We start from the raw sequence: 144,179 nt of genomic DNA on the forward strand, positions 1-144,179 counted from the left end.
AAAAATTTAATTTCACTTAATCCTCCATATAATTCACAAAAATCTATGTTGAATAATAACAACAATCTAAAGGTGATTACGGTTCATTAATTATTATTATTATTATTATTATAGTAGTATTACTATTATTATTATTACCATTAGTATTACTACCATTAGTCAGTCAGTCAGATACAACGTAGGACCAAACACATATATGCATCGGTTCAAGTTGCCATACCTCATTAACACAACAAGATGAACACCGAATTCATAAAAGTAGTCACCTCAATGGTGGTAATATATAAAAGAAAGATTACATATAAGGATATAGTACAGGAAGAAACAATTAGTTTGCGGAAAGAAATATATGAGACGATTTTAATCTCACGGTTTGAGGGAAGACAGAGAGTGTATACACCGACGCCATTGTGATCGATTCTGAGCCATGTCACACAGTCTCCAACCATTGGTTACGATAGTCACGCGGACCCCAACCAAATAGTCTGCATCTACCAACATGGCTCAGACTAGAAGTTAGTGACTTAAAGGTCTGATGCCACGTTTTGGTTTGACCGCCCCTAATTCTCTTCCAACCATCTCTAACAACCGTTAGCATTGCACGTCGTGGTAATCGGTGTTCGTGCATACGTAACACGTGACTCAACCATCTCAGTCGATGAAGATTCACAACCTCATAGACTGATTTACCATCATTCCCTAATACCTTGTGTCTAACCTCACTGTTACTGACCTAGTGATCCCAGCAGACGCCAGCAATATTTCTAAGACATCTGTGGTCAATTAATAGTTGTTTACGAATATCTTCTACTCTTAATGGCCACCTTTCGCTGCCGTGAAGTAAAACAGAACAAACTGATATGCAGTATACTCGTCCCTTAATTGATAGACGGATATCTCGCCTTTGCCATAGATGACGTAAGTTAGCAAAAGCCAAATGTGATTTCTAAATCCGTGCAGAGATTTCGTAAGACACCAAATCATTAGAGCTGATCAGACTTCCAAGATAAGTAAACTTGTCAACGCGTTCAACTACTTCACTCCCAATCCTTAATGCAGTTGTTGACTCAGATCAGTCCTGAAGCAACAACTTGCATTCGGATGGAGAAGAACGCATTCCGAACATCCTGGGTACTTCTCTTTAAACAATTATATAATTTGAATTAGAGTTTACACGCTTTTACTTCATCAGAATAATAATAAACTTCTGATGTTATCAAAAGAAGTGATTTGGAGAGATTTCTTTTATTGAAAACACTTCCGACAGATTTTTCTTTGTTTTTTGTGTATGAATGTTTATATTCTACAGAAAGATTCTTTTATGATTCAATAATTATGAAACATATCAGTAGTATATATTCTTCTTTTCATTTCTACCAAATTCCTTACCCCTATAAACCATACTCCAGTTATTCACATCAATTATCAAATGATGAAACGGATCAAAATACACATTAATTTATGGGTAAATGAAGATAATGAGTTAATTTTAATGTAGGTTTCGTTTTTCTTTTTTATTATTTCAAAGTGAAAAACCCCATGACAACAATGAGGATAAAATAAACCGAATGTCTATTTTGTGTGTGTGTAGTTTTTTAATGTACTTTTTATAAATTGATTCTTAAAATCGGTATTCTTTATCATTTTAATATTTTAACATTATGAAATAAATTGTCGTTTTGATATCATATATTTGATTCTAATATGGTAATACTGTTACTTATATCGACATAAGTAGTATATAATGCGAGTCAAGAATATATAATGTCTGTCAGAAGAAGATTGAAAAGATCAAAAAGGGAAGAACGGGAACAGAAAACAATTGGTATGAAAAGGCAGGAACAGTCAAGTTTGAGACGGTTGTTTGATATTTTGCAAATTATGTATCATTGATAGCATTCGATCTGCACTAAGAAGGATCTGACACACATGACATTGATCGCCACAGGGTGATCAATCAAGTGTGAATACATCTCAGTACTACAGAAGGTCAGTCGCGGAACGGATAACCCAGTGGTAACGTCTCTGGACGTGAAGCTGAGTGACACGCAATCGAACCCGTCAGCGTGCACCAGTTCCCTCAACATTACAGGTACCCGATTCCAGGGTTTCCTGTTGACTACTTCTAACCACCATCTTATCTCAACGTGGTGCTCACAATGTTGAGTCACTTGGACTAGTGGCCACATCGCAACTCTTTCGATAGCATTCGATCTGCACTAAGAAGGACTTGACAAACATGACATTGATCACCACCTAGTGATCAATCAATTGTCATTACTGTATGGTTCTCGGATTTCGCTTACATGTGCTGTAAGTTTGTGTTTGAATACATTCAATTGCCCTCACTTGTGTTCTTGTTCACTGAAAAAACAATACAACCCCATCTGACGTATTTCGAAATGGAGTTGCTATTTAAGTCTTGTTAAAGTTCCAGTTCAACTGGAACTGTTACTAGTTCGTATCATTTCGAAACATTAACTGGCATCGCTTTAAACACGTGTTGTAATAATCTTGATAAGTTACCTGTCGGTGCTTCACTGTAGAAAGTGGATGATTACTCAGGATGCTTTGATGGGTGATGTTTATCAAATAACTTTGAAGAAGACAAGATTTCATAATTGCTATTGTGGAAGACTTTAGTTTGTTAAAGAATCTTGCATATATTGACAATCCTTTTATAATTCCGTTCAACAAACTAGAAAGTTCTGGAATAAGCGTTTTGTTTGGTATTGTTTCTTTTATCAGCCAGGCTGTTTTCATACACACTTTATATACCTTTTTGGGGTTTCTTTCATGCGAAACGTATGGGGTGGATCTTTTTCGATGTTAACAATTTTGGAAGGTATTATTTTGTTGCATTTTCACGTTCATGTGACACTTTTCCACTGATAATTGAAGATGTCAGCATTAATTAAATCCTTTTTCTATATCAGATTTTTTATAGTTCTATGACTTAATGGCCATATTTTTGGGTAGGTGATATTTTGAATAATCATTTAACAATTCTTGTTGAAAGATGTTAGTTTTGCCTGATGATCTATGCGTAAGCATGAATAAAAACACTCGGTATATTATTTTATGTAAATTAGAGATGCATCCGATATCGACAATCGCTTTGGACTCAAAACGATGCACTTGAATTTCCAGGCAAAGGGTTAGTGGTTAGCATGCTGTTTTAATCAGTAATATGTCTTAGTACCTTCAAGCAAGTGATTTCCAATAACGACTTACGAAACAGTGACTACTTATCTTTAACGCAGAGTATTCGTCAAACGATTCTTAATTCTAAAGGCTTAAGCGTCATTATAAGCTAGCATTTATACCCATAATCACGATTGATTCTAACCCGAGCTTATTAATTGACCACACTGTTAGGTATTTCTATTAAAGTGTGTTACTAATCAACCACAAGCATCTCCGAAATAATGTTGTTCAGATTTCGTATCTGCTTAAACGTTCTTAGCGTTTTTAGCGAGTTAGTTTCCTACGGGATGGGATCGCTAACCCCATGCCCAACCCTCCTACTCTGCCCGAGCTTGGAACTGGTAGTAAATCTAGATGGGCTACAGGCGGAGTTAATCCCTTCGTGCACCTGAGAATCATCATCGATGAACATGAGGGGTCGGATGCGGACGTAAAGGTGAGTATCGGGAAAGCAAAGACAGCATTCCCACAATTGAAGAACATATGGAACTCAAAACAACTTTCAACCATCAGCAAACTCGCAATCTTCGATACGAACGTCAAAATAGCCCTACTGTTTGGAGCTGAAACTTGGAGAACTGCCACAACCTTCACCAAAAGAGCGCAAGTATATATAAACAATTGTCTACACAATATGCTGAATTTCCGTTGACCGAATACCATCAGCAACTCTCTACTGTGGGAGAGAACAAACCAGCTTGCAGCTGAAGAGGAAATTAGGAAAAGTCGATGGAAGTGGATAGGACATACATTACGGAAATCATTAAACTACATCACGAGGCAAGCGCTAACTTTGGATCCTGGAGGGAAACATAAAAGAGGAAAGCCAAAAAGCCGATGTGTCGAGAATCGAATGCAGACAATTAAAGGATGAATGGCAACTGGAAACGATTTTCCAGGATACACTTGAATGGGATATGCTGGTAGGTGACTTATGCTCCTCGAGTTGTAACAGGCTTAAGTACGTACAATCTAAAGTTCACTATATCATGGTATGGTAGATATTTCCATCGATTTCAAACGTTTCAAAAATGAAATACTACCGATATTCACTTCGTTAATAATGACTCACATGTTATCTGTCACTGTACTTTAAGCTTTGTACAAAATAATCATGTTATCATAATTTCGATTCTTGGGCTCATGGCCATCAGTATACCATACTTTTGCTGTAAGGATCAGAGTGGTAGAATACCATGCAGCCGCGCGAATAACTTAACAGTTTATCCAAAGCCATCAAACTGTTTACTACAAATTCTACCTTTGAGCCATATATGTTTTGTAATACAGCCCCATTTAAGTCGAATTTCTAAGTGCGAACTAGATCCTTTTCATTATTTCAAGCATTTAAAGGACCTAAAAATGTTACATGTGTTCAGGGTTTGACAACGCCTTTGGCCTTTCCAATTTCCTAATCGAAAGATACTTACTCATTAAAATCGAAAATCAGAAATGGAAGAGTTCAAAGTCATATTTGAAAGGCAATTGGTATGTTGAGAAGCGCTTGATTCAAGATGGCTAGTTGTTGCTCAAGTTCCGTGACATGTCGTACTCAATCTTGATTTTGTGAAAAAAATTACCTGGCACCTGGCATCCTTAATTCATCGTTTCCGGTATCGTAAGTTCTGTTCTCATCAACGGTATAGTACTTGGGTTTGCGATCAAGAGGTCTGTAGGGTTCTTTATGCGCAGTTCTTAGAGGTTGGTTTAATAAGTCGCGTCGTATAAAAATGTCAGTTGATTGCGGTCGAGTGGATGTAGGTTTAACTAAACCCATCACGCCAATAAGCCTAACCGTGTGAATGTTTATACCCATATTCAGCGAAAAAGATGAGAGTCCCACGAATCCTCCTGGAAGTTGGAGAGTTGTTCCGTAGACGAGTTGTGTTGCAGCATACTCAGTGTCATCCATCACCGCGTTGCGAATACCAAGTAAAACGAGTGGAAGAGCGTCAGTTCGTCGTAAACTGCTTGCAGATGGAGGTAAAGTCTTCAACTGCTGATGAAATTCTTCTACTAACCCATTAGCTTGTGGATAGAAGGTGGCCGCCTGCTATTATTTGATCCCTAGTAGTGTATTGAGACAACAAAAGTCTCTATGTTTAAACTAGCGCTAATTGTCTGTGGCATTGGCTGTTTGACAACTGAAGTTTACTATCCATCCACCAATGAAGGTACTGGTCACTGTTTGAGTAATAGTCTCCTTGATAGGTTCTGTTTCTAGCAATCCTGTTAAATGGTTCACACCCATTAAGATATAAGAGTATTTATTCGAATATAGTAGGGTTCCTACTAAATTAAGCTGAAAGTGGAGGAAACGAAAGTTGGGAAGGGCGAAATTGCCCTGTATATATTTCCTGCGTCTATTCACCCCATATTTCTGGCAGCTTGCGTAGGAACGTGTTCATACTAGGGTAGCAACATCACTCTTAAGATGACTGCTCGAACATTTAGATGAAAACGCTTGTGCAACGTGTTGGAGATACTATGTTGAGAGTGTTCTGGCACGGCTGGGAGATCCCGGCCTGTACTAAATATTCAGGGTTATTTGATTATACGCTTAAACTAAGTCGTTTGCCAAAATAAGAGTCACAAATTTCAAGATAGCTGTCAAGTCGTGGATGAGTGGCAAGAGGCAACGATCGGAGATTCTCTTCGTATTTGGTCATCATTATTCACTATTTAGAAACCTATTATTTCCTTCCTTTTTAGCAACCTAAAGCCAGAAAACGAAGTACTACAAACAGATATTTCAGAATTCCCTCCTTTTAACCTACGTTTCCATGAGTTGATAAGTAGATTATGTTGTATTAACAGGTCTTGAACAATGATTGACACAGAAAATCTGTGGTAACGAAAATCTGGCGATTATGTCTGCATAAACCCATGTTAAAGTAAACGTATATTTTGCCGTATACAGTAGTCGGTTTTCTTTTTGTCTCACGTAAGTTGAAGATCGGATCTTGTAGATGGTCATTAGTGTTCGAGATAAAAACACTAACGTTTGTGTCAGTGTCGAGTAGGTTACAGACTTTCTTCACACCAGTGATGGAGAGAAGATGAAAATGTAAATCGGTTACAGCTGCTATTATCGCGTGCCGGAAGTTTAGATGTTGGGGAAACTACATTGTTTCTCAAAAGTTCTGGAAGAATTACACTAATTGTTATGGCACCAGCTCCAACCACAGCTATCTGTATCCCGTGGGTTAGAAACCGATCTTTGTAGTGAAGGACTTCTAGGAGGTGCTTTGAAGTCTGTGGTCGTGATGAATGTAAAGACAAGTAAAAGTATTACAGACATTTGCAATGCTATTTTTTGTCTTTTGAGGCCTTTCATTGACAAAACAGACCTCAAAATTGAGTTTTCCGGCGATCGCCAGTACTCAGTCGGCAAATGCATCCACTTCGTTTACGGCGTTACTTTAAGTAGGATAAGAATCGCTTGTACCTTCTGGGAAAGCTCATCTGAGAAATGTTGTCTAAATAGGCCGTCATCGAAAGCCCGTTGAGCGATGAACTACTGTATATGTAGCAACAGTTTTGTTGCAGAACCGTGCTATAATGTAGTACTGTAGGAAAAGTGGTCTACATTTTGTCAATCCACTAGGTCTCCACGTCTAAAAACAACCCAGTTTGATGTGCTATAAGATTCTACCACGTAACTAGTAAACTTACTAGGTGTAACGTACTCTTTGAGATCGCTCGGTAATGCCTTCTCTACGGGGAGGAATAACGCTCGTGGATCTATCACACTGTGCTCGTGTAAGTGAGATTCTAGGCAGTAGAGCTAGATTTTGATATTATCAGAACAGAATGACATGAATTGAAAGGTGGTGTAAGAGTTTCAATTTTTAAAGGTTTAGGTGTCTGTTTCAACGTTATGTAGATAAATTATACGGATAGGCGGGAACGTTTGGAATGCATAGTATGTCGTACCCAATCGTAATGTGGTGCAGATATGTGACCGAAGGCTTCCAAGTAGAGTGTAACCAGTAAACGTGATGAAGTATTTATCTTAAAATTCATTAATCGTTACAGACCAAATATTATCAATGTCTACTTCGCTTATGATAACATTAAAGTTTTCAATTGCTATACTTTAAATTCCGCCCTAAGCGTCATCGTAATTCTGATTGGGTAACTCAAGGCGGTTGTTTCGTGATATTTTTATCTTCAAGGTCGAAGCGGTTAGCACACTTGTATGCCATAATGGTGAGCCATAGATGATTTGGAGTTTGAGAAAATATTTTCTGCTTGAATTGTTGCAATCTGAAAAGCGAAGGATTCTGGGTTTCATTAAGAGGATTCACATCAACGGACATGTAATCTATATTTAATCGCTATATGGCGATATCAGAATAATAATTCATGGTAATATTAATATGCAAGTAAAACTGTCCCATACGGCCGAACGATCTTGGGATGCTTTGAAACAATTAGTAATTCCCCTCCCTGTCCTGTAGTGCTTTTCCCAAGTTTTGGGAAATTTTGGGGAAACTCCCGAAGTCAAATAACCTTCACCAATGTTTTGGAAAATTCTGGGGGAATCCCCAAAGCCGAATGACCTGGAGAAAATTTGGGGTTTTAGTGCCATTACCCAAAAGTTTATTATAGCGGCTTCCACAAAATGGGTCAAATTTTCCCCAAAATTGGGAGCTCGGGGCTGGTTTATCAATCTATTAATAAGCAAGCGTGCAAATATGATACGGTCGTATCACGGCGTTCCTTGATAAACAAGTGATAGTTTTAGTATTCCGAGTACCTTCGTGTATGCATTTGTTTTGGTGGGAGTTCACTCCAACATCATGATTTTATCTATAACCATGTTCCTGTAAATACTCAGGTTTGCTGATCTCTCAACATTCTTGTTAATTTCGTCCTATAACGAGTTGGAACTCTTGTCCATCCCGACTTTGGTGTCTAGGTTCTATATAAGGATGGTCAAGCCATTCCCTGGACAGTCCTGTGCAATGGGCGGGAGCATTTCAGGAAGCTAAACTTTATTACATTAGCTGCTGTGATTGGTGAATGCATAGCACTGAGTGACACTCACGGGGATCCTTCGTTACTTCTCAAGTATACTTTGATGGTACTGAAGTCATGAGATTCCCACCCTATAAACGTTCTTCTAGCTTCTTCGGAGAGAAAGTATTCGAGTACTGCATCTCTACCCGAAGTTTGTCCTGATGATGTTCTAAAGAACAATAAGAGCTCTACGGTCACGTCATCCAGCTCAAAGAACAAACTAGCCGGAATCATCCAACTGAGCTACAGGTATTCTCCATCATTGTCTAGAAACTCCATGTTCCCATAATAATCGTCGCTCTGGTACATATATTTATATATAAAACCATATTTGAACTTTGAAATTAAAATCGCTTCATATTTTCTTTTTACGAACTAGTTCTTTCTTCCTGTACTATGTCCTTATATACAATCTTTCCTTTATATATTAATTCCATGAATTCAGTGTTCATTTTGTTGTGCTAATGAGGTATGGCAACTTGGATTGATGCATATATGTGCCTGGTCCTACGTTGTAGCTGAATGACTGACATTTGAATTATGGGGTACAAACAGTAACGTCTTGTCTCAAAATGCAGTAGCAAAATTAAACTGGGTCCGAGGGAAGTGGGCTATGACTGCATAGTTGTTTACTTATTTCTTGGAACGAATGACTTCTACGCTTTAACTTCTCTTCTCAGTGTTGTGTTAAGTTAACGTGTTCTTTTGTATTAATTTTGAACATGTTCATTTCGGTGTAATTATGTTTTGTTTGTGATCGTCTGAGATATTTCCAGAACAAAAAATAATCACATAGAGGCTCCGTTATCTCACAAAGTCATTTTCATTAGGAATTTCGCTGCAGAATTTGTGATATCAGCAAAAGTTCTTGACGCCTTCAGTGTGAAGTCGGGCCTACACAACACTGTGGATTGCAAAGGCTAGGGTAGTTTTTTTAGCTTTTTATTTGTTCTACTGAATGTGTACGTCGGTCAACATATTTACTAGATCAGACGTGTTAATCAGGACTAATTATTTATGAGGACAGACTGGTAGGGAGGTTCTAATTTAGTGGCATCACGTCATTAGCTCTGTGAAAGCGTTTAGCTCAAAACCAAATGTAAAAACCTGCATTTGGTTTTACATATCTGTTAAGATCCAGTAATCCATACCATCCATGGCTTGTTGCTCAATTTATTTGGAGTATATCTCATCTTTGCCCCGCCTTCTTGTGGCGGGGGTGTTGTTTGCGAAAATGAGAGGACGAAAAGCGAATGTCAGGCGCTTTAACCGGATTCCAAACCAATGGTGCACATGGGCTCCAGTATCCTGCGGGAACAAATGGCGTATGAACCAATTGTTGGTCACCGGCTTCCATGGGACTGCATCTCCTTACGATGCTCCACTGCCTTGTGGATCAGACCTTCAGGTCGAAGGCTCGGGGAGTGGCCCCCTAAGATTCCCACTTTCTTCGGTTTAGGCATTTGGGCAGTATCACAGCCCTCACACATATCGAATGAGATTTGTGTGGTGCATATGTATTTGGTGCCTCCTTGTACCAATATCTATGTGGTAAAATAAATAAATGCCTGCTATTTCACGTAATAGCCAGGAGTCATCACTAATGGATAAAATCTCACATTAACTACTAGCGTGTGGGAGATTCTTGCTTGCAGTTTATCTGTTGACATTCGGCGTAGGTTCTTTATTGAGACTATGAATCCTCATTCTAGCTATGAATATTCATAATTGTAGACTCATGTATTCGACCTTATGCCACACTTCAGTTGTCAGGGATGGTCCTACTAAGCAGCTACTCGAATCGAATAATATGTGCAACTAGAGTGGTTTGGACACCTAGTTTCTGCATGTGTTGTAACTTGTATTTACAAAAGTATCGACAGGCCCTTAAATACTTAACACCAGTTCAGTGGACGTCTATGTAATTTGCAGTAGCAATCCAATATTTTTCCAAAAAAAAAAAAACGTTCAGTTGACATGCTGCTCCTCCGAGGTAGTGTGTTTTCCGTCTAAAGAATGCTCGCTAGAATTAATGTTCTTTCAACAAACTTCTTAATTGTTTCAGATAACAATATAGAGCTTTTCCTCCATAATTCAGATTTTATCACCTGAAAGGAAATGTGGATGTAAGGGAATCCGGAGTTGTGCAATGTGTGACAATGACAACATTCACAAAGATGTATGATAAAGTTTTCTAATTATGATGTTCAGGAAGGACGACAGCTTTACGAGTTCACATTTTGTCCTTTTTGCGATATGGCAGTCGTTGAAACAAACACCATGTCAAAATAGCTTCATGTCCATCAAGGTGGTTTTCCTTTCCTGAACATCGAAGTTATTCGAAATTTTGTTGATGAAAATGAAGAAGCAATGTTGGTTGAGGAGATCGATAAACAAGCATGGGTTTTATCTCAATCCGGGAGGAGAAAACAGGTATGTATGTTTTATCGTAAATTTCTATCATTTTGTCACCGAAATATCGGTCACTATATATCATTAATCTTCAGCGTTATATATACATGGCATTAGTAGTGTTCTGACTCAGTAAAATATGTGTTAAAATGCGACTATATGAAGGGGGGTGCCTTGATAGTCATTACTTGATATTTTGTGCTTTATATGGCCGAGTTGTGAACGCTAAGTCTGAGAAATAGGACTTTCAACAATAAGAAAGTAAAATTTAGTTTCGCGTTCATAATTCATATATGTTGTGATGAAGAATATATTTTACTTGCATGAGATCATCATATACACATAGAAATTACAGCTGAAATGTAATTTAGTCAATAAAAGGTCGAGTATGACTAAATCACGGGGAAAGCTGGTTTTGAAGTCATTGATTATCAGTATAAATCGTTTCTGGATGTGTCTTTCCGAGGGGGTTTTGGGAAGTCTGGAACAAGTAGCGGAAAATACGACTTACCATCAGGCAAAGACGAAAGTTAGATAAAAACGTAAACTTAGTACTTCAGTCAATGGTGCATCAATTTAAATTTCCATACTTAATAGATTCAGTAGGCATTGATTGATCACCTTTATCTTCTTCAGCATCCGTTGTCTGGAATAACTGAGATGTTACCTGAAATATGATATTCAGATAACCTTCTTTAGGTGGTCTAGTTGATTTATGTTTCCAGATTGTAGGAAAGGAGGTACCCTTGTGATGATCCGATCAATTGTAACTCACCTCATAAAGTATATAAAAACTGCGGGTCTATATATGTTCAATACCTAGTTTATTTATGAGGGGAATCAAATTAGGGAAGGCAAAAAGCGCTCATGGTCAGTTGACAGCGTACTTATACAATTATAAACTCTCACCACATCCTTAGTTACTGGTTATCATTATTGGCGTCTTAATTCATTGTTTGTTGAGTGTTGTGATACTGTGGATAAATGCGAAAAGCATCATGCCAGTTTACAATGCTTTAAGTTAATACTTTGAAATTTGTGTGATACGTTCGTGCGCTTTTGTAATATTTTGCAATAAACCAAATGAGACTACTTTGTCCTTTTCTTCTCTGTCTTGCTAACTAGTGTAAAACGACCAGTCTCGTAATGTGACCCTTGTTGATGACCTCGATAAAACTGTTGACGTTCCGCTAATGAGACATTCGCAGTGCAGTAGTGCGCTATGTAAAATAGCTAGTAGAAATGAAACATGTGATAAATTTATAAGATCTCTAACAGTCTATTTATGATACTCAGCACTAGTGTTCCTTCAGTGTAGGTGAGGTATGACAACTTGGACCAGTGCCACATCTTCAGTCTAGGCAATAACACAGGCCAATCGTGAAGCAACATCCTGTTGTTAGAAAGAAAAACTCATCCGAAAAATGCCTACGGTATTGCTCATGGTCTTCAAACAGCTAAGAATTGCGTCAGTGTCTTCAATCCATTGTGTTGTTCCATCTGTGCCATTCATGTTGGTTGTTTCATTTTCAGAAACGAGGTCAATCATTCAAAAGTTTCGTGAAGAAATTGAGACTTGTAAGAGGTCATCTGTTACGAAATGGGTTTTTGAAAAATGGGATAAGCTGTGATCCGACCAGTTGTCTGTGGATAAAACGACTTCGGGATTTCTATATACTTCTTCAGTGCGCTTTTCTAATCACAAACAGTGAATGCTTGTACAGATCAGTTAGACTGTTCTTAGCTTCCTTATGATGTACTCCTACTCCAATGTCTTCTCGATCAACATAGTTGATTGGTTCTTGCATTTCGCAAGTAATAAAGGTGAAGGATAATTTTGTGTTCTTACTCCTCAACAGAATATTTATTAGTGTTAGTTCTTCACGTCTTCTGACAATTACATCTGTTCTTCATATCACCTCTTCATTGTGTCATTTTGTCGTTATTAATCTCCTCTCTGTCTGTGGTTCCGGAGCCAGCTAATTGGGTCGATGGGTTCACGCAACAGGTTCTGCTATGTTTCAGCCAACAATGTTGTCAATATTTTTCTTAGTGTGATGTTACTGCATTGAAATGTTGACATTCAGTCTATTCATATGAGTTTGTTGCCAAATGTTGTTTTAGGATTATGGACCAAAAGTGAATTTCAAACGACAGAAGGTGCAGATTGGAGGATTTGATGGTCTGCCAGCATATTCTAGGTTCCTCATAACACGTTACAATGATTTGATTAAAGAAAGCAAATCTCTTCGCCCTGAATTTCTCCCAGTGGAGTTGTGCAACCTGGAGTACAAATCAGATCGTGGAGCTTGTATTGTACCGCACTATGACGATTCATGGTTGTGGGGTGATCGATTGGTGACTGTCAATTTGAGTGGTGCCACTTATTTAACTTTCACATTACCGACAGCTGACGTGGTGGATGGCATAAAACACGAATTTCAACGTGTTCAATCGTGTGTGCCGAATGTTTCTCGGGGCTCAGTAAGTCTACTGTGTTTTCAATAGTACCTGCAAAGTGGATTATTTGTGGTATCCTTAATTGGTACTCTGTGATGTTATTTTGTAGTGTAAAGGTGTACTGATAAGGATTCATCTGTGCCTGAGTCTTGTGTTCAGACGTGTACTGAAGAAGATGAAACTCATGTTTTGCTGTTCTGTGTGTTTGTCTACGAAGATTCGTAACTCAGATATCACACCAGCAGTGGTTTCAACTTCCAAACAACGCACATAAATCTATTTAACATAGCTATAATTATTAGTTTGGAAAGTACGATGTGACCTGTTGTTTGAACGGTTATCGTGATGTCTTTGTTTTACGTACGTTTAACGCTTATTATTTTGAATAATAAGTTGACCGTAGTAAATTGAATATTCCAGTTATGGGAGATTTATATTACAAGGCTTTGATCTGCATACATATTTAGAGTATTTAAACATTGGAATTCCAGATCTATTTAAGATCAAGATTTTCGATAATTAATCTTATAGTTCTATCCTTCATAATAATTTTCTGAAAAATTCTGGGGCTCATTTTATGATTGAAATATATGGTTGTGTGTTGCCAGTTTTTATAGGTTTGGGTATATGCCTACTTGTTTCGGTTTGTGCACCCGGGCAGTATCCCAACTCACACACAAATCAAATGATCATTACTACTGAGAAAATTCTTCTTGTTTCAACTCTTATTCAGACAAATCATATTCACGATCATTTGATAACATTCATTTTTATTTTTTCAACTTGTACAGCAGCTCATATATGATGGAAACTCTGTCCTATCTAAACGATCTCATGTCACTGACTGGTCGACAATTAAATGCTACCACCGACTACGAATACTGAACCAGTCTTTTTGAAACCACGTATACCATTCAACGTTCGCACACTAATACAGATCGGACATGTAGGGTTGGTTATGTCTTTAGAAAGTCTTAACATCGATGTCTGTTATCTGTCTGAAGCCTGTATTCAAGACTCGAGTGAATTACAACAGATTGGCTCTCCATCTGTCGCTTCGAAAAGCCTGTTTCACGTGCGTTTATCCGGGGACCCTATGGCATTTTCGTTTAGTTTTGCTGAGGTTGGTGTCACACTGACCACTAGAGCTGAGTCAACGCTAATCGATTGGATCTCCATTAACAGTGGATTATGTGCTGTTAGATTAGAAAGCTACGTCAAAGTGAGAAAGAATTTATGGGGGAAACGATATATTTTCGTCAGATTGCAGCCCGAATGCGATCAAGGATGCATCTTACCACCAATCAACAGTTCTACAGGAAGTGTGTTCGATAGGTACTGGTACGGCCGAGGGTGGGCAAAGTTAGCTTTCCCTGTCGAAATGCTCTCGCACGGCCACTGCCAGAGAAGTCCTACTGACTGCCTTCTCGCGGCGGTTTCCGAAATCGGGAGGACGAAAAGCGAATGTCTGGCGCCCTAACCGGGTTAGTAGATATGGAGGATCCCCCTAGGGGAGTTGGGAAACTCTGATTCCAAACAATGGTGCACATGTGATTCTGAGGGAACAAATGGCGAATGTACCCATGTTCGGTCACCGGTTACCATCGTACTACATCTCCTGACGTTGCTCCACTGCCTAGTGGATCAGACCTTTAGGTCGAAGGCTCGGGGTGTGGCCCCCAAAGAAAAACATTTACTTCGGTCTGGGTACCCGGGCAGTATCACAGTCCACACACAAATCAAGTGACTTGCGCGGCATATATGTATTCGGTGCCCCTTCGTACCAATATTTGTGTTCAAATAAATAAATAAAAGTAATAGCCGAGGACATGTTTGCTCAGGTTGGACGTCTAGGCATAGGAGAGAGTCGTTTAGGTGGTCGATGGCGACTTGTTGGTTGCAGATCAGATAACGGTGACCGTCTATTGCAACTATTCGTAGACCGCAACCTGTTTCTGGCTAGCACTAACTAGTGGCAGAGTCGTTGCCGATGTGCCACCTGGCGTCCTCCCTCTGCATCTCAAGCCTGGACTCATATTGGTCACACGTCGATTATCTACTGCTCCTTTTGGAGTACCTACTCTGATCATACTCTTGTTTGAGCTAATCTTACCTTACAATTCAGTGGCAAACAAATTCGTCCTAAACTGATCGATATCAAAAATTGATTGCTGCTTCTGTTGCAATTAAATATCAAACAGAGCTAGGTTCAAGGCTACTTATCATCCCACCGAAAAGTATAGATGAGCACTGGTTGCAATTGCGTGACGCAATGAAAATGGCGAGTAAAGTCGCTTGCGGTTTCGCGAAACGTCCCGCTCCTGGTGGCTGTGAGTGTGGCAATTGCCGAAGATTGTGTCGTAATGGATTTGTGCAAACCTCGTGTAAGGACCAAGAAGCCTGTTGGTTAGAGCCTGGCAACGAGTTGAAAACTGCCGGATGCTCTTTCACTGGCAGCAAGACGTCTGATGTGAGTGAAACAATCTGTGATGACGGAATTCTGGCCAGTAACATCTACTGACAGCTCGGACGATAGGCAGAGTTTTTTCGAGGAGCCGTTCAGTCGGTCTACTGCCCCGGCGACGTCGATCAGACTGTTCTGCCCTCCAACGAACGTGATGACTGGTCCACCTAGCAAAGAGGAAGTCGACTTTTTGGTTATGGAACTGACTGATTTGTTTACAATAATCTGGCAATTAGAGAGTGTTCCAACATCATAGAATGAGTCGATAGTTGTTTCTATTTTTAAAAAGTGTTCATTTCGTTTCTGCAACAATCACAGGGATAGATCTACTTCCGATCGCGTCCAAACTATTGGCATCCGCCACACTTCGTAGAATGTTCAAATCCCGAGAAAGATTGACTCGCAAGTATCAAACTGCTTTTTGTTATGGTCGAAGATGTATTGACCGTATCTTCACCCTCCGCCAAATGTTAGAACACCGTCATACTTATCACAAGCCTACAATCGTAGTTTTTCTTGACATTAGGTCCGCCTTCGGTTCGTTGGACAAGGTTATTCTCTGGTACTGTCTATTGAAGAAGGGTGTGCCTGAGAAGTTTATTAACATCCTAAAATTCATATATACAGACACCTCAGGCAGAGTGAGGGCATACACCCACCTCTCTCCATTGTTCCATTCAAGCAGTGGGGTTAGACAAGGTTGCCCACACTCACCAATGCTCTTCAACTTTGCCATCGATGACGTTCTGGAAACAGCTCTGATGGGCGTAGGTAATGGTGGTGTGGATCTTTTACTAGAGAAAGACTTCTCGACCTTGAGTATGCAGATGACACTGTCTTACTGTGCGATGATACCCAGGTAGTTATGGTATGTGTTCTGCACCCTCTAAGTGCAAAGTACTTTTACAAGACTGACAGAACCCTGAACCTGCACTCAGCCTGGGTAGTGAGCAGATATAACCAGTCAAGAGGTTCGCGTATCTGAGTTGTTTCTGGTGGTGGCGTGAGTAATGAGGTTAATTCACGTATAGTGAAAGCCAGAGCGGCTTATTCCAGTCTAGGTCATTTTCGCGCCTTCGTGATGTTAGTGTGGCTGTAAATGGTCGGATCTACAATGCGTAGATGATAAGAGGAACGGATGAAACTACTGATGATCAGTGTCTTTATCATGATAAAACATCTCTTACGGAAATTTCCCCGGTTTAGCGAACCTAGTATAGGTTAGTGATTAATTAAATAAACTGATTGTTTAAGCCTTATACCAAACATGATCCAAGTTGTTTACTTCATCCAAATAACATCGGCTGTAATATAATTGTCAAGTAATCAACACTATCCTCATTAAAATGGTTATGAAGATTGTATAAGCAATTTATGAGCTTTATTATAATATTCAGGAACTTTTTTCCTTTCTGATATACGTTTTTTTATTTTGTAGTTTTGCGTACGTGTGCTGCTGGACAGACGTTCCCTTGTGGTTGTTAGTGGACCTGCACGATATATATGGCAACATGAAATTAGGCGTTCAGATATACCTATCCGACGTATTGCTATGACATTTCGTGAATTGAGTAGTACATTTTCTCCCGAATCAGGTAATATGACAGATGAACAAAAATTCGGTAAGAAACTCTTGGAAATCGCTTCCACATACGCTCATATGTGAAATAAAAAGATGAAATATACAACTGTGTTAATAACAGCTAACAAATATAAACCCTTAACTTTCTTCATTAAACTTAAACTTGACAAACTACACTCACAAAATCGTTCTATTGAAGAAACGTACCAATAGTGATGAGGTTGTTTGATACGAAAGGTAAAACATCCATTAAACTATATAATCTCTGTTCCTCATAACACTCAACTGTTTCGGTTACAGGATCATCAAGCTCCTATAAATTCTTTTAAGTTATGTTCAGTAATATTATACTTAACAGGAAAGTGATTCTTGAAAAACTCCATACAATGAAGCCCAAATGATAAGTGAACCAGTATAATATGAGTTAATTTTATTTCATGCTTTCTCTTCAGTTGCCTACAATCGTATTCGTATCAAAGTGTAACATTGAGATATAATAATAACAATACAAAATTATAGACATTGGCAACGGAATAGAAAAATGGCCTACAGTTATTTAAAAAATTCTATACGTGAAAATACGCGGTCACATTAATTCATTGAGATGTGTGTCAAAACATATGGATTTTTTTTAAATATGATACAACATAGAAGAAAGCTTGCTTTGTACATCTTCGCTTTAATAAAGATGAATTTACTGAAACAATTATTGACAAAATAAATGGCGCAATAAAGATCGCTCATTCAGTAGCAACGTTAGTCAACTGACATGAAGTAAACTGCTCCCTTGAAAAAAAGAAGTCGACAAGTCCTCTTCTCTCGGTACCTCCAACTACATTTATCTATCTATATCTACGTCCAAAAGCGTAAATATACATATATATTCTCTAACACGTTTCAAAGAATGCGAGACTACAACTGTTCGGCATCTAATTAGTAGCAGCCAGATTACTGACATTTACCGGTCTTTAAAAGCAATGCAGCTTCATAATGTTTCACTGGATCAATAACAAATATAAGAGTTCAAACTGGATTTATTTACAGACAGAGAAATATCAATCTACCACTGTGTTATATTCGGTCGTCGCGATTGTTGTGCCGGAAAAAGTCGCTGATCACTTATACTCGGAACGAGGGACCTCGGCAATTCCCACGATGTGAAAGTAAGAACACAAAGACTGGTATAAGTGATTATTTATTAGCCCCAAACACAATGACGACGATGATGATGATCATAATAGTCTAAAATATACTGGTTTACATATTGATTTTACATCCATTTTGATTAATAATTAGGATTAAATCACATACTCAGTTAAAATAAATCACTTACTGAGCATAGTTCATGTCAACTGAATACAAGATTATCGTTTGTTATACAGAATAAAAAGATCATACGGGGAAACAAAACCGAATACTACACTGAATGATCCTCACGTTGAATCAAAATGGATGCTGAATGTTGAACCAAAACTCATCATGAGTAAATCAATCATATCATACTGCCTTAGTAAATACATCTTTGTCAAGATCATCTACAATTACTGTATTTATTTTGTCATTCAGTCTTCACTAAACTAATTGTTATTTCATCTACGTTAAAATTATATTTTCATTCGCCTACTTCTTCATACTTATATACACTCATATGATTTTGAAATGATGGAGAAGATTTATAGCTCAAGTGGATGATTTTGATGGAGCTCCACGACCAAACTATCCAGCTCACAGAATAAAACTCCACCAACGGTTTCTGCACTTCATCTAGTTACTGCCTCACTCTATGTTTCTGAATCCCACCTTCGGATGACCTCATGCATGCCTATATATATATATATATATATATATATATATATATAAAACCATTGCTACTCCAATTCTTTCCGTTTGTAACTTTATATTATTATTGTATCTTAATGTTATACTTTAATACGAATACAGTTATGAGCAGTTGAAGGTTAAACCACAAAACAAAATGAATTCTTTATTCGGCCTCAATTGTTGTGTTTGACTTTTATTCAAATAGTATACTATCTATGAGGTACAGTAAATAAAATAAATAATATTATCTTGATATTGTATTCTTAACACTGTAATTAAGCCATATTCCCCCCCAGCAACTATTCTGCTTATAATTTTGGTCGTTTAATAATATAGGAACTTGTACAGATAAATTAGATGCTCAGTAGTTGTCTTTACAATTTGAGGTTTTCTAATAACTTTATCTATGTAATCCTTCAGCTTAATTAGGAAAAGTAGAGAAATTTGATGATGATGATGATGAAGTGACGTAAAATACGATCTACCAAACACTTCTAGTGGATATTTAAAGTAGTAATGGTAATTGGATATTAGTCTGTTGGACCAAGATTAGAATTTCTGAGACAATTAACCATACCTCCCTCAAAACTCAAATGAACCACATCTCTATTCATATGTGAAGAATCTAGAAACGGTAAATTAATCCTTAAACTCCTTCAAAGGCAAATTATTTGAAAGATTATCAAATATCTACATTAATAAAAGATTGGTTAATTGTCACTTTACAGTAAATTAAGATTTATGTATTACGGACAGTTATGAACTTACCATAAAATGTAAAATATCTATCATATTCATTCTTAGTACTACTAATGTTCCATCTGAACATCAAGGTCTCACTACTGTCTCCTCTTTAAAACAAGTCGGATATTTATCGAAAATTTATAGTTGAATACGGCGATGCTAAAAGAAGTTATGGTGTTTTATCAAACTAAAGATAGATAATTAGTCCTTATAAGTTAAGGTGATATGGTAGTGGTTGTATAAAGCGTTTATGAAAAGGTTTTTTATTTATTTATTTCTAAATTAATGACGGTTAGTTATTTCTATATACATGCATGATTTTAGCATTATATTAACCGGTGAACGGCATGAATATCATCATTTTTATATGTTGATTTATATGAATTCCGGACATAGTTTTACGTGTACACCACTAATAATTCACAAATATCTATTTTACAGCAGCCTACAGAAAAGTTTAATTAATTTTTAATCATAAATTAAGTGAATAATACATCAGAGTAGAATCATCTTCACTTTTATTCAGTTGGCAATCAGTGTCCGTAGTACGGTATGTGCTTTGCACCTTCGAAGTGCAAACTACTTCTACAAGACTGGTAGGATCCCAGTCCTGTACACACCCGGGATGGTGAACAGATAGAAGTAGTCGAGAATGTCGTGTATCTAGGTAGCTGGTAATGGCGTGAGTGACGAGGTCAATTCACGTATAGTGGAAGTCGGAGTGGCTCATGCCAATCTGGGCCATCTTTGGCGCCTTCGTGATGTCAGTCTGGCTGTAAAAGGTCGGATCTACAACGCGTCGGTGATAGCAGTTTCGCTCTATGCTTGTGAAACCCAGCTTATCCGAGTTGAGGATGTTAGACGACTCTCTGTGTTCGATCATCGTTGTCTCTGGAGGATTGCTGACATCCAGTGGTAACACCATGTTAGTAATGCAGGACAAGTTAGTGACTTCAAGGACTGGTGCCACGTTTTGGTTTGGCCGCCCTTAACTTTCTCCCAACCATACTCAACACCAGTCAATATTGCGCGTCGTGGGCACAACCGCTAATATCTCTATTATTAACTAGTTAACAACGATACTTAATTACAAGTGTCATACATCATTCGAGAAAATGTTAGTCCATTAATCAACATTAACTTAAAACTTATTACTTCAAACACTAATTTAAATAGTGAAAACGAAACGGATTGATGTAGGACAAAATTTCAATCACATAGTACACAATATTAAAAGTATGGAGATAAACATCTGAAAGGATAAATAGGATCATTTTTAAATGGTTGTACGTATAACAGCTTTTTCTTCGAAAAAAACACGACTTAAAGACATATACAGTATAGAAAGCGTGGAACTTGTTTACATATTTTCAACGTTAAGTTAAAACATGTACAAAGAGAGTTAAACCTGTTTTCACGACATTATTATATTGTTCCATCAATAAGGTAAACATAATCTACATGAAGTTCCATCTTGCATGAATCATACCATTGAATTCGATTGACTGATTCTGCGTACAAACTACAAAGTATTAATATTTTGTGGAAATACAAAATATATGGGAGTAAATCAAGGGTGATAAAATAGATTAGAAATAGTACGCACGGACCGAAGCAAAGCACGACACGTGTCTCATGCAAAAAGAAATGACAATTTTCAGATGATTGAAGAGATACATTGCTAAACAACAGTGAACTATTGAACAGTTCCCATTTTGAGACATATCTAGTAATGTCAGAAGCTAATTAAACGAATCGCAGTATGCTAATGGATCTTTACCCAACAGAGATATCCGTGGGTCAGCAGAAATACATCACGGAATGATTGTTTGTTCCTCACTAAATACGAGATCCAACAAATAACGCTCCGCATAGAAGTTACTGAAAGGTATGTGTGTTCAAACCATTTTATCAATATTTAGATTTATTAGATCGCGATTTCAACGATGTGAAGAGTTTCAGTGCATCGAAAGCACAGCCTAGGCAGAACACACCGAAAGATGCAAATGGACGATTAAAGGCTAAGTATATATATTATGTAAATGCTTTGTAACTTCTCACATTAAAAATACATTCTTCCTGCCTATTAACAAGTTTTACACAGGTATTTTGCATCTTCTAACTGAAAATTACTTTCGTAAGACTGTCAGGACCTTGTTTCTAAACTCATTCTTCGTGATGACCCGTTAGAAGTAATCAGATATATGTGTATCTTGGTTGTTGTGGTGGTGATATGACAGATGAGATCGACATAGATAGAATAATGCCATCTTGATGTTAGTCTGGCTGTAAAAGGTCAGGTTGGCAACGCGTCAGTGAAACGACTTTTTTGAGTTGAGAATGTTCATTGTCTCCCTACTTCTGATCAACATTACATCCGAAAAATTATTCATACCAGACGCCAACCCCATGTCAGTAATGCTGAAGTTCAGTGATGTGTGTGTCGCGCACTGTGACGATAACTCAATTGGTGTTACTACTTTGAAGCACCTGCTTCGGTGGCTTGACATATGTTCAAAATTTCATTACAGCAACATTCACATTTTGGATTATTTCTCGAGCCTGGGACTGGTAAAAAGGATTGGACATACAAAAAGGAAAGAATATGTACGAGGAGATTTCAGGACTCAGATTCTAGAGAAAGACAAGGAGTGAGTGCACTTTCGTCTTTGCAAACAGTTCTGAGCGATGTCACCTAGTCTCTTACCATCGATTACGATAATCACGTGGACCCCGACTAGATAGTCTCCACTGTTAAGATGTCTCAATCTAATTGTCGATAACAGCCATATTAATAGATGTAGATGAAGTATAGAATAATAATAGTTGTCAACTGACAATGATGAGACAAAATGGATAATTTCAGTGTGACATGATTTTGAACTGCTCGTTAGAGAAGCCCAGGTTAATGACTAAATAGTTAAGTACACATCATATTCCGAAGCTGCTAGGTTTAGCAATCTATTAGGAAAAAAATATTAAGTTTGGACAAAGAGCCTATCTAGTAGTTTTCGATTTTTAGTCGAACTTCAACTAGTCAGCTGAAAATGGAAAATATTATGCTACTTCTAAACGTAGACTTACTCCGTTAATCCCGGGAAGCCATAAGATCCAACCGATTACAGGAACACCATACAAAAATTTGATTGCCACTGGGATAAATTTACTATAAAATTAAAGTGTATATGATCATCATTTGACATAAACAACTTAGTATGTTACGGTTAGTATTGTATTAACACTTGGTACAAAGAAGTTGACAGACAACAGGTAAGCAGGAAAGAAAAGTAATAAGTGCTAGCTAGGATCTAGGTAGCACAATATCTTTTGGTGACTAGAAGGCTTGAGAAAATCCCGGAGAGCACAACGAAAATTACTCACAAAAACACTGTGTGAACCTCCAACAGTTACTCCTCGGACTGTGTGGTCACGCTCTTAGGACGACATTACAAGCAATATCAATTCGATTCTTTCTCAGTATTACAAATACGATATCCTTTGTTAATGACGGTTACTAGGATGTGAAAAGTACTCGAAAGCAAAAGTCTTTACTGCTCACCGTAAACTCATTCTCAACCCCTAAATATTTGGTTTATTTGTTATTATCCCTTTTTCCTTCAGTTTTATTTGCTTACGCGAATAAGATCAAAGTCAATTAGTTGAATATATAAAATGTTATCCTTGGTCTCCTAAGAAAGGGCCCTAAACTACATATTAGGGCTTCCAACGGTCAGAGTGTCTCATATTGGATAACAGGCTTCATTAATCATACAGGAACCTAGCTAACATGGAGAACCAGTGAGACTCACTCTGTGTACTTGAATATTCGACATTACCTCATATTCTAATGGGTACAGATGTAGCGACATATTAGAAAGTAGAATGGACACTTTTCGACTGGATTCGTCGATAGTAAGAACTCAGGACGGTAAGGATATATACAGTTACCTCTTTGTAATGATTGCTTGGCCTCTCACTGAAAGTATCTCCAATAAAATAAAAGGTGAGTGCTATTAAAATCTCTTCAAAAAGCCAGATGCCTAGACGTAGCAATTGTAAGGAGCAGTTTCAGAGCCCAAGTAAGAATGTTAAGTCAAGCTAAAAGGCTGGCGACTCCTGTCATCAATGCAATGGTAGACAGAATAATCACTACGATCAACTAGTGATGGAGTTTTGATAGAAGACTTTTTGTCTTAAAACGCGTGTCTGGACCTCGCTCATCGTCTATTGAGGACAAATTTATGCTTTAATGAACGCAGAAATATCGCATAAGGAGAACCCCAGCAAACTCAGTTTGAAGGTAGGAATTTCAAGGACATGCTTGAGAAAACTAACTAAACACTTAAAGTAGCATGAAAAGGATGGTTATCCTTAAGAAACCCGACATGATCTCAAAACAGTTGTATGAACAGCATTGAGATTTGCTAGCGATCTAAATCAAAAGACTGGGGAAAGATAAAGTCCAGTAGTCTCTAGTAAATATGTTTGGAAACCCATCTAAACAATTGACAAAAATTAACAAAACGCCAGGTCAGTGAACGTGAGAAGCGGTAGGGAATATAACCAAATAGAAAAGAGCAGCGAAAAACGAAACTAGACAGTTGACGCGACACCTCAGAGACAAAGATCAGAAGGTTGACGAAAAGTTTAAGTATCATGAAATGAGATGAAACCGTGATTTATTCAGACCATATGACTAGGATGAGGGCCAAAATAAATAGGGGGAAAGTTTGATTAACTATCATTTGACCATCAGTCATTAACAGTCTATACGTGAGATCTACATAAAGGGTTTAACACTTAACGAAGGGAAAAAGCCATTACCTAATCTTAGGCAAGAGGAATAAGCAGGGTATAATGAATTGGCTACAGAGGATTTTGATCATATTGGTAGGGCTGATTAGGATATTGAGTGCAGCTTGTAATCTGTGAGACCGAAGATTTCACTCTGAACAAATGATTCTAACAGTTTTACCGATGGAAACTTACTGTGTTTGTATAGACTTCTATGGGGTAACTTAACAATGTCCGTCTATCAGCAGATTAACAGCTTAGTCATGTTAACCTCAATATCTGAGGTGGCTTTCGTGAATTCTAATATCGAATAGAAAACGAATTAATCCACTGACATGACATTGATTTAACCTCTCTAACAAAAGTAGAGCTTTGCACAAATGCTTCAGCTTTACTGCCACTGCTCAACGACTAATAATTCTTATATATATTTGACCCCCTTTTATAGTCTGAATTAGGCGAACAGGATTAGTTACATAATAGCAAGAGTTCACCATAGTTCCACGACTTTTCTCCACCTAAACAGCCCGAAACTCGAAAGCAATTTTTCAAAGTACATAAACATACTAAGCGACCTGAATGCGAGGTTCAGTCAATGACAATAGAAAGTAACAAAATGAATGAATAGTAGAAAGTTGAAAATAATGATACGCCTATGGCCTTTGCCAACTAACGTCACTTAGACACTCTCTATTATGTCAAACAGATTAGGAGTAACGTTAGGTGTTTGATTTCCCTAAATCTTGCAACCAAACAAGAAATGACTAAATAATTTAAGGAATCGAAGGTTTAGATGGCTACATTAGATTGAGTCTTTATACGTGTTTAAGCTTAAATATAAAGCTAACAAGCACCACCAGCTATAAAATAAGTTTTTGATCAAAAATTTGTTCATTGCAAAATCTAATTGTCGATCGTAATAAGAAAAAACGCGAAAAACTCAAAACTTGGAGATTATTTCCCGCACTATTACCTGAATAAATTTATCATTCCATAAATTTCCAACAGCATTCCTATGAAAGGGAAGCCAAAGAGGACAACGGATATGCCCCCGAAGAAGAAAACTGCTCCTTTCAAACTCGTACGGCGAAAAAAGAATGTGCAAGCCTTCTGCAATCCAATAAGACATCCTATTCCGCCTAAGAAAAGAACCTTGGAGGAGCAGTCTATAATTTTATTGAACACTTACATTACCTAGAGCCAATAGAGCACCGTCGAAGAAAAATAGAACACCAAGACAAAGAAAACCCACTCCAAAAGCAAGCAAACCTAGGCCGATCTCTAAGAATAAATAAAAATGATGATAAAACTACTCTGAAAATCTGAAGAGTTATTATAACCCAGCATTCTAAACGAACCAAAGAAATGCTCAGTCCGTTTACAAAACTGAACGTGGATATAGCCTCTAAGAGGCCGCTCCTATCAACTCAACCTTGAAAACACATAAGGTCTCCTGCAAAACAAAACGTTTATTCCTTGAGAACAAGTTAGCTCTGTTCAGATAATTTACTTAATGAAGCTTGACAAAAGACGGCTTTCTGAAAAGAAGTAAACAAATAAAAGATAGACGTCATTATGACCGTTCAAACAGCAGGTCAACTCGTATTTTTTCAACTAATGAGTATGACTTTATAAATAAGGATGGATGGTGTCTCTCAGTAGAATCCAAGATTCGCGTTTCTTCTCATTTAAGATCTATCAGATGAATGTACCTGCGTCTCAGAGTTAATCCTAATTCTGGGACTCGAATCCATTACCGTTTGCTTAATTCACTTAGCTACTGAGTCCTGATATCCACCTGCTTGTGTAATTGGGTGAGGTTTAAATTCACGTGGTGTTGTTTGTTTTCATCTTCCAATTGTTGTTTAAGACTGCAACTGATCAGTCTCTTGTTGACATTTATGCACCCTGTGTGGATTGCCTCGATATTATCTCAAGGACTAAGTAGATAAGGCGATGGCGTTTGAAGCGAACGGTGCGGGGTCCGATTCTCAGAGTGAACGTCAGCTCTAAGATGCATTTACATCCAGCTGAAGAGTCTCAAATAGGGTGAAACGCGACTCCTGAATTCCACTGCTAGCCACCACCAATCTTCGCCAATAAAGCTTGTGACTCATGACATCGATGTGATACGCACAGGATTCACAATTGCCGACAGGTGACTCACCAATTGCAGTCCTAAGCAAAAACAGGGAATACATAAAAACCAACACCAAGTGAAGGCACTTGATATAGCTTTGTTAAGCAGTTTTCCTTGTGATATTTCAATCATATAACAAGCCATGAGATTTTGGAATTTACTAATCAGCCCTTTATTTTTTCGGAAAATTATTATGAAGAATAAAACTATAAGAACTGCATTACAAGACATCCAATACCGGGATAAATTGTCGAAAATATTGATCTTAAATAGATCTGAAATTCCAATGTTTAAATACTCTAAATATGTATGCAGATCAAAGCCTTGTAATATAAATCTCCCATAACTGGAATATTCAATTTACTACGGTCAACTTATTATTCAAAATAATAAGCGTTAAACGTACGTAAAACAAAGACATCACGATAACCGTTCAAACAACAGGTCACATCGTACTTTCCAAACTAATAATTATAGCTATGTTAAATAGATTTATGTGCGTTGTTTGGAAGTTGAAACCACTGCTGGTGTGATATCTGAGTTACGAATCTTCGTAGACAAACACACAGAACAGCAAAACATGAATTTCATCTTCCTCAGTACACGTCTGAACACACGACCCAGGCAAAGATGAATCCTTATCAGTACACCTTTACACTACAAAATAACATCACAGAGTACCAATTAAGGATACCACAAATAATCCACTTTGCAGGTACTATTGAAAACACAGTAGACTTACTGAGCCCCGAGAAACATTCGGCACACACGATTGAACACGTTGAAATTCGTGTTTTATGCCATCCACCACGTCAGCTGTCGGTAATGTGAAAGTTAAATAAGTGGCACCACTCAAATTGACAGTCACCAATCAATCACCCCACAACCATGAATCATCATAGTGCGGTACAATACAAGCTCCACGATCTGATTTGTACTCCAGGTTGCACAACTCCACTGGGAGAAATTCAGGGCGAAGAGATTTGCTTTCTTTAATCAAATCATTGTAACGTGTTATGAGGAACCTAGAATATGCTGGCAGACCATCAAATCCTCCAATCTGCACCTTCTGTCGTTTGAAATTCACTTTTGGTCCATAATCCTAAAACAACATTTGGCAACAAACTCATATGAATAGACTGAATGTCAACATTTCAATGCAGTAACATCACACTAAGAAAAATATTGACAACATTGTTGGCTGAAACATAGCAGAACCTGTTGCGTGAACCCATCGACCCAATTAGCTGGCTCCGGAACCACAGACAGAGAGGAGATTAATAACGACAAAATGACACAATGAAGAGGTGATATGAAGAACAGATGTAATTGTCAGAAGACGTGAAGAACTAACACTAATAAATATTCTGTTGAGGAGTAAGAACACAAAATTATCCTTAACCTTTGTTACTTGCGAAATGCAAGAACCAATCAACTATGTTGGTCGAGAAGGCATTGGAGTAGGAGTACATCAGAAGGAAGCTAAGAACAGTCTAACTAATCTGTACAAGCATTCACTGTTTGTGATTAGAAAAGCGCACTGAAGAAGTATGTAGAAATCCCGAAGTCGTTTTATCCACAGACAACTGGTCGGATCACAGCTCAAGTCAAACTGTCAACTTCAAGTGTTCATCAAGCTTACTTACTATCCCATTTCTTGAAAACCCATTTCGTAAGAGATGACCTCTTACAAGTCTCAATTTCTTCATGAAACTTTTGAATGATTGACCTCGTTTCTGAAAATGAAACAACCAACATGAATGGCACAGATGGAACAACACAACTGATTGAAGACACTGACTCAATTCATAGTTGTTTGAAGACCATGAGCAATACCGTAGGCATCTTTTGGATGAGTTTTTCTTTCTAACAACAGGATGTTGCTTCACGATTGGCCTGTGTTATTGCCTAGACTGAAGATGTGGCACTACAGTAGTTGCGTCGATCACTTCAGTAGGACGTTTTATCAACCCGAGTGTATTGGCGTCTGACCAATTCTACAAATCGACCTAGAAATCCCACTTGGCTTTGAGGAATCGCGTCACTTGTGGCATAAGCAAAATATCCGGCTACAAACGAATGGACGAGTCTGTTGAGCAGGAATCCAAATGTGAGGAACATGGTTCATGAAAGTAGAAGACATGTGCAAACCGCAAACTGCGATCACAAGCGTTGGAATCACAGAGTAAGCATTATTTAAGTTGCGTATAGGGTACTAGACAAAGATGGTAAAATCGGCTAACGAGACTGTGAATTCTCGTCACCTGAGGTGGCTGGGAGCTGTATTAGTTATGTTCAACAACCACTTACTTCGATGTGCAACGTTGTTAAGGGCCGTTTAACTAATCTGTACAGTCATCCACTGTTCATCTCATCTATGTTGGTCTGTGTAGATTACCTGGTTGTGGCCCCTACAATAACTGTCTTTGGTGATTGGGTGACATGGCTCAGAATTTGCAGTCACAGTTAGATAGACGCACTCATCGTTTATTTTCCCCCAGACTCCTAGTTTCAGTATGCGTTCTTGCATACCGTTCCATTCTCTCTACTCGGACCACATTGCGAATATTTGTTGCAGTGTCATTTAACTTGTCACCTTCATCTTTTTTTTCACCCAAGTGGTACTAATAACATTCACCATAGGGCTGCATCACTAAGGGTCGCTCCACGGCCTTGGGAATTTTACATTAGGGCTAATGCCTCAGGAAGTTGTCTTTTACCACCTACTTCGATTTGAGCGATCAGGCAGTACCACAGTCTTCAAGTGATTTGTGCGACGCATATATTTTAGGTGCCTACTTTTAACAATGTTTGTATTTAAATAAAGAAATGAACCATATATCAGCTCAGTGTCTTCGGTTGAATGTAATCAACTTGAACAGTTACCTGTATATTAAAGATACAACAGTTACATACTAATAAAGTATGTTTTCTGTAACCCTAATGAACTACTGTTTTACGGAATATTTTGCAAGGTAAGGGTAATCATTTGATTCATTGAAACTTGACTTACTTGTTTTCCGACGAACTGGCGAAGTACCTCTCTAGCTTCAAACACATAAGGTATGTCGTAAAGCGGACGAATACGACCACGTTGGACAGAAGAATCGTCTTCCTTGCTGCTGGTCTGTGGTCGTGGAGCTCTTATGCTGGATAGAAAGAATTTATGGACACCATCTGAACATTTGATAGAGACGTTATCACCGTTTCCGACTTCACATATCTGAAAAAAACAATACACATAGATCCAAGTCTTTTCAGCTAAGAACAGTGAGTCCTAAGTACTAAAATTAAGTCCAACCTGAAAGAGGCTCCGAAATAACATGTTCACAATACCATAGTTTGAAATGACATGACAGAACTGACATCGGTGCAGTAATTTTTTCACCAGAATACACAGATAGTTAAGGTCAGCACAATTTTTATGGTTAAAAAGAACGATTGACAGCCTAAGTCGTTATTTACTTAAACTCGTAATCTACATCGCCATGTGCAAAAATATCCTAAAACGAAGGGGAGAATATGACATCGCACGAAGATGGCTGAGGTGCCAAGAGGGAACCAAAATAACGTTATCCCTATAGCCAAGGTCCATTTAGCTTCAGATTACTCTCAGTAGATACACACAAATCAAATTATCTGTGTGGCGCATACATATTTGGTGCCCACTTTCACCAATATGTGTCCAAATAAATAAAATAACAAATAAAGTTGGACGAGCACTCACAATTCCACTGAATATTTTCCCTGGAACAACTGTTTGAAGACTGTCTGCATGTACTTCCGTTGTTTGTGTGGGCTGGTAGTTTTCAAACACGCGTAGTCGCTTTTCTTTCGCAAGTCTTTCAGCTATTTTATAGGCTTCGGCAGCACCTGGGACGCTTACTAAGTTTAGATTCCAATCAATACAGTGAGCAAGACCATGACGCAGCAACAACTCAGCTATATTTCCATTTGGGTGGAGGATGCTTCCGACGAAAGCTTGATTAAATACGGATTCCAACAGTATAGTAACGTCTCTCTGTAGCAGTCTGGATTCGGTAAAGAATAGCGCATCGAGACCCCACGCGTCGGGAACCTATAAACCATGAAACAACGATATGCTAACTCACAATTTTTCCATCCTCATAACGTATCGATGGCGATTTAATTCCTGACATTGTGACAGTAACGTATACAAATGTATTTGGCTTTTCATTAAGGGATTCAGGTAGAATGAAGACTTGTACAGAACAACCATCTCGAACATTTTCGACAACAGCTTTAAGTGGTCGGTTTTTGTAGCTCTCAAAGAAGCTGCGAGTATTCTCGACTGACCAAAGGATTTCTCTTGTAACAGGGAGATTGGGAGACCAACGACCCTTACCAAGTGACTTTGCCTGTTCTTGAGCGGTTACTAGTTGCTTTTAATCGATCTACTGATAAACGTTTACACCCGTGAGTTAAGCTTCTATCTGTCGATGAGGCTGTTTCACTATCCTGTTTGTTTGTGTGTTGTAAATAGTCGTTCCGAATCGCGTTATTCTTAAGAGTGTAGACATGCAACGGGAAAGCTCAAATTCAAACTGGTGTCCACGGTCTGTAGTGATAGTTGAAAGACAGACGAATTTTGCCATACATCGTTGGACGAAGGCAGGTCCCACTGCTTCAGCAGTAATGCATTTGATATGTACTACTTTCAGCCATCATGTGAAGCAATCTACACAGGTTAAGAAATAAGAGTATGCATTTCAATCTAGTAAAGGTTCTACCAAATCCAGATGAACATGATCAATACGAGCATCGGAGGTTTTGCAAGAGACTAAGAGACATTTGTTTTGTCTAATTACCTAAGACTTCCAGTATTATACAAAAGAGTGCACCCGCTTACTCACGTCATGAGGTCGGCGTAATAATTCTGCGATGCGCTTGATGGTTGCTTGAACATCTGTGTAAGAACGATTGTGCAACGTATTAAAGACGTTGCGTTGATAAATTTTCGTCACGGCTGGACGATCCTCACCTATAGATGAACCACATAGTAAACTCTCCTTACTCGCTCTAATCTGTTTGATCTACAGTTTCAGGGTTGTCTAAGATAACTCGTGCTGAATATATGTGTCTTCATTTTGAAGCTGGGCGAGTTCTAGAAGTTCCACCTCATAAAAACTGTTCAAGGAATTTATAAAGATAAGGTGCCTGCCACTACTTTTTTCACCCTAGAAATGTGTTGTATACCTGAAGTAAATCGCGAAGTACAGCTGAGTTGTCACGACTCAAGAGGGTGATACTTGTTTGTAGACGAGCTTAGTGGGAGGTTGAGAGATTTATGGTCAGTGAACGGAGTGAATTTTCGAACTGCCACAGAATCCTGAAAGTGCAGCACAGCACAATGAAGGTTAGGAGTCCCCTACCAAATGTTTTATACCTCGGTCCAGTGTCTCGCAACTTTCCTCAGAAGAATGTTAAATGTTGCCAGGTGTAGTTTAGCCATTGTTATGAAACTCCTCTGGTCTCCGAGTCGGATGCTTCCGTGATGATAGTAGTAGCACTTTAATGTCCTGGTGTACGATCACAGTTGCTCTTGAGATAATTTTCTTGGCTGTGAAGAGTAACGTTTTCGTGTTGTCGTTCAAATGGATGTTTTCCGCATTTCCACGAAGTTGGTCTGTTGAGAATCTTATGAGGGACGCACAGTTCAGTGTGAAGCATCGATGAAAATTTACCAGGTCATCAAACCTGCGCGATTGCTTGACTGGGGTCGGTTCCGAATTACCCAGAATGATTTCCACCTTGCTTTTCAGAGGTCAGATGCCTTCAGTATCAATAATTTGTCCGAGAATATCAATGAAGTCGGTTCCAATTTGACATTCCTGGGTGTTTACAGTCATGCTGTGTTTGTGCAGTAGTTCAGAAACTTGGTTTAGATGCTGGAGATGAGTTCTGTGTCTGGACTTGCGGTCGAACAGTCACATACATATGCACATACAAATCTGAGACCTTGAAGTACTTCGTCGACAAATCTCTGGAATGTTTGTGCAATATTACTTAGGCCTGAAAGCATTTGCGAAAGTTCGTGAGGTGATAGCGGCTTTAGGAGTGTCACTGACTGTCATAAGAATTTCGTTATGTGCATTAATCAGATTGGTTCTAGAGATACCGACTGTCCTTTTTAAGATAGCTGTCAAATCGTGAATGTGAGGCAACGGATAACGAACGTGAGTGGTATTCGCATTCAGTAGCCAAGTGTCATCAGCCGGACGTAATCATTGCTGCCCTTTTTAAGGACCACATACAGAGAGATGCCCATGGGCTGTCTGATGGCTGAATAATTCCCAAATCTGTCATGTGCTGGAACACGTCTGTGGCCGACCCTAGGTTTTCGGGAGCTATTCGGTGCGGTTTCGAGAATACAGGTTGTCCTGTAGTCGTGATGTGATATGCAACATCGCCGGTCACATAAGATAACTTTAGTGGCGTATGGTATTGTTCAGGGTGCTTACTAAGTATCAGTTGATAGAATGGGTCGATTATGTGCTTAACAGTGAGTGGAAATAATCTAGAATCAGAGGATCAGTTCACACAAACAAATACTTTAGTATTACCATCTACTAACGTCCGTTAGCATGTGTCGATTATTAGATTACAGTGTTGTAGCAGGTCTATACCAATGATTGTCTTAGAAACATCTGCAACAACGAAAGTCAAGTGGATGAGTTTGTGTAAACCCATGTTAGCATACACATATCGCTTACTGTAAGTAGCAATCGGCTTCCCATTTGCTGGTTCGTACAGTCAATCGTAAGGATTCTCAGGAAGAACATCAACAACTGCACCAGAGTTTACGAGATAGCGAAATCTTTTTGTCACGTCAGTGATGCCTAACAGACAACTGTGTGCTCTGCTTACGGTCGCCGTTAGCGTTGCAGTCGGGGACGTTTCCCGAGAGGGTTTACATGATGGACGATGCGGGAAATTGTGAGGTTTTCTGCAATTTCTAGGGAGTCTACCATACTTATTGCTATGCAAACACTAATAAGGATAATCTGTTCCTCGTAGACCAGTTACAGATCTTTTTCGTGACGAGCTTCTTTGAGGAGTTCGGGGACGTTTACTGTTATGATGGATATTAAAAAACGAGTAAGAATATGATAGTGGTCTGTAACACCGTTTTGTGCTGTTTGAGTCTTCCTCTTGCGCAATACATTTCAAACAATCAGATCACACATATACTTGTTAAAAACATTTTTATATGAAAATTAAAAGGTCAGCTGGACAGGTTAAAGGTAAGCCATAACAGAGAAAAAATATTAAAGCACACAAAAATAATGTGATCGCCACTCTGGATAATAAATCAGTATTACCAGGGTAGGTTAAGTGTAAGGACGAATTGTTTTTAAACACACAAAATGTTTTCGATTTCCGTATAGCCAAGGCTTCAATAATCCTTAGTATACGTCCTTGACGGCTTTTGTGTAACATTACAAATGTTGATTTGATGTCAACCTTATGACCAGTCTCGATCAAATGTTTCTCTTCTGTTATGACGGGATAAGATTGATTTATTCATTACGATTTTTATTCCGTTTAATTCAATTCGATGATCACTCGGTATAGTACTTGTTTCGTTTACCCTTATGACATTCTATTCTATATAACATAAGACATTCTTATATGAATTACTCTTCACATTTGTGATTTATTCTAATTATTAACCAAAAATGGGTGTACAAACCAATATATAATTGAGTGTATTTCCGAATAGACTGGCCGGGATTGCTTGTGCTTCTGGTTGCTTGCAGAATATATTTCCCCGTTTTAATCTTGGACTTCTCTCTCTTGTTAGCGGTGTTGGGACGCATCAGAATAGCTAGCTTATTAGTTTTTGGTCACAGAGTTTTGTTGCGTTCACAGACTAGATGAACTCGTATTCGCTTGAAACATAGCAAACATGGTTTTTCCTTTGACATGATGAACCTCAGCGTCGAGGGTTATTTTGATCTCCGGTATCCGGTCGGTAGATGCAGCCAGCTAACTTACAGCGTTATTTTGAAATGAGATGAGGAGTACATGCGCCTGTTAGGGAAGCTAAGACAGAAAGAGCTGTTTAAACAGGTCCTTGTCAAACGTCCATCGGTCTGTCTGATTGGAGGTTTAGCAACAATCATGTATTCAAATCGTTAGTATAAACAGTCGAGTGGATCTCCTACAAACTGAAAACATCACTGTCGAATTTACCCCAACATTGACAAAGGTTCAAGCCGTCACCATGGACATGATTTAGGAACGTATTCTCATTGGTTGCAACTTGTGTTCTCTCTCGTACTCACATGAGCATCACTCAGTTATTATCATCTTGTAGGGATTTATTTATCCGGAAGCATTGTACAACACCATAGTGTCTAGATTTACAGCACATAGGCTTGGCTGATCTCAACATTTCCTAATCACTATATTAGTAACAATTCGTTTTCTAACTTATGCGAAACTCAATACTTGCAACTAACTTGTATGCACCACCGGCCGGTAGATATGAATATAAATGAAATTTAGTCTAGAGCATGTCTCTCACTAATGCACCCATGTTTATCGAGTTTCTATTAGCTATCTGTTCAAAATGCACACAACTGTCATTATTTTCACGTGGAAGAACTTTCGATAACTATTCATATGTATTAGTAGTATTACTGAATTTTATGAGGTCGATGAAATCTCGCAACTAAGTAAACCGTATAAAACATGACAAATTGTCTGGAACACTGGTTAGAATTTTTTTCCATGGCTATGCTTTTGTTCTTTCAGTTAGCCTACTAATACAGAAGCAATTGGAAATCAACTCATACGGACAGTTTACTGGCATGATCGTTAGCTGACTTTATGATTTAAGCCAAAAATAATACCAGTATTAACAGTTGTTCTTATATTTCTAAACACAAAATACGTGAACTACCTACAAGCTATTAGCCAAAGGCTAATACTACGCATCTTAAGGAGACTTATTAAAATATACCTACGCGGAACCATTCTTAATTATTATGATCCCACTTTGTCCGGCTCAAATAATTTTGACCTAAATTTACATTTCGCGCACGTCAATAATTAAACCACTTCTTTTCTGATTTATCTTTGAGCTTATCAATACCCGGTAGATTCTTATTATTCCTGGTAACCTCCGGCGTGCGACAATCATACTTTATTTGGTATCGAACCAACGCCACGTTGATTCTGGTCGGAGAGTAGTGTAGTGGTATTGGGCTCTAACCACAGTCCCCAAAGCTATACATGAGATAACTAGGAAACAGGCTTTCATCGTGTAACACTAAGGGAAGGTCAATAATGACGAACATGAGTGTAACGACCGAACTGCCAGTATTCGGTTTGAACGCAGGACCGACGATCCAAAATGTATTGAAATAGGCCAGGCTACGTTCTTCTGTATAGCGCACCAAGTGTTTTTGAGATTCTCGTATTAAATTATGTCAAAATACAAACTCTGTGCTCAATATAAACGGTTCTAATTTAGGAAGTAGAATAAATTATAACAAAAATACAAAATACCTCGAACGGTACACCCTATGCTATACAGTCAGAAGTATCTCTAACGCAAAGTAGCTCGATAAACAGTGAAAGAGACAGTTAATACCAAAGGGCTCGATACCTGAGAATCAATAAAAATATTCCCAACAAGATGTAATCAAATATCTAACTGCAGGGATTCTGGCAATCCTCCCAAGCAGACAGTCAAAGTGTTAATAGCTGTAACACGTGTAATCAGCAGTCAGTGAAAGGCGAAGAGGACCTGAAACTACAACACACACAATTTTAACCAAGCGCTTCACACCAAGAGAGAGAACATGGAAAATTAAAATTCACGGGCTATATACAGGAAAGAAAGCTTGTTTATAAAACAGTCTTATGAGTCATCCTGTAGGTTCAGTGCATGCAGAGCTTGTTCTTCTTCTTCCAAGGCATTTATTCTTGGTCGCCCTACAATAGAAAGAAAAACAGAATCAATTAACATCACCATATATGGTGATTTTAACCTCGTAACACAGCCACAATCTGGACCACACCGTAATCTTGAGCTTAGTCAAACACGACTTTACTGTAAATAGTCCAGCAACATACAATAGAAAGTTGGGTGACAAAAGATAAGTCTTTAATCAAAATCACATTACAAAAGTTCAGACGAGGAAGACTGAAGTACAAAAGGTTTGGTTAAACGAGGTCTGAACAAAGAATAAAATACACGACAGGAAGAAACAAATAAATGACAGTACTGTTCAACAACAAAGCTGCGGAGGGATTTTGATCGTTCCCTCTCCGTTACAATGGGAACATTCTTCCGAAACGCAATTCAATCGTTGGCATCGCTCAGCCTTGCAGGCGTGGTCATTCTGTATGACTTGTTTTTATTCATAATAAATAAGTTGTTCTGTCTCCAGCCTAAATGTGTTCTCCGCCATATATTGGTGACTGTTATGATACGATGAGTCAGTGAAGACAGCAATGTGACTTCCACATAAGATCTTGTAGATTAGGCAGTTCCATCACGACAAATCTGCTATTTTAAGATTAGGTTTATTGTTGTAGCAGTACTAATAATAAAGTATGCCATAATTCTACAGGTCTCCACATTGAAGGATATCCCTTTTTAAACTTCTATTAAGGTTTTAAAACATCACAAGTAAGCATACTAGGTGTGACGTACCCGTTGAAATTGCGTGGTCTTACTTTCAACACTGTGAGAAGTTGTGCACATGGGTCAGTCACACCGTGCTCATGGATGTCAGCTTCTGCGTAACAGAAAGAGGCTTCTGTATTATCGGGCAAGAACAGCACTACATGAATGGTGAGAGGTGAAAGATGTTTGTTTTCAAGGAATTCGAGTTTCTGTTGCATAATGATGAAGATATTATGTAACAAAGCGCGGGAAAAACTGCAAATAACTATGAATACATTAACTTAATGGGTAAAAATAAAATTTGAAGAAATTTTGTGTAGTGTTTTAACAAGGAACAGACTCACAGTTTTCTGTTTGGTTTGCCAGATCACGTCGGCCTTATCACTAAAGCTTCCACAGCTATTTGGATTTTGACAACGCTTTTACACGTAACAGCTTTATGATTAAACTATTCCACCCCAGTCAAACCAGAAGTCAGAAATGAAGGGGTTCGAAGATATACTTGAAGGATTATCTATATATCTGGAAGCTTTTAATCTAAGCTGGCTAACAGTTGCAAGAGTTGCATGGCATAGAGTACCCACTCGTGATCTGACGCGGGTTAGTGACCAAGTACCTTCAGCTAGATGTGTCCAGTGCAATTAATGAGGTCATCATCAGTGTCGAACAATTACAGAACTATTTATTTCAGGGACTTACCGCCACATGCTAATTAACTTGCGTCATAGTATGGGTGAGCCGCACGAAAGTTGTGGTAGACCTTCAACTCCGAAATCGATAAGGAGGCTTCCGTAAGGACAGTGCGCTGTAGACCAAACTGCGACACTTCTGTTTGTTGTTGACCACATGAATGGAAGTACTCACCAACTTCCTTGATTATAAAAAGGTTCGACAATATTATTCAATTATTCGTTCTAGGAGTAATCGTGCCTTGTATCCCGCGTTGAAATAGATACAGAAGTATTAGCATGCTATGATCTACATCACTGTGCAGGCTTGGACAAAAATATCTTCAGAGCATACCGTGATCTGGTATCCTTGGTATGTGTCTTGCAAGTTTAGATCAGCACTTTTTACCCAGTTTTTAATACTTCTATTCACCAAAATTTAAGGTATTGAAATAACGTTTCTTCCTCCACTAAAGGGATAAGAATACTCCGGACACTATATAGTGTCGAGCTGCGAAATCAGTTAGAGTAAAATCAAATTCAAGTCTAGCGAATAGTCGCTTGAGTCATCGGATCATTACCCATTAAAATCTTGAGGACTCGATAGCGAGCATTCAATGCCATTTAATATCCTAAATACTTCTAAGTGTCCTACAAAATACCCACTTATGCTCAGCTTCTTCACAAGCTCAAAGGTAATACTCAGAAACTGAAGGCACGACGCAGAAGAACGAACTGTAGACACAACTTCTACTCCTCAAGAGTTGTGAAATGCTGGAATTCGCTGCCGGCTGAGCTAATCCAAGCGACTTCGCAGGAGTCCTTTAAAAGGAAATTCGACCTATTCTTAAGGACCAAGGATAGTATGTTACTATGATTTACCATTTTATTTTACCTCTTTTGTCGTTCATATACTGCGGCACCTGCATGGAGATCTTGGTGATTCACTGCTGCTAGACACAGAAGCCCGTTAGGCGAAAGCTTCTTTTATTCTGTCCACAACCTTTTTGAACCATTTGAACTGTATATGGGTCACTACATAGAGAAAAAGGTTATCAACTGACACAAGAATTAGAAGCCAGATAAGCTTAAGCTTTCTTTCATTAAGTCCATAATCATTTGAAGCTAGCGCGAATGCTTGTTTTACTCGTCACATATGGTCGTGAACTATTCAATTTGTGTGTTGCCACGTGTTTGTTACTAGTATCATAGGAGAGTATCGTATTAACTATGTCTTCTCTCGTGAACAATAGAGAAGAAGCACGACCAGTCAGCACAACCACATATTTCTTGGGGATAGTGAAACAAGTACGTAGCTCATACACTGATTTGTTCATTATAATAACATTATTTTTTTGAGTAGGTCAATAGTTTCTAACATACAAGATGCAATTTGAGGTTTTCTAAATACGGCTATTTCCATTTTATAGGTCTTATCGGGAGATACTATTGTAATACGTGACAGACCCATAAATGGTCCTCCTCCAGAACGAACCATTATTTTGTCCAATATATCATGTGGTCGCGTTGCTCGTAAGCCGTCGACGGGAATTCCCACTGGAACACCAGAAGATCCGTTTGCTTGGGAGGCCAGAGAGTTTGTTCGTACTCTTTTAGTTGGTAAAGAAGTTTGCTATTCTGTCGAAACAGAACAGCCATCTGGTCGCAAATATGGATGTGTGTATGTTGGTATGTTTTAAGCCAGTTTATTTATCCTTACATCAGGGAAAAATATCAGTGGAGAAAATGTTGCTTTGTCCTTAGTGGAACAAGGCTTAGCTGAAGTGAGAAAGCTAAATCCGACAATAGCTGCCAAAAATAAAATTTACCAGCAACTAGTAACCGCTCAAGAACAGGCAAAGTCACTTGGTAAGGGTCGTTGGTCTCCCAATCTCCCTGTTACAAGAGAAATCCTTTGGTCAGTCGAGAATACTCGCAGCTTCTTTGAGAGCTACAAAAACCGACCACTTAAAGCTATTGTCGAAAATGTTCGAGATGGTTGTTCTGTACAAGTCTTCATTCTACCTGAATCCCTTAATGAAAAGCCAAATACATTTGTATACGTTACTGTCACAATGTCAGGAATTAAATCGCCATCGATACGTTATGAGGATGGAAAAATTGTGAGTTAGCATATCGTTGTTTCATGGTTTATAGGTTCCCGACGCGTGGGGTCTCGATGCGCTATTCTTTACCGAATCCAGACTGCTACAGAGAGACGTTACTATACTGTTGGAATCCGTATTTAATCAAGCTTTCGTCGGAAGCATCCTCCACCCAAATGGAAATATAGCTGAGTTGTTGCTGCGTCATGGTCTTGCTCACTGTATTGATTGGAATCTAAACTTAGTAAGCGTCCCAGGTGCTGCCGAAGCCTATAAAATAGCTGAAAGACTTGCGAAAGAAAAGCGACTACGCGTGTTTGAAAACTACCAGCCCACACAAACAACGGAAGTACATGCAGACAGTCTTCAAACAGTTGTTCCAGGGAAAATATTCAGTGGAATTGTGAGTGCTCGTCCAACTTTATTTGTTATTTTATTTATTTGGACACATATTGGTGAAAGTGGGCACCAAATATGTATGCGCCACACAGATAATTTGATTTGTGTGTATCTACTGAGAGTAATCTGAAGCTAAATGGACCTTGGCTATAGGGATAACGTTATTTTGGTTCCCTCTTGGCACCTCAGCCATCTTCGTGCGATGTCATATTCTCCCCTTCGTTTTAGGATATTTTTGCACATGGCGATGTAGATTACGAGTTTAAGTAAATAACGACTTAGGCTGTCAATCGTTCTTTTTAACCATAAAAATTGTGCTGACCTTAACTATCTGTGTATTCTGGTGAAAAAATTACTGCACCGATGTCAGTTCTGTCATGTCATTTCAAACTATGGTATTGTGAACATGTTATTTCGGAGCCTCTTTCAGGTTGGACTTAATTTTAGTACTTAGGACTCACTGTTCTTAGCTGAAAAGACTTGGATCTATGTGTATTGTTTTTTTCAGATATGTGAAGTCGGAAACGGTGATAACGTCTCTATCAAATGTTCAGATGGTGTCCATAAATTCTTTCTATCCAGCATAAGAGCTCCACGACCACAGACCAGCAGCAAGGAAGACGATTCTTCTGTCCAACGTGGTCGTATTCGTCCGCTTTACGACATACCTTATGTGTTTGAAGCTAGAGAGGTACTTCGCCAGTTCGTCGGAAAACAAGTAAGTCAAGTTTCAATGAATCAAATGATTACCCTTACCTTGCAAAATATTCCGTAAAACAGTAGTTCATTAGGGTTACAGAAAACATACTTTATTAGTATGTAACTGTTGTATCTTTAATATACAGGTAACTGTTCAAGTTGATTACATTCAACCGAAGACATCTAATACTGTTGACGAACGTGTTTGTGCTACAGTGCGAGCTGATGATGTCAACCTTGCATTGACCCTAGTTTCAAAAGGTCTGGCCTCTGTAGTGCGTTATCGAAACGCTAATGATTCTCGTTCTGTATTTTACGGTGAACTTCTTGCGGCAGAAGAAAATGCGCAGTCTAAGGGACTCGGAATGTATAGCAAACAAGATCCCCCGATTCATCGTGTTGCCGATCTCACAGGTAATATTTTTTGTATTATTTTGACAACTTCATCCATTTGTTTTCTGTACCGTTTGGTTTCCAGCATGTACATTCCAATCATTTCGTTTAAATGAGTAGTTATGCGACAGCTAAAGACGAAACGGTTACTTTTGTCGGTATGTTATCCAAACTATCTTTTTTAGGTCTTCTAAAGACAGTCTGACTCATGATTTGTAATTTCCCTTGTGTTAGTCAGAAGGTTTTTTATTGACTTCATAAACACGACACTTTCAATAACTGATTTTCAGGGAGTTTCCATATTCAAAGTTATTATTTTATTGGTTGCGCAAATGACAATTTTGATTATTTTGGCTGCATACACAATAGGACTGCTTCACCCACTGAGTGACGTCAAAATGCTTTCAGGTGCGTTTCTAATCTCAAGCGCGAAACGTTACTTCAGAACTTGTCTGTACCTATGACATTTCTAACTATATGGAGTGAGGTACTCAATTATGCAAATCACTTTATCAAAATGTGCTTGATTGTTGGTAAAAATAGCAGTTCACTCCAACTCCGCATAGTTGCTTTATAAACACTGACCTGTTAGATGAAACATTTATGGTTAACCACTAACTATTTTGACGCTTAATGCTGGCTAACGTAGAAATTAGATCAGGGGGAAACGGTAAGGAATCCCATTTTCAGCTAACTGAAGTCACTTAGCTAGATGAAAACTTCCAATTTGGGAATCTGACGCTAATCGTAGTCTATATAATCAATATATATAATTCCATAATTTCTGCCACTCAGTTGCCACTACGGGAACTATATCAACCAATATACTTTTATTTCCTAGAATCAGTGTTTGTTGATTTCCGTCTGTTATTTCCTAAGAGGGCATCTACTCGCGATACTCAATTTACTGTTATCTAAATTTTGTCGCATTATGTAATCTTTAGTCCCAGCAGTTGCTTAAACCTGTATTACACTTTGTTTTTGTAAGTAATTGATAATATTTTCGATGTAATAGGTTTATGTAGTAACAGTCCTTCCCGGTTACCTGAATCAGAATGGACAGAACAGCTTTCAGGAGTGCGACCTATCGGTTCAAAGTTACTAAGACACTTGTTATTTAGTACCCCTTCTCATGTTTGTTTTATGATTTCGTTTTAAATTATTATTATCTCAATAAGAGGTCGTGTAAAACGATGTGATCGTTTTTAAAATTTTAGGGAATGTAGCTAAATCTAGACAGTTTTTATCTTTTCTACAACGTGCTGAGCGATTGGACGGTGTGGTAGAGTTTGTATTTAGTGCAAGCAGATTCCGTATTTATATACCTCGAGAGACATGCGTAATCACACTGTTGCTTGGAGGTATTCAGTGTCCACGCCGGGGAAGGTATGTTCATTTTATCAATGTATACATTTTTAAAAACAATAGTTGAGAAAGTGTAAACGTTAATTTAAATATCTTCTCTCCACCTCAAACGTACGCAGAGTTTAAGTACTGTCACTTGGTCAGTATAGGTCATTTAGCGAAATTGAATATTGTTGATTAAAACCTGGATTGCCTATTAAAAGCCGTCATGTGCCGATCCTATAGAATTTTCTATCATACCCTGGCACTGTATCATAAACTGGCCATCTTTACGCTTTTTCCAACCTGTCCCAGTTTCGAGAAATGATTTACAATGTGGAAGTTGCTGGGATGACGTCCTGAACACACGTACAAGCTACCGGAACTGTTGTTTTATAGCAATCATTTCTAATCTACACTTTTGGGTGGGCTAATGGCTTGCCTTTAACCTAGATCGGTCTGATATTTGGTTTCAACGTAAGCAACAGCCACTTCGCTTACATCGATTCACCTAGAATGCTGAATTTGATGGGCACTGAAATGTAAGGCAAGATTTAAGCAAACCAAATGAGTCCGAAAAAGTGCTCCATCAACAATCGCTATTCAGTCAATCTTTATTCCAGCTTCAGTTCCGGAGAAAGAACATTACGTATGACAACAGCGATGACTGTTACAGGAGTTAGTACTAGTTTATTTTATTTACTTGAACGCATAAATATTGGTACAAAGGAGCACCGAATATATATGCGCCACACGGGTCACTTGATTTGTGCAAATCAAGTTAGTCCTAGCCAAAAATAGATTGCCATCTGCGCAAAACTTCGTTGTCTGACTAACGAGTCCCAGTCAACAACAAAAGTAACTTTCCTTTATGCCTAGTCCCTCAACTTGTGTGCTGAAGTCTCCAGTTACTATTGTTACATCTAAACATTTAACTGATGGTGGAGCTCATCAATTTTAGTTACGCTGAAATCTGCCACAATGTAGGCGGAGCCTCGTTTTCCACACTGACTTCTTACTTTTATAAGTTCTTCGCATCTAACAAAACATAAACGACAGTCGATTAGTACTACCTCTTTCCCTGGCACTTAGTGCAAAACCAATGCTTTCTAAATCGACTAAAAATGCTACCGGATACTCAGATAGGTTCATAGTTAACAAAATTTTCAAATCGATGTATGGTGAAAAAAATTCTAGTATTTTTTAAAAATCTGAAATACAGGTCTCAGAGATACAGCAAAGGTTGATATTGATACTTACCAAAGACAACCCAATCTATCTGCTTTTTGATGTTCATATAATTTCGCTCATTTTTCATATGTGACTTTTGTAAATAATAATCGAATAAGTGTACATATCGATATACAAATGAGTGTACTTTCGGCTACTGTCGTGTTTTGAAGGGAATAAATTCCCACTTGTGCCTGTCTTTAGCGTTCTTACTATTGTGAACAGGAGTAGGTTTTTACAACATTTGGTTCCTCAGGGTTCTGGAGCCCATGTTCGCCATTCTTTTTTGGTGGAGTTTTTTTCAGTCCCCTTAGGTAGACGTTTCTTAACCACCATCCCGGTTTAAGCGCCAGACATCGACTTTTCGTCCTTTCACCTCCATAAATTACACTCACGCTAACAAAAGGAACTGAATAGAACTTTCTTGATAGTGGCTGTAGGCGGGTGACTATATGACAGCATTCATGAGGGACAACAGACTGTCCTTACTTACCAAAGCATTCGAAGACATTACTCCTATTATTCTCTGTTTATTCATACTTTTTAACTATCCTTCACAACTCTAATGTTGTACAGTCAAAATAATTCATTGTTATAGTAGGTCATGTAATAGTAAGTGATCGTCTACTTATTAAGTTGAGCGAATTCCTTAAGTGCTTGCTCATCATTTTTTTCCGTTTCAACACTCCTATTGTTTATCCGGTTTCCTTTTGTACAGATTTTTTCCCTAAGATTTGGTTGTTATTAACACTAGAAAATCTATTTGTTCTTTAAATTATTAGAGTGGGTCCAGATGGTGTCGCTTTACCTGATATGCCATTCAGTAACGAGGCTTACACGTTTGTTAAGGAATTGTGCATGCATCGTAACGTTGAAATTAAGGTAGAAACAATTGATAGAGTAGGGAATTTCGTTGGCTATCTTTTCGTGGACATTCCTGCTCTGTCTAACAATGGACCAGATATTAACAAGTCGTCAGGCAAGAAAAAGAAAAAAAGGGTTGCCGAAACCACTGTTAGACAAAAAACAAATCTAACTGTCTTACTAATATCTCAAGGTTTCGGTACTGTTCATCGGGCTCCCACAACCGAACGATCACCTCACTATCACGATATGATAAAAGCAGAAGAAGATGCCAAAATCAATCGGTGTGGTCTGTGGTCATCCGATCAATTCGTAAAGGAATGGGAAGCCGAAGTCCAAAATAATTCAGATCCCACTGCTTTGAGCGGTGCAGAGGACGGTAGTCTTATTCCACTGACTGGTGTCTCAGAATATTTGGACGACTTATCAGAACTACAACTTAATGAAAATAGTGATTCGACAACTGTGATCAATAATGATAATATTAAGGTATAAAGCATATTCTTTGAATCTTTATGGGATACAATATTTTCTCCCTGCATATATTTGAATTTTCCAAAGTAAGAACATAAATGTGTATATATATATATATATATATATATATATATATATATATATATATATATATATATATATATATATATATATATATATATATATATACGAACAAGAATTGAAGAGGGAGGTTGATTATGAATACAGTGGTCTTGAGTGCTGTTAGAGGTATGAGGGCGGTTATCACTTCCCGGTTACCCACATCGTGGAGTTCTTCTTGAGGTATCTGAGAAGGAAATTGCATTAGAGGTGGTCTTAGTGACCTGAGAGCGTGACCGCAGTACCCAAGGGACAACTGCTTGAGGTCGGTCACACACGACCATTTTGTGAGTAATTCTCGTGTTATCCTCGTACTTGTTGAAACCTTACCGCCGGATACGGGTATCCGGGGGGTAAGGCTAGGTGTGTATTTTAGGGCTCGACGTTTTGTTGGGAGGCAGCATCGCTGTCATCCTGGTTGTCTGAAGGAAACATCTTACTGCCGTCACTTCTGTACAGTCAGTAGTACGACTTCGCTTTCGGACCTTGAGGAACGATTGTTCCAGCTAGTATAGCTCGATTGATTCATCACGATAGACAAGGCCGATCACCATTTCAGGGTAGCAACAACGGTATTATATCCTTATATGCAATTTTTCTTTTATATATTAATACCATTGAATTAACTACTTCTATGAACCCAGTGTTCATCTTACTGTGCTAATGAGGTATAGCAACTTGAACCGATGCATGTATGACCTGATATATATATATATATATATCGGTGCCTGAGTATTAAAAATTCATCTGCCTCAAAATAAGATTCTTTTAAAAAATCCATTAACAAATGTTAAACAATTGTATCGTGCATGATATTATATAAATTTAAAGTGCGAAACACCACTCTTTAATCATTTTCTATAGCAGTTATCATGGAAACCTGTTCAAATAACCGGGATCTCCAGACCTGCTTCTGGTAGTCAGGGTCTTCGATTCTTCGCTCAACACTTATCAGATGCGTGCACCCTGGTCAAGATTAGTCAAATGCTGAATAGCCAATCATTTCCTTCATTCCCATCAGAATACTACCCTAAAAAAGGTAGTCTGTGTATTGCATGTTTCAGTTTAGATAATTGCTGGTACCGAGCACGTGTCATTCGTAGTTCACCCAAATCTGTTACAGTTCAGTTTATTGACTTTGGTAATGAAGAAGTAATCGATTCAGCTGAGTATTCATCACGTCTTTCTCCTCTTCCATCTGGTCCACTAATGCAACTTCCACCACAAATGAAAGAGTATCGTTTGGCATTTGTTCAACTTCCTCCCGATGCTTCCGATCGTGTGTTTGCGGAGCGTGCTTTCTGCGACCTCGTTGAAAACAAAGAAGTAGGTGAAGTGTTTGCACTGGGTTCATCTTTTGTTTTTCGTTTTATAAGACTCCCATTGGAGTACAATGCGTATTAATAACGTCTGCGTACTGTTAGATAAAATCAAAGTATCTAATTCATGACCGAATTACAGATATATACTTAGTAATTCTTAGATTATGTCTATGTTATTAATTTTGATTCGTTCAGGTGTTTAATCCCGTACACTTCTACACGTGAAGTCGGAGGTTGATTATGAGAGAGTGGGAGACACTCGTAAGCTACTAGTATTTGACCACATATGCCTCAGAAATATTGCTGGCGTCTGCTGGGATCACCGGGTAAGTAATAGTGAGGTTAGACGCAGGGTATTAGGGAATGATGGTAAATCAGTCGATGAGGTTGTGAATCTTCATCGACTGAGATTGTTGGGCCACGTGTTACGTATGCCTGAACACCGATTACCACGACGTGCAATGCTATCCGGTGTTGGGGATGGTTGGAAGAAAGTTAGGGGTGGCCAAACCAAAACGTGGCATCAGTGCTTGAAGTCACTAACTTCTAGTCCGAGCCATGTCGGTAGATGCAGACTACTTGGTTGGGGTCCGCATGACTATCGTAACCAGTGGTTGGAGACTCTTGGTGACATGGCTCAGAATCGATGACAATGGCGTCGGTGTATACACTCTCTGTCTTCCCTTAAACCGTGAGATTAAAATCACTTCATATCTTTCTTTCTACGAACTAATTCTTTCTTCCTGTACTATATCCTTATTGCAATCTTTCTTTTATATAATACCACCATTGAATTAACTACTTCTATGGATCTGGTGTCCATCTTGTTGTGTTAATGAGGTATGGCAACTTTGACCGATGCATATGTGTGCCTGGTCCTACGTTGTAGCTGACTGACTGACTTTTACACGTAGCACGTATAGATCGAAGTGTTATCTAAACACATTTATTTTGCTCATTTATATGCCACTTAGCTACATTCCCTGTTAGCATCACCCTTTAAAGCTCAGAACGGTTATCAAATCATTCAAATGAAGGCTTATTAGTTGGGACTTGGTTTTCAACTCAGTTTTGAGCACCACTCCACCTGTTGTGATTTTTGAACAGTTGGTTAATATCCCTTGCACAAAGAGATTTAATCCCTAGCAAACCTGTAGTTGGTCCTTGCGTTTGTTCGCGAAATACAGATTGGATCAAGACATGTTCCGTGCAGGATCGTGTTGGGGTATGCTGATTACCTATTTCTTATCCAACAAGCGCTAATGGATACCTGGAAAAGACTCTAGAATCTCCCTATGTAAAAATTATGAACATACTAACGTTTTTCTTATTGTGATTCCTACTTCCATGCAACCTTCTTGTTTGGAATATAAATACCTTCCTGCTCAATTGTGTTCTGATATGGGTACTTATCGAGTGAATTAGCTTCCAAGAATAAGCAATAAGATTAGCTGGGTCGTTATAGAAATTATAACAGCGTTGTAGTAGTTTAAATTTATCGACTCATGAAAATTATCATTTTTCAAAGATCCTCCCTTCTCGATGCTTTATCTGCATTTCAAGATTTGTTTCTGAAAAAGTGATCTACTCCGTCTTCAGGTAAAATATTCCCATATTTTTCAGGAAATATAAACCAGTAGATTTTGGGTAAACTGTAATGCACCCAAGTCCGCTTGTTCGATTACTTTAGTCTTCTTTTTTTCAACAGTTGAGACTTGCTGTTCAGTACGAATCAGTACCGTGTGGAAACGAATCACTGAAACCTGTCCCAGCAGTGACACTATTGCTACCAGTTGCAGATCTTAAAACATCTGGGTCATCTGTCTGTCCAAACGACATAGACATCAGTGAGTCACTGTTGTCTAATGGTTTGGTCTGTGTTGAACCTATCCAGCCTCAGCTTCTTAAACGACTACCACGCAATCTGCTCCACAAGTATCTAGATGCGCAAGCATTAGCAAAAAAAGAACGTAAAAACATTTGGCGATATGGTGACTTTCGTGCAGATGTGGAACAGCTGTGATATACATTGCACAACAATTAGAACCAAAAATGTGCCTTTAAAATACCAGCTGAATATGAACGACTACCGCCCAACAATAGCATCAACGTTATGCTCTGATTCATTTTGTCTGTTGCTTACTATATGTTGTAAGAGTACACTTCATTGTTGTGTTTGTCTTGGAATTTCAGGTAGCTATTCTTCCTTTTTTTAAAAATGTAAAAAGCAGGTTTACTTTAGTTTGTCAATATCTATGATATTCTTGTTGTTCATTGGACTCCCTAAGTACAATATAAAAGTAATGTTATAAAAACCAGTTTTTGTTAGTAAACTACTTTAATTTCTAACTTTAGTCACTTGTATTTTCGTTTTTCTTGCCAAATGTTTTAAACTATTATATCTGTGGCAATTATGTTAATTATACGAAATTATGCTCCTAAATATTTCTGTACTCAGTAATGTATGTTTACGGTAATAAACTGTGATTTTGTTTTGTATGGTTGCATTTAAATGATCACAATGCGCTACATGCATCTTCATGAAACTTGACAGCTTATTTCCTGACTTTGTGCGACACCCTCTCTAGTGAGTTTTATTGAGTTTGTCAATTGTAATGTTGGCAGTCAGTCGTAAACAACACAGAACTTTGTACTTAAGTTACTGTCACACCACATCATATCGAGATAAAACTGCTTACACAAGTGCCAGTGCATTAGAATTAGTAACAGTATCTGTAGGAGTAAAAAAAGCGTTAAGCGCAAACAGTACGATTCGAAGAAAGACGAACTGGCGAAATTAAGAACAACAATTTTAAAGCACGAAACAAGGAATTTATCTGGTACTGATTCTAACCCATGTCGCTCAACTCTCTAATGATTGATTACAGTGATCGATTGAATACGAACTAGGCAATCTGCATCCACTAATATGACCTACCTTAACAGTCATGAGTAGAGGAAAACTGCGAATTCGCTCTCCATCGGGGTTTATTATATATTGTGCCTATGCGTGGAGGACGTGACCTAGACACCATATTATTTATTTATTTGGACACATAAATATTGGTACAAGAGAGCGCCAAATATATATGCGCCACACAAAACAATGAGAATTTAAAGAGGAGAAAAAGGTACGGAGTGTAAGAAAAACGAACAATAAAGAAGAGATTGGTGTAAGGTAGTGTAGTAATAATAATAGTAATAATGAGGGGACGGGAAGGTACAATCAGAAGAAATCTTTCAGTTAAGGGAGACACAACCACTTTATGAAGAAAGTAAAAGAAGGTTACAGCAGGATCGCCACTGGCTTCTATTCTGAGCCATATCTGATAACGTCTCTAGCCACTGTGTAGCACCATCTCTCGGACCCCAACCAGGGAGCCGTGAGGGACCAACAGAAGCCAGTCCTTTGAAGCTTTCTTTCATACCACGACACCATGTTATACACTGACCACCTCTCCGCTTCTTCCAACCAGTCCGAGTCGGCAAGTAATGCACGACATGGAATTCTATGGGACGAAATTCGTAGAACATGTCCAAGCCACTGAAGTCGGTGTTTCAAGATGGTGACATCAGTTGCATTATCGTCTCTGCCCGAACACACGATGCCGAACCTCTGCATTACTAACATGGTGTTGCCACTAGTTGCAACAAACCTTCGGAGACAGAGAGGATCGAATGCAGAGGGTTGTCTAACATCCTCAACTCGGAGAGGCCAGGTTTCACAAGCATAGACCAACCGGCCTTTTACAACCAGACTGACATCACGAAAGCGCCAAAGTGGGCCCGGATTGGCATAAGCCTCTCTGGCTTTCACTATACATGAACTGATCTCGTCACTCACGCCACCACCAGCTACCTAGATACACGACATTCTCGACTACTATTTGCTCACTATCCAGGGTGAGTACAGGATTGGAATCCTGCCAGACTTGTAGAAGTACTTCGCACTTCGAAGGTGCAAAGCACATACCATACCCACGGACACTGATTGCCAACTGACTAAGTGTGGATTGCATGACTTGGGCGTTATCGCACAGTAAGACAATATCATCCGCATACTCAAGGTCGAGAAGTCTTTTTCCAGACAACAGATCCACACCGCCATTTCTTACATCCACCAGAATGTCGTCGATGGCAAAGTTGAAGAGAAATGGTGAGATTGGGCAACCCTGCCTAACCCCACTGCTCGAATGGAACAATGGAGAGAGGTTGTTGTATGCCGTCACTCTACATGGACACCATAACTAATTTGCGAATTGATAACTAATAATTCAAATATCCATTTAGACCCGAAGGCACATTTTCATTTTCCAAGGCCACCAGGAGCTCGGACGTGATGAATTCGTAGTTGCATTTATTCTCTACCTTAATTTAAATTTAGAGTTAGGTGTCATTTGATCTCATTTCCTTCGCCTCGAATGTAGTCTTATTTTGTTAATTTCCTCTCTTTGTTCGCTTATATAACGTGTCCTTACCTAGAACGATAACTCAACTACGTACATTCCCATTTTAACGTTTATTGGATCATTCGTATCTCATTACATCCATTGTCTCAAATCTAGTACTTACTTCCACAGACAATAGTCGTTAGACTACAAACATATATTCAGTGGAATTTCTACCATTGTTAGTTTCTCGCAGCTGAAGTGATCATATATCATACATGTACATGTCTCAGCATAATCCATGAAATTCCCATAAATATATTTTAATAAGAGACATTTAGAAGCAATAACCAGTCAACATAAGTCATCAAAAACCGAGTGATCATGCTTACAAGCCTACTTCAATAACTTAAGTTGTAATTTCACAAATAAATAAATGATTAATGACTGAATTATAGTTTGACATATATTCTATTTTAAAGTCATCGAAATCATTGTTATGTAAGAATTAAATATTTTGTCTAAATGACTACAGCATGTTAAAACAGAGTATAATGAAAAATTGAAAATCAACAAAATGATCAAAAACTAATATAAACAACAAATTATATACAGATCCTAATGAGAATGTAACAAGTTAGAATAGAAAGACAGAGTTGAAAAAACAAACTATATGAAGAAAGTTATTAGACAACTCAACCTGCAGTGTTCGTCTAAATAATCTAGTGAGTGATACATCACCGCATTATGCATACACACCTCCAAATTTGTATTAACTAAGTTGCCGACGTCGAGCTTTTTGCTTGTCAAAACGTGCTTCCATCTCTTCAAGAATACGTGGTGTATATCTTACTACAAGTTTCACAGTACCTATAATGGAAAGAAGATTATTATTACAATTTTTTTGATATGATTTAAACTGGAAAAACAATGTATAACAAGTAATTATGACTATACTAAAACTACGCATAATGTGGATTAGAACAAGCATATATAGACGAGTATTCTGGCATTGTGAGAACGTGATAATAAGGATATTAACACGAAACTCCGCAATAATGAAATATCACATGTATTGATAGAGAAAAACATCTTAAAATCTACGGTACATCACCTTGTGCTAATTTCAAAAGTTCAACAGCTCTTTCATGATGTTCACTCTCCACAGAAATCCCATTTACTGATAGTAATTGATCACCACGTTTTAAACCACCATGACGATCTGCAACACCACCAGGAATAATTCGACTTATGTAAATAGGTGAATTTTGTTCTTTACCACCCATAACATTGAAACCTAGACCTTCATTAGTTTTTGGTAGTTCTATGACACGTGGATGAGCGTGTCCTTCACTTGCAGCAAAAGCTGCGACAGTAGCTTTGGCTGTTGCACTTGCTTTCACCTAATAAGAGTTTAAATAAAATGAAGAATAAAAGTCGGTCAGTTATTACTTAGAACCTAGTATGTATGTAAATCAGTTCACACTGTCATATCTCATTAGCACACCGGATGAAATTGTAAGGTCTTATCACAGAATAGTAGATGTATTAATAGTATCACCGATAATACGGAAGATTAGGCATCGAAGATATCATTCAAGAGAATACAAATTAATGTAATAACGAACTATGAGGAATTCAGATAATAACTTGGGCAGATACAAAATAGATGCGCCTGCGCTACTACAAACCTTGTCATCCAAAGTCTTTAACCACTGATTACGATAATCAGGCGGACATCATCTAGGTAGTTTACACCGACTAATACGGCTGTCTGGTTGCCAATGACTTTACGGAACGATTCCACATCTTGGCTGGGCCCCTTACGTCTATTTATTCAAGCACGTAAACGTTGGTACAAGAAGACACCAAATATATATGCGCCACAAATCACTTGATTGGTGTGAGGACTGGGACACTACCTGGCAGACCAAACAGGAGCGGGTGGTCTTCCTAGGAGACCACCTTTGACGTAAAGGTCTAATCCATAAGGCAGTGGAGCAACGTAGGTAGGTTCAGCCCCACCGGTAGCCGGTGACCAACAATAGGTTCACACGCCATTTGTTTTCTCAGGATTCTAGGGTCTATGTGCACCATTGGTTTGGAATCAGGGTTTTCCAACATCCCTGAGTGGACCCTACGTATCCACCAACCCGATTAAGGCGCCGGACATTTGCTTTTCGCCCTCTCAGTATGGGGCGGGTATGCCGGAACGAGTCCAACGACGAGGGCATAAAATTTAAAAGGTCTCTCTTATGAAGACAAACTAAGACAACTCAATTTATTTCCGTGATCTTGCTGTAGAATACGGAGTAATATAATATTGGCTTATCCCATAATGAACGATGACCCCGACATTAATGTCTTATCTTTTCCTCCCGTCTAGGACTGATCATTTGAAAGGACATTCGAAGAAAGTGTAAAAACCGAGATCACGTCGTCTTACGTCTGGAGTTTCGTTTCTCGCAGCGAGTAGTGAATTACTGGAATTCTCTAGCGGAACACGTAATATCAGCACCTCTTGCTGATGTATTCAAAACGAGATTGGACCTCTACAGTGTTACAAACTGCAAGGATTAACGTAGGTGGTATACCTCCCACCCTTATCACTGAAGACTGAATACATTCATAGAAGCAGTTACTTGAATGGTAGTAATATGTAAAAGATTGCATATAATTGTATGATACAAGGAGAAGGAACTAGTCCGTAGAAAAGTGTAAAGTAATTTTAATCTCATGTTCTAAGGGTACAGTGAGTGTATATACCTAAGCCATTGTGGTGGGTTTTGAGCTATTTCACCTTGTGATTTCAAACTCATTCCATAATCTCCGTGAACTTCAGGCTTGGGCCTTGAGAACATGCAACGACACTTTTCTAGTAGGCTTTTAAAAGCATCTATCCTTTATTGAATAAATCAAGTGGAGACGTTGACAACAATTTCCGCTAGTAGTTTACATGAATGGATTACTCAGTAGCATAAACGACAACATTGAGGCTTAGAAAATTACGTTTGTGTAAAACCCATAATACAACAAAACAATACTAACTTCTTCCGACCCATTAATATCAACAGTTGTATATATATGCTCATAAACTTCACGAATCATGTCGCAAAAGTCTGACTGCAGTATGCGCTGTAGGGCTGCCAACTTTGATGGTTGTATTTCAGGGCATCTCTGAAGTATTTCCAATAACTCCAACACTCTATTAATATCTAAAATGTGAATATAATCAATTCACAATATACCTCTCTGCAAACTTAATGACTCCGCCATTTGCTAGTGTCCAATATCCTCTTAACGAACAAGCATAAAAACCCAATGATTTTTTAGACGCGCTTTATATGTTACAATATGTTTTCAGGTTTTCCAGATATTCTAGACACGTAACTGCACTAACTGTAGTGGATAACTAGTTAAAAATATGGTTAAGTGTATATTCAATTATTTGTGTAACCATAAAATAAAGGCCATATTTCTATCTGTTTTCGACATTTAATATGTAATCAAATTTATATTCAATATCAATTGTTTCTCTGTATCAATCAAAAAATTCTTGGTTACACTAATACACTTTCACTGTTTCTGAAGAAAATAAACTCTATCTTTGTAGTCTGTTCTTCTAATTTATTGGCTCACAGCATGTGATCAAAGATTATCACAGTTTTATAGCATCGTTTTAGGCACTATAAACTACATTGAGGTACTGAATAAGACTATCGGACTTAATCTTTCCCATCACACAATTGGTACGGCCACATGCAGGTGAACCTTCGTTAATCAAGTGAACTTATTCGTGGTTTTTTTCTTTGGTGGGGCTTGCGAGTAACCTTTATTTCATAAAATTGTCACCATTTTGATATTTGTTATTCCATTTTGTTTTAAATGTCATCTGTTACAATTCTGCTTTACTCGTAAACAGACACTTCGGTTTGAAGTATTGATCTTGCTTATTATACCATTATAAACTTTGTTCATTTTCATTTCTTGAGTAAGCTAATTTACTGGAATCAATCACTGGTCTGGCGAGCACTTGCGTTTCTTTCGAAAGTGCAATTTTGAGTCTACTTACGAACATCTCGGTATTTCTTTCCTTTTTCTTAATGTTTGCTTTTTGCATTTTTACCACGTATTCATTCGAATCCGACGATATTATCCAAGTAGCGATTCAACGGGGTCATACGCTCTGAACCACATAAATGTGCTGCCATTCAATGGGTTAAACACACATGTATGATTTTCACAGATGGATGTCCAGTTTCATCTTCATAACGCGTGTTCACAGGCTCCGAAATACTCTTTCGTGCTTGGAATCCTGTCTGAGGTATCGGGTTCTACAGATAATGTCTCAGCTTCGGAAGCCTATAATCAGTTAAACCAAGCCGTTACTTAACGAACCTCTATGCCATATGAATGTGAGTTAATTGAAAAGTCACCGTCTCAGTTATTGAGCTAGATGAAGCGGTTGATTGGACCTTATGTAGTTGATGATGCTTCACTGAAGAAAATTTCGCTACAACGCTTTCCAACGGCAGTAAGGCAAGTTCTCTGCGCTTCCAGCCAACCTTTAGATTTGGAGAGTCTAGCCAGTATGGCTGGTACGTGTTACGGTACCTTACGTACAGATTATTTCACATACTCCGAATAGCATGTAAATCTTCACCATAGAGTCGTTAATAGCTAAATTAAACGACCTACGTGCACATCATACACGCAAGATTGCTAGTCTTGTGGACAAGCTAAATGCATTACAATTATTCGTTTTCAATCTCACACCTCGAGGGTCCCAATCTAGTTACGTCATTTTCCTTGTCGAGAAATGTGTTGACCAGACAGTAGCTTTACTCTCGTTACTGATTGTACCCCTGGAAGACTAGCAATACCCAAACGAACTTTCAGTGCCGCCTCTAGTATATACAAGAACGATGTTATTCTTCTGTGATATTATGACACATCTAAACCACTGTGACTACTCAACTTTGACGTCGTACATCATTTTATGAACTATTGTTTCCCCGTGGCTGTCATCTAACAGATGGTTTCGGTACAATAATCGGCTGTTTGAATGTTCGACGATATAAAACTTGTCCGGTCCAACTTATGGTCTGATGACACTATCATTAGCGCGAATCATAAGTTTACGCAGTCAAGCTAATCTCCCTCAAACTGAAAACGACATTGTCGTCCATAACCAACACTGACAGTGTTTTTCACTGGTATTATTGACATGAGTTCAGAGTGGCATCCTTGGTTTCTTATATCCTCTTTGATATTTTTCGGTTTAGTTATTAAACTCATATACAGCACTCACCGTTTATTATCCTGCAGAGACAACTTCATTGTATCCCTATCACTCTCGATCTGTAGTCTATGACCCTTACTGATTGTAACAGCAATCATCGGCTTTCCAAAATGTGACTAAAAATTGATCAAAATCTTTGCACAAAGAAACCACGACTTCGTTACACGGCCATACTTCTGTATTTACATTTAGTCTATCTATTCTAACGCCAATTGATAGAAATTTAAAACGTCGTGTTTCTTTTTCCATCATTTCCATGGTTAATCGCCTCATATTCAACCAACTTTCTAGTAATTAATGGTTGCTCGCTATTTCTCACTCAGTTTCTGCTCCCTACTGTCCGTTCGCCTTACAACTTGGTAATGCCCGGTGGATTCATATCAGTCATTTGGCAACCTCTGGTGCTCGACTAATTCCAAAATGTTTGGCACCGATTTAAATGACCGTTGAGTATTGTAGGGCCAGTGAAATTTTATTGAGCTCTAGCCAAATAACTGAATGTCTAACAGTTAAAAGATCCTTGTCGGGTCCAAATACTACCAATGAGTATCAATTAATCACTCGCCATGAACTGGCTCATGTGGTGGTGATCTCAACCTTTTTCTTGCACCGACGTCTACTAATACACTTCCGTAATAACGTTCTTTGGGCAAAATGGTCCTCAAAGCAGCCACAGTACTTTGATACAGTGAAGGGGCAGTTCACTTTAGGTGCTGATCGTGAAGTATGTTACGGGAGAACTGAAAACATTTGGCTGGGTAAAACGTTCATATTGTATATTATTAATTTTGCTGTTTTTTGGATGTATTTGTTTGATTCAACTTCTGAACTTGTTTGTTTGTATTTCTAATTCTTTTGTCTTTGGTTTGGTATTTAGGAGAGTTTGCTCTTCATAAAAGTATTATTCATGAAGGCAAAGCACAAGAATTCAACGCTACTAATAATCTCCACTCACCCAGACGTGGTTGATTAAGATATTTGGCCTTGTTCATCCCTACCAAGTAGATTCGTGTGAAGTAATTCCATTCGCATCATTATTTGTTTACTGAAAAGAAGTGACTTACATCAAGACACAAAATATCAGAAATTCAAATTTTCACTAGTCAAGATATCACGAACATATTTTACTGTTAGTCGGCTTGATAGAAATTAACTTAAACCGATTTTCTCTCATGTATAGTGAACACTAAGGTTAGTGAAAAATAAAGGAAGACGATGAAGAAATTTAGTAGAGTTAAATAAACAAATGGTCAGATATGTGACACGTGTAATGATAGAACAAAGGGTACTTCAGTATAGACACGGAGAAAATCAATTTTAAAAAATTGAAAAAAATATGTTAAAGTTGGTGATAATTAGTAATTTTCAGAAAGCTTCTGAAGGCTGTGATAATTCAATGTAATTAACGATGTTAACCGTACAACAATGCATAGAACTAAACAAGGATTTTGAGCTTTAAACGAATATACATATCACGTACTGAATTGATCCTAGGTTAAAGTTCATATTTCTTTGAAGTTACTTGCGAATTAATGAACTTGTAACAGCTTAGGTTGGTTGGTTAAGAGTTGACCCCAAACAACCAAGCATATGCCAAAACAGTATTGTTCAAGTATTCATTCACTTCCTTATCTTTTATAAGCGTTATATTCCCTATTATCTTATATTGAATGTTGAGAGCCTTTGTTTGTCTGAACAGATAATCCCACGCTCCACTGTGACTGCGCGAAGATCGAAATAAAGACCTATTCACTACTTGTCTGGTTTCTTCTATCGATAGCACGGGGGTTACCATAAGGCACGAAATTGGTGGGCCCTATTTGAACACAAATTTAACCTCATTTCTGTTATTAACATTTTTTTTACTTAATCGTAAAAGTAGACCTGATTATCCGTAAACTAATTTGAGTATATAACTAGTTTATTCCGTATTATCTTAAGTTATTCGTGTTATAGTAACCACTTTTTGTGGTAACTTTATTGCTATATTTGTCACATGCCTCATGTCAGACTCAATAGAAACCCATAATCTGGAGGATTTGTCACCAGTGGAGATAGACACTGTTATGACTACGAAATCCCGACTTCCAGAATTTGATCGTAGTGATCCTGAGTTGTGGTTTGCTCAACTAGAGCATTATTTCACGAGACACAATATCAAATCTGAAGGGATTCGCTATAGAGACTTGTGTTCTATCCTTCTTCCTTCAGTCGCCAAAGAAGTCCGTGACTTGATTTTAAGTCCACCATCACCACAACCATACACCATCTTAAGACGAGAGATAATGAACCGTTTATCATTATCAGATAGTCAAAGAATCCAAAGACTTTTTCAAGGTGAACACTAGGTGATCGGTCGCCGTCACAGTTTTTACGTCACCTCCAAGTCTTAGTGGGTGATAACACAGTGGGTGAAGCAGTCCTAAAACAAGGATGGATACAAGCTCTCCCATGCTACGTCCAACACTGTTTGGATGCACAAGATCCTGAAACATCATTATCTCATTTAGCGCGTATAGCCGACAGAATAATGGAAAGAGGTCCTCCAACCGGATCAGGCACAATAAATCACACACAAAAAGTAGAATCAGCAAAAGACCCCGTCATAGAAGGACTCATTGCGAGTGTTAAGAGTCTCACTGAGGCTGTCACTAGAATGCAAATGGGTCATAGAAACAGGAGCAGGTCACCACAACGACCACGATCCAAGTCACAAAACAGGTCGCAAATGTCCAGACAATCTGGGCAGTTTTGTTGGTACCACTGGAAGTTTTGTGTCAACTCAACCAAGTGCATGCAACCATGCGCCTGGCCTAAGCATAATTCTAAGACAGCGGAAAACGAGTAACCCCCCAGGTCGCGACGACTGAGGAGGGGCGCCTAAACAGTCGCTTGTTTTATGTTAGAGACAGAAACTCTGGCTTGAATTTCTTGGTGAATACTGGCGCTGCTCTTAGCATCATCCCTCAAAATAAAACCGAGATTAGTCGAGAAACATCATCAATTACACTTCAAGCTGCAAATAAAACTAAAATCGCGACATTTGGGCAGAAAACATTAACCCTAGATTTGGGGTTCAGGAGGCAATTCCCTTGGGTTTTCACGGTAGCCGACTTAAATCTGGCAATACTGGGGATGGACTTTCTAGAGATACGAATTTCTAGTTGACACCAAAAAACGGCGATTAACACTGAAAGAAACTTCGAATTACACAAAAGGCGCATGGTTGCATGCACTTGGTTGAGTTGACACAAAACTTCCAGTGGTACCAACAAAACTGCCCAGATTGTCTGGACATTTGCGACCTGTTTTGTGACTTGGATCGTGGTCGTTGTGGTGACCTGCTCCTGTTTCTATGACCCATTTGCATTCTGGTGACAGCCTCAGTGAGACTCTTAACACTCGCAATGAGTCCTTCTATGACGGGGTCTTTTGCTGATTCTACTTTTTGTGTGTGATTTATTGTGCCTGATCCAGTTGGAGGACCTCTTTCCATTATTCTGTCGGCTATACGCGCTAAATGAGATAATGATGTTTCAGGATCTTGTGCATCCAAACAGTGTTGGACGTAGCATGGGAGAGCTTGTATCCATCCTTGTTTTAGGACTGCTTCACCCACTGTGTTATCACCCACTAAGACTTGGAGGTGACGTAAAAACTGTGACGGCGACCGATCACCTAGTGTTCACCTTGAAAAAGTCTTTGGATTCTTTGACTATCTGATAATGATAAACGGTTCATTATCTCTCGTCTTAAGATGGTGTATGGTTGTGGTGATGGTGGACTTAAAATCAAGTCACGGACTTCTTTGGCGACTGAAGGAAGAAGGATAGAACACAAGTCTCTATAGCGAATCCCTTCAGATTTGATATTGTGTCTCGTGAAATAATGCTCTAGTTGAGCAAACCACAACTCAGGATCACTACGATCAAATTCTGGAAGTCGGGATTTCGTAGTCATAACAGTGTCTATCTCCACTGGTGACAAATCCTCCAGATTATGGGTTTCTATTGAGTCTGACATGAGGCATGTGACAAATATAGCAATAAAGTTACCACAAAAAGTGGTTACTATAACACGAATAACTTAAGATAATACGGAATAAACTAGTTATATACTCAAATTAGTTTACGGATAATCAGGTCTACTTTTACGATTAAGTAAAAAATGTTAATAACAGAAATGAGGTTAAATTTGTGTTCAAATAGGGCCCACCAATTTCGTGCCTTATGGTAACCCCCGTGCTATCGATAGAAGAAACCAGACAAGTAGTGAATAGGTCTTTATTTCGATCTTCGCGCAGTCACAGTGGAGCGTGGGATTATCTGTTCAGACAAACAAAGGCTCTCAACATTCAAGATAATAGGGAATATAACGCTTATAAAAGATAAGGAAGTGAATGAATACTTGAACAATACTGTTTTGGCATATGCTTGGTTGTTTGGGGTCAACTCTTAACCAACCAACCTGAGCTGTTACATGATCACATAACTCATCTTTATTAGCAATATTCAGAATTTTTTTTAATTTCTGACATTTGAGAATCAATAACCGTGAAGATATAATACAGTGCGTTACTGTAAGGTTACTATGTTAGCCGCATTGATTCCACATACCTAATTTTAAACACAACTTATAAGGGAACTGTTTAGTAATCATAACATTGAACTGACGATATGAATATCACGACTATGCTAACGTTAAACCAATTATTATTAGTGGCCCATACAAAGTCCTGGGACTTAACATTAGCGTTATAAAAAAGACATTTTATGTCAATAACTGATATATATATATATATATATATTCGTTGGTTTAAATATAACGTAAAATGGAAATTTACTAAACTTGTAGTTTTTTTTCTATAGTAATAATATTAATGTAAACAAAGAACTTATACTTTTCCAATATGGCACTTTGATATATCAATCTGTCCTCTTGTCATTTTTTCTCTCATATGTGAGCGACTTACGGGCAAGAAACATCGTATTGAAGGTAGGTCTGGTGAACAAAAACGCAGCCGGTCACCACAGGCTCAAGGTCATGCATTTGATCGATTTTGTTAAAGAGTCCAACTTCTAGCAAGTTCACCCTTTTACATATATGCATTACAAAAGAGTATTTTTTTTGTTTTCATGGTTTTTCGTGCACAAGATATCTACACTATGTCTATTTCCTTCCAGAATACCAATCCGTTCTGGAGACCAAGCACTTACATGGAACCGAACAATTATCAATTACATTTATGTATTTCCATTTTGTATCTTATTATTTTATGCAGGCAGTGGAGCAGTTCTTCAGGTTTGCTTGATTTTCACCATTACCTTTGAAGTAGATTCTTCTTTACTTTTTACTTGAGGGCGACTCAAGAGGCAGGTGAGTAAACACCTGATAGCCGGTCTGAGCATGGAAAAATCGTACCTCACCAACATGGTGTTGGGTAGCCCGCTCGCGGCACTTCCTCAGATATTCTTATTCCACATTCTCACACTCTTTTTCTTGAAAGCATGCAGCAAACCGTCAGCGATAGTTGTAGAATAGATCACATGCTACAAAATAAGATAACAAGCTAGTAAATGAGGAGACATCCATGGACTATCGTTGACAGCGTTAGTCGTCACTGATTGTAAGTCAAATAGTGAGCGAGTTGATAATTTTCCCTTGGGATGAGGAATAGAACTAAGGTGTTTTCGATAGTTAGGTTAATCGAACCGACGTTCCTACGGAAGTCGATTCTAGGGGAAGCTAATGTAACAGCTCAGGTTGGTTGGTTAAGAGTTGACCCCAAACAACCAAGCATATGCCAAAACAGTATTGTTCAAGTATTCATTCACTTCCTTATCTTTTATAAGCGTTATATTCCCTATTATCTTATATTGAATGTTGAGAGCCTTTGTTTGTCTGAACAGATAATCCCACGCTCCACTGTGACTGCGCGAAGATCGAAATAAAGACCTATTCACTACTTGTCTGGTTTCTTCTATCGATAGCACGGGGGTTACCATAAGGCACGAAAATCTCTTAAGATATACTGGTACGAACCGTTTCATAGTGGACTCAGTAGCATCATGTGGCTTACAAAACTTCAATGATTTCCGGTGATACATTTCACTATTGCTTAAGTTTAGTTCGAAGTGCCTTAAAATGTAGTTATGATAAATCTATTCAACAGTGTTGTGTGTTATTGAACATTATTACGAAATAAAGTTCTCCTGGTAATGATCGCGAACTCACAACTCGTGTTATGGTCGTTTGTCCTGTGTTTATCATTTTCATATTATGATAAAATATCCTCTGTAAAGATGATTAAATAATATGGTCGACTGTCAAAACTTCGTAGCTTTAGCTCTTTCATCGAGTTTATCCACAATAACCGCACCACACATGTCACCAATATTAGTATTCAATTCTGAACCAAAGTCTCTCATCACACTTTATGTCGTCTTTCATCGTTCTTGGTGTCATCACTTCGTGACTCACTGTCAGTTGACGAAGAATTTTGAGGAGAAATAAGCGTTTTCCATCAATTCGATTTTATGTGTCATCGACACTCATTTCAGTCATCGATTCGTCATAGTTGGGAAATAGTCTTGTGCGTTGTGGTTTCGCAGATAGACATACAGATAAAATCCGACTCGTAAATAAATATGAATATTCAACAATTATTGGAATAAAACATCATCATCGCTATGTGATGGATTAGAGTGTCTCACTCAGCGTTACTCGATATGAAGATTCGTAGTTTATAGCTCAAACATCTGATCTTGAGCCAAATGATTTTAAATGCCTGCGAATTCGGTAATCACATTGTACTTGAAATAGAGAATTTCTGAATATTAATTTCAGGTGTACGTCAGACCACATTCATAAAATAGACTCGAAAAACAAGTGGCGTTGCAGTGTCAGTTGCTATGTTAAGCCCATACAACTTATTCTAGCTTCTGAAGAGGCAAATTTTCTATTCTACTTGAGTTACGTTTTGGCCTTGTTAACTATTCCCTTATCAGCCCTGACTGTTTCTGGATGGGCGTATATGTGTGTACATCTTATCTCATTACATATCTGTGGCTTATTTTTGTGTGACTACAAATGTTGATTAACGATGGACTAAATGAAGTTGGCTAACATGCCTTGTCTATTGCACATCACTTCGTTTCGCTTCGTTCCATCGATCGTCTGTCTGGATAAATGACCGTATAAAATTAACGTATTCAAAATCCTTTCTCGTATTTGTCTTATTTTAATTTTGTTATTCACCAACGCCAGTTAGGTCGATAATTATATACGACGGTTGACGATATATATATTTGGACAGAAATCGCTCACGCGATCCCACTGGAGTCAGTCATCAGGTCACTAAAGTAATGGGTCGGTCGATATCTATTGTAGTCAGTATTCAATACAATCCCTGAACTTAGTATACAGTTCGTCTTTATAACCGTCACTAGATAACGCCATATCGGTGTATTAATGGAAATGCGAATACAATGTGTTGATTACGTTTATTATTGGACCACAAACAAACATCTAAATTTACAGGTACGTGAAGCAAGTATGAAGGAGTAGTGCCGAGAAGCTAACAGGCAAGAGAGTCAGCGTTCAAGTCAAATGAGCGAGTTGGCAAGCGATTCCGCGATTCAGTGAACATTATTAAAATGTACATATATATACACAGTGAAATAAATGAATCATCGGATCAATTAAACAACTAGTAGTAAAGCTAACTGAAGGAATATATACGTAGGCAGTAAACAATGCCCAAGCATACATATTCATACAAGCGTAATAATAATAAAGATACAATGGTATTAAGAAGTTGTTATTGTACTGATTACTCTGTTCGTTAAATAGGTTAAAAATGGTCTTAATCAAATTAAATGTGAACAAACTCAATTGTACGTGAACTTTTATACATCGTTCGACCTAATTGACGTCAAAGTGAAGGGCCAATAGAGGCCTAGTACGTGTCAAGTTAATTTAACTAAATGTTTTCAGGTAATAAAAGAGTTGAAGCTCTCTTAAAAGAGACTGTGGTTCTACTAATTTGTAGATAGGTGAATGACTTATATTTTTTGTAGTGAATACTCATTTGTGTGATTGTTTTACTATTATGTCATGTTGAGTACATGAAGTCAGTGTGACTAGCAGCGCATCTTTGGTTTTTTTAAGAATTCATCATCACATGAATGGCCTGTAATGTTATTCAAACTTGTATCAAAGTAATTTTAATACCATATAATGACCCAAACACTGCAAACGAGAAAAAGCATTTTCAAATTCATAATCAATGAGATAGTTCAAAATAACAGATTTGTCTGAGACAACTGATGTACAGCAAATGGATGGACCATCGGCTGAAGTATTAACTTGTTTTCAGACTTATTCAAATGAACTGCTGAGAACACTGTTTCCACGTTACTGTCTATGAATAAATCCTGGGTGTATGTCAGATAGTCATCTCCAGGTTTATCTTTTCAGCCGCAGAAACGGAGAAAGTACGCCTAAATATTTTATTCTGAGTCCGGAATTAAGGAAGAACATCGTGAGTTCTCGAAAAGTAAAAAAGTGTTTCTGCCTAATAAGACTATGGTTCTTTGTGCCTCAGCTCAACTTAGAAAAGAGTATGCGTTGATTAGTATTGAGTTTGAATACCAAGTAATTAAGTGTGAAATGACTGATAACGTCTGTATCGATGGTAGTTGTTACATACCTATCTGACCAGTGTACGCTTGTTCCTGATCTTGTCGTATTTTGTATTGCTGCTGAACTTCAGTGTGAAATATTGTTTGTTGCGGGTAGTTTGTGTGGTGCCTGCTCTACTGCGGATTTAGATGGCTTTATCGTTGTCTATTTCCCAGTGTACTCAAAAACGCTTTACTCTTTCGATGTTAACAGCGTCAAGCTTTTGATGTTTTGATATATTTTGATAGTTTATATGAGGGATTGAGAAGGTATTGATATTTAATCACGATGGTGTATCCGCTACATCGGAAAAGTTTTTCTGGGGTACCTTATGGGGTGGTGATGCACACGAACTATCGGAGGGGCGTATGAAACCCAACTCTATCATGTTGTTGAATTCATTCTTCGTGAGAGCCAGACGAGAGGGATCAAGGTGTCTTGGACGCTCAAAAACTGGTACTTCTATCCTTATGTGATGTACAACGCTAGGTGTTGGTTTGTCACGTTTGAAACTCGGTCGTAATAAGTCTGGGAACTAACTAAGTAAATTGATGTATTTTTCATTCTCGTAATGAAGTTTGATTAATAAATCTATGGACGTCTCATTAGATATAATTCTTCTAATGTCACTGCTCTGATCGGCAAGGATACGTTTCCGGTTTCTAACATCTACTAATACTTTATGGAATCGCAGAAAGTCAACCTCTGCCTCGGTGTCGACTAAGAACTGTGTTCCGGTCTTTTTGTCTGTGACATATAACAAATGACTGTCCTGTGACTTGTGGCCGGCGACCGCAGTAGTCACTAATCGTCGGCCTGGATGTTTATTTGCTGTGTGCTTGCAAATTTACAGTAGGAGTACACTATTTGGCTTGTTTACCATACATCCTATGGTACTAACAAATGTTATGTCGAGTGGTCCTTGGACTACTATGTCAATGTCTTCTGAACCTTCCTCTACACTTGCAGTGGGAGGTATTCAAAAATTGGAGTTGGGCTATTTGTTTAGTGAAGATGTCGACTGTTTGTCGTAACTCGGCGAGCTCGTCAGTTGAGTTTGTTTTTGTGTGTGATCCCAAGTGAGTACTAGTCCGCTAGCCTATCAAAACCGACATATTCGTCTCCAATTGCCAGTATCTATTGGATGTTTTGTGGAAGACGTCTGGGCCATCATTTATATAATAGACATTTATCTACTATACGATCCCCAGTACATTTGTCAAGTGACGCTTCATTTGAGACGGGGTGCTGTCACCTAGCTCGACGTTAGCTAAAAGTTGATAAATTGTCTGCTAGTTGGTGATAAATGTAACACGAATGACCTCTCTTTTTAAGCAATTGTATGGTGAGTCAGGATCCAGTTCAAAAATGACGTTAGGCACTTATTCATTAACGTCGTTCGGTAGCAAGGAGTTTGCGTAGATAAATTTCATGCTCTGACTTGTGATTCTGTTTGTAACAAAAAAGCCTCCTAAGCATGCAAACCAGAGTTCAGCCTTTCGAGGATTAAAGACAGATAAAGGTACAGAGATGGCACCCACGGAAATAGACTTAGATGAAAAGCTTAGTGAATTATCAAGTGACATGATACGAAGAAATAATAAGAATAAGCCGAGCGTTATTATTATTATAATTATTATTCACAAACATCTTATGAGTACATAAGTGTTGTGAAGAATCCATTTCGGGTTTACTCAAAAATGCAATAATACACGAGTTACAACAATGTGAGCATTATACTTGCCATATTTGAAAAAAGAGAGCAATAATAATGATAAATCAGGTTCTGTGTAATTGAGAAGAATATTGAATTAAGTTTAAAGAAGGGAAGGAAGAAAATAAGGGAATAGAAATAAATTAACCGCTTAATAAGCGTGTTTATGAACACAGAACAAGAATAAACGACTATGCATATTTCGTCAAATTAGTAACAAAAATAGAGTAGAAAATAATTAGGAATAAATAACTTATTATTGCAGTAAGATATGACGTTGGAATAAATGTTTGTTCGGTCATGGTTTGGAGTGATACTATGAAAGTCTCAATTCAGTGCAAAGGAAAACCACATATCCATGTATATGAGACATATATACATAGTGAAGATAAAACGAGTCTGAGAAGTTAATTTCAGTGTAACATAAGGTATTGTCTTAATTACAAACTTCATAAAGAAAAGAAGTGGACACCTAGTGAAAAGGTTCATCCATGATAAGAATAATAATTGTGTAATGAATATCGATCTCAGAAGTAAACCAGCAATTGAAAAATATGAAATAAAAATCCTTTAATGCACTCGGATGAATACATTTAGATTTATGTAATAGTGTACAGAGTGAAACCGGATATTAGTATAAATATTTGTGCAATAATAATTAACAATGATGCTATGAAAGTCAAAATTGATTTTAAAGGATAATCTGGATTTAAATATGTTTAGAAGGATAAGAAGAGATGAAAAGAATATCTAATGTGTCGGGAGACCGATAATGATAATAATAAAGGTAATAATTATAAATACGGACATAAGCAGACCTCATATATTAAGATAAATAGAAATAAAATAAGATAGACGTGGAAACATTTAAAGGTTTAATTTTGCTTTTCAGGCAATTAAATGGATGACGGACGTTGTTTGTATAAATCACTACTGAATACATTGATATTCAATAGGTGACATAATTCATTTTCGGAAAGAAAATCAACAAGGAGACTTCTGAACAGGCTTGTAGTTTCAATGCAATGGAGGTTCACTGGTAGTCTGTCCCAAATAGTTGAGTAGCGAATAAGGAAAAAATTCTGGCGTAAGTTTGAGTGGGTTCTTGTAATCGCTAGAATATTATCCTTATTGCGTAGATTGTGGGATGATATCATAGGCTATGAAGGAGTGGATACCGAAGAGTAGGAAATACCGTTAACAAGCTGGTAGATAAAGACAAGGTTTAATTTGATACGTCTTATCCAGAGAGGTTCTAATTTGAGTTGTTCACATGTTCGGTGATGATCCTCATTGTCGGAATACCCCAAAACAGATTTAGTGAACCCTCTTTGAACACCAATTTTAATCAGGTCATTATGCCTGCAATTACTGTAAACTAAAATACCATATTCAAGAATGGGTAAGATACATTTTCTGTATAATAATAATAATCTTGACTCAATATTTTTGAAGTTTATCATTATGAATCCGATGAGCTTTCTAACTTTGGATACTTGAGATTCAATGTGCTTAGAAAAGTTCAGACTGTTGCTATACCTTAAATCCAAGTCACAAACAGTGTTGATAGGTTTGAGTGTATGTTTGTGTACAGTCAGATTTGAGTTAAGGTAGCGGCCAATGTGAATAAATCCACTTTTCTCAACATTAAGTGGCAAATTCCACGAAATAGTCCATTCGTATAACTTGTTTATTTCTCCTTCGATTACCGCTGAAATATAGCTTTCTTTTGTGGAAGAAGAGAATGAATAAACTACTTTCGGCAAAAAGGAAAGGTTTACCATAGTGAAAGAGGGAACACACATCATTGATAAAAGAGAGAAAGAGTAATGGGCCAACCATACTTCCCTGTATAACCCAACTGGTTACATTCACAGGTTTAGGGTAGCAAGATCAATAGCTAACGATTTGGCTACGTTCTTACAAAAAAGATTTGAGCCAAGGTAAAAGGGGATTCTGTATGCCAAATGAAAAGAGTTTTATAAGAAGAAGTTTATGTCGGACACTGTCGAAAGCCTTACTAAAATCGAAGTAAAGAAATGTCACTGACTGACCAACATCTCTTCTCTGGGTAATTTGATCAAAAATTTCCAGGTGCAATGTGAAACACGAGCGTTTATTCATAAACCCGTGTTGGGATGTGCTAATCAAACTAGCCAAAAGTAAAAATGATAATAGCTGTTTGTGGATGATTTTTTCCGTGGTTCTCAAGAGCACGGATGTCAAGTTAATTGGCCTGTAGTTAACAATATCACTACGTGATCGTGTTTTGAATCTAAAAGTGATAAAAGATTATTTCCATACAGATGGATAGGTCCCATATTCCATAGATAGGTTGAAAAGTCTCAAACAAATATATATAATACACGATATGAGGAAATAACAAACAACAACAAGAAATATATATGAGGCTCACCGAAAAAAAGAACTGTCACTTTGGGTTGAAACATGCAACTGTACAGCAATAATTCCAAAGGAGTAATTTTATAGGTGAATTTGTTATATCTGTCAATGAATTGTTAATAATTGTAATAGTAATTTCAATGTGAAGGTCTGTATGATATGATTGGATAGTATGCAGCAGACTTTGTAGGGAAATGGTGTGTGTTCTAAATGCGGGTCATCAACTTTGTAGGGGCTAACCTCCTCTATATCTGATACCAATGAATAATACCCCATTAACTGAGTATATAACGCAGGCTGAATCTCCTAGTAGGGTTATGGATTTACTCGAGATATATTCAAAAACCTGAACACCAGTTATAGAGATAGTTTATTGTTGAAGAACAGTAAATTCCACAAGCGTAGAGCGAGCAAGCACACAGAGAAACCAAGAGTGTGTGTGTCAGTGTTAAAAATCTGTATATGTATTTATGAGTGTTAATCAAGTGTGGATAAATTATTGGTTGTCTGTGTATTACAACCAATGGGAAAATAGATTAAAGACTGATGTGCAGATATGTTCTCACTCAGTCTCACACAGAAATTAACATAGTGGATTAAGCGCCTAAATTACAGTGAGCAGATAAATAATACAATAGTTGAATGGGCATGCTATAGTGTGTAACTTAAAGGCGATTAAGGAATAGTTCGGTTTAGACGTCGGATCGTTTTGAACCATAGTCTGAGATTGGTATAGAGCAAAAAGAGAGATGGATTTTCATGAATTGAAACTGGAGAATGAGGGACTGAATTGTTCAAATCGATTTGACTGATAGCTAGGATAAATATCCTCTCATTGTAGTTCAGCAGTAAACGATATATAACCTAAGAGTCGTTGTCAAACTAGATTGCAGATTACTTATAAAACAATTCTATGTTCAACAGTGGAATACATAAATTTATTGTGGTTAGTCTAGTCTTTTCATCGCGTCTGCTCAGATCAAGGTTATGGCGAATGTGTTTTGTGACAGCTAAATTGGGTCTGTTCATTCGAGTTAGACAGTGTTCTTTCGACATGTCGCCTATTGTCTGTGGGTATGGATGGCCTGAAAAACTGATGGATTAACCAATTTTGATTGTTCTGTTCTCAGGCCTCAGATCACACTGACTATTGAGCTCATTTTGAAGGATAGCTTTTCAACTGATGACGTCCTTCACGATTTTTTGCTGTGAAACTTGTACATGAATGTATATCCGGCCACCAAAATTTGAGCCTTTAAATCAGTTTTATAGAGCATTTTAGAACAATGAAGTTGACTAAAAACATCTCCAGCGTCAACTTTTGAGTCTTTGTGTCCGAAAAACAGATTCAATGTGCAACGCTGAAGTATTATCCTTTCACAGCAATTAACAGACGCAACTATCGAATCTTGAATCAAAGTATTGGATTCCTGTATGAAGCTAATAAAGTCAACGCTATTTTGAGCCTTTCTGAAGACTAATCTTTGAATGAAACAACTAACCTCATACTGCTCATGTAAACAATAAAATCATGAAAGGGATCATACTCAGTTTATATAATACAAAGTTAACAATACGTTGTCACCCAACATGATCTGCCATCTTCCACTGAAAACACTTTTGTGAAATATGGGAATGATCTCATTGCATTTATGCCGATTTCTACGTCTTTATATTTCATAGAAATGAATGTTTTTGTCTCGTATTGAATGTTGGTCTGTTGTTAATGGTCTCATATCTAATCTGACTAAATATCAAGCTGTTGAATTCAGCGTGAGACATGAACGGCATCTAAACACCATCCCAAAATGCTTGTGTCATAGGAGAATCTTTGATAAACACAGGGATGAAGATCAATTATCTTGATGTTACCTTATTCTCTGATCTCTCTTGGTTTTGTTATGTCTCACTGTTAACGAGGAAAGTTTTCCGTCCGACTTATTACATAGAGAGGCCACATGCTTTTGAGACTACTCATCGTTTACTTTTACAATTTGTCAATTTCCGCATATTACCTATTATTCTTCACTATTCTGCATCATTCTTCCCGGGGCTTTTGAAAAGAGGCTTGGGTGTGTTGTGAAGAGTGCTGAAACCAGTTAGTAAGGTGTGTGGTGAATCTTTCAAGCTCATAACTAATATGGTTGCGGATAGATATCTAAAGTCTCGCAAACTTCTGGCGAGTGTTATCTTATCAGATACTTACCATCCCCTTCACTAATATCTTTCTCCTTGTGTATCTCCTGGTAGTACGGGATGTAATTCCATTAAACTACATGCACAAAAGCAAAAGTATAAAACTTCTATAATACCTTGTCCAGTAAATATACTCCGTGTTCAGCAGGTTTTTAGAGTTAACCTTATTATTAACCTGTATTCCTAGACATGTCTCTAACGCGGAAAGTTGTACGGTTTCAGATTATTTTTCACCTTTCTTCCTCCCTTATTTTTTTGTCGTAAAAGAAACTTGTTGAAATACCTTGTGTTGAGAATTCTATATTGTACCAAAATATAAAATTGAATGAAGCCATTCAAGAAACCAGACAACCAATATTCGGTTGGAACAACGGACTGACGAACCCAAATTTTATTCGATTAGACCAAACCACGTTCCTCTGTATAGCTCACAACGCTTTTTTGAGATACTCGTATTATATTATATCAAAACACAAACTCTGTGCTCAATGTAAACGGGTCTAATTTAGAAAACAGAACAAATTACATCAAAAATACAAAATACCTCTAACGGTACAGCCTGTGTTATACAGTCAGAAGATTCTCTAACGCAAAGTAGCGCGCTAAACAATGAAAGAGACAGTTAATACTAAGGGGTTTGACACCTGAGAATCAATAAAAATATTCCCAACAAGATGGAATCAAATATTTATCCGCAGGTATTCTAGCAATCCTCCCAAGCAGACGATTAGGAGGTTAACAATCACACACTGAACGACGCCGTGACCTTCAGCTTAAACACACGCGGCTTTACTGTCAGTGGTCCGGCAACATGCAATGGTAACAAAAGATAAGTCTTTAATCAAAATCACATGATAAAGGCTCTAACGAGGAAGACTAAAGAACAAAAGATATGGTTAAACGAGATCGGAACAAAAATGAAAATACACAACACGGAGAAGGAACAAATAAATGACAATACGGTTCAACAAAGAAGCTGCAGAGGGATTTTTATCGTTCTCTTTCCGTTACACCGGCCCCCAAAATGACATGCAATCAGTCATGGGATATGATGTGTACACACATATACGCTCACATAAAAACAATCAATACTGACAAGCGAATAATTGACAAGGTCAACATATGACTCAAGTAGAATGAATAGATGGAATGTCCGAAAACTAGAATAAGATATATTATGGGCTAAAACTAATGACTAGCACTACAGGTTTTCAACAGATTGTTGATGAACCGGGTAAAGGATTCAGTAGATGCTCAGCTTTGAGATCAACGGGCTGCATTCAGTAATAATCGGTCGTGCTACTACGCACTACGCATCATTTTTGAACAATCTATTGAACAGAACTTGTAACTTTACTTCAACTTCCTTAACTAGGAGAAAGCATTTGACAGTATGATTAAGAGTGTTTTTGCACTTCATTCGGTATCCCAATACACTTTCCCGCTCACTACTGAGTTCTCGATCAAGTAGTCAGTTGAGTGGTTAGCACATAGCATATCGTGTATCAGTATCAGACTTCTGAAACCACACGTCATGGCAGAGAGTTTGGATAAAACTAGATGATCATAACTTCACATTTGACCTAGCCCTTCTATCCCATACACACGAATTCAGTGATTGGTAAATTAAGGGCGATATTGTTAAAGTTGAAGAACATATGAGAGTCGGAACAAGTGCCAACCAATATCAACATCCAAACCCTTAATACGAACGTCAAGGCAGTCCTTTTGTACAGAGCTGAAAATTGAATAGGTACAAGTATTTGTAAACAATTGTCTACGTAACATATTGAATATCATCAGCAATATCTCGCTCAAAATCATCACCCATCGAACTCTGTTTTGAGCAATCCTTTCCATCCGTTTCCAGTCCTTATTCATGCTGCTGATATCGGGTTACAATTCTCAACTCAGTGTGTTCTTTGGTTTTTCTCTTTCCTGTTTACCTTCAGTATTCCAAATGATGTTTTTATGAATGTGTTTGTGCATTCTGACACTGATTTTAAGCTCTCCCAACAGAATGGTCAAATCCCCATCTAAGCACTTTTTGGCGATCGACGACTGCCTCTCGTAAAACTAGTCATTATCGTTTTCAGTGATATCATTGATGGGTGCATAACACTGGATAAAATTCAATATGATCCTCTGCTTCTTTGTTCTGAAGGATGCTTTGATGATCATGAATCTATGGGATTCCCATCGTATAAGTACTTTTCGTGTTTCCTTGAGCATCATCAGTGCAACTCTGTGTGTGAGTGTAGCATTTTCTTCTTCGGGACCACAATAAAGCAGTACCTCTCTTGAATCGAAACGTTTCTGTCTAGCTTGTTCCAATATGTTTCAGACATTCCGAGTAACATCAGGTTGTATATCCTCATTTCCTTAGCTATCTGATTAGTCCGCCGGTTTCCTACATTATACGGATATTCCATACGTCCATAATAATTGTTGCTCTGGTTACGAGAATGAGCATCGGCCTCGTGATTTCTGAAAATCCTCCTCTTCCACCATAAGGAGTAATATTTCTTCTGAACGGAGATCCTTCAGTTGCCAGGTCACGGTTTAGAGGAATAATATTGTTTACTCTAAACAGCATATATTTTTACTAAGATTGTTTTCTATGGGATGAATTTGGTGACTCCATGCCTAACATTCTTTTCTTACTCAGGCTCAAGAACGGCTGTAACCTCATGAGGGCTACAGGCGGAGTTTAGTCAATTTCAACAGGATTTAAGCGCCAGTAAATTATTGTGATTGTTTCAACTCCAAAATTACCTCATTAATGAAATCTGTTGACAAATTATGATAAATCATAGCTCTTGAATGAATATCTTAATTAAGAATTTTCACAATAGCCCAATTTTTTACGGATAGAGCTTTATGAGCACATCAGAACGTAGTTTATTTGGAATTTCCAACAAATACCAAATCAAGTACAAAAGTTCAATAAGTAGCACCAACACCGCACCCGGCGCGAATCGGCAAAGCAAGATCAGCATATCCGCAACTGAAGAACATCTGGAACTCAAAACAACTGTCAACCAACACCAAGGTCAGAATTTTTATTACAAATGTCAAGATAGTTCTACTGTATGAGATTGAAACATGGAGAAATAAGGAAGTCATTATCCACAGGATAAAAGTGTTTATCAACAGCTCTATACCCAAAAGACTTCGAATGCGTTGGCCAGTCACTAACGGCAACAACCTACTGTGGTAGAGAACAAACCAGATGCCAGTGGGGGAAGAAATTAGGAACAAGTGCTCAAAATGGATAGGACACACATTGAGGAAAGCACCGAACTGCGTCACTAAGCAAGCCCTCACTTGGAATCCTCAATGACAAAAGACAAGAGGAAGACCAAAGAATATATAACGCCGATTAATGGACACAGACATGAGAAGAATGAACAACAGTTGGATAGAACTAGAAAGGCAGGCCCAGGAAAGAGTGGGTTAGAGAATGCCGGTTGGTTGAGAGTAAAAGGTCACAAGCAAGTAAGGTAAGTAACGCAGTACTAATCTCAGTCACTTATACTCAATCTCCAATGGAATTAAGCAACAATAAAACTGATGGATCCTTTATGAATTTTTAATGAAAATATTTATTTAATATTTTCCATTGTCTTGTAAGTCGTTGAGAATCAACTTCATGAACATCTTGAACACATTATCACCATCAAGCTTAGCAAGCTTAACAAGACAAGAAACTACTGAATGTCAATGAAACACAAATATCGATTGCGACTTGCTACTGTTTTACATTCTCTTTTCTTATTCACTTCCCTTCCACTCTTTGGACTGTTGTTTTATACTACATGTTTATATTCAGTAAATAGTTTTGCATTCCTAGAAAATTTTCATGTTGTTACTCAAGTTTGTCATGTAATATTGTGAATTGTTGACATATACTTATAACTTTTATTGTATTTATCATTATAAATACCTCATTGCAATCACTGTAGCAATTATTCGCAATTTTGAACATCTTTTAACCCACGCTTAAACACAACCGTTTCCATATTCTTCGCTGTTGGTTCGATTTCGTATGTTGATAAACTGCAACAAAGATTAGATAAAGCTAACGGCTGTCTTTTGCACTATCGTATTCTGTAATTATTCTTTATGTTGCTATTACAGGAAGCCTTTCTTATTTCAGAATAAAGACGAAGTAAACGTCGCAGACACCCCACAAGTTGAGGTTGGTTGCTAATGTTTGTATATTATTCAATAAAGTGTAGCGTGGCGTCGAGTTGTGGTTAACTGTGAACACCGCTACCAAGAAACACGTGCCAGATAAATCGGAAGGCGAAGATCGAACGTAACCAGATTTATTTCGTTGGTGATCTCGTGGTATTGAACGAATACCGAGATCGTGCCAAGAAATGGTACGAGTGAAAGCAGAAGACGGGAGTACGTGCGAGCAGTACGAAAAACCGCGGAACAATGATGGAAGGTAATGGAAGCACAAAATGGCTATAATTAGCACAGTTAAACAAAAGCACAGTAAAACAGTCACTGGTACAGTTGGTTATAATAATAATTGTTTTATTAAACCAGTCGCGTTCTCGTGATAAATGTGAGTCACTACAAAAGAACCGCTGTTTTAGAGAAACGGTTGTTTTGACAACTTTGATTTTGCGCGTGTCTCAATTGGGTGATTTAGACTTTACGATAGACTGAACAATCTTCAACTTTGGTTCCCGTGCGTGATTCTGTAATGGATGGCCCTATGTCAAGTACACTTAGATTATTCTAGCCTCTGAACGAACCAATTTATCCATTGTTCTTCAGCTTCATTTTGACCTATTCACTTATCTACCTGGACTGTTTTACGTAAGCCTACGTGTGTTCACTTCTTACTCATCACATGTCTGTACTTATTTTTGTCTGATTACAAATATCAATTCACGCTTGTTTAAATAGATTTGGCTCACTCTGCTTCTGCATTGAGCGTCATTCGGGTTCGCATCGCTTTCGATCAACAATAAGTTGAAATATACGCACTCAATGTCCATTCTCGTATTTAACCTAGTTCATTCAGTTAGTCATTATTGAGATATAAGTCGGTAACTATATCCAAGGATCGGCAACATGCATAATACAGTGAGAATCATCCTGCGATATAACTGGAATCAGATAATGGGTCAGTAAAACTCCATAAACGAGAGTCGAACACAGGAGTTTCGGCCGCGTGAGTGAATGCTTAGCCTTTGGATCAATGAACGAACATTCAAAGGTGTAAATATCTAGATTCAATCAATTCATGACATTGCGCGACCATCTTTCTTTGTTTTTCGTAGTTGCCTTCCACATACTCGTTACAGATGAAATTAGCTGGTCTTTCTTGAAATCTCTTCCCAAAAATGGTCACATGACTATTCTCAGTTTGGAGATTGTGGAGATCGCTGAATGTTACGTAGAGCACGAACAGATAAATGTTATAAAACCATTGACATGACAATAATATTCATAAGGATCGGTCGCATGTAATAAATATTCTTCTCTATTCAGGAATTGTTGTTAATAACTGCAAGGTTGATGAAAGCATGTTTCGATGATATCATTGGAGCTCAGTAGTAGGTCCATTTTTCAACTGATGGCGATTGGTAGGTGAATTGAGAAAACTATAGAAGTTTTCCTGTTTAAAATTTGTGTATAATATGACATTTTCTACTTGACTGAATTAACTCTCTGTTTACAGCGGAATACATCATCGTTTAATCCATGTCGTGTTTCGAGTTGAGAATCGGCATTGAGAACTAGAGCGTGCAAGAATACTAGGACGAAGAGAGAGACTTAATAGTTGTAATAATCAGGCTTCAGTTAACCTGAAAAACGTTATTTATTTTGGAGGAGGCCGATTACTCAAGATTATTAAGTTGTGAAATTTCGAGCTTCTACTCAATGGGATGTGACTAATATATTTTTATACAATACAGAAGGTGTGTTTGATTGCATTGGTCTTGGTGAGAATCGAAACGAATGTTAACTGACAAGTAATGGAGAATTCTCGTTGCTCTACTGTATTATATAAATACACATGTCTACAAAATACACCGTAGTTAATAATTCTCATATATAACAGATCAGCTACGAAATATAATCAGCAAATGCTTATATAAAGAATATCTGTTATGCTTAAGGGTTGTTAGTTAAGCAATCACGCGCTAAGCAGATCTTTTTTAATGTGCATGAACGATAAAAACGCATTATTGATGGTGAAACATTTACCTATCATTATTCAATATAAGATGGTCGGAATAATAAACCACTAAAATAAGTTCACATCAAAAAACTCAACTTCAAGTACACTAATTTATTATTATAATCATCATCATCATCATCATCATCATCATCATCATCATCATCATCATCATCATCATCATCATCATCATCATCATCATCATCATCATCATCATCATCATCATCATCATCATCATCATCATCATCATCATCATCATCATCATCATCATCATCATCATCATCATCATCATCATCATCATCATCATCATCATCATCATCATCATCATCATCATCATCATCATCATCATCATCATCATCATCATCATCATCATCATCATCATCATCATCATCATCATCATCATCATCATCATCATCATCATCATCATCATCATCATCATCATCATCATCATCATCATCATCATCATCATCATCATCATCATCATCATCATCATCATCATCATCATCATCATCATCATCATCATCATCATCATCATCATCATCATCATCATCATCATCATCATCATCATCATCATCATCATCATCATCATCATCATCATCATCATCATCATCATCATCATCATCATCATCATCATCATCATCATCATCATCATCATCATCATCATCATCATCATCATCATCATCATCATCATCATCATCATCATCATCATCATCATCATCATCATCATCATCATCATCATCATCATCATCATCATCATCATCATCATCATCATCATCATCATCATCATCATCATCATCATCATCATCATCATCATCATCATCATCATCATCATCATCATCATCATCATCATCATCATCATCATCATCATCATCATCATCATCATCATCATCATCATCATCATCATCATCATCATCATCATCATCATCATCATCATCATCATCATCATCATCATCATCATCATCATCATCATCATCATCATCATCATCATCATCATCATCATCATCATCATCATCATCATCATCATCATCATCATCATCATCATCATCATCATCATCATCATCATCATCATCATCATCATCATCATCATCATCATCATCATCATCATCATCATCATCATCATCATCATCATCATCATCATCATCATCATCATCATCATCATCATCATCATCATCATCATCATCATCATCATCATCATCATCATCGTCATCATCATCATCATCATCATCATCATCAATTAATCAATCAATCAATTATTCAATCATTCAATCAATAAATCAATCAACCAATTGTAAATTCAATTTCTTCACAAAAGTATCAGTTAAATTCAATGAAGAAGAATGTAGAACTCCAACATCATTAGACTTATGCTTCAAGCGGTTTTGACGTGTGACAAACAATCTTGTGGAGAAGATTTGTAGCTCAGGTGGATGATTTTGGTGGTGTTTTGTTCTCTGAGCTGGATGGTTTGGTCGTGGAGCTTTCATCGTTCTTCTGAACGACATCATCAGCACAAACTTCAGATAGAAGTGAAGTGTTCGAATTTTCTCCATATGTGTTTCACAGCTTGTTCTGTGGTTCTTGTTGACCTTAAATTTATCATTGTTTACTTCTTTGTTTTGGTTGTGTCTCCACTTCACTTCTATATGAAGTTTGTGCTGATGATGTCCTTCAGAAGAACTATGAAAGCTCCACGACCAAACCATCCAGCTCAGAGAACAAAACACCACCAAAAACAATCTTGTTTAATGAATGAGAATGATGATTTAAAAGAAAGCATTAGTAAGATTATAAAAGATGATATTCTAGTTGCATACTTCTAACTACTGATCACAGTTTTTGCCCGAACAGCTGCACCTATTGATATGATTCAAATTAACAGGCAGTAACTTTGGAGACTGATATCACGTCCTGGTTCAATCAAGTCTCGCTTGCTTCCGACTGATTTGCACGCCAGTCGTGCTCGTATCATAGAATGGGCTTTTAACGCACACCGTAGTAGTGCTAGTAGGTGAAACTGCACCGACTCATCAATGAATTTGCAGTATTCACCTAGTGGCTTACACTCACCTCAGCACTCCTCACCGTGTTGGGTGGAATGAAAAGAAAAAGTTTCATCATTGTGAATGCTGAGATTCAAACAACCGAACAGCACACCAGTTGAACAAGTAAAACATCCCCTTTTACGGATCGTTCTAATCATCTGAAGAATATCAAGGACGTTCAAATCAATTGTAAATTCAACTTGTAGACAATAGTATCATTTACATTCTATGAAGCAGAATGAAAAACGCCAACATCATTCAAAGTATGCTTCAATTGGTTTTGACTTGTGTCAAAAAATCTTGTTCAGTGATGATTTCAATGGTGATTTGAGAGTCAGCATTCATTAATTTATCAAAGGATGATAATCAGGTTTTTAATCACTGGGCTAAGTCAACTCTATTAGCATCACGTGTTCACATGATGATATGACCTGTTTCACTTCCACATTATTTACACGAACTTCAATGCGCTCTGTAACACTTCCACAAGATTTAATTTAACGTTCATCGTTACTGTACTTCAAACTTCATGCACCTGACCTTCTATGATATGTTCTTTTAGTAGGCCGAAATAGTAGGATGTGAGATAATCTCACTTAGTGACATCACATTGACAGACTGCGGATTCATTTTGACAGATGAGGTTTTTTATCGCACGGTGACCTTTATTTGCGTGAATACTGACTTACCAATATAGAGGAAGCTTTATTGTTTATACGCTTGCGTGTTTTGTGAATCCAGTTCATCACGTGAGATCAGTAAGCAAGTGAATATATCAGAGTGATATCATGAGGCGGTGCACTGTCCATTACTTATCACTCCCAGTTATGTCCTTATTCGTTTAAGTGAAGTAAGTGAGTTAAGTTTTGTTCCAGTGTTTCGCTTCGACCACCCAAGGCAAATGCGACGGATCAGCTTGAAGACTGGATTTGAAAGATATACTGAAGTCAAGCAATATGGCACTAGTCAAGACATCATTAATACAAGCAAATTGTCAGATAGTGAAACAAGCGGTCGGGTTGATCGATTTGGTGTAATGAGTCTACGGATATTAACGACAGCTCTAGAAGTCCAGATCCATGTGACGATACTGGTCAATTAAGTGGAGTGATGACAAACGGCTTCCGTATACAAAATGAAAAAGCCCGAAAATGTAGTAGGGATTTTTCATTGAGGAAAGCAAACAACAAGATGAAAGGGGAAGTTGAAAGACTAGAAGAATAAGGAGGAAGTTGGACTCTTCGATGAAATATTTAACATTTCACGATAGAAGATCTGCCACGCGAATAAACTTCAATAACAGTAGGGACTGAAACAGCAGTTAAAATGCACAACAAAATCTACGAAAACAATTCGCAGTAGAACAGAAGGAAAAAATGAAGCAAAACCGCAATGTGAACACGGCTTTCGTATACAAAATGAAAAAGGCCGAAAACGTGGTAGGAATTTTTCATTGAGGAAAGCAAACAACAAGATGAAAATGCAAGTTGAAAGACTATAAGAACATGAAGGAAGGTTGGGCTCTAATTAAGCTGCTGTTTCTGGAGTACTTTGTAGCATGGTAACCATTATTCGCTGGGAAATAAAGGGCGCCGTCTTCGCTCCCAAATGTAGTCGGTTATATCGAAACTGACCCTTGTGCATGTTGATCGTTAGTAGATTTTGCTTTCGTCATATTCAGGAATTTGCAAATATGTATCTGATATATCTAGTTTCTCAAAATACCTTTGACCTTTCAGCGTAGCGAAGAAATCTTCTGCTAGTTGCAAAGGATACTGACGAAACTCTAAAGGTTCACGTAGTCCGATAGAGAAATCTACAGGTAGGTGAACGCTTCCATTTTATTTCTTGACAACCACTGTTCGCCCAGCCTAATATGAGAAGTTTACAGCTTTAATAACACCTATTTTCAAATGCACGTTGTGACCTAAACAAATATGACCACCCACCTATCCAACCAATAATTGTTCAATTAAACGAATCTAAATTACAATAAATAAGAAAGTTTACAAAGGATGCAAGAAAATTACCAATCACAATAAACAAATGCTGTTCTATTCACACCGGATAGACTACGCACAGATTCGTTCCAAAAATATTATTTGCTTGCTTTATAACACAGAGTGTTTCCAATTCTGGAAGAGTGCCTCAATTCGCAATCAAAATTCATAATTCTAGTCAACACAAGCAAGTCAATCAAAAGGAGGAACAAAACAATATGGCTGCCGCCAAGATTAAGTATAAAGTAAAACAACATAAGTGCAGTTCGAGAAGAAACACGGAAACTTAGTGAAGACGTAAGAAAAATCGAAACTATAACAAAATACAAATATTAACAACTCAAATGGAATCAAAAAGACTAACAATGTACAACTAATAGAATCAATAGGAAGAAACTGCTAGTCTATGCATTGAGGGATTTTCACACACAAAACATTCAAAACGGATCTTTTACTGGCCCACAAAATCCCTCCATACAACTCAAGCTACCTTGATGCCTATGGTCATATTTCATCATCAAGTCATATTTTAAAATATTGATGGGAACCTGGAGTCATTGAAAAGAGAATAGAAGACATTTTGTACAAAGTGTGTGGGACGTTTGGAAGGTAGATTAGATGAACTTACGGACAAAACATTTGTTTTAAGTTCATTTTGTTTTCAGAAAAGCAGCGATCTTTCGCAAAATGAAAGTTTCATTCACCGATATTCTGTGTGCGTAGTTGATTGTCAGTCATATTAACACATTTGTATTAAAGAGCGACCTTGTTTATTCTAACTGAGATCAATGTAAGTCTGACAACACGATGGATAATACCATATAGTTTTATTGATCGGATAGAACAAGGTGATAGGCAATCAGAAATTATATTGATTGATATTACTACAAACAACTGAGGTTAACAGACATGTTTGCAAATCACGCTATCAAATAATTTACACTATAATAATTACCTTTAAAGGCATAAGCCAATTACTAAGAATTCTGAGATGGAACATTCTTTAAATAACATGTATACAATCATATTAATTAATGTACGTTCGATAAGTCGTGTTTGAACAAGATTTTCTGATTGAGGATCCATGATAACAATGATTAGTTGGCTATTAATTAGGAAGTTGAATTTTGAAAAACTATGTTTTTCTGTGAAACATCGATCAATTCACACGTTTTAACGATATTGTGCCATAGCTCACGGTGGATAGCTGTTTTATAACCGATATGGTTGGACTACAGTAATCACGAATCCTCACTGGAACTTCACCAATCTCATCTTGCAACTGAGATATTTTGTAGGACATTTAGACAAAAATCGAAATCGACAATTTTCTGAAAACATTTCGGGAACGGATAACGCATGAGAATTGACAGTTTCTGAATGAATTATCTCACTAAACTGGTTCAGTCGACATACACTGCGTATCTGGTTGATTACTTTTGAATTTTTCAATGTTCAGTTGCATAGGCAGATTACTAACTGAAAGTGTAATAAACGTGAATGAATAGAACTCATTTTACAGACATTGACGTACTCACTAAGGTAAACAATAAATTGAGATCACTTGTATTAACGATTTCGGAACACGTCGTGAAAGTTTATAGTAGCAATCGCACACCTAATAAACCATTTGGCCAGCTAAACTCAATTACTTCGAGGACCTGAATCAGATACATTTCTGAAATGCCCTAATTGTAAAGAAATTCGTTTATGAGACGAAATATTTGCATTCGATCTTGTTGATAACAGCATTCCTGAGAATACAGAACTTGGGATCAAAGCGATAAAAACTAACAGAGTAAGGTGTATAACACTAAAAACAGTAATGATAAGTTAGATCAAAAGCAGTAGGGAATATGATTGTACAAAAAAATTGGTTCAATTTATATATCGCGAACAACAACAGCAAACGTAATAGCACAGAAAATGTTAGAAAGTTATTTGCCATTTACTGTGTAAATTGTGTTGAATCAAGTTCAAACGCTAATCGTTCTCACTAAATAACACTTAAAATGTTTTGAGTTTCCGATGTCAAGAACACTGGACATATTCAATAATGAGATCAGTACTGGGAGCATAAAATTCCGACTAAAATATAACCGGGACGCATAAACACACCCTCCAATAAGTCTACTGAATGAGATTTCAATTATGCAATGCATAATGTTGCATGACGAAGACAAACCAACATTCACTGACTAATACATGACATGATTTGAACAAAGAATAAATCTGAACCGTCTAGTCAATTCACTGTTTCGTATGATCTACAGTATTCTGTAATATGATAGCCGAAACTCGATATAAGTTTGATGACACTGCGTCTTGTGTGTCAACCAATTTCTTCAAGTGCTCTCCTACTTTATTTAATATTGAACGACATGGAGACTGTCATCAGGACGATTCATCACAACAACACAGACCAATATACTTGTGATGTGTGAAGATTCTACAAGAAAACGACAATTCAAGGCATTAGATTACAAGTTGTTACAACGTTTATTCTTAGCTGAAGTACGACTTCCTATGAATTATCAGGAAGAACATTAGCTTGTAGTGACTCACATTTATCACGAGAACACGACTGGTTTAATAAAAACAATTATTATCATAACCAACTGTACCAGTGCTTGTTTTAATGTGCTTTTGTTTAACTGTGCTAATTATAGCCATTTTGTGCTTCCATTACCTTCCATCATTGTTCCGCGGTTTTTGGTACTGTTCGCACGTACTCCTGTCTTCTGCTTCTACTTGTACCACTTCTTGGCACGATCTCGGTATTCGTTCAATACCACGAGATCGCCAACGAAATAAATCTGGTTACATTCAACTCTCGCCTTCTGATTTATCTGGCACGTGTTTTCTGGTAGCGGTGTTCACAGTTAATCTCAACTCGACGCCACGCTACATTGGTGACCCGTATTTTGGAACACGCCTCAACTTCTGATCAAATCTTCCAAAGAAGCCAATTCGGTGAGTCTATGATTTATCTATCCACGTCTGTCGTATATTTTCATATTTTTTAATATATAATATACGCGACATGACGGATAACGATAAGAATAGTATTAATATAATAGACTCACACGTATGTGTACCGAATCCTTGTCACTTTTTATTCGCGTGATGATGAATTCCACGCTTTATTCGAGAAATGTTACCCTATTAACTATTCTCCTCGCTGACCCGGCTGCTTGGTACGGAATGCATACGCATGAGCATATCCGTCTACCACACAGCACCAAATGGTTAAGTAAACGGTTTCACTGCCAACTTAAAATGCTTTACGAGCACACGAAAATGGCAACTGGCACGAAACCTTACCGCTCGTTCTTTTAGGGATCAGAACGAGCTTAAAGGCAGATATCCAATGTTCCGCCCTTGAACTTGTATACGGCACGACATTGCGTCTGCCCGGAGAATTCTTCACACCACGGAGCAGACCTAATTTCGGTAAATCAGACAACGTCCGTCGACTGTCTGCATTTATGTGAACGCTGTCTCCGGTGTCAACTCGAATACAACATCGACAGGTCGCTCTCCCTCGAGAGTTATCTACCTGTTCACATGTTTTTGTACGAGTAGATTCGGTACGCAAACCTTGGCAACAACCTTACGAAGGCCCTTTTCACGTGATCGCTCGTCACGAAATGACCTTCAAGGTTGATCGACATGGCCGCGTCGAGATCGTCAACATTGATCGTCTCAAACCAGCACACGTCGATGACAGTGCCCTATCTGACAACCTGAGATTCAATCCTAGACCTAGCAAACCTACTAGCGGGATCCTCAAATCATCTTCAGGTCCCACGCTAGAAACATCTGAGACCTCATTCTCACGTCCCAGTCAACAGCACGCGTCATCTGCACCGTCTACGGATGAGACGACAGTCTCACGTCCAGATCAGCAGACCACGCCGCCCTTGACTTCGGATGAGATTGCAGGTTCACGCGACGCGAACGAGACTACCGTCTCACGTTCCGGTCGCCGAGTACGGTTACCCGTACGCTTCCGCGACTAGCCGCACAGTTAACAAACGATACGGTGTAGGATTATTCCTATACTACACGCATGCTACACTCTTCTCTTTTTTGATTTTCTTTTTGTTTCCTGAGCCCACGCCTCCGACCATCTCCGTTTGGTTCCGTCGACTTCAGTCAACTTTGGCGAAAGCTGGCCTGATCACCCATGCTCTTGTCAACGCACTCAGTCGATATATTGCTTTCGAATGCTTGGCATACGCTTGGCCTCGAACTTGGTCGTTATGGTCGCTTCTGGTTCATCGGCTCAACGTGGTTTCGTCCTACGTCTGCAGCGTTTCTGGTGCGCACCCCTACGAACGCCATCTTCAGATTCTGGATACAAACCACTCTGGTGTAGCACGCCAACTCAAACAATAAATACAACACATCGCTCCTGGTACCGTTCTCCGAAAACGACCTACGTTGGCAACTCGACGATCAACGATCGCTTTCCTGTTCGCCAATTCTTCCGTCATACAATCGCTCGTCAGCCGATCAGTCCCACGATTCAAACCGCTATTTATCGAAAGTGTAAACCCTTTCTAGCGGGGGGCTCCTGTAGTGACTCACATTTATCACGAGAACACGACTGGTTTAATAAAAACAATTATTATTATAACCAACTGTACCAGTGCTTGTTTTAATGTGCTTTTGTTTAACTGTGCTAATTATAGCCATTTTGTGCTTCCATTACCTTCCATCATTGTTCCGCGGTTTTTGGTACTGTTCGCACGTACTCCTGTCTTCTGCTTCTACTTGTACCACTTCTTGGCACGATCTCGGTATTCGTTCAATACCACGAGATCGCCAACGAAATAAATCTGGTTACATTCAACTCTCGCCTTCTGATTTATCTGGCACGTGTTTTCTGGTAGCGGTGTTCACAGTTAATCTCAACTCGACGCCACGCTACAAGCTTTAAATTCACCTTACTCTTAGTAACGTAGCAATATTTTGTAAAATGAAAGTTTCATTCATTCATATTTTTTGTGCGTAGGTGGTGGCCTGGCAGATTAGCACATCATTAGAATGCGACATTGTTTATTCTAACTGAGATCTACATATGGCTCACTACACAATAGACAATACTATATAATTATAATTTTGTTAGAATACGTTGACAGACAATGAGAAGTTATATTGATTGATATTTCTACCAACAACTGAGGCCAACGGACTGATATTTGCAGATCACGCTTTCCGATAATTCACACTACTTTTATCACTATTAATTCAAAATATTATTTCTTATATGAAAATGCATATTAGAATAAAAGAACTCAAATTACTTAGAAGAAATCTTATAGTTATAATGACTATATATAATACCAAAACACACAAACCTGACTGAATCGTCAAATTAAAGTCCTCAATCCAAACAATTTTAAGAGGAAGAAAGAAGCACATGTTAGGTTCAGGATGAATAATCACTGTTCATTCAGGATATAATGCCTCTGTCGGACAACGTTATTTTCCAAATCACTTTTAGCTGCCGAACACATTATGGTGTTGAGTAGATTAGAGATGTAAAACTTGAGCGTTCACTTTACTAAAGTGGAGAAAACGAAGTTCAAACAAATGAAACAACGAATAGTCAATGATAATCATTATGGAGCTGAAATGACGCATCAGTATATCTCCGACTGTCATCAATTAGCATTAAAACGGATGAATACGTGACACTGAAGGCGCTTTTTCTCTGAACGATATGAATTAGTGAAGCAGTTCAATCGTTTTAAATTAACAGCAACATCCAGTGTGAATTTCATCAAGAAACGTTTAAGAAACATTTCAAAGAATGTCGTTAATATTTTGGTATACAGTGATGTACATCATCAAATATTCACTGACATTATATTACTCTCTATCTGTATACGGCTGTGAGCATGTCAATACAAAATAGTTCTGTATACTGTCGAAGTGATCTAATTTAGCTTCTTACAGTCTACATTATTCAGTCGTTTCTCTTGTAAAATCAGTCGATATAAATGTCACTAAATTGTTGTGGATAATGATGCGAAATAAACTTGAGGTAGTTTATGTGAACACACTGTCTAAATGTTACTGAATATTGACTATTCAACGTCAATTACAGAAAATAACGAATTTCCATTTTGTACTTCACCTGCATATACAGCTCACACTGTAACAATCTGTATTGAGTTTATCAACTACCGAACGAAACTAGAATACGCCAAATCCTAACGATTTGATTATTGAGAAAATGACTCTGAAAATTCCCATTCACTGAAGTTCACTTAAGCAGACATATCGAGCAAAATAACTATAAATTATGAATATCTATATCGCAAAAGTGTGGGTGACTATTTGGAGACGTTTCTCGCTCATGCTCACCATATGATTGATAGAGACAGGAATATATGAATGAAGATATCAAGCAGATAATATATCCACACATTTATTCACTCACTCACAGTATGACAGTCACCCTTGCAGTCCTCGGTCATATCACCACACAATGTAAAAGGAAGTGTGTCTTGTATGAAACAAAACTAAAGTAGTGGTACTTGGAACTGACATTTCCTTTATAAAATGCTCAATCGTGATGCTTCACTGAGAAATTTGAAGCTGAGTTTAGAGATAAGCACTGAGTGTAAGCTATTAGGTTGGACACAGTGTTTTATGATTGAATAAAAGGAAATTCACTGAATGATGTATATGCTGATCAGCTGAAATGTATTAGTGAATCTTTAAACAGTGAAGATAATTTCAATTTTTGTATTCTATGTTTGAACCCTCCCATTGGATTTTCGAACTGCGATTGATCATTCTCATATTGATATCTGTGCATCCTGTGAGGATTGTCTCAATGTTGTTTTGGATTACAAGCACTGTAGGCAAAGATGGTTGATGACTAGAAGTTGAATCAATTGCAGTTTTAAACATTAATTGGACGATTCAAGAAACAACACAAAAATGAATTATTTTTCACCTGTTTCACAAGTTAGTGAGTATCTGGACTGAGCATCTAAGTGGATAACGGGACGGTGATTGATGCCAGTGATTCCGGGTTACAGTCTCTCAGTGAACATCAACTCTGAGGTGTAGGTATATCCAGCTGACAAGTCATAAATAAAGCATTAAGCGCGTCTGAAACTGCACTGCCATTCATCATTGTCCTTTGGTTTGTGAATTGTATGCTGCCTATTTGTAATTTGAAATATGAAATATTGCTTGACGGGTTAAATATATTTTTTGAAAATGCTAGACTGATTTAGTTTTTAATTTAATGGTTGAACGTTGATCACCTACGAAACACAGAGCGATGTAAACCATAATTTGTCAGGATGTTCGATAGTCAACACTCTATTCATTACAGTGGAAAGTTTCAGTTTCTTATTTCGACCGCTACTTATATACTTAAATTAGAAATCAGCATTTTAAGTGTATTTTTCTTTACAATTTGTTACACAAGATAAGACGAGAAACTACGATAGATGTTCCTGTGAAATGGATAAAAAGTGGCACGTTAGTGGAGTATGAACGCATTGGCAGCATGTTTAACCTTATTTAATCAGCAATAACTATTTTTACACTTGAATTCATCACTTTCGTTCAGTCAGCTATTATGTGAAATCGAGGTATCCGTCTCAAGCGACGTTTAATTTATCATCAATAAATACACGTCTATTTTTGTTTAATATTAAAAATGATTAAGGACCCACTTGAAACTAAAAATGAAGCCTTTCTTGAGCCCAATGACAACATCGTGTGTACATGTCTGAATGTAAATAGTTGTTGGAACCCAGCAAATTCGTCTTTCGAAATCCATCGTTCACACTTGACATTCAAAGTAGTTTCATTCGTTACAAACAGGCTGTCGTGAAATGTGAGTGAAATTGAAAAAGGACTGAATATTGCATTATCCATCGTGATGAAAATTTCCCAGTGAATGAAATAGTCACTTATTCCCGAACTCAACATTATGCCATTGAGTTGCAGTTACATGTTTTTTAATTTTTATTTCTCTTGTTTGATTAATTTAAATGAAATCACCTTACTTTTTTCACAGAACTTTGTGCAAAACACAACTCAACTGGAGCATGTCAAAACGCATCAACATCAAATATGAAATGTATCTGGTGTGAAAGAGCTAAAACATGCATCGAAAGTAATAATCAGAGTACACATCAACTTAAAGTAAATGATTGCCGAGTTGAGGTAAGTACTTGATGACTTTCGCAAGTCGTTTTAAATGTCACCATATTCCACAATCCGTATAAACAGATTTACTCGGAAGAACATTTTAGTGCTACGAATAGGAACTAACTTGTATTCTTACCTCGGTTACTAAATTAAAGCTTTGTACACGTTGACGATATGTAATCAGATATGAGCGCAGAGCTTTCTTACCATGGAAACAGTGAACAATGGGTCGAAGCGTTGCTTAACACTAATGATCGAAAACGTAATAATAACTTTTCAGCAAACTGAATGTGGGGTAATTTCAGAAATTAAATATCAAATCGTATATCTATGTGGATCGTTTTAAAAAACCGTTGAAACCACATTGAGTTAAATAGCGTAGCCTGTTGAAAGTTGTGTACTATGTTTTAATAACTAGAGAGTTTGTAGACTTCATTGCTGAAGTCCAGAACAAGGATTTCTGATTTTCTGCTGAGAAATATGTAACCTGAATAGATTGCTTCAATAAAGCCGTCAACTATAAACTTATTGATTCACATTCGGATTGTAGTTGGATGTGACATTCGGAACACAAATTTCATCACACAAATGGGTCGTCAATTAGTTGTAGGATAGTGTGTACTTATCACATCGATTGTAAAATCGGTAGTAGATGTTTTAAGTGATTGTACAAATGCAAAGTGTGTAACTATTCGTTGGATTCTTTACTATCATCGTTATTGACAGTAGTGTACAATGATTAATGGATCAATTGAATAATATCCTATGTTGAGTGATGAATGCTACTGTTTCGTTTATTCAGAATAGCACGGATGGTGATTATTTGTGTACATCAACACCAATCAAACACACTGAAACAACTTCGGGGATCACCGAAGTTCGGGTCAGAGAAAGCCTCAAGGAAACTACCGAAGAAACTGATCAATACTCGATAAATATTTGATATTTAGTAATAAGTGCTACTGTTTCCTTTTACTTCAGAATATGACTAATCAGATAACCAAAGAGAATAACCAGGACAAATCATTTCAGTATTTATATATTGTGATACCATTGATCATCGCCTGTTTTGTCGTTTGCATCGATTATGCTATTTGGAAATGGTTGTATAAGAAGAAGAAAAGTAGTTCATAATTCTCAGAAACGTCTTATATCTTGTTCTTGCCATTCTGACCAAGTTGTTTTTATTCCGTATTTCATTAGAAAACTTTGGATTTAATTATTTATTCCAGTAATTCGGACAATTTCTTTATGGATTCATGTACCATTCTTAACCGATTGACGTTATAACTGATGTAATATTGTTGTTAAAATACTAAGCACTGCTTTTCACATTCGCGTAATTGTTTTCACTCAATAATTCCTGATTTGTTTTACAAGTGTTTTACAACATTTTACTTGTAACTTGGTAATATTGTGCGTACGTGATTTTGTGATAAATGAAATCACTAATGAGTTCGTTGCGAATGCCTATTTCGTTGAAGTCTTACAACGTAATAACATCACTTGGAATCACCGACAGTCTTTGAGTTGAGGTGATCTGTCAGAACACTCCACCACCACATAATTAAGCAATTCCATCATTCATTACCTGATTATTTACTCCTCATTAAATGCTGAGTGACAAACTTTGTATTATATAAACTGATTATGATTCCTTTTATGATTTTAATGTTAACATGAGCATTATGAGGTCAGTTGTTTCATTCAAAGCTTAGTCTTTAGAAAGGACAAAAGTTGAGTTAGCTTCATCACCTTCACTCAACAATCCAATGATTTGATTAAAGATTTAGTAGCTGCGTATGCTAATTGCTGTGAAAGGAGAATAGTTCAGCGATATTTTCGATGTATGGCACTTAGTATCAAGTATGAAGGAAACTGTATTCTGAAACGTAAATTTCTCGTCTGTTTAGACAATCATGATAAAATATCCACAAGTTCTGACGGACTTTTAGCCTAAACAACAGTCCTTTATTTGTAATTTGTTATATAGATTAATCATAATTATTATTGGTTTTATTCAATTTGATGTTTTGGTACAACACAGAATTCTCAGCATAGGGCATTTCAACAAGTTTCTTACACAAAAATACTGGTACGAAAACAAAAAAAGGAAAAAAGGTCGAAAAATCACAGAAAAACTGTAGAAATTTTCAAATTAGAGACATAATACGAATACAGGTTATTGACTAGGTTAGCTCTAACAACCAGTTCGTCACAGAGTATATTTGCTAGGTAAGGCATTATAGAACTTTTATACTTTTGCTTGCGTGCATGACTTTTGATGTAATTACGTCTCGTTCTACCAGAAGAAGATATACAAGGAGAAAGATGAGGGTGAATGGGATGGCTAGTATCTGATAAAATAACACCTTCCAGGGGTTTGCATGAATTTAGATGTTTATACAAAGCCATATTAATTATGACCTCGAGAGATTCACCACACAACTTGCTAACTGCCTTCAGCACTCTTCAAAACACAGCAAAGCCGTTCATGTCTCACGCTAAAGTTAACAACTTGACATTTAGACGGACTAAGTATGAGACCACTACTAACAGACCAACAGTCAATACGAGACAAAAACCCCTTCATTTCTATGAGATGTAAAGAGGAAGAGATAGGCATAAATACAGTGAGATCATCCGCATATTTCACAAAAGTGTTTTCTGTGGAAGATGGCAGATCATGCAGATGAAACGAGAAGAGAAGAGGTGTAAGAATGGCTCCTTGTGGTACACCTTCATGAGACAGTAGAGACCCTGAACACTTCCCTCCAAGTACAGTGTACTCTTCCTTTCCATAGTGATAGGAACACGGCCAATTGGTTATCCAGCTGTCATTGTTGACGCTGATTAAATTGGTAGTGTAACGTTATCTTGGTATAGAATCAAAAGCTGAAGTGTAGTCCAGAATAGCGCACCGAACATAGTTATTACCCTTTTCTAAGTTGAACACTATATTATGATGCAGAGCATCAGCGGCATCTAAGGTGCTTCTTTTGCATCTGTAAGCAAACTGATAGGGAGCAATGTGGTCTCTAATTGTAGGTTGAATTGGAAGTATCAATAATTTTACATTGTTTTGGGGAAAAATGGATTTATTACTATCGGTCTAAATTTCACATATATACCGCTAGATAATTTCTTAGGTACATGGAAAAATTATTCCTAGTATTTGTCATTGATTGACCTTAAATCAAGTACCACCATAAATCAGAGTGCATTAGACGTTCATATCTTCCTAGGATGAGAATTCTATCCGGTTTACAATCCATGACCTCACCAGAGATTGAGCCTGAATTCTTTAAGTCGTTCAGCGAACGTGAAGCTGTTTGTAAGCACTGCTAATCAATGTTTCATTTAATACTCTATTTTGAAGCCCTTGAATCATGCCACCATGTCACCTCATAAATTCAATTAATAAATACGATGATAACAGAATACAGTTATGAAAATAAGAAATTGCTCACTTTGATTGTTCTAATTTTTGAGTAGAACAGATACACCGAAACACTAGAACAACAGAAGTTGTATAACTTTTACTGATAACACAAACTAAATGTCAATGTATTCATACAACTATGATGCAACAACTCAGTGAATAGGACTCATTTATAAGATTTGATCTTTGACCTCCCCCCCACCGTTGAGTTGAAGTAATCAATAATTTGATTGACAAAAATGCATCCAAGTAAATATCAATCAAGTGAATACAATTTATTCATGATCACATTGAATTGAATCAATCTGAATGGAATAGTTATTTTGAGGGAAAAAGAAATAAACAATACAAGTTACTTTCATAATTGAATACATGAGTTGATTGAAGAGATAGACCACCATGGAAAACCTGAAAACATTGAACGGCCGTTTCGTTCTAGTATGAGACGCCTCAGCAGTGCTCATAAATGATCCCTAATGGGGGACTCCAACCCAGAACCTTTGTTCCCGACTGCGAGCGTTTAACCTCTAGATCATTGAACTGGCATCCAACGATGCTAAGTGTAGTTGCTATCAAAGAAGTGACAAAATGTTACACTGGTAAGTACACCTGAGAGTCTATGAAACAAATCCAGTTATTTGAATCGAAAGATTTTTCAAATTTGCTTTAATAAATTGGACTGCAAATTATTCAACTTAGTGCTTACTTAGTTTTCCCCTATGAATTTTGAATCAAAACAATCCAGATCTATTCACATTTACTTCTTACGGTAAGAAATTTGTGAATTAATTTCACAGTAGTAACCTAAATAAAATTTCAGGTTGCGCTGCCTATTTAAATCCATGGATTAAATCACATGTTGATCATGTCTATCTGCCATTATACCTTTCGAAGTTTCATATCTCAAATGGATCGATAGGACTCTATCATCATTACAGACTGGATTACATGATTGATTAGTGAAACAATTTTAGTTGAATATTAAGTCGATTACTGTTCAACCAGATCGATAGTAATTTCCTTAACTATCATATCGGTCAACATGAATACAAGTCACATTTGGAGAACCAAGTTTCACCAGTTCATATTCACCTTACCGATAACATTGTTTTATATTTCCATGTTCGAATTAAAATGAACTGAAGAGAAGACAAAGTGGAATAATGTTAATGTCACCGTTCAGAGGAAACTGAATGAATGGCACTTTTGACAGAAATTAATGAGATCAAAGATCGAGAATTATAGGATAAAACCCGACTTGTGATTCAGATGAAACCTTAGAAATAATTACCACTGCTCCATTACCGATCGTTTGGAGTCAGATCATTCAATGTTTATGACCAAATATCACTTTACTAGAAGCAACAATCATCCTACTATTATCTAGATTTGTGTGAATCATAACTCCGACATCTCAGTTACCACAGGTTTGTAGTTTCATCATCATTGTAACTATTCCTACATAGAAGCTGATTGTGAATCCTATGATTTCTCACATGATATTTCTACCACATCAACGTATTGTTACAGAGTAGTCTGCTGTCAAACACTCTCAACTGAAACTGATATTTCACCTTCATCCTTCAAGATATCAGTTGTTTCCCGGTCAGTTTTACGTTTACATATCTGGTTGTTATGTATTCATGTCCAACTGTCAGGACTGTCTTTCTCAAGAGTACAGGCTAGTGTTATTGACAAGCCCCAGTTAGCATCAAGCCTCTGAGGTCAAGTCGATCACCACTAACATTATATCTATTAGAACACAATATTGAATTGAAAGAAAGTACATACAGGAAAGACAAAACTTACATTCGATATGGACGATCTGACTGTTCTTAATTTACTATTCATTTTTATGCCAAACTGATTGTTATTTGCACTGTTACAGTATGACTCTGATACAAAACGCCATTGAATTGGAATTTTATTTCCCAAAATATTATTTTCACTTACATTTGAATGTGAATCAGTCGTGAATGATTCATCTTGCCTCTTATTGACTGGATATAATTTAGGTACACTTAGTAGATTTCCTTCATCGTTGAAAACTAGTTTTCCAGATCCATTGATTCGTTTGTTTTGTAGCTAAATATAATTTTAGAAAATGCTCCAATTCAGCCTGAGACAGTATTTTACTAGTTCTGTTTAACTACTATCAAATAAAAAAGTAGTTCGCGTTTTAATCTTAAAATTGTGAAATATTCTTCCGTAAAGAAAAATCACAGTCATCGGTTTTTTACAATTCGACTGAACTGTAATATCAAAATTAGTTTGTTTCCCATGTAATCTGATGTAAAATATCGAGAATTTACTGGCACTACGAGACAATGCAGATGATATTGATACGTGTAGTTTTGTAAGATATCTGTTATTCGATATGGAATGAAATACAATGCTCAAATTGGTGAAATTAAGTGTTCACATTCCAATGCAGGTAGAAAAGGACGGGCTCAGTTGAGCGTTTGTAAATTTTAGACTTTCAAGTGTACCATATTATAAAAATGGCTATTATGAGATCCAAATAACAAAGTTGTAGTTTACTGTAGGTGTAAAAGAAAATTATTTTTAATCGTTTGTATTTCGCCTACTTTCGCCTTCGTGACCATTTATTTAATTATAAACTTTCTGGAGTGGCCGTTCTCCCTGAGAGCATTATGCAAGGTGGTAAGCTCTTGTTCGTCTATATCAGTAGAACAGACAGTGCGAATACGGTAGCTAAGGCTTTCAATCAAATTTCGTTTGTACTGTAGAGGTACAAAGCTCAGGAAATTCGTATACTGCCCAGTCCATGTACTGTTTCTGTTTATATTACGTTTCAACGATCCATCCGATCTCTTAGTCAAAAGAAATTCCAAAAAGGCTATTCGGCCATCTTTCTCTTCTTCAGATGTAGACTGAATAGCTGGATCCATTTCATTAAATCGCTTAAGAACCTCTTGCGACGACGTATTATCTTCACAGAGGATGAACATGTCATCCACGTATCTACAGTAAAATGTGAAGTTGTTAATAATCCTTTTTAGTGGACCGATTTGTAGTTTGGCTAGAAAAATATCAGCTAGTATATGGCGCTAGTGAAGAGAAAATTGATGTTCATGCGTCTACGATACAGAGGGGATGCGGCTAGCGAAATATTAACTCAGAGACTGCGTAGGACAGTACAAAAGTCTTTTAACGCCGGAGAACTGCGATCAGTTCGACTGCTCCTGTGGAGCGAGTTATATCGGTCGAAGTTCTAGGAATTTACATTTTCGTGCTCGTGAACACCTTCCAGCGTGGTTAAATAAAGGTTTGATGAAGAAGGTGAACAGCTCAATATTGACCCATTTAGTACAAACTGGTCATAGTGTCAGTATAAACCAATCTTATTCAATTATTTATAAGGTTAGTAATTTTTTGCAAAAGATTTTCAGACTCAAGTTCCTTCAAACGACTGAAGCAGTGGCCATCCGCATGAAGAGACCGGAGCTATGCGTACAGAAGAAATATATTCAACCACTCCTCCTCTCCTGGCCAACATCAAGGTCAATTAGTCAATCGTAATCTTAACTATTGAATGACCTAATTTAACTATTACCTTTCGAAGTCAATTGTAATTGTCCCTGTTATCTTTATTCATAATTCTTTGTGTTATTATTATTAGTAGTAGTATTATCGGTTAAATATCATAAATCTCCCCTGTACATGATTCATTCACTTCGCATTCATTCTTCCGTATCACTTCTTACTTATTTGATCGAATTGTAATTGCACTATTATTTCTGTCTCACCCTACTTGACTCATATTTATTCTGGTCATGGATCTTAAAATTTTACTTAACATATACGCAGATTCAAGTTAACATTCTGTCTGAGTCAATATCAACATTAACAATTTTATTGTATTTTGTTTATCACATGCTCTAAACGATGAACTTTGCCCTTAACCTGGCCTTCTTTTCGAATTATTAATTTGGATAGATGAACCGTGGAATCTGAAGAGAATTTATCGAAAAGAATATTCTTCGTTCATTGAAATTACTTACCGACCCATGTTAGACACTCATTGAGAACCTGGAATAACTAGGCAGTCAGTTCTCTTTACTGTGAGTCTTATCTGCAATGAGCATCTATGACCCATAGAAAGAAGTCTAGATCAAGATCAAACAAAGCTTTCCTTTGTCTGCCACAACACATTGAACAATAAACAAAACTGACAGGATATACTGTCAAACATGACCATATTTACCATAGTTTTAAGTAGCTGCTTCATGGGTGGCTGTTTTGGGTCCCTCCTTATAAGATTATATTCTTTACAGATATTATTGTTTTCAATTGATATATTCTTTTGAAGAAATTGAAAAAAATGAGAAAATTATTTCACTTTCACTAATACATTTTCCATAGATGATTTCAATGTAGAATCTCTCAACTGTTTGATTGGTTTAGGGATGAAATCGTTGTGTTCAGTAAGGATACTAGTGTGATCAATAATTGAAAAATATTCATTAAATGCCAACATCATTCGTCAGTATGATTTATTTCATTGTCTTGATATGCATAGTATGTGACTAAGAGCGATGTTTCGGACATGAGTTTTATCCTATTTGAGATTTGCCAACTGTATCCGCCTGTGTCACATTGTTGATATTTACAATGGAACTAGAACCCTGTTATAAATACCAAGTCGACATCCATTAATCGATCGAAGACATATAGTTGATAACTTACTCAAAAGGTATGGAGTCATTAGACAAAGTTTGTAATTCCTCGTTGTTGACAATGAGGACTCCAATTGATCTGTTTCTAATGCCATGTGTTCACCCCGAGTACATTGCCTTGATTGCTATTCATTGATAAGGACTAAATGTGAGTCCTTGATTTCATCTTCATCTGTGTGCAAGACCGCATCGTACCATAAAATAGGTAATAACATTCTTACACGATGAAGCCAAAACGTTGCTGTGAACGTGGGAGACAGTAATTAACAAACTGGGTATAATTTAAGGACAGTGAATCGTATAATAATAATCTATAGGTCAAAATGAAGCTTGTATTAAGAGGAATATAGATAAACACAATCTAATTATTGAATAGTTATACCATAAGAATGTATAGATAACATTAGTCCATTAATAAATCTCAGAAGTCATTCGTAATTTAATCTGCGCTAGGATATAACACCTGCATTCTTTTGAAGATCCGAAGTTCAGATCATGATTTCTAAAAAATACGTGTAACTTCAAATTCTCCAACATTGCTCTCACATTGCTAAATGGTGATGATAGACGACGTCTGACTTGAGGTCATCAGGGTTTAGTTCTTCTGAAACATTTTTTCCAATTTCATTGGGAATCTCATTAGCGGATAATTGGTTACTGGGAAAATCAACATCTAACGAAATTGGATAAGATTTTTTATCATAATTTGATTCAGCCGACATATCTTTCTCAATTTTATGAAACATGTCATCAAAATCATGTGTATTATTATGAGAACCCATATTTGGTACATCGAAATGAGAAATTCGATAAAAAGTTGATTTACATGAGCTGTCTCCCAATGATCTCGAGCATCATTTAGTACGATTGGGTTCATCGTACTGCTCCAGTTATTTTCTGGATATGAGTCCACACAGATTTCTCAACTAGATTTCAAAGTGGAAACTACTGGAGTCTAAATGAATGTTCCAGAGCTAACATGGTAGTTGTGAGGTTTGATATTTCTCAATTCAATCTCCAGCATGGTTATTGGTGCTCAAATCCTCAAGCTCTGATAATACGTCCTGCTTTTCAACGATTCTCAAGTCACCAATTACCAAAAATCATCTAGAAAACGTGAAGCTCTTCACAATAGACATTTTAGTGAATAACAAATTATGCATATGGAATCTAGAGATATTATTAATGCTATTTGACACAAATAAACGAAAGTATAATACATTTTGTGGGTACTATTACACTCAATATTAAAATACCATAAAAATGAACAAGGGGAACTGTAAATTTTAGACCTTCAAAGGACGTTATTGTTCTGAGGACATATAATGAGCATGTCAAGTGAGACAGAGGAACTTTTGATTTTTGGCATCTTACAGCATCGAGTACCAATGTACAGTTTTCACGTAAACAAGCAATACTGACCGATTTAGGGTAACCTGAAATAATAAGTGACTCAGTTTCAAGTGAATTCAATTCAATTTGATGCAATATGAAAAAGATGCTTATCAGAAAGATCGTTTTCATTTTTATGGAACATTTCATCAAAATCATGTGCATTATTATGATATGAAATGAGAAATTCGATAATAAGTTCATTTACATGAGCTGTCTCCCAATGACCTCGAGTATCATTTAGTACTACTGGGTACACCGTACTGCTCCAGTTATTTTCTGGATATGAGTCCACACAGCAGGTAAATTTACTTCAACTTGGTTCAATATGAAAAAGATGCTCATTGGTCCATCTTGTTATCCACTGAATATTTTCAAAGTAAAGTAACCTTAATAAATCGGGATTCAATGGTGTGGTAATTGTTCAATAGTCACTGGGCAAGTGTCAGATGAATCCTGGAATTTTCCACGAAGTGTTGCAAGAGATTGAAGTATTTACTCTTGACACTAGTGATCTTTGACTTTCAGTGATTGTTTCGTTGAATGAATATCATTGGATTTTTAAGGAATTTTGTTTATCCTTGTTTAAATCTCACTTCAGTTTTTGGGGGCTACTTCTGTTGAATAGATATTTGGTGGAAATGTTCACTATGAGACTTGTCAACTGTATGTTCCTTTATTTCACCTAACATCATCTCTGAAATAATTAAATAGAATATATAAAGCGAAACGTTTTCAACCTTCAATTTGCTTGTTCAAATGATACAATTCATTCTTTCTGGACACTAAAGCACTTGACGAATCTTGGATCATTTCCATATGACATCACGAATCTCAACAGTATCACTGAAATCACCAATATTTTGCAGCAAGTGGAAGTAAGGGATAACCGGTTACTCTGTCGTTTTGGTCTTCATTCAAAGATATAGAATTCGAAATCACTGTGCTTTAGTGGAAAGAGTGCTTTGATCCAGGACTACTTTATGTACAAAACATCGAGAGAACTGATAGTGTTCCACGTGACCTTGGAGTTTTGCAAGGTTTGAAACCATTCTTAACTTATCAACAGGATAAGTTATCATCTAATCAGAAACGTGACATGCTTCTCATCATTTTAGATGTTTTTTGGAGACGTCTGTTTAAAACACACTGGTAAAATGTTTCTCAGCGTGTTTAAGACCCATTTTCGGAGGACAACTCAATATCAGCCCCAACAACTTTCAAAAATAGGACTTCTTCTTTGCATCTACTTTTCGTATCATGATCAATGCCTCATAAGTGGATTATCTTCTTCATACAGGTTATAACCATAAAAAAGCAATTACTGTGGCCAATTTTTTTGAACGTTACTCAACGTCCGGAACATCAATCAAACAATAAAAAGAGGTGTGGTGGCGGTGTGACTACGCTTGTAAACGTGGACTGAAGTCCATCTTCGTTTGAGTGTTTCAAGTTTTCAAATGACTTTATCGACTTTCTAACTCTAGGGTTCGTCTAGAACATTCGAATGAATACAAATATGTTTATTTTACCAATATCTAAGTGACTTCACACTGCACACCATCTGCGCTATCTGTTTTCGCTGATGAATTCACTGAGTTCGCTGTTACCGCCACCGGAGATTCACTTCCAGTTGTACGTGGTGATTTCAATTAATGTGACCGTAGTTTCCTTACGTCACTAGGCCACCAAAATGAAGTAGATTTTCCTGTTTGTTTGTATGCTCATTTGGACTCCGTTTTCAATAATAATGTGGGTATATATGTGACTCGTAAACGCGCTACATTATCTAGCTCGGATCACTGTATAATTCGTGTTGTACCTAAAGTACATGGAAAGCATGGGAAAAGTACACTCTAACATCAAATCAAGAAAGTCAAATATAGGAATTACTCAGAAGAAAAGATCTGAAATCCGAAACACATGTTTCATACGACTAACTGGGAATTACTTACAGATGACTCACTGGAGATCACCACTGATGTTATCACTGTTTTGACATTTGTTGTCCTACTGGTCTGACAAACCTAGAGATTAAACGTCTCAATTATATGTTTACTCAAAAACGCTTGTCTTGCAAAAACTCTCCAAGTATGTGGAAGCTCTTTAAAGAACTTACAGGTGACAGGCACATTGGAAGCGATAACCAGCTGAATGTCAGTCATCTGATGTAATGCTATCTTCAACCAAAGGTTTATAGAATAGCTGCCTTCCTAGATTCACTGAAGCTGATGTCCGAAGATGTCTCCGGTCACTTACTTTATCCCCATGTTTAGGATCTGGTGGTATCCCAAACCTCCTTTTTTAAAAATGTGCTGACGTCGTATGTTATCCATTCACGACTATCTTTAACAGATCCTTCTTATCTAATCTCATACCCAAAAATGTGGAGAGAGATGAAGATAACCCCTGTATTCAAGAAAGTAACTGGTGATAAGAATGTGAAATTTAGATGTATTGCAATAACTTCACCCTTCCTCAAAATAATGGAAAAACTATTAATACTTCCACTTCAGCCTGCAATAAAAGAGCATATTGATCGATATCAGTTTGCGATCCCATAGTGCTTGTGCCACTCGAGACTCTTTGATTAACACAATGTCGAAGGTCAATCATCTTTGTGGTACGATTTCCTCTGATCTCTCCTGGTTTTATCAAGTTTTATTGTTATCAAAGAAGGTTTTCCATCTGACTTATTACATAAAGAGATTACATGTTCTTGTGATCGCTCGTCGTTTGCTCTTACAATTTGTCAATTCTTGCATATTACCTATTATTCTTTACTGTTCTCCATTATTCTTCCCCGAGCTTTTGAGCAAAGGCTTTGCTGTGTTTTGAAGAGTGTTGAAGGCAGTTAGCGAGTTGTGTGGTGAATCTCTCGAGGTCATAACTAATATGGCTTTGTATAGACATCTAAATTCATGCAAACCCCTGGAAGGTGTTATTTTATCAGATACTAACCATCCCATTCACTCTTATCTTTCTCCTTGTATATCTTCTTCTGGTAGAACGAGACGTAATTACATTAAAATCCATGCACGCAAGCAAAAGTATAAAAGTTCTATAATACCTTACCTAGCAAATATACTTTGTGACAAACAGGTTGTTAGAGATAACCTAGTCAATAACCTGTATTCTTATTATGTCTCTAATTTGAAAATTTCAACAACATGCTGGCTGAGAACATTTCGTGCAAGAAGTTTTTAACATTGAGAAACTGAAGAGATTCCTGCACTAATTATTGCGCCAGCACCACTAGGGTTTATTATTGGTCAATTTTGATCGGGAAACAGATGTTTATTGTGACGCGCTTCTTCGAAGAGTCTGAAAGCATCTACGATTATGGTGAATATCGGGATAAAGATTGTGACAGAGGTCTGTGACGTTATTTCATGTTGTTTGAGTATTCCTTTGCTAGAATAAAGATCGGAACGGGTAGATCTAGTGAGCTCCAGCTCGTCGAATTCAGTCAGTTAGTCCTCAGCGTTATTTTGAAATGGGAAAAGAACTGTTTGTAGCTGTTGGTAGCGCTAAGGTGAGAAAATCTGTTCAAACCGTCTTTCGTCAAAGATCCGTCGACCAATGACCACTCTCATTTGAAGCAATATTTCTGTTACTGAGCCCGTTGAAGGTCACTGTTGTGGAAGAGTTGATCTAAGCTCTGTCGGTTGATGAATTTCAACATTTATGAAAAGCCTTTAATACGTTTTTATAAGGCTCCAAATCTCGGCAAGTGAACATTCCAGATGTGACTGTAAGATCCATTTTGAATGCTTTGTGTGTTGGTAAAAATCCCTCCATGTATATACTTGCACTTTGTTCCTATTGATCCTCTTAGTTGTACATTGTTAACTTTTTGACTACATTTGAATTGTTAATATTTGTATTTTATTATAGTTTTCGTTTTTACTACACCTTCACTAATTCCCCATGTTTCCTCCCGAACTGCACTTATGTTGTTTTACTTTATACTAAGTCTGGGCGGCAGCCATATTGGTTTGTTCCTGCTTTTGATTGCTTGACCCGTGTTGACTGGAATTGTGCATTTTGGTTGTGAATTGAAGCACTCTTCCAGAATTGAAAACACTCTGTGTTATAGAGCGACCAATTATTACCTTTCGAACGAATCTGTACGTGATCTATCCAGACAGAATAGAATAACATTTATTTGTGGTGATTGTTTAGATTTGATCAATTGAACAATTATTGGTTGGATAGCTAAGTGGTTATATTTGTTTAGAACCGCTATCATACCCAATTACTTTGTTTTGGTTTCAAACGGGCGAGGGCGCGCATCTAATTCATTCAGGCAGCTGTCCAACCGTCCAAACGTAGTTTGGATCTTACAGTTCTAAACAAATATATTGGTCGAATTCGTTTGGCTTTCGTTTTGTTGATTCCAATCATTGTCTCTAAATGTTTGGTCATTCGCTTGCGATGCCAAACAATCGTCGAAGGAAATTAAGTCCAAGGCTTGTGGATGCTAAAGGAGATGAACAAAATGATGGATCCCCTCAATCAAGGCAAGTGCCTTATGATGCTTCTATGTGTCATGGTTCATATTCTAGTAGGGACGATTGTAATTATAGTGAATCTAGTTGTGATATAATGGCAGGTGGCATAGAAAACCTTAGTTTAGACGTGAAGCAAGCAAAAAGCGTGATGCCTACGGCGCCTTTCGTAAGTCCCGAGTTACCAAAGGTTGAGTTAGGTTATTTCGACGGCCAACCTAGAAGTTATTGGAAGTTTTTAAGGGAGTTTGAGACCTATGTAGAATCAAGGGTCAAGGATGATAGCCAACGTTTGCTCTATTTGATACGCTATTGTAGGGGCAAGGCTAAAACAGTTATTGAAGGTTGTGTCATGATGGAGGCATCCTCTGGCTATAAAAGAGCAAGGGGAATTCTAAAACGTTTGTTCGGACAGTCTCACGTAATCGCTCGGGAAACACTAGAGGACTTAATCAGTGCTGTGATTTTTGAGTATATTGACGGGGACCAACTATCAAACTTGGCTATTAAAATGGAAAACTGTGCTATGGTCTTGGAACAGATGAATTATACTTCTGATCTAAATTCCTTAGTTACTTTGGAAAGAATAGTGAGACTCTTGCCTCAACCTATGCAAGCCCAGTAGGCGGACTGGGTGGATAAATTGACTGAAGATAACAGGGAACCGACCTTCGACGAGCTCACTCAGTTTATCGCATCGCGTGCGAGAGTGGCTTGTAGTAGATTTGGACGGTTAGCAAATCGTTCAAGAAAAGGACATAACGTAAAGACAAACTGTCACGTGCAGTCGGAGCAAGGGAAAAGTTCGACAACGAAAACTAAATGCAGTATGTGTTTCTACGACCATGCCATTGATAATTGTCCACAGTTCTTAGCGCTTACAGTTCAAGACCGATGGTCTCACGCTAAAAACAAGGGTATCTGTTTTGTTTGTCCTAGACAAGAACATAAGGTTAATGAATGTAAGCTGACAAAGCGTTGTAACGTTGATGGTTGTGAAAAGAAACACCATTCTTTGTTGCACAGCGAAAGTGATAAACCTGGAATCTCGAATTGTTGCGGATACACTAAATCACTAATCAGTCAAGTGTGTTTAGGGATGATTCCCGTACGGTTGAAATCGCGAAAAGCCCAGATTGTGGGTTATGCTCTGTTGGACAACGGTTCTGATGTGACACTGATAAAATCAAACTGTTTGAGGTCTCTGGGGCTGAGCGAAGACCAAGCATCAGTGGTAGTTGAGACTGTGGGCGGTAATAGGACAATGAAGGTCACGAGTGCGCCTTTTGAGGTATATTCTTTAGATCGATCTGAACATGTTACGATTGAAGGAGCTCTGATTGTAGCAAGTATACCAGGCCATAAGCCAACAAAGTCAGCAATGAACAACCTAGTTAAGTGGCCGCATTTAAGTGATGTGCCAATAGATAGTCTAGACTCTGAAGAAGTTTTACTGTTGATTGGTTGCGACATACCAGAAGCACATTGGGTGTTAGACCAACGGTTGTGTGGAAGGAAGAACCCGTATGCTGTGAAAACGTTGCTGGGGTGGACGGTTTTCGGACCTGCGTCATATTCGGAATATAGGAAAAGAGTTGTTAATCATACCAGTAAAGTACAGACTTTGGAGAACGAAATACGTAAACTTTATGATGTAGAGTTTTCAGATGCTTATTCAAGTAATAAATCATTATCAGTAGACGACAAGGCGGCTATAAAGATTGTGGAGGGGGGCACGCGCTTCGACAACGGTCATTTTGTAGTTTCTATGCCGTGGAAAAAGAATCCAGATATGAAAGTGGATAATTATGAAGTAGCAAACCGTAGATTACAAAGTTTGAAGGGTATGTTGTCGAATGATGTCAGTCTGCACATCAGGTATATCAAAAGTATTGAGAGTAATTTTACTAAGACTTATGCGGAGAGGTCCTTGAAATATATTTGCAGCCGGATTATCGCCCTAGAGGGTATTTACCTCATCATGCAGTGTTAAACATGAAGAAACCAGAAGAACTTAGAGTGGTTCTTGATTGTGCCGCCGAGTTTGCAGGGGTTTTCATGAATGATATGATTTATCAAGAACTCGATACCACTGCTGAGTTAATGTGCATATTATTAAGTTTTCGCAAGGAGACAGTTACAATCCCTGCAGATGTTGAAGAAATGTTCATGCAAGTGAAGTTCCCTGAGTCTGATAGAGGAGTTTCATGAATTCTGTGGGGGTAGGAGGGAGAATTACTTAGTGAAGTTAAAAACAGCAGTAAAGTAATATGTCATGATGATCTGAGAGGTTTAGCATTGATAATGCGTGATGGGTTACTCTGCGTTGGAGGTCGACTAAGATACTCAGATTTCCCAAATGCTTTTAAACATCCAGTAATTTTACCCAGTCGACACTTAGCGACGGAAATGATAATAAGACATTGTCCTAAAGAACAAGGACACATAGGAAGATCATTGGAAAAAGGGTATGGATATGTGTTTACTTTTTTGCAAACATGGGCAGTACATATTGAAATGATATGTAGTTTGATTACTGATTCATTTATAATGGCCTTATTGCGTTGTATTGGAAGAAGAAGGAAACCTCTGGAGTTTTACAGTGACAGTGCGTCAAGCTTTGTGAGGGCAGTTTCTGAGTTAAGGAAATTTGTGCAACAGTCGAATCAGCCAAAGATAGTTAGTGAATGGTCAGCGAGGCCCACATCCAACAGCATGGGTGGAGTTTGGCGAAGAGTGATTAGGTATGTACCACGACCGTTGTTGTTGCTAACCAGAGAACAGGTGAAGCAGGTCTCCTCGAAGCATCGTATAAGTCTTTGTTGTTACTAATGTAGTTAGGTCGAGTAGGCGTACTGCTGTAAGTCCTACTCGTTCCTATAGTGTCATACGCTACATAATGAACCATGACCATAGGCATCAAGGTAGCTTGTGTGATATGGAGGGATTCTGGCGGCCGGTGTAAGATCCATTTTGAATGCTTTGTGTGTTGGTAAAAATCCCTCCATGTATATACTTGCACTTTGTTCCTATTGATCCTCTTAGTTGTACATTGTTAACTTTTTGACTACATTTGAATTGTTAATATTTGTATTTTATTATAGTTTTCGTTTTTACTACACCTTCACTAATTCCCCATGTTTCCTCCCGAACTGCACTTATGTTGTTTTACTTTATACTAAGTCTGGGCGGCAGCCATATTGGTTTGTTCCTGCTTTTGATTGCTTGACCCGTGTTGACTGGAATTGTGCATTTTGGTTGTGAATTGAAGCACTCTTCCAGAATTGAAAACACTCTGTGTTATAGAGCGACCAATTATTACCTTTCGAACGAATCTGTACGTGATCTATCCAGACAGAATAGAATAACATTTATTTGTGGTGATTGTTTAGATTTGATCAATTGAACAATTATTGGTTGGATAGCTAAGTGGTTATATTTGTTTAGAACCGCTATCATACCCAATTACTTTGTTTTGGTTTCAAACGGGCGAGGGCGCGTATCTAATTCATTCAGGCAGCTGTCCAACCGTCCAAACGTAGTTTGGATCTTACAGTGACATAATTGTGAAAATCGTGCGGTAGTGCCCTCACTATTGTAAGGAATCGTGCACGTGAGTCTGCCTTGTCATACTCGTGGAAGTCGCAGAATCCTAGTTCTATGTTGTCCGGCCCGAAAATTATTAGTTAAACGGTGGGAAGCAAGAGAGGTTTATTCTTAGGTAACTCAGGTGTATGCTTCATCATAATTGGTTCCTACGTATATGTGGATGTACCATTTAGGGTTGGAAAGTAACATGGTTTATAATGAAGTTCTTATTAACGGCCTAGGATTCAAGTGGACAGTTAATTATTGATAAATTTCAATTCATTTAACCAGATTTATACTTACTTACTTACTTGCTTACACCCGTTAAGCTTCATGAAGACGTATGGGCTGCGTACAAGCAATCTCCATCACACTCCGTTCTTGACAATCCTTTCCAGTTGTTCCTAATTACTATCCATCCTCCAGATGTTGGTTTCTAATTCCTCACGTAGTTTGTTCTTTGGCCTTCCTCTTTTGTAATTTCTTTCAGGATTACGAGTGAGCGACAGTCTTGTGATGCATTCTGATGATTTGTGCATTGTTTATTCGTTACTCGTTCACCCTTCATTTTAACTTCTCTTTCGGTGGGAGGCTGGTTTGTTCTCTTCCATAATAGACTGTTGCTGGTGGTGTCCGGTCAGTAGACATTGAGCATCCTGAGCTGACAATTATTTGCAAACACTTTTACATTTTTGGTGATGGTTGTGGATGTTCCCCAAGTTTAATCTGAGCACATTAGAAGTGTTTTGACACTCGTATTGAGGATGCCTACAGTGATGTCCATTGACAGCTGTTTTCAGCTTCATATTTCCTTAAAATGCAAAAATACCGTTCTTGTTTTGTCAATCCCTACCTATTCCTCTGCATCAGATCTTCACTGCTTATTGATGGTGCTGTACAGGTACATGGAAGTGTTGAGTCGGCTTCCTAGAACTACGACAGAGCCTCAAGAGGCCCTAAAGCAGTCGAAGAATTCCAAATAATTAGAACATGTCGAGGCTTTCAAGAATATCAACGTGGCATACTTTTATCGGTCAGTAGCGTAATACGTGTTTGTATGATCCATTTTGAATGTTTTGTGTGTTTGTGAAAATCCCTCCATGTATATACTTGCACTTTGTTCCTATTGATCATCTTAGTTGTACATTGTTGTCTTTTGATTACATTTGAATTGTTAATACTTGCATTTTTATTATAGTTTTTGTTTTTCTTACGCATTCACCAAGTTTGTGTTTCTTCCCGAACTGCATCTGTGTTGTTTTACTTGACACTTGTTCTTTGCTGTAGCCATATTGATTTGCTCCTCTTTTTGTGTGTTCTATCCAGTCAGGATAGAATAACGTTCATTTGTTGTGACTGGTAATTTTCCCTCATCTTTCATCAACTACTTTGTTTATTGTAATTTAGATTTTATTGATTGAACAATTATTGGTTGAATAGCCGGGTGGTAATATTTGTTTAGGTAACGATTTACATTTAAATTTATGGTGAATTATAGAACCGCTATTTACCCGATTATTTGTTTTGATTTCGACGGGAAAGGGCGCGTATCTAACGTACCTGGAAGGCTATTCAGCAGTCCAAACCGTAGTTTGGATCTTACAGTGTTTGCGGATTGACCGAGATATAATGTCGATTTAACAAATGTTAATATCTATAAATGCCCGTGGTTTTTTATACATCTTGATTCCTACCAAGTAAACACTTCTGCAGCTTTTCTTCTCTCTTCTGATGTGCGACGGTTAAGTTCTAACGTTCGAGTGTCGTAGTTGTACACCGTATTCTGCTTTAATCAAGTAGTGAACTTAATACTGGCGACGAAGATGCCAGTCAAACCCACGATGTCGTCTTGTTTTGGGGGTCAATAAATCTTCACTTATTGTTACTTAATTTACTTATTTTATTTTCGCGTCGTAGGATCCGCAGAGGTTCCTCGTTTTGAGTATGAGGGATAATAGTCTTCGACCAATCAATCAGCGACGACCAGATATAACAAACTGCGTCCGATTGACAGGTTAAAACAGAAAGATTTTACATCTTCTAGAATTTCACCATCAGATGTGATTGATCTGATGTTCTGTGTGTTGTATTCAAAAATTCTGCTTTACCTCTTGTATATTTTGTGGACAACTGCTTCAGAGGCTGCTGCCATACAGTTTCGTTTGATCTTCATTTGTTGCAGTGTACAGGATAGAAGATCTAGATGATGTGTGAAGTCCATATTATCCGAGCTGTTCATTGTACTTCATGTTTTCTCTGAAACGTGGAAGGTTTCATAAACCAGTCAAATACCAGAGAAAAGAACCTTGTATGACAACGGCCCTCATTTGGATTGCGTCTGTCAGTTGCCATCTATGCAGCCAACAACTATTTCTACACTCACTCAGATCACCTTTTCTTGATACCATAATTAGATACACTTCGTTCTAGTCTATCGGCACTTTTTGTTCCTCCCAAATCTTCTCTAATAGAACGTGGAGCATGTCTACAATTACTTCCATATCTGATTTCAAAGATTCAGCTGGTATATTGTCAGGTACCAGTGCTCTCCCACTCTTGATTTGTCTGATGACCATTCCGATCTCTTCGGTCGTTGGTGGGGTGATATCGAGTGTTCCTCGAATTGTTTCACCTATCTGTTCCTCTATCCTTGAAGTCAGGTGATTGGCTTGCATTCTTTGTTTTGGCCAGTCTCTCTGGTTTGCTTCATCTTCCCAATAATTTATTTGTCATGTCACACAGTTGTTTCATATTTTCTTCTTTAGAAACGTTTCCGCTGTCGTTGCTAGATCTTCCACGTATTACTGCTTGTCATCAGTAAAGCTTTCTCGCACTTGCTTGTTTGTTTCAATGTATTGACTTTCCATCTTGAAATTTTTCGCTCTTGTTCCGCTTTTGTTTATTGTCGTCTCTTTGTTTTCCTTTTCATGAATCCTGTCCAGCTTTTGACCGCGACCCATTGTTTATAGTGGAGCACCATGTGTCCCACACTCCCTGACACGTTAAAGTTATTGCTTCTTTGATCCTTTCTCAATTAAACTCTATCGTAGTTCCTTCTTCTTCGAGGAGCTCTTAAAAGACACATACCCGTTATTGACAGTTATCTTGAATTCATTGAGTTTGTTAGTATCTCAAAAGAGGCCTATACTGAACATTTGTTATGTTGTCTTATAAACTGTTCAGTGCTCCTTTGGCTCCGGTTTCATCTTGGCAATCACAAGATGATGATCTAAAACTGTGTCGACTGTCCTCCTAGTTCTGCCATCTTCCATTGACCTTGTGAATGTATTTGGTTACAATGACGAGTAATATGTTTCTCTGTATTGCTGCCAGGTTCAATTCATATATGTACGTTTGTGTGTATATATTGCACTGCCTACAACCCATTCGTCGAATATACAAAAATTTGCGAATCTCTCCCCATTTTTGTTTCTTCCCCCCAGTTCATGTCGTCTCATAATGTCTTCATATCGACCATGCCGTTTAAATCTCCCATCAAGATGATGAGGTCTTTCAATGGGTGCTTTACTATGATCGATTGCAGAGTTGCTTTTATCGCCGTCGTTTCTGTCCTCGATGGATTCATAAATTGTAATAATATTCATTACCAATCACTTCTATTTTGTTTAGAAGAATGCTTCACTGATCCAGTATCCATGAGATTCCTATCCTACATTTGACATCAGGAATTAAAAATCAGTATTCACAACTTCGTACTGACTATTTTCACCCTCATAACACAAATGATACTGAAAGACTATATCAAGAACACATAGGTTGTTCAAGCTTCTTGATAGACCAATTGATTCGTTCTTCCCAAGCTACATCTTGACCTCGCCACTTATCCGCTTATCAATCTGGACTGCCTTTGCATGACCGTATGTGTCTCTGGCGTACTTTTGTTCTCAACATGAGCACTGAAATGCGCTTTGTAGAACCCAAACCAAGATTTTGAGTGAAGGATAACTGTCTAGGTAGTTCACACACGTGCTATTGCGCAGTTGAATGCAAAACAAGGTGATTGGGCAAATGATGGTTCTAGTTTTCATTATACATATAATTGTATATTATTACCTAATCAAATATTACCACCCAGTTATTTAACCAATAACTCTTGAATTAGTGATTGAATCTAAACTACAATAAATGAAGAAGTTGATAAAGGATGTAAGAAAATTAACAAGTGCAACAATCAAATGTTATTCTATGGTTCCTGGATAGATCACGTAGAGATTAATTAGAAAGATAATATTTGGTGGCTTTATAACACGGGTGAGGGCGCGTATCTAACTCATCCAGGCAGCTGTCCAGCAGTCCAAACATAGTTTGGATCTTACATTGGTTGCTTTATAACACAGAGTGTTTCCAATACTGGAGGAGTGCTTCTATTCACAATCGAAATCGCATAATTACAGTTAATTCAAGCAACACAATCAAGGAAGGAACAAATCAATATGGCTACTGCCAAGACCAAGCATCAACTGAAACAACCTAAAGGCACCTCGAGAAGAAACATGAAAACTCGGTGAAGGCGTAATTAAAATAAAAACTATAATAAAACACGAAGATATCCATCTGAAATGAAGACAAAAGGATAAAAAAATGTACAAATGAAGGAATTATTAGGAACAAATTAAAAATCTATACAAGAAGGGATTTTCACACACAAAACCTTTCGAATAGATCTTACACGCTTGATGAAATCAAGCTGACTCACTCATCTTCCCTAATGCGTGTCGCCTCGTCTCGTCTCGCCTGGCTTTCTCTACTTCGTTCCTCCAGTTGTCTGTCCGAATCAATGAGTGTTTGAAATATACGTATTCAGAATTCATCTTCCTATTTGGCTTGTCTTCATCCGTTATTCCCGAAAGCGAACCTGTAATTTTGGTTATCTGTGCATGGTTCAATAATAAACTTGATCAACACTTCGTATTCGCCTTCCAATTAACAGACCGTGAGAGCGTTACCTAATGACGATTATCGAGACGAACTGAATACGAAGTTTAAGGACTATACTGAATACCAACAACAACAGAATTGGTGATCATAACGTGCGAATAATTGATATATTGGTGCAGTTTAGTAAATCCGTTACATCTTATAAGGTCAGTAAGAAAATAAGCAAGACGAGTAAGAAATCTGGTGAAGTTGGGTGAACAACTGGTCGGATATGTGACACTTATAACGATTGAATAATCAGTTTAGACATGGAGAGGATCGATTTTAGGGGGAAACTAAATAGATTACATTAGAGTTAGTGATAAAGAGTAACCGTTGCAGAGATTCTGAAGGCGATGTAGGCAGTACCAGATTTACACATGTTCTCACGTCTTAATTACACAAGTCAGAACAACTGTTGCTTAAGGTCTGCCCTCTCTTTGAAGTATGTTTTCAGCGTCTTTTACAAGTCGATTGAAATATTTTTGATACCCACAATCATCGCACTACACAGGTCACAAATAAAAATATCTGCTTTCTCAGTATTTTAATAAGACTTCCCAACCAAAGTCTTCCATCGTACTTCCTGTTGTCATCGTTTCTTCATCCACTGACAATTGGTCAAGAGTTCTAGGGACCATAGACGTTCGCTATCAAATCGACTTTTGTGTGTCATCGACACTCATGTCAGTCGCCGATTCGTTAGATTCCAGGGATAGTCTTGTGCATTCAGGTTTGAGCAGATAGGAATACAGATGATATCCGACGCGCAGGCAAATAAAAATACTCAACACTCATTGGAATAAAATGTCATCATCGCTCTGCGACGGATTAGAGCACCTCACTGAGTTTTACCCGACATGAGAATTCGTAATTTACGACTCAACCATCTGATTTCGGTCCAAATTGTTTTTAGAAGCCTGTAAATTCGGAAGTCACATCGAAATGTTTGAACTTGAGACAGAGAGTTTTTGAACATTGATTTTGGGTATACGTTAGACCATATTTACAAAATATACTGGAAGAACAAGTGGCTGTTTTATATCTCAAGTTGATTTATAGAAATGTGTTCGTATGATAAGAGTTGAAGCTACCTTAAGGAAGTTTTGGTCTTACTATTTTGCAGATGGGTGTGCGAAGTAAATTTTATAGACTGATTACTCATATCTATGACTCTGTGACTGACTTTATTCAAGTATTTATATCTGCTCACATGATTACCACTGATAAGCTTTGAGATGGTTACACGGTCATTGCTCATATTCAAATGCTACAAGGCGTTGGCCTGGAAGTGGAAGGAAACTTTGTGCTTTAGAGTCACTATTAATTGGTGACAACTCATTATTAATGCCCTACACACCATGAGATTAACATATTTGAATAAAACTCGCAGTTGCTGAGAAGTTTATGAATTTATTCATTGTAAATGTGTCATAAGAAATTATTAGATTTAACTTATATACATATTTTATTAGACGAATTTGTTTAGTATGTTTTCAGGGGTGTGAACGAGTCCGGACTCGAACTAGTGATTCAGTAAAATATATATCTGCCACCCACCATCACATTGCTATAAAACACGATGTCTTAATCTCACTGTTACGTTTGTCTTACATTGTCCCTACTCGTTCCCTTTCTACTCTTTTGTATATTGTCTTATGCTACTTATTTACATTCAGTAGACAGTTGTATTCCCAACAACGCAAGTTGTACTGTAATATTCTGAAATGTCCATATATACTTATAACGTTTATTGTACTTATCATTGTATTTATCATTATAATTACTGTATTTTAATCGCTGTAGCGGTTATCCACAGTTTTTTGCATTTGTTTAAACGCAACAGTTTCCATATTGTTTGTTCTTGGTTCGGGTTTCGGTTGTTCGTGAACTGTTATCAAGTTTAGACACAGCTATCAGCTGTCCTTTGTACTATCGTATGTTATAATTATTCTTTATGTTACTGTTACAAGAAGCCTTTTTATTTTCATACTTGAAAGACGCGTTTAAGCGCCCCAGACACCTCACAAGTTGAGGTTTGTAACTAAATTTTGTTTATTATTCAATAAAGAACCTCTATTGTAGACAGATCGTTGTTCTGGAAACTTCGGTTTTGCGTGTATCTCAATCGGGTGACTTGGATGCTTCGATACATCTAACAGTTCTCAACTTTGGTACTAATTTATGTGGATACTTGGTGTAACGAATATTGGTCGGAATTCGGTTTGGCTAACTTGTCCCAACAATGTCGAGGACGAGAAAAATGAAGTACGACGGCGACAGTTCCGAAGATACAGAGGACTCAAGTGCTGAAAATACTGTTCCTTCAGTTCCTAAGGTGAACTCACTCTTCTTTAAATCTTGTTTTTGATAATGTTAAACCAAACCTCAAAGATAGCTGCCCTGTAGGAGATAACTATGTAGAAACTGGGTGTAGAATAAAAGATAAAGCATTTTTTGGGGGAAGAGAGGTAGAGATGATTAAATTGGATATTCGAGAGATTCAACTTCGTAAACGATTGTCGGAATTATCACGAAAACCTTTAGACAAAGTGAGAAAATCGAGGGAGACCTCCTAGTTTTCTGGGTCTCGATCTAAAGGTATAACTTCCGTGGCTACTGTTAGTCACCGATATACTAATGCGGCTATGTTAGGTGGTCATGATTTACGCACTAACCACTCTCCTATGGCATCTTTAGTCGATGGTGATGTACGCTCACTCATAGTAGAAGCAGTTGTTGTTGAGGCTGACGACTCCAGGGTTCATCAAGGTTCACCGTCAGTTTGTTCTTTTGGATCTAACACCGCCTGATTCAAGAAGTAACCGACTTAAAGACACCTTTGATTTTGTATCTAAAGTGACAGACGCGAATCTAATGTATTTAGAACAAGTTATTTCACCACCAGCTGTTGACGATGAGTACCTTCTAAAAACTGCCAACGATTTTCATGTCGATACAGTTGTGAATATTAACCTTAGGTGTATTTCTCCTGACAAATTTTTTTCAACAGATAGTGGCGAGTTAATGTCATCGAAAACATCTGTTATGTGCTCTGCCGAACCAGATTTCCCTGTTTCTGACGTAAACAATAATGCTGACTCTGCGATACTACCACATGAGTCTTCCATTAGTGTCAAAGCAACAACAACCGAGTTCTCTGCAAATACGAAACTTATATCTCCTGTAGTGGCATCTGCTGAGAGTTCTATTGACATCAAGTGTGAAACAGAGTCAGAAAGATGGTTGTTTTATTCAGTCTGCTGATGACGATAAGAAGTTTAAGACAACTACATCCGTGTCCCCTTTAGTTGGGTTAGAGAAGGAGATAAAACATCTATTACCACACTTTAAGGATAGTAGAGTAGCTAAAGAAATGATTCATCAGAACATAGAATGGCATCATAATACACCCTACGCGAGTCATCGTGGAGTATGGGAAAGATTAATAGGAGGCATACGTGGAATTTTGAGCGCAGTATCTAGCGAGTAAACTATGTCCTACGAGACACTCACCACCTATTTGACTGAAGTAAAAAGAATACTTATTGATAGACCACTCTTACAGACCCCGACCGTTGTTGCTACCTTGACTTTGTGGTCGGGCTTGCCTATCGTGATGATCCAACCGCGCTATACTGGCTGGAACAACTGTTCCTCAAGGTCCTACCATGTCAGACAGGTCGGTTGAAGAGAGGTAAGACTAAAAGCAACAAACCCAAGGTCCGAAGGCGAAGTCGTACTGCTGACTGTGCAGAGGTGTGACAGCAGTAAGTTGTTTCCTTCAGACAGTCAGCATGACAGCGATGCTGACTTCGCACAAGGAAGGGTTGGTTTAGAAGAGGTCGACCCCAAAAATGCACACCTCGCCTTATCCCACGGATATCCGTCTCCGGCGGTAAGGTCTCAACAAGTACGGAGCTAAAACAAAAATTACCCATGTAAAGGATGTGTGTGACCGACATCAAGCAGTTATCTTGGGCACTGCAGTCACTAAAACCACCTCTAATCCAATTTCCTTTTCAGGTACCTCCAGAACAACCCTTCCACGGTGTGGGCAACCGGGAAGTGATAACCGCCCTCATACTTCTAACAGCACTCAAGACCACTGTATTCATAATCAACCTCCCTCTTCAATTCCTATTATTCCTCCTACATCGACTTTCAACTCTATATTTCCTCTCTCGGCTTCCACCTCAAGTGTCACCGTAGCCAACGATTCTAGTGCGCAAAACACTGTCCCAGGTCTACTGAAACCTCGCTCCAAACTACACATTGGAGCCTTCAACGTACGCACCCTATGTCAAATCGGTCAGCAGGCTTCCTTGGCTAAAACCCTAGAGTCTCATACCATTGATGTATGCTGTGTCTCCGAAACACACATACAGGATTCCAGTGTGGTCATTCACTTGACCTCACCTCGTCAAAACGGAGAGCCAACGAGATTCACCCTGCGTGTATCTAGAGACCCGATGGCCAGTTCTCGTGGACTGGCAGGTGTAGGCATAGCACTAAGCATGAGGGCGGAACAAGCACCGCTAGAGTGTATCCCCGTCAACAGTCCTTTACGTGCTGTTCGGCTAAACGGTTACGTAAGAACTCGGAAAGATAGAGACACACGTCGTTGCCTTTTTGTCATTTCTGCCTACGCTCCCACTGACTGCAGCTCAGATGAAATTAAAGATGAATTTTACAGAAAGCTGTCCGAACTTCTGCAGAAAGCTAAACGCTCAGACATAGTACTCGTAGGGGGCGACTTTAATGCCCAGATAGGTAGTTTAAACCAAACAGAAAGGCATTTAGGTGGATATTTTAGCATTCCGGCACAGCGAACAGATAATGGTGATCGTCTTCTGCAACTGTGCTCAGACAATCGTTTATTTTTAGCAAACACAAATTCTTAGCATAAGGAGAGACATCGTCTAGCATGGCGACCCCTACACTAAACCAACGATGAACTCAAATGGTCATCGTTGGAGAGGGTCGGTAAAAGATTGTCGCTCATTCTGGAGTACCTGCTTGGACTCCGACCATGCCCTAATACGGGCACGCATCTGCTTGCGCCTCACTGGACGCAAAAAAGCCACATTAAAAAGACCCGTTAGAACTGAGTTGAGTAACGAGAAAACCAAAAGTAGGTTCCAGGAACAACTGAGGTCACAATTAGGTAGTTCTGAAATCGAGGTTGATACAGATGTTGCTTGGAAAGATATACAAACAGCTGTGGAAACAGCACTGACATCTATCAGTGATTTAAACCACAGAGTTACAAAGAACCATTGGATTTCCCCAAAGTCTATTGCACTGATGGATTCTCGTAAACTCTTCCCATCAGGCTCTGAACACGATGAAGAGCTACAACAAATCAGATATAAGTTAACCAAAAGTCTAAGGAACGACCATGAGCAGTGGTGGGCAACGAAAGCAAAAGAGATGGAAAAGGCGGCGGCTATGGGGAATACAAGACAGCTCTACAGACTAATAAAAGAAACTGGGATGAATAAGTCAAATGTAAGTCAGACTATTTCGGAAAAAAGACGACACCGTCATCTGCTCCCAGTCCAGACGTTTAGAACGATGGGCGGAACATTTGAGAGAACAGTTCAGTTGGCCTCCAGCTACTCTACAACTACCCTCAATCCCCAGACAGTGTGAATGGAACATTGAAGTAGGTCCCCCAACTCTTGCTGAAGTTTAGAAGGATATAGTAAATCTAAAACGAGGAAGGGCAGCTGGTCCAAATAGATTGGCTCCAGAGGTCTTTAAGGATGGTGGTCCAATTTTAGCGATTAAGTTGACCAATATTTTAGCTAAGATCTGGGAGTTGGACGTCATTCCATCTGACTGGTCACAATCACTTATCGTCCCAATATATTAGAGAGGGTTAAAATCATCCAGTGACAACCATGGAGGGATTAGTTTAACTAATATAATATCTAAAATACTAGCCTCGATAATTATCAGACGCCTAACTAAGACCCGTGAACTGCAAACACGAGAAAACCAAGCTGATTCCAGACCTGGTCGTGGCTGCATCGACCACATATTCACCATTAGTCAGGTTCTAGAACATAGGCATACTTATCGGCGTCCGATAATGGTGGTCTTTCTTGACTTAAAGAAAGTATTTGACTTCGTTAACCGCGAGATTCTGTGGCAGTGTATGTCATTGAAAGGTTGACCTCAGAAGTACATAAACCTTATGAAGGCTCTGTACTCGAACACTACCAGTCGAGTTAGAGCTTATGGCGAATAGTGAGATTAGACGCAGGGTATTAGGGAATGATGGTAAATCAGTCGATGAGGTTGTGAATCTTCATCGACTGAGATGGTTGGGCCACGTATTACGTATGCCCGAACACCGATTACCACGACGTGCAATGCTAACCGGTGTTCGGGATGGTTGGAAGAAAGTTAGGGGCGGCCAAACCAAAACGTGGCATCAGTGCCTGAAGTCACTAACTTCTAGTCTGAGCCATGTTGGTAGATGCAAACTACTTGGTTGGGGTCCGCGTGACTTTCGTAACCAATGGTTGGAGACCCTTGGTGACATGGCTTAGAATCGATCACAATGGCGTCGGTGTATACACTCTCTGTCTTCTCTTAAACTAAGAGATTAAGATCACTTCACATCTTTCTTTCTACGAACTAATTCTTTCTTCCTATATATACTATATACTATATATTATATCCTTATTTCAATCTTTCTTTTATATATTACCATCACTGAATTAACTACTTTTATGAATCCGGTGTTCATCTTGTTGTGTTAATGAGGTATGGCAACTTGGACCGATGGATATATGTGCCTGGTCCTACGTTGTATCTGACTGACTGAGTCGGTAATTTGTCTAGTTTTTTATGGTCTGTTTTTATGTTTTTGTCAATGACATCAGCTGAGACGAACTTAAATTCGGCGAACACCAGGTCATGATTGTATTCTAGCCTATGATTTCAACGGAACGTCATCAAGAGTACAACTTCACATAAAACTGTAATTTACGTTTTTAATTCAGGACATGGTGGATGTATTCCATATATAAAATTTCCCAACTTTAGTTAGTATGTAATATAATTCTGTCCAATCAGGGTTTGATAATCAATTTAGATCTTACCTAAGTAACATGTTTATCTGGAAAGTATTTAGGATTGTGCGAAATGACTAATTTCATAGTTCGAGTCGGAGTTTTGCATTCCCAAACGCTGTTTAAGACAGCTTTAAAAAGCCAAGAAACAGTCTTCATTGTGATTCTCTTCGAAATTCTAGATGCTTTCATCTGGTAACTTCTTCCATACGTTTGAGACGTTATGATTAACTCGAGTGTAACATGTCACAATATCTATGGAAACAGCAGTGATGCATGTTAACTACTTCAACCGAAACGTCAAGTAAAGGGTGGCGGAGTTTATTGACATTCTCTGAATTGATAGGCAGTCAGAGACGTACTTCGGGCTCCAAGCGCACTGAGGAGCGATAAAAGTTTGATAAAACATATACATCGTTATAGTGATAGGTTTTTGGAGCAAAATATATATAAGACAACAGTGATGCGTAACACCAGGTTAGTGTTCAGATTCCATTGGGAAACATATATTACTGTTAACTGTTAGTGCAACTATCCCCTTAAAAGGTGAAACCAGACGGTTGTGGCCGTGACCTAATTTCAAGGATTTATCCACGTGGTCTTCATCTACCCTCTAATTACCCACTTTTCTCTAAAAACCTAAGGTTAACATAAGTTTCCTGACTCTTAGTGAATTAGAAAAGAGCGAAGCCAGTTTGAAGCGACCTAGAGCACTTCGACCTGATGGACTTACGCCATTTGTTTTCAAGAATCATAACCCAAATTAAACAGGTTAAGTTGTTGCTACCTTGAGGTGTTGGTCGGGCTTGCCTATCGTGATGAAGCAACCGAGCTATACTGGCTGGAACAACCGTTCCTCAAGGTCCTACCATGTCAGACAGGTCGGTTGAATAGCGGTAAGACTAAAAGCAACAAACCCAAGGTCCGAAGGCGAAGTCGTACTCCTGACTGTGCAGAGGTGTGACAGCAGTAAGTTGTTTCCTTCAGACAACCAGGATGACAGCGATGCTGCTTTCCCACAAGGAGGGGTTTGGTTAGAAGAGGTCGACCCCAAAAATGCACACCTCGCCTTATCTCACGGATATCCGTCTCCGGCGGTAAGGTCTCAATAAGTACGGAGCTAAAACAAAAATTACCCATGTAAAGGATGTGTGTGACCGACCTCAAGCAGTTGTCCCTTGGGCACTGCGGTCACGCTGTCAGTTCACTAAGACCACCTTTAATCCAATTTCCTTTTCAGGTACCTCCAGAACAACCCTTCCACGGTGTGGGCAACCGGGAAGTGATAACCGCCCTCATACTTCTAACAGCACTCAAGACCACTGTATTCATAATCAACCTCCCTCTTCAATTCCTATTATTCCTCCTACATCGACTTTCAACTCTATATTTCCTCTCTCGGCTTCCACCTCAAGTGTCACCGTAGCCAACGATTCTAGTGCGCAAAACACTGTCCCAGGTCTACTGAAACCTCGCTCCAAACTACACATTGGAGCCTTCAACGTACGCACCCTATGTCAAATCGGTCAGCAGGCTTCCTTGGCTAAAACCCTAGAGTCTCATACCATTGATGTATGCTGTGTCTCCGAAACACACATACAGGATTCCAGTGTGGTCATTCACTTGACCTCACCTCGGCAAGACGGAGAGCCAACGAGATTCACCCTGCGTGTATCTAGAGACCCGATGGCCAGTTCTCGTGGACTGGCAGGTGTAGGCATAGCACTAAGCATGAGGGCGGAACAAGCACCGCTAGAGTGTATCCCCGTCAACAGTCCTTAACGTGCTGTTCGGCTAAACGGCTACGTAAGAACTCGGAAAGATAGGGACACACGTCGTTGCCTTTTTGTCATTTCTGCCTACGCTCCCACTGACTGCAGCTCAGATGAAATTAAAGATGAATTTTACAGAAAGCTGTCCGAACTTCTGCAGAAAGCTAAACGCTCAGACATAGTACTCGTAGGGGGCGACTTTAATGCCCAGATAGGTAGTTTAAACCAAACAGAAAGGCATTTAGGTGGATATTTTAGCATCCCGGCACAGCGAACAGATAATGGTGATCGTCTTCTGCAACTGTGCTCAGACAATCGTTTATTTTTAGCAAACACAAATTCTTAGCATAAGGAGAGACATCGTCTAGCATGGCGACCCCCTACACTAAACCAACGATGAACTCAAATGGTCATCGTTGGAGAGGGTCGGTAAAAGATTGTCGCTCATTCTGGAGTACCTGCTTGGACTCCGACCATGCCCTAATACGGGCACGCATCTGCTTGCGCCTCACTGGACGCAAAAAAGCCACATTAAAAAGACCCGTTAGAACTGAGTTGAGTAACGAGAAAACCAAAAGTAGGTTCCAGGAACAACTGAGGTCACAATTAGGTAGTTCTGAAATCGAGGTTGATACAGATGTTGCTTGGAAGGGCATACAATCAGCTGTGGAAACAGCAGTGACATCTATTAGTGACTTAAACCACAGAGTTACAAGGAACCAGTGGATTACTTCAAGGTCTGTCACACTGATGGATTCTCGCAAACTCGTCCCATCAGGTTCTGAACATGATGAAGAGCGTAAACAAATCAGATCTAGGTTAAGAAAAAGTCTAAGGAAGGACCGTGAGCAGTGGTGGGCAACGAAAGCAAAAGAGATGGAAAAGGCGGCGACTATAGGGAACACAAGACAGCTTTACAGACTAATAAAAGAAACTGGAATTAATAAGTCAAGTGTAAGTGAGATTATTTTGGAAAAAGATGATACTCTCATCTGCTCCCAGTCCAGACGTTTAGAACGATGGGCGGAACATTTCAGAGAACAGTTCAGCTGGCCTTCAGCTACTCTACAACTACCCTTCATTCCCAGACAAAGTGAATGGAACATTGGAGTAGGTCCCCCAACTCTTGCTGAAGTTGAGAAGGCTATAGTTAATCTGAAACGAGGAAGGGCAGCTGGTCCAGATTTATTGGCTCCAGAGGTCTTTAAGGATGGTGGTCCAATTTTAGCGATTAAGTTGACCAATATTTTAGCTAAGATCTGGGAATTAGACGTTATCCCATCTAACTGGTCACAATCACTTATCGTCCCAATATATAAGAAAGGGTCAAAATCATCCAGTGACAACCATGGAGGGATTAGTTTAAGTAATATAATGTCTAAAATACTAGCCTCGATAATTATCAGACGCTTAACTAAGACTCGTGAACTGCAAACACGAGAGAACCAAGCTGGCTTTTGACCTGGTCGTGGCTGCATCGACCACATATTCACCATTAGTCAGGTTCTAGAACACAGGCATACTTATCGGCGTCCGACGATGGTGGTCTTTCTTGACTTAAAAGCAGCATTTGACTCTGTAGACCGCGAGACTCTGTGGCAGTCTGTCATTGAAAGGCGTACCACAGAAGTACATAAACCTTGTGAAAGCTCTTTACTCGAACACTACTAGTCGAGTCAGAGCTTATGGCGAACTGTCATCTACTTTTGCAACCTCAAATGGTGTCCGTCAAGGCTGCCCACTTTCTCCATTTTTGTTTAACTTCATCATAGACCTATTGATGGAAATAACACTCTCGTCGACTGAATTATCGGGTATTGATCTCCTTCCAGGAGGTCCACTTATGGACTTAGAATATGCAGATGACATAGTCCTGTTTGGTGAAGACGCTGACAAAATGCAGGGTCTTCTGGTAGCACTAAGCAACAATGCCAGAATGTTTGGGATGCGCTTCTCTCCCTCTAAATGCAAGTTGCTGCTTCAGGACTGGTCTGCGTCAACACCTGAACTAAGGATAGGGAGTGAAGTAGTCGAACGAGTTGACAACTTCACTTATCTTGGAAGTCTGATCAGCCCTAATGGGTTGGTGTCTGACGAAATCTCAGCACGGATTCGAAAAGCTCGTTTAGCTTTTGCCAACTTACGTCACCTTTGGCGGAGGCGAGATATCCGTCTATCAATAAAAGGACGAGTATACTGCGCGGCTGTTCGTTCTGTTTTAATTTACGGCAGCGAAAAATGGCCCTTAAGAGTAGAAGACACCCGTAAGCTACTAGTATTTGACCACAGATGCCTTAGAAATATTGCTGGCATCTGCTGGGATCACCGGGTAAGTAATAGTGAGGTCAGACGCAGGGTATTAGGGAATGATGGTAAATCAGTCGATGAGGTTGTGAATCTTCATCGACTGAGATGGTTGGGCCACGTATTACGTATGCCCGAACACCGATTACCACGACGTGCAATGCTAACCGGTGTTCGGGATGGTTGGAAGAAAGTTAGGGGCGGCCAAACCAAAACGTGGCATCAGTGCCTGAAGTCACTAACTTCTAGTCTGAGCCATGTTGGTAGATGCAAACTACTTGGTTGGGGTCCGCGTGACTTTCGTAACCAATGGTTGGAGACCCTTGGTGACATGGCTTAGAATCGATCACAATGGCGTCGGTGTATACACTCTCTGTCTTCTCTTAAACTAAGAGATTAAGATCACTTCACATCTTTCTTTCTACGAACTAATTCTTTCTTCCTATATATACTATATACTATATATTATATCCTTATTTCAATCTTTCTTTTATATATTACCATCACTGAATTAACTACTTTTATGAATCCGGTGTTCATCTTGTTGTGTTAATGAGGTATGGCAACCTGGGCCGATGCATACATGTGCCTGGTCCTACGTTGTAGCTGACTGACTGACTGACTCTTACAGACGCGAACAAAATGGACACAAAGAAGACGAGGTTTTCAAGTTGGCGATCTAGTCTTGATTATTGGAAACACTTATCCTTGAAATAACTGGCCTAAAGGCCTAGTGGTAAGTTTTGACCCAGGAGGGATGGTCTAGTGAGACAAGCGAACGTCGAAAGGTACAATTTTTAGAGACACGTAAAATTTGTTGATTAGGAGCGGACGACCGAAGAGTAAAGGATAAAGAAACTTTTCAGAGTGACTGTGGCTAGATTAAATTGTTCTATTGTGACCTCTCAATGTTTTACGTTAATACCTATCAGCGAAAGTAAGGAAAGACATGCTGTCTTTGGGGGGCGGTGTTAAGTTGGTCTTGAATTGTTCCTAATCGTTCCCTTTCTACTCTTTTGTATATTGTCTTATGCTACTTATTTACATTCAGTAGACAGTTGTATTCCCAACAACGCAAGTTGTACTGTAATATTCTGAAATGTCCATATATACTTATAACGTTTATTGTACTTATCATTGTATTTATCATTATAATTACTGTATTTTAATCGCTGTAGCGGTTATCCACAGTTTTTTGCATTTGTTTAAACGCAACAGTTTCCATATTGTTTGTTCTTGGTTCGGGTTTCGGTTGTTCGTGAACTGTTATCAAGTTTAGACACAGCTATCAGCTGTCCTTTGTACTATCGTATGTTATAATTATTCTTTATGTTACTGTTACAAGAAGCCTTTTTATTTTCATACTTGAAAGACGCGTTTAAGCGCCCCAGACACCTCACAAGTTGAGGTTTGTAACTAAATTTTGTTTATTATTCAATAAAGAACCTCTATTGTAGACAGATCGTTGTTCTGGAAACTTCGGTTTTGCGTGTATCTCAATCGGGTGACTTGGATGCTTCGATAGATCTAACACTCATTTTCTTATCAAGTTTGCATGGTTGCGGTCCCCATATTGTAATAGAACACTGTTAGAAAGTATGATAGGGTGAGAATCAACAACGTTTCCATGGTCACTGCTTTCAACTTATTTGTGTACTTGTACAGATAGTAGAATGATATCTCGACAGAAAACTAAGTTGTGACTACTATTATGTATTGTTGAGGGTATGAACTCACTATAATAAGCAGTGCGTCGTCAGTATCGTTAGAAATCCATCATCACAAAGAATGAACCGTAATAGTATTCTACTTTGTATCAAGGCAGTTTGAATAACATATCATGACCGGCGCACATTATTTGAGAATTGATCTGAATATTCTATTTTGAGTCTGAGATTAAGGGAGGGCATAATGGGTTACTGAAAGGTAGGAAAAGTATTCTGTTCAATGAGACTATGGTTCTCTGTGCCGAAAGTCTATTTACAATTGAATTTGCGTTGATTGGTATTGAGTTTGAATATGAAGTAATTAAGTGTGGAATAGCTATTAATGTCTATCGATGTTGTGTAACTTAAAGGATACTAGAGAATTGTTTGGTTTAGACATGGGATTGTTTTTAACCCCAATCTGAATGATGTATCGATTGGACTCATAGTCAGGGTGACTATCCGCTCGTTATAGTTCAGCAGTAAATGGTGTGTTACCTAAGAGTCGTTGTTATGCAAAGTTGAAGACCACGTGTAATATAATCGTAGGTTCAGCAGTGGAATAAATAAATTTCTTGTGTTCAGTCAAGTCTTTCTATCACGTCTACTCACATCAGAGTTATAGCGAACGCGTTTTGTGGCGATCAAATGGAGTCTATTCAATTGAGATAGGCAATATTTTTTCGACAAGTCGCCTATTGTCTGTAGGTGCTGGTGGATCGACCAATTTTGTTGGTCTTCACGGTATATATACAAGGATTTATTTACTATAAAAGAACTGGTTTATTACTGTTAAGTTCTGTTTATCACTAGTGTTCACCTATAAGTTATATTCTGCCAACAAATCTTTTTTTATCATATTTGTAATTTGACGAAATTAATTATGCTAGACAAAGTTGAATCATGTTTCCATTACAAAAATAAAATACGGTCATTCATAAGGGCACAATCATGATTGGAAGGAACTGTGAATTACTTTATACATAAGGATACTTGCCACGTATGTGTTAAAAACCTTCATTTCTCTATTACCCTGCGCGGATTTGCTGTAAGCGCTTATTTTCAGTGATCACAAATAGTGGAATTCGTTATACTGACTAGTGGCACATGAAGCAGACTGATATGCATTCTTGCAGTCCTGTTGTGGTGTTTGAATGAACTAATGATACCTTTGTACTGGTTGAATGCTTGATTTCGAATTCTAAATACAATACATTCGTTTGTGCCAGTGTCTTCTTAATTCAATTGCGTTAATCCTGGAATTCCTAGTTCATACGATAATTCGAATACCATAGTGGCGTCGCGATGGAGCCTGCAATGAAAAGTTAGATATCCATTTAACTCCTGAAGCTTTTGAGGATTACTTGGAAAGGTTCGAAATCTGGAGCATGACCAAGAAAGATGTTAAAGGTGATAAAATTGTGGCACATTTTCTGACATTCATTGGGAGAGAAGCGTACAGCTTATTAAAAACTTTGGCATATCCAGAAAAACCTATCTCACTCTCCTATGCAACTCTTAAAGAGCTATTATTAAGTCATGTAAAATGTACCAGTTTTGAATGCCGTGAAATGTTTATCATGTGGAAAGTTTCATGCTCGCAATTCATGTGTATTTCGTAACGCTAAATGTTTTAAATGTGGTAAGGTAGGACACATTCAGTCAGTATGCAAAGCTACTGTCCATTTTGCTTCAAGCTGTACTAAATCTTGTAATTTAAATTTCAATAATTCGGATGTTTCTAGTGATCATTTGTCTTTGTCTACTATTTCGAAAAGTAATGCTCATATTCACAAGCGACTATATACATCGCTGGGTTCATTTCATGACTTTATTCTGGACACAGGCAGTATAGAGTCCATTATTTCATTCAAGAACTTGAAAGTTTTAGATCCTAACGTTGTCGTACGACCCACTGAAGTATCAATACTGGGGATTACTGGACACAGACTGCCCATACGAGGATGTTGCTAATAAGAGATGATAATTCTTCATACATACCTTGTGAATTTTTAGTTAGCGAAACAAGATTGTCAATTTTGGGTTTAAAGAATTTGAAAAGGCTTAAGGTGGAGTTGTCCTTCTTAGGTTCTAAAGAAAATTCTGATACTTTACTTAAAGATTTGATAGCTATGTATGCTAAGTGCAGTGGAGGTATGAAAATTAAGCCTATAAAACTTCAAGTACAGGGTGATCCAGTCTTTCTTAAAAGACGAATAATTCCTTATGGTCTTCGTGAAGCAGTAAGTAAGACATTAAACGACTTGTGTGCGAAAGGCATAATTGAACCAAGTCAGTCTTCAGCATGGGGTACTCCTATCGTTACACCACTGAAGTCGGACGGCAAGATCCCTAGAATTTGTGGTGACTATAGATTAACTCTGAATTCCCGTTTGTTGAAGCAAACGTGCACGACGGTAGAAGCTGAAGATATTCTAAATCGACTTCATGGTTCTAAAGTGTTCTCGAAAGTTGACCTAAAAGACGCTTATCTTCAAATTCCTTTAGATGAATATTCATCTATTTTGACGACAATTAACACTCCTTTTGGTCTGTTCAAATACAATTTCCTTCCATTTGGTCTAAGTTTTTCTCCAGCCATATTTCAGGAAGTTATGAATAAAGCGGTTAGTGATCTTGAAGGTGTTGAAGTTTATTAAGATGGTCTCATTGTTCATGGTTCTGATAAGGTAGTTCACGACCAGAGACTTATTGCTTTATTGCGTCGTTTAACTGAGAGGAATATTACAGTGAATCCAAATAAGTGCTCATTTTTTGTATCTAGTTTCGAATGTCTTGGATACCTAGTTGATGGTAATGGTTTTAGACCAGATATGAAACGACTAGCTCCACTGACTAATGTACCGTCTCCGAAAAATCTTACGGAATTACGTCCACTAGTGGGCGCTCTTCAATACTATTCCCGTTTTACTCCTAATTATTCTTGTCGTGCAAATTGTTTATTTAATATTTTCACATCCAATCATTCAAATGGAGTGAGGAACAAGAGTCATGCTTACGAAGTCTGCTGAAGTTTCTTCAAAGTGATGCTGTTCTTCGAACGTACTCCCCTAATGTACATTCTGTGCTTATTACTGATGCATCACCTGTGGGAATTGGTGCAGTTTTGGAACAGGAAGGTAGACCAGTTATTTGTGTTTCACGCAAACTTACTGTTACTGAACAAGGTTATTCACAGACTCAGCGAGAAGCATTAGCTGTGTTTTGGGCTGTTAAAAGACTTCATAAATATTTATTCGGAAAGGAATTCACTATTGTTACTGATCGTGAAGCTTTAAAGTTTATTTATCATCCCGAAAAATCCTTAGCACGTTCCTCAGCAGCTATGGTTCAGCGATGGAGTATTGCTTTGAGTGCATATGACTATACGGTTCAGCACAGAAGTGCCAAACAAATTCAACATGTTGATTACATTTCTCGACAGTCATTACAAGATAAACCTTTTAATACATCGGATTGTTTGTTAGTGCAACCTTCACCAGTGAGACGTTCAGATCTCATCAGAGAAAGTCGTAGATATTTTGGATGTATTCTCAGTGCTATAAGGAAAGGTTGGAATGCTAATTTGAAACGTAGATTTCCTATCTATTTTTCAAAGCGGGAGGAGCTATCCACAACTCCTGATGGTATTCTGTGTTTAAATGATCGTGTTTTCATTCCTCCTTCATTGCATAAATCTTCATAGTGGTCATTTAGGTGTTGAGAAAATGAAGTCCTTGGCAAAGCTCACATGCTGGTGGCCAGAGATAAATGCAGATATATGTCGTACGGCGAACAATTGTGAGAAATGTCATCAGTTGAAAAATCATCCTTCGAAGTGGGTGCCATGGCCAGTATCGTCTGAGGCCTGGCAGAGGATTCATGCTGACTATTATGGACCATTTCTTGGTAAATACTACGCACTAGTAGTCATTGATTCTTTTTCAAAGTGGCCTGAAGTTTTTTTCACAACTTCACCAAATTCTGATTTCACAATACAAGCATTAAGAAAGGTGTTTAGTCGAGAAGATGTTCCCTTGGTGTTGGTGACTGATAATGGCTCACATTTTGCTGCAGATGCAGTCACTACCTGGTTGAACGGTATAGGGTGCAAACATCTGTTTACTGCTCCCAGACATCCGTATTCTAATGGTCAGGCAGAGAATTTTGTTAGGACATTAAAGACTGCTATTGATTCTATAGCCCCCTCAACATTTAATGAGCTGGAGAGGGGAGTAGATACCTTTCTATTGCAATATAGAAATGCCAGACATTCGGTGACGAAGGAGACTCCAGCGAAGCTATTGAAAGGGAGAATTCTTCGGTCGAATATGAGATGTTTGGAGTCTGCAGAAGTTACATACCATCGAGGAAATGATCTTCGACCATCTACGGGTATTGTTCTGAAGAATGTCGGAAAATCGATGGTGCGAATTCTAGACATCGATGACTTAAGTACACACAGTCGACATGTAGATCAAATACAATTACAGTAACTAGGTGAGTCAGTTCCAATTTCGATTGTAAATTCTAATGCTAATGAGCATATTCTAGATAATACAGAATCATTATCCAATACAATGTCAGACAGACTCAGGATGAATTTGAGAGGAAGACGTACGATTGATTACAAACACCTAGACTCCAATTTAAGCTGTGGCGGATGTGGTGTTTGAATGAACTAATGATACCTTTGTACCGGTTGGATGCTTGATTTCGAATTCTAAAAACAATACATTCGTTTGTGCCTGTGTCTTCTTAATTCAATTGCGTTAATCCTGGAATTCCTAGTTCATACGATAATTCGAATACCATACCTGTGTAGTGACTCACATTTATCACGAGAACACGACTGGTTTAATAAAAACAATTATTATTATAACCAACTGTACCAGTGTTTATTTTAATGCGCTTTTGTTTGACTGTGCTAATGACAGCTATATTTTGCTTCCATTCTGATATACACACACTTTGATTGTAACTTCGCGCGAATTCGGTTACGTTCTGTAACTAAGCTTGTATTCTGGCACGATCTCGGTATCCTTTCGATGCCACGAGATCGCCAGCGAATACATCTCGATTTGGTCCATTAACTGTCTTCCTGTATTTGGCTTCTCGGGGATTTTATGGATTTATTTGGTTACGTCCAACCTTCGCCTTCTGATTTATTTGGCACGTGTTTCTTTGTAGCGGTGTTCACAGTTAATCTCAACTCGACGCCACGCTTCACCTGTATATGACACTACAAAACCAGTGTGCAAAGTAAGCACATCTAGACCTATTGTACTTGAAATTCAAATCAGACAGGTAATAATAATGAACAAAAGACATCATCAATCTTGGAAAATCTCCGGTCACCTTAGAGAATAAACTACCAGAAGTGCGAAATATTCGGCGAGGAACGGACCATAGTAGTCTGGATAAATTCTAAATTCTATCACAGCACTCAGATGACACTGGCCATTGAGCTCATAGCCATAGCTTTTCGATTGATGACCTAGTTTACAATAGTTTGCTGTGCGACACCAAAATGTGAGGATTGTCAAAGGTTTGATTGTTCTAATACTAAAATGTTCTCTATGAAGATCGTCAAAAACAGATTTATGTAACAAAGCAGGAATAACGGCAAAACCGTTTACACATAAATTCCATAAGCAGTTATAGATACATTATAACGCTTGGCAACGTAAACCGGAAATTTACGTTTCAGACAAGAGGTTCAACCTTCCTCGACACTCACTGGTATACACCTAAAGCATCGATTATTTTCTGGAAGCCACACCAACGTTCACTGAAATAAGTACAAAATCTACACTAGGTGAGTAAGTTCAAAGTACTCCAGCTTTTTAAAGAATGTTCAGTAGATATCCAAAGTATGAGTTTGTTGTGCACCCAGGAATCTGAAGATCAACACCCATTAAACCAGATTCACAGTACACTTTAGACTAATGAGGTTCACTAAATACATCTTTGGCGTCAACTTCTGAGTATGTGTACCAGAAAAACTGAGGTTCATTTTTCAAATGTTGAATTATTAGCCTTTAGCAGCACTTAACACACACAGCTATCAACTCTTAAGTCAAAGCATTGGACTCTTTTGTGAAGCTGATAAAACCAGCCACACTTTGATTCCTTCTAAATACTAAGCTTTAAATGAAACAGTTGACCGCATACTACACTTGTCAACAATAAAATCATTGAAAGAACCATAACCAGTCTAGATAACACCAAGTTAACAAAAGTTCCCTACCCAACATTTACTAAACAGTAAATGATCAAGTAACGAAGAATGAAAATGACTGATTATGTATTATATGCTCAGACAGATCAGTTTAAAATAATGAACGCTGAAAATTCCAAATGATATTTTCCAATAGTGAGACTTTATTCAAATGAACATTCACAACGCATTAATTGTTGTTTGCAATGATTACAAAATCACGTATAAAACATAGTACTAAATCAAGAAGAAAATAATGTAGAACCCTTGTGAAATAGTGCAGTTTCGAATACATGAAAATATCAAAAACCATGTTAGATATTTTTATCAAGAAGATTACATTAGTTATTATGTGAATACGCATAAGAAAATGAATAGTTCCTTTAAAGAAATTGTCCAAATTATTGAAATGAATAATGAAGTCTAAAATATTCTAATGAATGACAAATTAAAAACATCGTGGTCAGAATAATAAAAACAAGATACGAAGCGTTTATGAAAATCAATCTTCGCTTTTCTTTTTCTTACACAACCATCTCCAAATAACGTAACCGATACGTAGAACAGAGATGAAAAAGTGCAGAAGTACCACAATAAATAAGTACAGAAGTAAATTGTTCCGGTTATTCTCTTTGTTTATATGAGTTGTCATATTCTGAAGAAAAACAAAACAGTAGGATTTATTACTAAATACCAAATAGTTACCGAGTGTTGGTCAGTTACTTCGGTAGTTTCTTTCAAGTTTTCATTAACTTGAACTTCGGTGATTGCCAAAGTTGTTTCATTGTGCTTGATTGGTGTTGGTGTGCTCAAATCGCTGACATCCGGGCCCTCCTGAATAAACGAAATAGTAGCATTAATCACTGAACATCAGATATTACCCAATTAATTTGATTATCATTATTCACCATTGTCAGTAGGGAGTCCAACAAACAGTTACACAATTTGCATTTGTACAATCATTTAGAACATCTTCTACCGATTCTACAATCGATGTGATAAGTACACACTATCCTACAACTAATTGACGACCCATTTGTGTGATGAAATTTGTGTTCCGAATGTCACATCGAACTACAATCCGAATGTGAATCAATAAGTTTATGATTGACGGCTTTATTGAAGCAATTCATCCAGATTGCATATATCTCAGCAGAAATCCATGTTCTCGACTTCAGCAATGGGAGTCTGCGAATTCTCAATAAATAATAAACATATTTCGCAGTTTCTTCACTCAAACTGGTTTCATCAGCATTTCGTAACAATCCACATAAATACACGGTTTCATATCAGCTTTCTGAAATAACCACACATTTAGTTAGCTGAAAATTTATTATTATGTTTTCGATCATAAGTGTTAAGCAACGCTTCGACCCATTGTTCACTGTTTCCATGGTAAGAAAGCTCTGCGCTCATATCTGATTACATATCGTCAACGTGTACAAAGCTTTAATTTAGTAACCGAGGTAAGAATACAAGTTAGTTCCTATTCGTAGCACTAAAATGTTCTTCCGAGTAAATCTGTTTATTCGGAGTGTGGAATCTGGTGATATTGAAAACGACCTGTGAAATTTACCAAGTACTTACCTCAGCTCGGCATTCATTTATTTTAACTTGATGTGTACTCTGATCATTACTTTCGATGCACTTCTTAGCTCTTTCACACCAAATACATATAGTATTCGCTGTTGATGCGAGTCGGCACTTTTCACTCCAGTCGTATTTTCCACAAACTTCTATTAAAGGAATCAAGCGATTTCAATTCAAATCATCAGACAAAAGAAAAGAGAGTTACAGAACATGTAGATATAGCTCAATGATATGACGTTGATTTCGGAAACAAGTAACTATTTCGTTCACTGGGAAATTGTCATCACGATGGATAATGCAATATTCAGTCCACTTTCAATTTCACTCACATTTCACGACAGCATGTTTGAATTGAACGAAACTACTTTGAATCTCGAGTGTGAACGATGAATTTCGAAAGACGAATTTGGTAGATTTCAATAACTAATTACATTCAGACATGTACACACGATGCTGTCACTGGGCTCAAGAAAGCGTACTGCATTGAATGTTTGGTAGTAGTGTCTTTTCATGATATCAGGTTTGTGATTGAAGTCAATGCAAGAAAGTCAGTTGTTCTTGGATTGAATATCAATTTCAATAATGTTGATTCGGTCGAACAAAAAAAGATGAGTGACATCGTATTTCCAATCACCATCTACAAAAGATTTCAGTCGACAAACTATGATTAAATATGTCTTAGTATGTGGCCGCTTTCTGATCTGTGTGTTCTCAGACTATACTGTAGACCAGATGGATGAATGAAAATTCACCGATGACAAAATTTATACTGTATTCCATGGATATCAAAGGTGATCTGCTAATTAGATCACGGAATGATACTCTCAGTTGTCGAAATGTTTTTTCAATAGTCTACCACATAGTGAACTGAAAATCGCTTGTAGTTACTCAATGTACATATTCACGAGAAAAAACAAGTTTTCGTACTGTGAAATTAATTCTCAAATTGACTATGACAGACTGTTATTTGAAAACGCGACTAGTCTTAACCCTCAATTTATCGGATGTTTGCGAAAAAGCAGTGATTTTGGAAATTTAACAATAGTTTTCAAGGTAATCGTAATTACATGGAATGTTTCCGCAATTTCAATGCCTTCCGAAATTTCGACATCACATGTATGGAAATAAAAAACAGACGCTTCTTCGTCAGTGCACAATCAAATAACTGACACTCAATGTGTTTCGAAACTAATAGCACCTTGTAAATGGTCTCGTGACTATGTGTTTAAATAAATTTCATCAAAGTGAAGACTTTATTATCAGTTCGAACTTCGTCCGTAATCACCTTTATCAATCAACAATAGGTCGAAGCTTAGTTAAAAACAGTAAGTGTAACGTCATTTGTAACGATCGCTCAAATATCCTTCAATAGCTGGCTGAAATTAAATGTGAAATTTTAGATTTATTGAAACAAAAATTATGTATTCAAATGAGAAAATAGTAAATGCTGATTAAATAAGGTTTAACATACTCCCGATGGTTTCAAACTCCACTAACGTGCGACTTTTGATCAATTCTGTAGGAATACGAATTTCCAAATCTTTCTTATCCCTATGGGCAACTTGGGTAAAAAAAGACGCTTGAAATGTTAATTTCTTTTTTAAGTAAAACAAAATATTTGCACCATGCAAGGAGCAGTCAAAATACGAAACCGAAACATTTCTCATTACGGATAGGATGGTGATCATTCAAAATACTCAAAGATTACAATTTGCATCTCTCTGTTTTTTGAAAGTGACCAACTTTCAACCATTAAATTATAAACGAAATCTTTAAATTTCTGAGTTACTTTATAAAGAAATCATTTAAACATTCACAAAGACTACGTTTAACTCATCAAGCAAATTTCCATATATTTAATTACAAATAGGTAACATAAGAATTACAAACCAAAGAATAATGATGACTAGTAGTAAAATCGTCGACACGCATTTCATCTTATAAAGAACTTGTCAGCTAGATTCACTTGAATCCCAGATTTGATGTTCACTCTTAGACTGGAATCCAGCAACAATGGGTTCATGCGTTGTCCCGTTATACACATTGCTACTCAATCCAGATAGTCACTGGATTGCACAATTGGCGAAAATTTATTTTAATTCTTATTGTTAATTGAATATTTCAAATAATATTTAGGACTGCTATTGATTCCACTCCTAGTCACCAACCCTCTTTGCCTACAGTGCTTGTGACTTAATGCGACATCGAGACAGAATTCACAGGATGCATAGATATCAATTAGAGACTGAGAAATCGCAGTCCGAATCACCAGGTTCACGAAGCAAACAAACAATACAAGAACAAAAATGATCTTCACTGTTTAAAGACTCGGTAATCCATTTCAACCGATCAACATATATAACATGGTCAAACATTAAGTGCATTTTCTCACATTCAATCATGAAACACTGTATCTTACCTAATCACTTGTCAGTTTCAAGTACTACGGCCTTATTTCTGTTTCATACAAAACACACTTCTTTTTACATTTTTTTTGGTGATGTGGCTGAAGACTGAGAGTGTGGCCGTTGTACTTTGAGTGTGTGAGCAAATGAGTGGATATTTTGTCTGAATATTACCGTCGTTCATACATTCCCGTATCGTTCTGTCAATTTGTAACTATAGGTGAGAGACGTTTAAAAATAACCATCCATACTTTTGTGATCCAGACAGTCATACACCATGGTTATTTTACTCGAGTTATCTGGTTAAGCGAGCCTCATCATCCAGATGACTGATGATGTACGTCATCGTACATCGAAATTTTAACAACATTCGTTTAAATGTTTCTTACTTTCTGAGCAATAAATTGATCCCCCCATTAACGCAAGCTTCTTACTTTTGTCGATTTTCGTAGGAATCTGAAAAAACGTATTTGAAACCTGGATGAAAATTCATCAACATACAACCTTCTATATCAAATACAATTAGCCTATAAACTAATGTGTCATCACTTCGATTGTCTTATTCGTAGACACCCAACCACACTTGCGTTAGACATGCTGATATTCCCAGTTTTGTTAAAAGTATGCTACATGTAGTCTACATGGATATTCTGAACTACTACAATTGTCAACTTCAGTCAAGTTTAATGAACTGTCTATGCATCGTAGAATGAGACGACACACTATGCGATGAGTATCTGAGTCAGTTGAAATGAATTGTGATCGTGAGTAACTGCAAAGATGCTGCGCCCGGAATTTTCAACAGCGAGCGTTTCGAACTGCCGATCTACAGAAGATGAAATACAGATTGAAAGAATACGAATAATTCCGTACAGTACTCTTACATACACAGTGTTTGATACTATTTGGCACGAAGCCATCATTGTTTCTTCTGGTAGCACTTCATATTTAGTTATTCACTGTTCCCAACAAGTGTTTGAATAAAAGTTTCCATTAAATGATTAATAATAGTGTCAGATAGTATGTTTTCACATTGCAAAATGATTGTAACTTTCTATCGTGTTCAATGTAACGTGATGAATCCAACAGTATTGATTGAAACGGAAATAGTAGAATAATCTGAATAACTTGAAACAAAATTATATATCCATTCAATCGTGCAACTTACGTCCTCAAAATAGATAGATATCTTCCCACTTGGATATATCAGACAAGTTATGTTAGCTGGAACTACTACAATTAAAAGATCATCGATACTTAGTATTCAACAGATGATTATTAGGCAAGTTATTTTCAAGTGTAACACAAAATGATCAGGTTTCACTGGATATTTAACGTGTTGTCTGAAAGTTGTTCTTCAGTTGAATTCGTAATAAGTACATTCACGCGAAGTTCATGTGGATAAAACGAGCATGCATCCCTTAGGTCGAATATCGAATGCACAGCTTCTGAAGCTGTGTTACCATTGTACAATCACTGAAATGATAAGTCGCCAAGCTTCTCATTAAGATCTGATAGTCGGGGAGGAATTCACATGTATGCAATATTTTGTTTAAATACACCTGAAACAATCAATGAAGTATATATGACATAAACCACGGAGTGTTCATTTACGAATGGAACTTGGAAATTTAACTAATTGCCGAACATGTGGTTATTTCAATCGACCAGGCGATTCTGACCACAGCGTTTATTTGTTGTAGATGAGAAACGGATAGCTTTAGATTTGTCGTTCCAACGATTTCTTATTTGAATGGATAACCCTTTTGAATATCTATGCGATGAATGGATGTGTATGTGAATGTGTTGTGCAAAGTAAGGGCTTTATGACGAACACTCAACACTTCATTTATTTCGAAACACGGGCCCCAAGTTCCATTAAAGCTTGTAAACGAAAATGAATTTCTGCACTTGTTTTTTCAAAAGAGAAATGAGATTGTGACCTGATTCATTCATAGCAATCAATTGATTACTCGTCAAATTTAGTCTCTCTCTGTTCTTGTCAACTGTTCTTCTGGTCTCAACCAATGTACTCAATCTGTGATTGGATTTCACATATAACTCTACTTCCATTTCCCAGAAAAGTAACAAATTATTACATTGTCAGGTTCTAGGAAGAATCAAGTCGCACAAACTGTGAGTAATTACAATGAATGAAGATGTAAGTGTATAAATTCACCTTGTGGTCAAACGATAATTCAATGTTGACTTACGTCCAGGATATCTTATGGATTCTTTGATAGACCATTTGGCAGCGATTAATTCCTCTACATTAATGAAAATCAAAATGGTTGTTGAAATATCTGCCTAATGAATATCTATCTCTTTCAATACATATTTTTTTAACATGAACTGCCTTTGCATATAAGTTATCATCTTTCCGAGAATAAAATGAGCCGGTGTAGTCAAATGTTCAAGAATCTGTTATGAGGAGGTCTTAAGGAATATTATGATCTCAACGATATGATGAACGTTTCAATTAAATCAACTGAGAGGAATATTTCACTTCCATCAAATTTGTTCTAGGAGCTTTCGACTGGGTGAGAGACCTTTAACATCTATTCGACAGTACCAATACAGAATTATTTTGTGAGATTTTGCAATTCATCCACTCTGAAAAACTGACAGAAATGAATGTATGTAACCTTGATTTTCTGAGTGTACGTTTTCGGGTAATCCATCTTCTACTAGAGGAATATTCATGATCGGTCACTGATCAGTTTTCTCAGTATGTGCCTGTATTCAAAGTTCATAATCATGCGAGTATGATTGCAAAGATAGAGATGAAAACTCGATGATCAACAGACAGAAACTCAGAGATATTAATATTTTGTGTATCCGATAAGTGCCAGAAAAGTGTTGAAGGATATTAAATATAATTTAACAATTCATAGACTTCAATAATCTAAACTGCCTTCCTTCACAACATCGTTTATTGTTACACATGTGATCAATGTGATTCGTTTGGTCTATAAAGAAGCATCGTGCAGATGAGATATAAACTACATCATTGTTTTGATAGATTGTACGGTAGGCAATTTATACTCTAGCAATTACATCACTTCGTTCATCATATCCATTCAATTAATGTTAATTTATTTTGACATGAATTTTTGTTTTGTAAGACATTTTTACTTGACACTAATCAACACCTATTGTAAACACACGTTTTCGTACAAAAATCACACAAAGAAAACCATCACTGTGTACTGGTCAGCTCCCGTGTAATAATCCTGTTAAATACAGAATCATTTATGCAAAATAATTGTGGTAAACAGAAACAAAAGAAACTATAACTGAATAATATAAGAACTCACGCGTCTCCAAGACCTTAAATTCACGAGTATTGTCGCTTATATCAGGAAACATAACCAGTCCGAGGACTTGTACCTCTCGCATAACGATTCTAACTGTATTTGATAAATGAAAATATGCCACATGGTTGATAATTTTTCATTGAATGAATAAAAGATTTTTAAACAAACTAAAGGTTTAAATGAATTGCATAAAGTGAATTTGGTTTGCCGTAAGACGTCAAACTATTAACAATTTGGCCAAGAAACGATATCCAAAGAAGTTCGCAATTCAAAAAATCATAAAAATTGATTCACTGAGGAAATCGAATCAACTATGATTCATGAAATGAAATGTGATCAAGAAAACTCATTAAATAAAACAAGAACAAATATTGATGCAGAAAGGAGAGCATATCAGTCTCAATTCGACTTAGGTTTTTTATTCGATCAATTCTGTATGTATTTTCCTGGATTTATAGGAAATGCCACATGGTTTGGTTCTTTTACAAGTGTTTTAGTTAATTTCTTCAAGAATTTATGACTGATTTTAGACTGAACATCGTGAATGAAGTTATTGAGTTTAATACATAATACAATATTAAAATCCATAACAATTTTGTCATAACCAAGGGATTCTATTTAAAGTTTACAGATAAGTTCCTTGGTGAATTCAATTTGGGATTTTGTGACATGTCGAAGATTTTGTAAGGAAGGAAGTATTTTACAAGCATGGACAACTTTAATAATATGACAAGGAAAACAGCCATCATTAAGGCAACGTGACGGAAACTTTAATCTTTTGACTTCTCTTGATATACTGCATCAATATTTGTTCTTTGTTTATTTAAATTCATAAAGAGAATCAATTGCATGAAAACTCATCAACAATTTTAGTTCAAAGAAAATTATTCACTTACGCCCATACTTAAGCTCAAAATATTTGACGGGACGCTCGAAATATTGAAATGGGAATTGTGGTGTAACTGTCTAAAAAGATGCAAACATATGCATAAGCAACCTCACTAAAAAATATAGTCAACTCACTATATCATGTTGAAATTCATTGAAATCGCCTTTCACAACAGGGTGAGGCTGATCAAGTCTAACTCTCATTGAGTAATTATAGTGATGAGACTGTATATGGGAATTAGAATCTAATTGATTACTTACATATATATATGAATTATTTTTGATAATTTCGCTTTTATATGTCGCCAATTCACCTTTTTCACATATGTCTTGACTGTTGAATAATTCGTAAAGAATGACGACAATCAGGCAAAATGACAACGAAAGTTCGGCAGAGAATTTGTATCTAAAATGGTTCAAATGGAGAAAAGAACGTGATCTCATTTCAGTTCATATGATACATCCATTCACTTCGTGTGTTAAGCTAACACTCACCTCATCTTCTCATTCAAATAATAAGCTACATTTTAATAGAACTTGTCAGGATTATATAGACATTTTGAGTGTTTGCTTGTTTTTCTCTGATTTGATGATTTAAAGCAACCATTAAGAATAACGCATTTGAAAAATCATATGATCATTATTAACCAATCACGGTGGTGGATGAACTCATCGTTATCCAATATTCTTCTTGCTATTGAGAACATAGGCTAACATTTAACCACCACTGGTTGACATTCCTGACCCCTAGTGATGAAACCACACTTAGACGTGATTAACATTACATGAAAATGAGTGATTGGTCAATTTGTTGTTCAAATTGTGTGCACATAATAATTTCCAAATTTATCGTGTAGAAATGAAACTGAATGTATTCAATTATGTAGACTGAAGTCGCCAATGATTGTAATAAAAGAAAGACGATGCATTTTTATCTCAGTATTTCCTTGGATTGTCTCGACATACTAATTACGCTTGTATTAATTGTCATTGGTGTTAAAAGATATCAGTGAATTAGTGTGATAAGATTCTGCCAAAGGCATATTGTATTCACACTAACCGTAGAAGATTGTTGAAGTAATAAAATTGGACACTTTGTAGATGAATCACAATTTCAGCGAAACTAGTCAGGAATATTTGTGTCTGGGTGATATTTGAGAATAGTAATTCTCAATGCAAAACAGGTTTATTGTTTCACATTAAAAAGATGTCGGCAATGATCATAATGCTGCTTGCTCAAGTATCACAGTGTGTAGTTCCATAAATAACTGTTGCGTAATTTTCCGAATTCATCAACATCAAAATGGTTTTTAATTATGCACAGTCCATTCAATGTCGCTGACCGGTATTTTATTATTTGAAGTAAACTTATATGCATATATAACAACGTAAATCAGTTATTGTGCTCAGGAAAAGTGTGATCTAGATTGTGAACTAATCAGTAGAGTGTCCCCTTGCAGCTACTTGTGTATCTTACACATTGTTGATAGCAAATGTCAGTACGTAATGTGACTAATTACATGAAGAGACCACATGCTTTTTGCAGTTAGGTAACATCACATCTCACAGTTTGGTAAATCTTGTATATAAATTATTGTTCTTTACTGCTTTCTATTATCCTGTGACGGGCTTTTGAAAACAAGAATTTGTTGTATTGTGAAAAGTGTTGAAGACAGTTGTCAAGGTATGTGGCGACTCTTTTTAGGTCAGTAATACATATCTAATATCTTGCCAAAGCCCAACATGTGTTATTGTATTAGATACCAACTATCCGTTTAATTAATCTCTTTCTCTTTGTATATCTTCTAATAGAACGATACGTTAATACATTAGAATCCATATATGCAGGCAATGGTAAAATATGCTCTACAATACCTTACCTAGAAAATATACTCTGTGGCAATCAGGTTGTTTGAGTTGACCAAATCAATATCTTGTATTCACACACATGTTTCTAACTGGAATAATGTACAGTATCTTAATCTTCTCAAAATGACATCTCATTCAATTCCAAGTAGTTTATCTACACATCTTATATATGCAGTTATCAGTTTCTTTCACTTCTATTCCATGTTTTGTAAGAGAGACCTATTGAAATAACTTGTGCTGGGACTTCTACATTTTACCAAACACATGCTATTGAATTAAGCCATTAATCACGATAATAAATCATCATCTTAAATTTTCAATATAATTCCACGATGACAGAGCAAAAGATTGTCATATTTTAAATGTGAAACACTACCGTTTCCGGATACATTACTGTCTACTTGACGCTATGCAGTTTCACAAAAAGTCATTGAAACAACTTAACGGTTACATGTGGTATACTTTAGTGATTTATATTAATCAAGAAAGAGATTATTCCATGTTAAGTGATTCCATCCTTCTCCAGTACATCTTCAATGAAGGCCAACAAATTCTTTGTACTTATAATGAATATGCAAATATTTTAACATCAAACCCAAAATAGCTCCGCCTTCCAATGGTAACCAGTCACGACAATTAATGGAAATGTAGAGAGTATTAAGTATTGATAAATGGGACTTCATATGACGTATTATGTTCATTGTATGAACAACTGATAAGCTCTACTGAGGTCAACTTGTATAATTTCAAATTTAGCCGTACTTAATCTTAATTTTATCATGAAATACTTGAATTGACCAGATGAACAAGCTGAACAAGAATAAAAAGTTTCCACCAAGTTTACATGTATTATTCACGTTACTACCTACATCCGCCTGTTACACCACGTGAAGAACTATAGGTCGCCCATCAGAATTCTCCATCCAACTCTGTCCTGGTATATATATATATATATATATATATATATATATATATATATATGTCCTACTCACTTCCAGTGTCTTTTCTTAATTTTCTCTTAAGCTGTGGGTTGGTTTGCTCTCTACCACAGTAGGCTTGTGCTGAAGTTATCCAACCAATAATCATTGAGTATCTTGCATAGGCGATTATTTATAAATACTTGGACTTCTTTTGATGATGATCGCAGTATTATAAGGGGTGTATAAAATTGAACGTCAAAAGCTCTGAATGTAGGTAAAATGTATAAAAGCTGGTCGGGATATTATACAACGAGTTATGTTGACGTTGACTTAAACCAAAGTGTTTTTTTGACGTAAGAGAATTCTGGAGAACCAAAGATTCATTGAGATCTTTTGTATTTGCAAAGGCTTATTCTTTATTGATGTTAACTGATTTCACTAATGAACAACAACTCTTTATCTACGTTCAAATCAATTTAGTTCGTACACGAAACACTTGATTAATGTTGACAGCAAGAAAGCTGAATTAGATCACTTTGTCAGAATACAGTGATTCTGTGTGCTGATATGCTGATAATCGAGTACAAACAGTAAGTAACAAGACGTTAACAGAAGACTGTTGGCTCAGATTACTGTTCTTCAGAATAAAAACAACATTAGTTTGCTCAATTTCCATAGGAATCCGAAAAGAAGTATTGGAATCATTGGCCACAGTGCGTGCTGTCTATCGCTAGACGATCTACACACATGAAATCTTACATCTCATAAACCATTGCTAGTGATTTAGATGAGTTAACCTCATTTGGCTGAAGAAATACCGATGATTATATTTTTTCTTGTTGCCTATCAGCATTTTCAATATCACTAACCAAAGTGCATTGCATCACATATATTGATCTTACTTTAAACAATGTCGTCTTCTAATAATGTGATTATGTTTCTGACCATCATCTATGCAAGCAGAACAACGATCAATAAAACTTTCATTTTGTAAAAGATTGCTACGTTTCTAAGAAAAAAATGAAGTGAAAACCAACATTTTGCCTGATAGTTCATAGAAGGTCTTGCTTCAGCTAGAAAAAGCGTTGCACAATTTACCGTCCAGTTCCAAATGAGTAAAGTGGTCGTTTTCTTACAGAATCATCTAGTGTTTACGTTCCCATTTTATCAATCTATAGAACTCCCATCAATAATGCTGCCGCTTTTCGACTCGATTGGTTACTACGTCGCATGCATGGTTTCCATGAGACTTTGATCAATTATCTTGAACACAAAATCCACCTCATGTTATGTGCATCGTTTTATGCCAATCACTGAGACAGATAAATTGATCTAGACCCAATATTCTGGATAGATAGACTTGATTGTTGACCAAATGTATGTTTGAGTTGAATTTTTATTGAAGTTGGATATCATCATTATGTTAAAGTAATCAGATTTTACAGGATATTAAATGCATTTTAAAATATCATTTGGTATT

The 144,179-nt window shown here is 37.6% G+C and overlaps 5 protein-coding genes across 7 annotated transcripts; 2 read left to right on the plus strand and 3 right to left on the minus strand.

Moving 5' to 3' along the window:
• Window positions 1-7,255: 7,255 nt before the first annotated feature.
• On the plus strand, window positions 7,256-19,197 carry ALKBH4 (Alpha-ketoglutarate-dependent dioxygenase alkB 4). Its single transcript, XM_051212776.1, has 3 exons — window positions 7,256-10,665; window positions 12,769-13,128; window positions 17,007-19,197. Exons 1-3 carry the CDS (start codon window positions 10,603-10,605, stop codon window positions 17,232-17,234), a joined length of 651 nt encoding a protein of 216 aa, XP_051068689.1. The 5' UTR covers window positions 7,256-10,602; the 3' UTR covers window positions 17,235-19,197.
• Window positions 19,198-22,772: 3,575 nt separating this feature from the next.
• GOLT1B (golgi transport 1B) lies at window positions 22,773-39,478 on the minus strand (the record flags this gene model as incomplete). 2 transcript variants are annotated; one of them, XM_012943106.1, is made up of 4 exons in its annotated part: window positions 22,773-22,881; window positions 25,483-25,661; window positions 29,663-29,872; window positions 39,392-39,478. In XM_012943106.1, the coding sequence occupies 4 exons, from the start codon at window positions 39,476-39,478 to the stop codon at window positions 22,773-22,775; spliced, it is 585 nt and encodes a 194-aa protein (XP_012798560.1). The 2 variants fall into 2 exon arrangements, with proteins under 2 accessions (XP_012798560.1, XP_051068690.1); XM_051212777.1 differs by lacking the exons at window positions 22,773-22,881; window positions 25,483-25,661; window positions 39,392-39,478 and adding an exon at window positions 30,762-31,052 and having other exon boundaries at window positions 29,537-30,727.
• SND1_2 (nuclease domain-containing protein) lies at window positions 39,145-49,949 on the plus strand. The gene is made up of 10 exons (XM_035729900.2): window positions 39,145-39,288; window positions 39,411-39,669; window positions 39,706-40,103; window positions 40,138-40,488; window positions 40,993-41,202; window positions 41,330-41,597; window positions 42,794-42,962; window positions 44,933-45,503; window positions 46,473-46,934; window positions 48,639-49,949. Exons 1-10 carry the CDS (start codon window positions 39,211-39,213, stop codon window positions 48,951-48,953), a joined length of 3,081 nt encoding a protein of 1,026 aa, XP_035585385.2. The 5' UTR covers window positions 39,145-39,210; the 3' UTR covers window positions 48,954-49,949.
• A 381-nt stretch (window positions 49,950-50,330) lies between these two features.
• LIN7C_1 (Protein lin-7 C) lies at window positions 50,331-54,803 on the minus strand. The gene is made up of 4 exons (XM_051212778.1): window positions 54,567-54,803; window positions 54,367-54,533; window positions 52,433-52,721; window positions 50,331-52,188 (listed from the first exon to the last, which is right to left on the minus strand). The coding sequence occupies exons 1-4, from the start codon at window positions 54,592-54,594 to the stop codon at window positions 52,091-52,093; spliced, it is 582 nt and encodes a 193-aa protein (XP_051068691.1). The 5' UTR covers window positions 54,595-54,803; the 3' UTR covers window positions 50,331-52,090.
• A 77,039-nt stretch (window positions 54,804-131,842) lies between these two features.
• On the minus strand, window positions 131,843-140,387 carry MS3_00004816 (uncharacterized protein). 2 transcript variants are annotated; one of them, XM_051212780.1, is made up of 11 exons: window positions 140,172-140,387; window positions 140,046-140,135; window positions 139,919-139,988; window positions 139,023-139,115; window positions 137,919-137,972; window positions 136,874-136,938; window positions 136,095-136,161; window positions 134,772-134,861; window positions 133,298-133,446; window positions 132,416-132,544; window positions 131,843-132,365 (listed from the first exon to the last, which is right to left on the minus strand). In XM_051212780.1, exons 1-11 carry the CDS (start codon window positions 140,352-140,354, stop codon window positions 132,213-132,215), a joined length of 1,143 nt encoding a protein of 380 aa, XP_051068692.1. In that variant the 5' UTR covers window positions 140,355-140,387; the 3' UTR covers window positions 131,843-132,212. The 2 variants fall into 2 exon arrangements, with proteins under 2 accessions (XP_051068692.1, XP_051068693.1); XM_051212781.1 differs by having other exon boundaries at window positions 132,416-133,007; window positions 139,919-140,135.
• Window positions 140,388-144,179: the final 3,792 nt, after the last annotated feature.

This window comes from Schistosoma haematobium, chromosome 3 (assembly GCF_000699445.3).
Source record: "Schistosoma haematobium chromosome 3, whole genome shotgun sequence".
Classification (NCBI taxonomy): domain Eukaryota; kingdom Metazoa; phylum Platyhelminthes; class Trematoda; order Strigeidida; family Schistosomatidae; genus Schistosoma; species Schistosoma haematobium.

Excerpts from the sequence above, each read along its gene's own strand:
- ALKBH4 (XM_051212776.1), top strand. The coding sequence starts at position 10,603 with ATGTTGGTTGAGGAGATCGATAAACAAGCATGGGTTTTATCTCAATCC. Across the intron at positions 10,666-12,768 it reads AATCCGGGAGGAGAAAACAG|GATTATGGACCAAAAGTGAA; the intron begins GTATGTATGTTT and ends ATGTTGTTTTAG. Across the intron at positions 13,129-17,006 it reads CGAATGTTTCTCGGGGCTCA|TTTTGCGTACGTGTGCTGCT; the intron begins GTAAGTCTACTG and ends TTTATTTTGTAG.
- SND1_2 (XM_035729900.2), top strand. The coding sequence starts at position 39,211 with ATGTCTTCTCTCGTGAACAATAGAGAAGAAGCACGACCAGTCAGCACA. Across the intron at positions 39,289-39,410 it reads TCTTGGGGATAGTGAAACAA|GTCTTATCGGGAGATACTAT; the intron begins GTACGTAGCTCA and ends TCCATTTTATAG. Across the intron at positions 46,935-48,638 it reads ACCTCGTTGAAAACAAAGAA|TTGAGACTTGCTGTTCAGTA; the intron begins GTAGGTGAAGTG and ends TTTTTTCAACAG.
- MS3_00004816 (XM_051212780.1), bottom strand. The coding sequence starts at position 140,354 with ATGAGATCACGTTCTTTTCTCCATTTGAACCATTTTAGATACAAATTC. Across the intron at positions 139,989-140,045 it reads ATGAATTTCAACATGATATA|ACAGTTACACCACAATTCCC; the intron begins GTGAGTTGACTA and ends GCATCTTTTTAG. Across the intron at positions 137,973-139,022 it reads ATTTAAGGTCTTGGAGACGC|AGGAATTAATCGCTGCCAAA; the intron begins GTGAGTTCTTAT and ends TCATTAATGTAG.
- LIN7C_1 (XM_051212778.1), bottom strand. The coding sequence starts at position 54,594 with ATGGCGGAGTCATTAAGTTTGCAGAGAG. Across the intron at positions 54,534-54,566 it reads GTCATTAAGTTTGCAGAGAG|ATATTAATAGAGTGTTGGAG; the intron begins GTATATTGTGAA and ends TTCACATTTTAG. Across the intron at positions 52,189-52,432 it reads ACTTTTGAAATTAGCACAAG|GTACTGTGAAACTTGTAGTA; the intron begins GTGATGTACCGT and ends TTTCCATTATAG.